This window comes from Nomascus leucogenys, chromosome 5, assembly GCF_006542625.1.
Source record: "Nomascus leucogenys isolate Asia chromosome 5, Asia_NLE_v1, whole genome shotgun sequence".
Taxonomy (NCBI): domain Eukaryota; kingdom Metazoa; phylum Chordata; class Mammalia; order Primates; family Hylobatidae; genus Nomascus; species Nomascus leucogenys.
The window spans coordinates 97,905,459-98,049,637 of NC_044385.1; positions in this window are offsets into that span (position 1 = coordinate 97,905,459).

Consider the following 144,179-nt stretch of genomic DNA (forward strand, 5'->3'; position numbering starts at 1 on the left):
AAAAACATGTTAACATTCCTTTGTATGGAAAAGGAAACCAAGGGTCAAGAAGGAAAAGCAACCTTCCCAAGGGCTGATAGTTCATAAATGACAATGCTAGGATCTGAGCTCAGGTGTGCCTGATTTCAAAGCTGGGGTTTGAGCTCAGGTGTGCCTGACTTCCTGCAATTCCATGATGCCTTTCAGTAAATAAATAATTACATAAATGATAATCTGAGCTGTTAGAAATTTTTCATTCTGGTTAACTCCCACCTGGAACACACAACCAATCATAAGGCTAGTACCAAGCAGTGAGGAAGCGATGTGGGGTGGTCATAAGGAACAACTGTATGGGGAGCCACCAAGGCTGGGTTCAAATCCCAGGACCACTGTTGGTTAACTAACTGTGTGACTTTGAGAAATGTCACACAGTTAAAATAAGTGTTTAATCTGCCTAAACACTTACTTTCTTCTCTGAAAATGAGGATAATAACCCTATTCTTAAAAGTCTTTTTAAATAATTGGATGATGTAATGCATATGTCTCCTGATCCTGATCCTGATCCTATTCCTTGCTGAAATAAAAGAGATAAAATGATACATTTATGGCCACTGGAGCCCACCTGCCTGGCCTGGTCTCCCCTCACTTTCCTCTCACCTTATTTCTGAGGGCCAACCCCACGTCTGTCTCATGTCATGTTCTTGCCATGGACCCATGTCATCACTTCCTCTTCCTTCTCTCCCTGAGAGGACTCTACTCCCAGACCCGGCCCTCCTCACCTAAAGGCTTCCCTGATCTTTCAAGCTACACTATGGTTTGTGATAGAGTTGGGAAGTAAATTGTTTTCTTCTCAGTTTGGGCCCATACTTTGTTATGTGTGCCTCTGAAAAAGGCTCTTTGTTGTTGTTGTTCCTTGCCAAGAACAAAACTTCTCCCATAAACATTACTTCTTCACTTATTGGTTCTAAACCATCTCCTCTGACCCACAAAACCAGTTTCTCCTGCTAGCAGAAGACAGATGCCAAGCCTTCCTCACACATTGTCAATTTCCTCCTTCTTGCTTCCCATCTTTCTACTAACTCTGTCCTTCTGTCTTCAGCCAAAATATAAAAGTCCACGTGTCCTTGTATACTTAGTTACTTAAAGAGATACATAGGAGGGTCATGAGCTCATGCATTTTGCCAAAGTCTATACTCTCACTCCCAGTTTGTCTCAACTCAGTCTGATGAGAAAATTTCACAGCACAGTGTCTGTTATATGGCAACTATTCAGTAAGTGCTGCCTTCTGTAATCCTAGTATTATGTGATATTTAAAATAATGCAATCTTGGACCTCAATGGGTGGCAGTTGAAGACAGTGTCAAGAACATAAGACAAAAAAAAAATAAATACTATAAATGCCTTGTTGTTAAATACGCAAATATCATGATGTAGCAATAGGCCAAATGTTTACAGAAAGCAAAGATTAGACAATAAAATTCCACATTAATAGACAAAGAAAGTTTTCCTCCATCTTTTTATTTGGGGAATATATTTATGGGTCAGTTTAGATTCCAAGGTCTGATTTAATGAAGGTATTCAAAGTTTTATCCATCCCTGGAAAAGGTCTAAGGACTAGTAAAGCCTAACAAAAATTCTGAAATGAAGTATAATCAATCAAAAAATAGGAACAGACAGAAAAACCTGAGGAATAGAAAAGCTGAGTTACCTCTGCTTGAAATTTACGCCAAAGACAGCCTAGAAGCAGAGTGTTCTGGCCTGGGGGCCTCACAGAAGTTATGGAAGACATATAAGGGGGAGAAATTGTCATCAAGATGAGAGTAAAAAGCAATCTGATTGGAAAACAGCATTATATCCTAAATTGAGAGTAAGGATATATGAGAAGTAGAGAATCTTATTACTAAATGAAAATATTTTAAAAATGCATTTTCACAAAATGCCAATGTAATGTCGCCATCCATCTTTGTACATCTAAAATCTCTCATTACTCTCTAAATCCCTACTATGGCCTTTAAGACCCTGCATGGTCTGGCACCTACCTAACTCTATGGCCTAGAAACAACATTTCTTCTTGCTTCCTGGAAAATGTCATCTCCTTAAGTCAGAGCCTTTATTTGTGCTGCTTCTTTACACCAAAACATCGCTCCTAGTCTTGACAGTATTGTTAACTTGCTGGGCAACCTTGGGCAAGCCACCTCCAGTCTCTGAGCCACAGTGTCTTCATCGTTATTAGAGAGAATCGGGTGAGGACTTCTCTAACTTCCTCTCCTGATCAAACATTTTTGAGTCTATGAATATTCAGGAGAATGTTATTAGCACAATACCAAGCTCAGGGAAAAGGGAAGGTAATTGACATTTATTACGAGGCTAGTGTAACACTTCGTTTTGACCTAGTAAGTAAAAAGCATGCTTTGTTTATGGAATTTCCCCAATTGCAGATACTGTAAGGGAGGAAAAGTAAGCATCATAAGAGGTAAAAGTAGATCTAAAAATGTTACCTTTAAAATATTCCTTATTAAAAATATGTAAGTCAATAAAGAAATCATTTCTAATATAACTGCTAACACTACAGTCATTATCCTTGCCTGTAGTTTGACAAATTGACCCTTTTCTTAAATATTCCTATAACCCTATGTGTTTACTCTGCGTGCCTTCTGAAGATCATGCTAAACTTCTCAAATTCTTTGGTCCTCCTGTTCCACTGAGTAAAAGATCCTAATTATTTTCAGCTGATTTCACATATCTGTCTTAAGTCTATATTTTATTATTTTTCTCCCATTCAGAGATTTCCCAACTTCCTCAATAATGTCAATTCTCAGAAATGTGGCTTGTGGATGTGAGAAAGGACAGACTCTTGGAAAGAAGGAAGAGAAAAGAGAGCTTACAGAGTCAGCCAGCAGGGAAAGCCATCCCCACAAAGGGGCCAGTCATCACAACTCTAGGTTCATAGAGGTTATGGAAGCATAGTGAAATATGAGGCAGTTAAGATTGAGGGACTTAGCCCAACACAGTGGCTCATACCTGTAATCCCAGCACTTTGGGAGGCCAAGGTGGGTGGATAGCTTGAACACAGGAGTTCGAGACCAGCCTGGTCAACATGCTGAAACCCCATATCTTCAAAAAAATATACAAAAATTAGCTGGGTTTGGAGGCATGTACCTACAGTTTCTGCTACTCCAGGGGCTGAGGTGGGAGGATCGCTTGAGCCCAAGAGGTTGAGGCTGAAGTTAGCCATCATCACGCCACTGCACTCCAGCCTGGGCAACAGAGTGAGACCCTGTCTCAAAAAAAAAAAAAAAAAGAAAGAAAGAAAAAAAAAGATTGAGGGACTCACTGATCTGGGAGGAACAGACCAAGGTTAATTCATTCAGATGTGTAGGCAGATGAGACGCTCTGTTCAAAGTCAGGAGCAGAATGGGTGGTGGAAAACCAGGGCTTCCCCTCAAATTGGGGAAAGAGACACCAGAAATGGAGTGGAGGAAAAAATGTAGGAACATAGCTAAATGGAGCAAAAACGGGAAACTGAGACTGAAACAGAAGATATGGACCCTCTCTGAAAACAAATCGAAGTCACAAGTTCTTCTGTAATTCCTGTCCCCACAGAGATTTTTGTCAGTCTTTCCTTTCCAGCTTTTATACATATTATAACAAATGTAAACTAAAGATACAAACTGTTAATATAAATTATTTCATTCCATTATTTTTGCCAAATATTTTCTTTAAAAATGAGTAGTATACATTAATATATGTATCATTTATTGATACATTTATCATTTAATGTAGCCATAATATAGAAATGATAATAGCTCTATTAAAATTGTTTAAACTCAGCATTAATTCTGACTTTGAAGTCAAAAGTACTGAGTGCAAATTGAGAGACCCTAAAAACAATATGGGGATCTTCAAAGACATATGCAAACATGAATTCATGTATAAGGGTGTTGGGGAAATCAGGCTGTCATTATGGTGACAAGAATCATAAAACCTGTCCATCCTCTCATAGTATTTAATCTAGGGCAGCTTTTTTTTCTGATTTGATAATCCTGGCTTATTCGGTGTAGGATAAAAGAAATAACAATAAATAGGAACACATTGTATTCCTACTGAAAAAAAGATTCTAGCGAGGTTGATGCATTTTAAAATCCTAGGTTCTGGACACCTACAATAGGATCGCAGTTCACCATGCAAAAGTGAATTTGGCAATTGACTCATGTTGGCAAATCAATTAGAATGAAGTGTTGCTCAAAATCACTTCTGACTGTTGTTCCTTTTGTGACTGAGGTGTGTAAAATGTATCTGTGCTTTAATGGCATAGAATTTGGGGGTATTAGTTCATTGCCAGTATCTACTTCAGAATAAAGAGGTTCTTCGAGAAAAATTATAAGCCCTTTCCAGACATACACTGCTATACCACCTACAGTGAACTTCCCATTTCCTGAGCAAGGATACCTGTGAAATTCTTAAATTTTCAAAGCATTATCTAATTTGCTACTTGTACAGTTGGTACGTAAGAGATGTGCACCTTTATTTGATCAATAGCTCAGAAGATGGGCACTTCAGGCCCCGATGAGCAAATTCAGTTTTAATTTGACTGTGACAAACCATTTACGAAAAGCTCAGTGGAAGTGCTGATTTTTGAGAGGAAAGCAGTGTCCATAAAGTGGCTAGGGAGGGTGGAAGCATAGTAAAGCATTGGAGAATCACTGTGAGTGCTTTTGCAAATTCTACATTGATTGCTAGAAATTGCATATTCAGGATGACTCCATTCCTCTCAACCTCGCCCCTTGTCATTCTATCACCCCAGATCACACTAGCCCTAACTCCCAGGTTGAGAATCCTATCTTCAATACTTATATTACTGATAGAAGAAAATCCTGTTCTTCAGGTTTACTGAGGCCATTAAAGGCTAAAAACATTGGAAATATTGCAGTCTCCATTGACATTAGTTCAAAATTAGAATACTTCTAATAGTCTAAATAAAAATGAAACTGTTCAGAATAACAGAATTTATACGTATGCAGAAGGTAAAACAGTATCTTTCCAGGTTTCTCTACTCTATTCACCTCTTTCTCCCATGCTTTGCCTAATTTGCCACTGGGTGGGACAGAAAAGATTTGAGGACCATTGGTCTAAATGATGTTAAGTTTCTTTTCCTCCAAAGTTCTCTAAATGCTATTACTGACCTAGGTGAGGGCATCTGAAAGTAATATACCTGGATTATATTATCTTATTTTCTGGAAAAATGCCTTCACTGAATTATGATTTAATTTTATGCCCTCAGCTTTTACAAAAGGTCATTTTTGAAGAATAGTCATTCATCTATTTGGAGAGCCATTCTATATCTTTTGAAAAAGCTAGTGGAAGAGTTTGAACATCATGTAACCCAAAGTCTCTTATTGGAGCATTCATGTGACAAATCTTTCCTATAGCTTAGTGACAGGGAATTTTTTCTTTTCTTTCTAGTTAAGTTTGTATTCTGCTTTTGGGGGAATATCTAAAACTACATAATTCAAAGTGTTTTCCCTTTTACTTGGTTGTTTAAAGGTGTGAAATTAGTTTAGTTCTTTGTTGTTATAACTAGTTCACCATCTTTTTCCCAAAGGAAAAGTGTTTCTCTGATCTCAGGATAAACCATAATTCTGCCTGCCCTAAACAATGGTGTGGTTTTTCATCTAAAAGACACTGAATCTTACCCATAATGGTTTCCTCTTCACATTACCTACAAGAAAGCTCGAAGCAATTTTGTGCTTCATCTCCAGTAAGTGTGTAAGTTTATTGGGGTGCATTTTATTGCTAATCTCTGTTAGATCTACCTTACTGCCTCAGTCTTTGCCATTAAATTGTCCGTATTTTAGGGCTAATGTAGATTATCTGACTATATTGTTAATGACTACATATGCCAGTTTTAACATCTCCCCATCTTTTATTCTGGTTAAAGAAGACTAATAAATAAATGAATAAATAAATAATTTTGAATGACTATTCAAGATTTTTATTACATTTCTTCTTCTTACAACTGTTCCAGAAATTGCCATTTTTTCTTTCTTTTATTATTTCAAAATATATGATTTCTTTCTATAGGTATGGTATAATGATAATTTAAAATATTGAAGTAAAAATAATAATATCAAAGATGATGGGACTAAAATTATAAAGGAGTAAGGCAAAGATTTTGGTTTGGTAGGTAGGCTAAGATAAAATGATTAAAGCATCTGGCTCAAGCTAGAGAGAAACTGTGGGAAAAAAAAGAAGGCCACACAAAGCATGACTAATTTTTACTGATGAGACATTCTCTCAATTCTCCCTTCCTCCTGATTTTTCTGTCTTGTTTTCCCCCGATAAAATTCCTTTGTTGAAATCTCCACATTTACTATTTCATTTCCTCTTTCTTAAACACTCTACTCAGTATTAAAAATACTCTCAAATATGGACATACTCAGGTCTAAATCACAAACATGTAGATAATGCAAATAAAACTCCATGGAAGCTACACAGATAAATTCTGATTCCTCATTGAAATACGTACCTTAGTACAACAGTGATGATAGAACACCTAGCCAAGCCAAACTCATTTTACTCTTAAGATGGTAGTCTCAAAATCACATGTGGGGAAGTGAGTATAGGCATAAAGCTCACAGAACCCAAATATAACAAGGATGTATTTTAGTGTGGACCTGAACAAATTAATAAGAAGTGTTAATGAGAACCTGTGAAGATGGTGGAGGGGGAGAGAAAGATGCAGCTATTAGGATTTGTGAGTATAACCAATGAGATGATTTGATAGGGCTAAATATTTCATAGATTGTGTTGATAATTTATAGCTTCCTTGAGAAACATTATATTGGCCTTTCCTTATTTGGGAGGTGTGTGTGTGTGTGTGTGTGTGTGTGTGTGTGTGTGTGTGTGTATCTGTGGCTCTCAATGTGAGAAGGAGGAAATGATGACTTTTTTTACCCCCAGAGGATATTTGGCAACGTCTAGAGACTTTTTTTGTTGATACAACTTGGAGTAGGTGTCCTATAGACATCTAGTTGTAGAGGCCAGGGATCCTGCTAAAATCCTGTAATGCACAGACAGCCTCCATAGCAAAGAATTATCTGGCCTCCAGTGTCAGTAGTGCTAAGGCTGAGAAACCCTGCTGTACACGAGCCCTGTATTCCTATTTCTGCACTCATTTAATACTTTATTGTGCAGCTCACTCTGTACACAACACCTGGTGCAATGAAAAGCACATATTTGTATAAAATACATTCTGACCCATTCAAAAAGTTCACCGTGGAATATGGCATATTATACAAAACAGTTATAATTTGAAGTTGAAAATGTTAAGTACAATTAGGGTGATTTGTTAAAAGCGCTATATGGATACAGATACGAGGAGAGATCATTCATTCTCACTTGGCAGAGATAAGGGAAATCTTCAGTCACGGAGTGAGTGACATTTGAATAAGATTTTAAAGCTGCTGAAGCTATGGCCACATTATATAAGTATGTGACTACACAAAAATATATACACTTTCAAACACATAAACATGCTTAAAATACCAAGTTTCTTTCATTCACATCACATTGGGAAGATAATACCTCTGCACAGAATTTCTTTCCCTGTTATTTTTGTTGTTTAAGAGAAAATATGCATGGAGATGTCCTATATTATCTGTTACACTGTCACGGAATTTGCTACTACTCATTGGCCCAAGAGACTTTTACTGACGATCTTGAACTACATTCAGAAGCATTTGAAATCCACCTGACCAAAATGTGATTTTGCACTTCCTTGTTAAACCAGATCAGTCAGAGAATGCATCCCTACTTTTAAATCAGCCGCAGCAGTTCCATTGAGACAACAAAGTCTACACACAGGTGGCCTGGTTTATGCACCATTTTCCTGCAAATTTGATCTTCATGAGATACAAAGAGTATATTTTAACTTTTATTTGGGGGAACTGAATAACCTGAATGTTTACCTGCAATGGCATGCTTAAGAAAATATGATCAAGAAATTTTGGGATCCTTACTAGATAAAAATAGAATCTGTGTACTTTGAAATTAGCAAGATTCAAATGGAATAACGAGCCATAGGGCTTCCACACTGAGATTCATCCACGCGACTACAGTAAATTAAAATTCGTGGGGAAGTGAATCAAGAAGTCTTTATTTTGTTGGAGACTTTTAATCATTCTAGGATACAAGCCATCTTTCTAAAAGTATGTATTTGAATAATCTCAGAAGCTATTGAAAACATAATAAAGAACATTTTTTCACTGATGCTGAAGTACTAAATATCTCCTCAAATCATAGCATTTATCCATTTTATAAATATGGGCAGACACTATGAGCTATAACTCAAATATACATTGGTTAAAAAAAGGTTAAACTGCACATATTTAATAATGTCTTATAAGATTGCATGTGTTCCTTGTTTTATGAACCACATTGTTCAATATCATACAAGCTGCACTTTAATCCCAATAAAAATTTTTTTAAGTGGAAATGACATTAGGACTTTAAGTGAAACAGCAGACCTGGCTCCCCCACGCTGCCACGTCAGCTGTTTCTAACTTGCCGATACAGATCTGCACTGCCTGTCGCAACTTAGGTCAGAACCAGTGTTTGGTTTGCTACCTCAGAGAAGTAATAACTCTTACAACTGCCTAGCTAGATAAATATCTGATTAACGAAAAGTCTAAATGAATCTGAAGATGGTTTGTCCACCCACACATGTAAAACTGTTGATGACTCCAGGCTTCCTGCAAGGTTTGAAGAAGACGGGAAAATTAATGTAGGCCATGGAGAAAGGCAGAAGGCCCCACCCAGCAAACTGAGTTTCAAACTGTCGAACTTTTCAGCTGTGTGTTTTTTATATGTTAAATATGGTTCAGAAGATTAAAGTCTTCATTTTAGGCAAAGAAAGGAAATAATGTTTCCTGTCCCATTTGCCAAGCTAAGTGAACAACTGTTCCTGCACAATTAGAATTGTTAATTGATTTGAAAACATAGGGCTTTGAAGGTGGAAAACTGCTGACATTATTTCAATGAGGAAATGCACTCCTGAGAGAGAGTACTGCAGTACAATTTCTCTCCTTGTGTTGTTGAATATACATCTATAAAAACACTGTGAATCATGCAGTAAAAACTGCTGTGCTGATATCATAAATCTCTGATAATAAAAATTTCATTGTTGAAACAATAAAATAGACTTTTATTATAACACAGAGTATCCACCTAAACATTGTCCTTTTAGCTTCTTCGAGTTAAATGTATGCACAGTTTTACAGTCTATAAACAGATCTGGAATAAAAGTTAATAAATGTCAAAATTTGCATTTCAAAAAATTCTTGCTGCATTTTAGGGAAGATCAATCTATGAACCTTTCAACATTATGTCAAATGAAATGCTAATTGTACCTTTAGGAATTTCAGAGACAGTGACAAGAAACTAAATGCTCTGTTCCTTTGCATCAGCAAGTCGAGGATAATTGTATATCTACTCTTGTGAACTTCGAAGAAAAAAAAACTAAGAAAAAAGGGTTTTCTATTCTTTAACTCAGGAGGGTAAACTCCTTCAGCCACCCTCCATCAATCTACCTTCAAATAAAGTGTGTTAACATGTTGACAGTGGACAAATCACACAGTGCTGCATTTATTCATTTTATAATAGGTTTGTCAAATGAGCTTCAGTTAAAGAGATTTAAGAGTAAGAAAAATTTTCAGCCAGAAATAACCGACTTATTCCATTCAAATTGATGTAAGGTTTAAAGGTGTACTTCTTAAAAGCCTAATCTTTATTAAAACGCACAATTTTTGAAGGGTAAGTCACAAAAATAAATACCAGAAGCCCCAAAAGTGCTTTTATTTTCCCTACCCTTAAGATAAAATCCTAATACATCCCTTCTCTTTTCTGTAATAAATCTTAGCACTGTATCTCTAAGAGATACAAATTATCCTCTATACTGTCTTGCAAGTGTGAGTATGGATTGAACCAATGAGCAATGTTATCTAGAAAATAGCACTTAGTGTAAGGTTTGTACCATTTTTTTGAACATTATCCTATTTGTGGCACTGCCTTCATTTCAGAGGCAGGCTGCTGAAATATTTGGCACACCTACCCAGCAGTGAAAAACGAAGGTCTGTGCAATTGAGAGACAGCTCATGTTGTTAACCTGCAGCGTTTGGTCACCTATCACCACTTTAAAAGTAAAATAGGCATTTTCACCTTCTTCAAATACCATTATAGATAGTGTTGAGTCAAAAGCAAAGATTGCTCCCCTCCACATTTCTGAATCTTCCTATTGATATGTATTAGGAATATAAGGCAAAACCACTTTAAGCGTTTAAAAGACTTCATTTACAAAGTATATTACACAGGGCCATTTTCAGGCTCATATCGGACAGCCGATTTGTAATCCTGCTGCTCCTATGAAAGAAAAACTCTCGAGCATTCTTAAAGAACAGTCACAACTTGGTTTAATAAATCCTGCGTTTTGGAAAATTCAGATGGAAACAATCCGTATTTCTCGCTTGCCTGGATGACACTATTTTGTACAAACTCTAAGTTGCCTAAAAATATGTATATTTTAGGTCCTAATTTTACTCTCCAGATTTTTTCACTTAATTGATGAAGCTATCTTATCTTTTAATCCTGGTAATTCTTAACAACAGTTGGTATTCTCTACAAATCATAAAAATGAAAATATATTTAACAAAAACATGTAAATAAATTAGCAGAAGCATTTATAAGCATCATCACGAAACAAAAGCTTCAATTTACTTCACATGTCGACATTTTCAATACAGTGAGCAACTCTGTGATCGTTTATTATTAGTATTCTTTTGCACACGTGATTTGTGCAATTGGCTATGGATTCTATTTAATTTATAGGTACAAAACAGTACATATTTAGGGGTAATGAAACAATAAGGAATAAAATAGCATATACCTGCTTTAAAAAAGCTTACTATATAAGAAGGATTCCTAGGTGTATATATTATGAACAATTGGTCCAGTATAAGAAAACAGTAACATAACATTTTACATACGTAATGTTTTCCAGAAATTTCCCAACTCTCTCTAATATGTACAATTCCCAAAATAAATGCAGAGCTAGTAGCTGTTCTGAGGAATCTTCGAGCAAATTTTTCAATGCCAGCTTTGTTATTAATCATCCTAATTTTCTTCATGTTGTATTACATTGGGGAAAAACAGTTGTACAATGAACAAGTATACTACTAAACAAAATGCTCATCTTTTTCTTAAGAGTCAAAACGGAAGGCTAATAAAGACCATTTAAAATAAAAGGGCCCATTACTCCTCAGTTTTATATGAGCTTACATGCTTTCATTGTGCAGAGTGTGTTATTAATTTAACATGCCAGATTCATAGGTTTCTGCAATATCAGGTTTGATGTATTCATTATCGGCACTCAGTACATTAATTCACGCTGAAGTCCGGTAAATCAAAATTATACCATCTGGCTTCCTGTTCTTAATGATGAATTTGATGTAGGGGTGATTAAGATTGTTAGGCTTTTGAATTTTAATGTAAAAATTAGGGGATTAAAAAGGCATTTAGAAATGACCAATAGTTAGAATAAACTTACTGACAGGATCTAATTTGTGTACTTGCTAGTAAAGCTCCATTTTAATTAGCAGCCACAGTCTTTCAGCACAAGCTCAAAGAGACAGAAGTTTAGTGATTAAGAAGATGAAGCTGTTAAATTGATAAATTGACCTTGAAATACTTGTAACTGTGGGGGATGGCCCAGTAACTCAAATTGTTAGTGTGTTGCATTGCCACACGGGGAACTGAGTCCAAGAGTGACCCCAGACACTGATTTTTGCTTTTTTATTCTCTTCTTCCTCCTCCTCCTTCTTCTCTCTTTTTTAGTGGGCATGCACCATCCTCATCTTACAGGTAGGGGCTGGAAAGCAGAGATAAACAAATACAAAACTCTGCAGATCTATTAGTTGGCACTACAGTAGGAAGGTGAAGATTCCATCACTGTTTCAGAGCTCCTTGACAGGTGAATTTGAATAGTATGTCTAAACTTGAAACCATTGTATTGGTCCTCTTGGTTTCCTGCTACAGTGATGCTATGCACACGCAGTGAGGTGTCTGGGAGGAAGACACTCGAGGAGTGATTCACTCAGGAAATCTAGGGCACAGCCACCAAGAGTCCCCCTCTTTCACCATATTTCAAAAGAGGAGCGCCTGAAATGGAAGATTTCTAAATATCCTCAACATAGAGATGTATATAACACACAGTCATTGCACTCAAATTTGACATGAGACTTCTTTTAATTGAAAGACCAATCTGACATGGATGTTCCTTTGACAGTTAAAATTACCTCTGATTTTAACAAAAGCACTTGAAATGTTACACCGAACTCATTACACCTTTTCTGCATAAAGAAGTTTAATAGTTAAAACAAGTTAAGACAGAATAGAATCTTAATGTACAATATTATTAGAATAATATAAAGAAACATCCTCATTTTTTCTAAGACATAAAGATAAAAGTGCAAAAAGCCATACAATAGAAAAGTAAGGTTCAAAATAGAATTATTTCCTGAGAAGGAAAAAAAATTGACTACCTTGTGTGGTCTCATAAAATGAGATGCTTTAGTTCCTGTGAAATTAATAAAGGTAGTCACTAATGCACTAAAATAAAATACAGTCAGAATGACTTACATCAGAAAACAAGTACATCTGTATATATCAACAATTTGAAGGATTCTGATTGCTGGCAAGTCAAGGAATATTTTAAATCTTATATTTTAGAGGAAATCGAATCTTGACTAACCACTGCAATTTATGTCATTTTAAATAAGATATATTTGAATAAGTATATTTTTCATGCCCTAAAAAGACTGATGTCTTCTTTTATAAGCTCATCCTGTGACACAGTTGAGTAGGTAGGTATATTGATTTTTTTTTCTTTTTCTGATGGCAATGAAGTGTAAATGGAAAATATCAGACTTGGCAATCACTTAAACCATGTGAAAATTTCAGAGTGAAGGCTATTAGAGTCACTTTGTGATCTCCCCAGATGACCAGAGGGAGGGGGGAGGGAAAAAAAAAACATTTCTACATTTCTTCAGATCCTTTGTGTGACAGCTAAGGAGAATAACATTCTTTCTAATACGCCAGTTTTCGTCTCTAGTTGAGAATAACCTCAGTGCTTTCTTATGTCACTGGCTGAGAGAAGATGAAAGACCCAGCCTTGTGTAAATGGCTTTGTCTAACCATCAGTCTTTAGCTCTGCATGGCAGCTGTACTATTGACATTAGCTTGTGCACTGGGTGAAATTGAAGTGAGTTAAATGTGACCTTGGCTTAGTTGTTGAAGTAGAAATGAACTCTACTGGGAGTGAAAAAAAATAAGACCAGTTTCTCTAACTTCATTTTTTCTTTAATGAGTTTAACAGCACTCTTAGGATTTGATACATTTTATAAAAACGCTTTATTTCCTTTTCTATTATATACTGGGTAATCAGCATTTAGTAAGGTTAGCTTGCCCTTTTGTTATGAAATCCTTGTCTTAGGTATTTATATGCTATATTCTTTTTTAAATGGCACACTTATTTTCCCTTTCCTCCCCTTATTAGTCATAACCACATAAATATGAACTGAAAGTTTTCAGGTATATATGTCCAGTGACTTCTATAATAAATACTAGACCACTAAAATATTTTTAAATGCTCAGTGTTTCTGATGACACTGCATTGTCTTGCCCACCAGGTTACATGTGCACTCACTAAACAACCTGCTGGTAAATCATGTGCAGTGAATATGTGAGACCTGAAGGTAGACGGGCTAGGCTGGAACACTTCTAACACTGCAGCTCCTTTGTTTTTCAAAAACAGCAGGAGATGGTGTTTGCATCACAGGGAAAACAGCATCAATTATATTTTCTGATGGAGACAATTCAGGAAGTCTTTGGAGTTTCATTTCTATTTTGAACATTCCTAATGCATACATACATGTATACGCATAAATACATTAATTTTATGTTTATATGCATATGTATTTATGTGTATATATATGTGTGTATAGGTGAGTGTGATATATGTACATATTATTTTAGCTTGTAATAATGATACATGAGCCACATCTCAGACATTTCAAGTTCAGTTATTGTCATGAAATTTATCAAAGATGCTCATGATGGGAGTTTTAATTAGCCTATCTAATCCAACTTGAGCCAGCACAATCTATTCTTGTATTTTCCCATTCGTATTTCACTAATACTGCATTTCTATCACTGGCCTATAGTGATATCACTGTTGGGTATACATGGAGCCTACACATTCAGCTTCTGTTTTTAATCATCTCTATACTAATTTAATACTCCAAACTTTTTCTTTTTTTTAATTTTTGTTTTATTATACTTTAAGTTTTAGGGTACATGTGCGCAACGTGCAGGTTTGTTACATATGTATACATGTGCCATGTTGGTGTGCTGCACCCATTAACTTGTCATTTAACATTAGGCATATCTTCTAATGCTATCCCTCCCTCTTCCCCCCGCCCCACAACAGGCCCCGGTGTATGATGTTCCCCTTCCTGTGTCCATGTGTTCTCATTGCTCAGTTCCCACCTATGAGTGAGAACATGTGGTGTTTGGTTTTTTGTCCTTGCGATAGTTTGCTGAGAATGATGGTTTGCAGCTTCATCCGTGTCCCTACAAAGGACATGAGCTCATCATTTTTTATGGCTGCATAGTATTCAATGGTGTATATGTGCCACATTTTCTTAATCCATTCTAATCATTGATGGACATTTGGGTTGGTTCCAAGTCTTTGCTATTGTAAATAGTGCTGCAACAAACATACGTGTGCATCTGTCTTTATAGCAGCATGTTTTATAATCCTTGGGGTACATACCCAGTAATGGGATGGCTGGGCTAATTCAAGATGGATTAAAGACTTAAATGTTAGACCTAAAACTATAAAAACCCTAGAAGAAAACCTAGGCAATACCATTCAGGACATAGGCATGGGCAAGGACTTCATGTCTAAAACACCAAAAGCAATGGCAACAAAAGCCAAAATTGACAAATGGGATCTCATTAAACTAAAGAGCTTCTGCACAGCAAAAGAAACTACCATCAGAGTGAACAGGCAACCTACGGAATGGGAGAAAATTTTTGCAATCTACTTATCTGACAAAGGGCTAATATCCAGAATCTACAATGAACTCAAACAAATTTACAAGAAAAAAACAAACAACCCCATCAAAAAGTGGGCAAAGGATATGAACAGACACTTCTCAAAAGAAGACATTTATGCAGCCAAAAGACACATGAAAAAATGCTCATCATCACTGGCCATCAGAAATGCAAATCAAAACCAAAATGAGATACTATCTCACACCAGTTAGAATGGCAATCATTAAAAAGTCAGGAAACAACAGGTGCTGGAGAGGATGTGGAGAAATAGGAACACTTTTACACTGTTGGTGGGACTGTAAACTAGTTCAACCATTGTGGAAGTCAGGGTGGCGATTCCTCAGGGATATAGAACTAGAAATACCATTTTTTTTTCTTTCCCTCTGTTTTTGGTGAAATAATATCTTCCCAAAGATATCCACATTCAAATCCTTGGAACCTGCCAATATGTTACCTTATGTGGCAAAGGGACTTTGCAGTTGTGATTAAGGTAAGGATCTTGAGATGAGGAAGTTATACCTGATGACCTGGCCATAATGGTCCTTATAAGAGGGGGACAGGGAGGCCAAAGTCAGAGAGGGAGATGTGACAATAGAAGCAAGGTTGAAGTGGTGCAGGGCCATGAGCCAAGGAATGCTGGCAACCTCTAGAAGCTGGAAAAGGCCAGGAGGGAAACAAATTGTCCCCCAGAGCCTCTAGAAGGAACACAGCCTGCCAACCTAATTTTAGACTTCTGATGTCTAGAACTGTAAGATAATAAATTTGTGTTGTTTCAAATCACTACATTTGTGGTAATTTGTTACAACAACAAAAAACTAATACATTGATGAACATATATTTCAGTTATTTGTGCACAGCAATATACACTGACATAGTTGCTAATCATTTAAGTCATTTTTTTAGTAATTACTGTTTTCTTACCTTTTCACATTCATGCTCAAGTAACTATAGAATTTGTAGTTATCCTATTTAGGAATGGTTCAATGGTAAATTTCAAAAAATTTCAAACAAGAAATCATCACAGTCTTTAGAAATAGATGACAAATTGGAAAGCCTGTCAGCAACTCTGCACATACCTAGCCATAAAAAGAAAATGTCATGACCATCTGCAGAAGAAGGTCAAAATAGTGTGAACAGAGAAGTGGGAAAACAACGCCACTGTGGATAGCTGGCCAGATACCACTCCTTCTAGAGCACAGGGTCAGAACTGTTTATGGTGACGCCTTTTAGGCAAATCGAAGAAGGGATGGGGCCAGGAAGTTTGTGATAGACCAAACCTGATACTGCTCACTCAGACAAGGGTTTCTCAGGGGTTGGGCAACAGAAAAGATTACCAAAGCTTTTAAGGCTAGAACTAGAGACAGTTGCTATATTTATGCTTGTGCATGTATTTGCTTATAGAGTGTATCATGAATTTGGAGAAAAAGCTAACTAGGTCGGAGGTGAAGCACTCCACCTTCAGGCCGTGCCTTGTATCTGGTCAGAGACGGGCTCAATGGGCTATGCTCTTACCTCCCCATCTCTGCTGAAATAGTGCATGCTCAGTGAGGTGCATTAGAACCCCCGAGTCCCCCACAGGGAGGACCATCACTGGTCCAAGTCCTGTTAGGAACTGGGCCACACAGCAGGAGGTGAGCAGGAGCCAGCTAGCATGACCGCCTGGGCTCTGCCTCCTGTCACATCAGTGCGAACCCTATTGTGAACTGGGCATGGGAGGGGTCGAGGTTGCTGCTCCTTATGGGACTCTAGTGTCTGATGATCTGAAGTGGAACAGTTTCGTCAAGGGCTCCCCCGCAACCCCCGACCCTGCATTAGCACAATAGACCGAGCAGGGACTTTGGACTTTTAAAGCAGACACACCACAGAGGAAACCCCAAAACTGTGTTTGAATGTTTCCCAATTTCTCTGAACCTCACTTTTCTGCCAAACAGGGCTACTAACGCCATCTTCATAGGATTCTCATGGGGGTTAAAAGACATAAGCTAAGAAAAATATCTAACAAAGGCGGGCATGTAGAAGTTGCTCAGTAAATATGAGTTTCTTTCATTTATCCTACGTTTCAGTGAAAGGAGAGAGCTATGATCATTTTGAATTTTCAGGTGTCCTGAAGTTAACTATTCTTTCATACACACATTATTGGGGGTTCTCCTTGACTTTTCACAGCCTTATTTCATCTTGCTTCCTCCTTCATCATCATCATCCTTGTGTACTTAGCATTCTGAAGACCTAATAAAGATATTCACACCCTTCAATTCTCTTCTTGAATCAGTAGCACAGAACCACACGTATAATATTCTCAATTACCCTTCTCCAATTCCATTTACAGAGAAAAGAGAAAATATTTATTTGATATTTACTTCATGCCAAGCACAGTGCCATGCATTTTCAAATATACTGAAATATCATTTATTTATCTGTTATATATGTAAGCCAGTTGAGTTTTTAATATATATATACAAATATATGTATAAAATCTGAATATTTAAAGTGGCAGATAAATATATTACTCCATTATGCGACAAGATCATACAGTTTTTGGTATCTTCATATAATCTTATTGGTTGCTCTACAGGTAGTAAACAAATTTGTAAAATGAAAACCTTTTGGAACATTAATTATAAGTTGATTGTAAAATGGTTTTAGGAAAGAGAATACATTATTAGAGTGCCAAGATATCAAAGACATGAATTTAAAAGAGAACCACAGATAATTCCTATAATCTTTTCAACATTAGGCTGACATAATTTGGATGCTCATTTATCATGTAGATGGTAGGAGTGAAAAAAATTTTAACTGCTCTTCTACATACACATAATGTGCAATGATTTTTCAGCTGGTCAGGGTCCACCCCTGGAGTGTGTTCAGAGATGTACAGGGGGCATCAGAGTAACTCAAGGGCTTTTCAAATTGTACCCACTCTCATCCAGATTTTGCTAAATTCCCTCAAGGCAAGAAATATCTGCTCACATTTAGTTGAAGGAGTACACTGGAATATCCAGAGGAATCACATTGCACCCTACCCCAACAGAAATGGTTAAATGTCGTCTTGGAAAAGTATGTATCCTTCTGGTGTTGAGAATAATTTCCCTGAAGTGAGTCACTCCTGATGCAATTTGTTGGCATCCTGCTGGTGTGCTGGTGGGGAAAGCTGGCTTGGTAGCAACTTTGGTTCTTAAGCCATCTTAAATTTTTTAAATTGCTGACAAAATCATTATGAGTGTAAGGGAAAAAAATGTGTCCCCTTAAGAGCCAGAGAGTAATATGTAACATAATTCCATTACAGAACTGTGTATTACAAATATATAAATGCAATTTTCTAAGCACCAAGTAGTGATTAAAAAAAACCCACACACAATGTAACAGAGATTAAACTTCAACAACATCCTGGAGCCACATGAAAGCTATGGTACATTAGATTTATTAGTTTTACTCCACCTTGATGAGAGAGTATCACCTACTGCTTTTGAAATAACAAGACTGACTAACTTGCCTAGTTCATAGAGCTTTAGATAAGGTGGCAGAGAGTAGACATTGGTCCTAAGAAGATGTACTTTATTATACTGTCTTTTAGAAGTTAAAGACATCCAGGAGAATCTGGGGTGTATAAAGTGCTAGGGAACAGGCTCCGGCAGAAAGCTCCACCATCAAATAGCAGTTAAAAGAGAATGAAGAGCAATCGTAGATGGACATCTGTGCAAATCTAGCAAGGGGTGAGTGAGCAGCAAATGGGCACAGAAAAAGACAAACTGGAAGGATCATCACATGGAAATCCAGGGACGCTGAAGTCAGCTCAAAGGAGATGGTCCAGTTCTGGAGCAGACTGCCGGATTTCAACCCCAATGCGACAGCAGCTTGGCCAACTCGCCCCCTCTAGGACTCCCTTCGTTATGTTCTTCATGCACAAAACAATGATAATCAGGCACCCACATCAGAGAAGAAACAACTTAATACGCGCCTGGCACATACTAAACATGTAGTAAATAGCATTTCTTGCTGCTATTAAGTCAATCTGCCTTTCAAGGGAAGAAATATCTGCTCTCAGTACACCAGGCACAGAAAGGCCTCCACTGCCTTGAGTAAGGCTGGGTGGGAGGAATTTTGGTACAAGGTCTAAGAATAGAGCAAACACTCTAAACTAAAAACTGGGGTGTGGCTTTAGAGTATAAAAGGCAACAAGTTCGACGTGAAGCTGGGTCAGCTGAACAACCAAATTGTGGCTTCCTTCCTGGGAAGGTGAGAAGTCTCGGGACCTGGGGGTGAACTTTTCCTGTTCAGAAAGTCAAGTTGTCCCAAATGTAAGACAGGCTGGCTGCAGGAGTGGAAGGTTTGAGAATAGGACAGTGAAGTGATCGAAGTATAAAACTCTAGGATATTTCTCTCAAAAGATCTTGGAAAATAACTGGAAATTTTGCTCACCTGTATAACTTTTACCAAATCTCAGTACGTGTTAGTGTTAGAGAAATAATGCTGTGTTTCTTGCTATGGGTCACATTTTCCACAAAAGTAAAAATTGGTTTTTGTGGAAAGGGAACAAGCCCCCAGCCAAACCTAGATGAGTCATCCTGCTGTCTGGGTGGCTGCGGTTATAGCACGGCAAAGGTACTGTCACACTCTGGATCTCAACTGAATAGAGGTCTCATTGAAATGTGGAGGGTTTAGCTGGGGAACAGGTCAAAGGGTTGCCCAGATGGGCAGCCATTACAACAATAACCACAGGCTTCTCCCTACCCACTTGTGCTCACTTGTTTTAATCTATTTTTTATTTTTCTTTATATTTCCTTTCCAGTTCAAATACACTATAAAATTTTGTTTTTTGTTTTTGCCTATCTTCTCCCACTGGAATAATATACATATCAACAGAGCTGGGATCTTTGTCATTCTGTTCACACATGTATACGTCAAGCACATAGAATAATGCCTGGCTCAGAGCAGGCACCCAGTAAGTATGGGTGGCCTGGCTGATGGAGAAAGTGGTTTGAGAGTGTAAATGATTTTTTGTATATTTTTTTCTTCAGCTTCAGAGTTTTCCTCTAACTCTAGAGCCCCTTCCAACTCTGATCTTGTCTATTTAAAGTATAAATTTTGAATTAATCTCAGACTAACAGAAAGTTGTGAAAGTAGTACAAAGAATAACTACACAGCCTTCATCCATAATTCCCAAATGTTAGCATATTAACAAGTTGGGCTTATTCTCTCTCTCTCTCTCTCTCACTCAGCACCCCTACAACACATTAGCTTTAACAACACTTTAGAGCAAGTTGTAGACACTCTTTAGCCCTAAATATTTCTGAGCCTATTTCCTAAAATTAAGACTATAACCACAGCACAATTATGAAAATAATGAATATAGATACAATATGATTTCTAATATACCAATCTCATTCCAATTTTACCAGTTGCCCCACTAATGAACTACATAGCATTTATTTTTTCATTTCTCTGATTAGGATCTAGCCCAAGATTATATACTTCATATAATTATCATACCTGTTTAGTCTCTTTGGGTCTGGAGCAGTCTATCAGAAATTATTTATTGTTCACATCTTTAACATTTTAGCATTTTTGAAGCATGTAGTTATCTTGTAGAGTGTCTGCCACTTTGGGTGTGCCTGCTGTACACTCCTGAGGAGATTCAAGCTATGCATTTCTGGCAAGAATATCTTAAAAGTGATACTGTGTCCTGCTCATTGCATCATAGCAAAAGACATAGAAGTCTTTTTGTCTCCCTACTAGTGACGTTAACATGATTACTTAGTTAAAGGGTTATCTACCATGTCCCACCACTAAAAGGTTCTTGTCTTTCACTGGGTAATTTGTAAGTACCTTGAGGGGAGATACTGGGAGACTCTGTAAATATCCTTTTCCTCATAATACTTTCACTCATTTTTTGGAGAGTTTTCATTCTATATATGTGCATTTTCTTTTTTTTTAAATTTAAGTTTTAGGGTACATGTGCACAATGTGCAGGTTTGTTACATATGTATACATGTGCCATGTTGGTGTGCTGCACCCATTAACACGTCATTTAGCATTAGGTATATCTCCTAATACTGTCCATCCCCACTACCCCACCCCACAACAGTCCCCGGAGTGTGATGTTCCCCTTCCTGTGTCCATGTGTTCTCATTGTTCAATTCCCACCTATGAGTGAGAACATGCGGTGTTTGGTTTTTTGTCCTTGCGGTAGTTTGCTGAGAATGATGGTTTCCAGTTTCATCCATGTCCCTACAAAGGACATGAGCTCATCATTTTTTATGGCTGCATAGTATTCCATGGTGTATATGTGCCACATTTTCTTAATCCAGTCTATCATTGTTGGACATTTGGGTTGGTTCCAAGTCTTTGCTATATGTGCATTTTCTGTGAACATTCTAACAGACAGCTGGTTTCTGGACATCTGGACTTAGTGATCTAAGAATAAATTGTCAGTTGACTCACCACTTATATAAATCTACTCAAATTTGCCTTCTTCCCTTGCCCACCCTCTTAAGGTTATGGGTGGAAAAACTGGATTACATCAAGAATAAAGTGACATGTATAAGGGTGAGAATTTTAGGTCCAGCAGATGCAAATAATTTCGTTTGGACAAAGCTATTCCTTTTATTCATGGATAAATATTAAATAAAATTCTTAATTTAAATAATGACATATAAAAGAGATAATGGAGACAATGGTGTAGAAAAGAGATGAATCAATCCAAAGAATTTAAATTACATTTCCAGGCTTTCCTTTCTCTTATTATTGCCCCAATAGGGCAGTCTAAGAAGGAAACTATCATTCTGCACAAGGGAAAAACCACAGATGTATGGGCTGTGTAGTAGAAAACCATTTACCAATCAAATATTGAAAGATATGAAGAAATCACTGTCGAGAGTAACAACCTGGAGTTCTCATAGTAGTAACTGCATAGACAAATCTAATCACATTATTTATTTGTTCACTTTTAATTAAAAAAATAAAATTTATATTTAAGCTGCCCATTATCAGCCAGACACTGAGCTAAATTAGGCAAAACTTAAAGTCTGTGGCTTACTGATTTGAGCTCTCTCCCTCCAGATTTTTGTATAGTTGCTGTTTCATTATTTTGGATCTGTAACTTACCATAGATAGGCAAGATATTTCTCTGTGCCTTGGTTTCTTCATAATTAAAATGGGCATATTAACAATAGTATCCACGTCATAAGGTTGGAGTGAGGAATTAATGAGTTCATGTATATAATGTTCTTAGAACAGTGCCTAGAACAGAGTAAATGTGGTATAGTTTAGCTAGTGTAATTATTGTTAATGCATGAGGGTCACCAAAGCCACCTACAAGATTTAATCTCACTAGGAGGACTAACAGGACTCAACATATAATCAGACTCACAGCCGTGATTTATTACACTGAAAGGACAAAGCAAAATCAGTAATGGGAAGGGCACTTTGGTTAAAAGCCAGAGGAAACCAGACACAAAATTCCAAGAGTCCTCTTCCAGCAGAGTGACATAGGATCTATTTAACTCTGCCAGGGATGAGTTGTGACAACACTTGCGAAGCACTGCCTCCCAGGGAAGCTAATTAGAGACTCAGGCCCAGGGTTTTTTATGGGGGGTGATCACATGGGTACTTTCTGCCTAGCATGTACCAAAATTGCAGATTGCCAGAAGGAAAGCAGGTATTGAACATAAGCCATGTTGGTTTTTGTTTTGTTGTATTTCTGAGATGAAGTCTTGGCTGTGTTACCCAGGCTGGAGTGCAGTGGTGCAGTCTTGGCTCACTGTAACCTCTGCCTCTCAGGTTCAAGCAATTCTCATGCCTCAACCTCCTGAGTAGTTGGGACTACAGGCGCATGCCACCACTCCCAGCTAATTTTGTTTTTCTGTTGTATTTTCAGTAAAGATGGGGTTTCACCATGTTGGCCAGGCTGGTCTCGAACTCCTGACCTCAAACAATCTGCCTGCCTCAGCCTCCCAAAGTGCTGGAATTACAGGCATGAGCCATGGCGCCTGGCCTGAACATAAGCCATATTGTTTGCACAAACCATTTAGGTACAGTGAGCCACTTGTATCAGTTAAGGTATTAAAACTCCCCTGAAATTCAAGTTTCTAGGTGCCAGCAAGGATCAACCTTGTAAACAGGCCTTTCTAAGGATAACAGAGCTGTTATGTTAGCTCCTTTCAGTGTAGTTATATTTTACTATCATACTGTTCTCCGTAAGTACTCTTGCTAAACACTTGCCTGGTCACTTCCCAGTAGAAAAGTAATGTGCCTTAGAAGCATAAATCAAATTGGTTGATATGTGCCAAAATCAGTAGCATGGTACCAGATGTTACTTCCAGATGAGACCTTCGTGCAAAATATTTTCCACGTGGAATAGAACCAAGGCAATGTAATGATTACCTTCTGCAACAACAATATAAGACACCTTTAGGAACAAAATAAGCTAGACTTAATGAGCAGCCTGAATTTAACTTCTCAGTCTCTTGCTTTTACATATTCAATTTTCCAGTTACACCTTCCATACCCAATTTAAAAGCAGGCTCAACTTAGAAATCTGAACAGCTAATTGTCAAGTGTGTTCAGACCAGAAAGATAAGGGCTCAAGCAATCCTCTGACCTTGGTGTCTCGAAGTATTGGGATTACAGGTATGAGTCACCATTCCTGACACTTGATTATTAATGTTTATTAATTTCAATAAATTTTGCTCTGGGAAAGAAAGATATTAAAAATCATTTCTTTAACCTGAGAATTAGGCTAAAATTAGTATGGTCAATATATATTTGTGGTAGATGTCAAAGGCAAGGCTGACAAAGATTGTGTTTTTTTTCCATTAAAATATATTTTTGAAGTAAAAATTCTTCCACTATCAACTCTTCTTTCCTTATTTTATTCAAAAGTACTGGAATAGTCAGTTGGTTTCTGACCTGTAACAGACCTGGATAGTGCCACCAAGATAAAATCAGAGCCCTTAAATCACTGACTTCAAATTTTATTGGAAAAGTCATTTAACAATTACTAAATCATTAATACAGTGTGTAAAACAGAAGCTCCAAAACATCTCACACAGCATTAAAGGTGTAACAAAGTATCCTGGCTGGACAGAATTTTTGCCATGTAGGTTAAGAAATCACAAGATGCCTGGAAAGCCCAGGGTAAGGCTGAGAGCATTGATGTATGGATAGTAATTAGGTCTGAAGAAAATGTAGAGCCTAGTGAAACAAGTTATTGCTTCTATTCTGGTACAGGAATGAACAGCTGCTTATTATGCAACAAAAGATTATGCTTACTACAAAGTAATGCTTAATAGACTATATTTCTTGAATTTACCAACATACACCTGAGCTAGATTTGAATAAACTAATACTTTAAAAAAAGACATGTAGTAACACATAGTAAGGTATTGAACCATTGGGCATTACACCTTGAATTCCTTTCTAATTATGGTAGCAAAGCTTTCAAGAAGATGAAAAATAATACATCTGAAGTTAATTGGAATCATTGCCAGGAAAAAGAAGAATGCAAATGATGATTTTGCACTCTGGACAATATTATCTCTAAGGTCCATTTCATCTCTAAACTTCTATGAAATGCTGATTTTAAAAATCTAGAATAACTAAACTTATCACATTGGGATATTATGATGGGAAATCTCTTTCGGAAAGTATGTAAGAGCCTACTGCGGAAGTCATGGAATCCAAGGGAGGTGTTTTTAAGAGAAAATCATCAAGATCACCTCTTTCTAAGATTTTCCATTGTTATTTTTATCAGTAAAGATTTTGTTATTTGCTTGTCTCTTTAGTCCTCACATCCGTTGTTAATGGGTTATTTTGGAATTGAAGTATTTTTTAATCAAAAAGCACTCCCTTTTGATAGCTACTGTTCAAAAATAAAGTAAAAAAACATACACCTCTTTATATTATCTTTTTTAAAATCTCATTTCCTAATCTATCAGCTGAGGAGAAACACCATGGAAGCTACTCCTCAACTATGAAGTTCCACCAACATTTTTCATGATTCTTTGCATGTTTCATGATGTTCAGTCTTCAAGGATGTCCTCAAGACCAATTTAAATGAATGAAATTAACTGTAGCATATTCCAGACTGACTAAGGGTCACTGTTGTTTTAAAATACCACTACTGTTGAAAAGGGAATTGAGGGGAAAAGATTCAGAATGTTGAAATCCAATGTCAATAATAACAAAAAAGGAAATTCAGCTAAGATAGCTCCCTGTCTGTTAAATTAATAAACTTCTTATATCTGCTACCCAGGATATATCCTAGTCAGTCATACCCAGCTAATTCTCATCAGGTATTTATGACCACATAGATAATACATTCATAGAAGACATTATCTTCGACATCATGAGGAATTACCCAATAATACATTTAAACTGTCTTTCCAGATTGGTTATGGAATTTTATATGCTCTATGTCTTCATTCCTCCAATAGTTAGCTCAGTATCATGTATCCTGGAAAATAATAGTGATATGAATAATTTTCTCAGATAAGACAAGAAATCTTTGTTGTTGCTATGTCCCTGAGTCATAAGGCAAGGGACAAAGCAATATAAAGTTTTGAAAATAACACATACATCTCTTTCTTATATAACACAGCCATCAAGACTGATTCAATAACCTCAAATTTTATCATTAATACTACTTCATTGACTTCAGGATAAAGTTTGAAACTTTGTAGCACCTCATTCACAGGTTAGTTGTGAATGACGAGAAAGCCAGTTTTTCTGGTGATACCTTTCTCCTGCCTTCTCATATGTCTACGTGTAGCTGTTCAATCACAAATCACAAACAATGTGATTTGAAATTTTCACAGAAACGAACGAGTGTCATCTTTGTGGGTTGAAACAAGTTTAGAATATATCTGTAAAAGTATATAATTTGTTTAAAATAGGTTCTAAATGAAGGGACAAAGGGGCAGCACTCTATTTAAAAATTGCATATACACAAAGTGAGAGATAAATGGATAAGTATGAACGTTCCCTCTGAAAATCACCCCACAGTAAATATAAGGTGGGGCCTGGGCAGGAAGAAGGAAGACTTCCCTCACTCTCTGGTATTTGATCACTAACATAAAATTACTTACAGCCCCACCACAAAGAAAAAAAAAATCTGAGATCTAAGTTATCTGCATTAGATTTTTAAAATCTTTTTTAAAAAATAGGTGCTATTTTCACTTCCCATCTAGTCCTTATGATATAGTACAGTGAATATTTTCAAAGCTAGAAATTTCCCAAAGGCTTTTTAATTTTATCATGTATTGTTTTCAATAGCTTGAAAAAAGAGTTGAACAACTGCATACCCTGAGCTTTCTAGTCCTACAAACCAACAATCTTGGATACATTCTTAATCCATTTCCATTTACTTCCCTGCATTACTGAAGGAAAAAGTTCATCTCTTCTTTCACAAGGCAGATGCCTCCATCTTATATTCTACATGCTTCCCCCACTTGTTTGGGTATTTTTCACCATTAATTATTCTCCCTCTGTCTTTTATTTTTCAACTGTTTTGTTCCATCGAATCATAATCCTTAGTATATAAACATATTTTCTTCACAAAGGAAAAAAAAAAAGCAACTAAACCTACCTGACATCTCTGGAACACAGCTCCCAAAAACAGCAGAATACACATTCATCTCAAATACACGTGAAATATTATGCAGAATAGACCACATGGTGGCCACAAAATAAGTCTCAATAAATAAAAAAAGACTGAAATCATACAAGGTATCCTCTCCTATCACAGTGGGATGAAGCTAGAAAGCAATAGCAGAGGGAAAACCAATACATGGAAATTAACCAAAATTCCTAAGGAATACATGGATCAAAGAAGAAAATACACGGATAATTAGAGAATATTTTGAGATCATTGAAAATAAAAACATGACATACAAACTTTCCCCTTAAGATCAGGAATAACACAAGGATATCCACTCTGGCCACTTCTATTCGACACTGTACTAGGGGTTCAAATAGGGCGAGTAGGCAATAAAAACCAACAAAGACATCCATTTTGGAAAAAAATCAGTGGTAGTCACTCATTAGTGATTCTTTATGTTTGTTTTGTTTTCACTCATCATGTTTGACTGGTATGGTGATATTTATAGATGTCATGATTCGCTTTCACTGCAATACAATAAAAATAAATATTTATTTCTCCATTTTAGTGTTGGCCAGCATTATTGTTTCTAATTATTTGTTATTACAGACAATAATGCCACGAATATTCCCATGCATATAACCTGTGTAAAGGATTTGTTAGTGTTTTTAGGTAAGAGTCAAATTGCTGAGTCACAGGATATATATATAACCAACCTTAGTTGGCAATAGAAAACTAGTGTTCAAAATTGGTTAAAGTAATTTACATTTATATTAGCCGTGTGTTATGAGAAGTTGGTGTTGTCATGATTTATGCCAATCAGAAGGATATAAAATGGCATCATTTTGTGATTTTAATTTGCACTTTCCCTTTTTCCTAATGAGCTTGGGTATCTTTTTTTCATATTTGAGATCTATTCATGTTTCTTCTTCTGTGGGAAGTCTATTTGTGTTTTTATTGAAAATAATATCATTTACTTATTTTTTTCTTATTAATGCATAGGTATTTCTACATATTCATTATACTAATATTTTGCCAATTATATTTGTCATAAATATTGTTTTCCAACATTTGACTTATGTCTTATGTCTGAAAGAATTACTCATTTTCAGGTGTCTTTAGTTTATAATTTTAAACATTTTAATATATTCAAATAGATCTTTATTCTATTTCGCTTTTTTCCTGACTTAAGGAATCATTCATTACAGTTTATGAAGATATTTTCTTATAAAAGTTTTAAAGTTTTTGCATTTCACACTGAGTACTAGTCCATCTGGAACTTATTGCTATTTATGATATCAAATATTTCATTTTTTCACACAAATAACCTATTATTATCTAAACATTATTGAATAGTGCAGTCTTTCCCAACTGATTGATAAGAGTTCTTATATACTTTTTGGGGACTTTTAATCTTGTTCTATTAATCTCTTTGTACATCCCTTCACCATTATCACACTTTTAAATTTGCTATAGATTTAATATATTTCTTATTTCCACCAGTACCCAGTTCTTCTTTAAGAGAATTTTGCTTTTTGACCTTCTATAAATGATTTATATATAGGTTGAAGTTTTCTAGTAGACTATCCTATCATCAGTGGACAATGACTGCCTGTTTCTTCTTTTGTAATTATTTTCCTCTATGTTCCTCCCTTCTTATTGGTTGTGTTTGTGCCCTAGGGCTGCCATGACAAATTGCTGTAAACTTGGTAGTTTAAAACAATAGAAATGTATTCTCTCACAGGCTGCGAGGCCAGAAGTCCAAAATTGAGATATCAGAAAATCAATGCTCTCTCCAAAGGCTCTAGGAGAGAATCCTTCCTTGCATTTTCCAGCTTAGTGGCTCCTGGTGTTCATTGGCTTGTGACAGTCTAATTCCAATCTCTTTTTCTCCTGTGTCCAAATCTCCTTCTTTTTTCTCTAATAAACACATCAGTCATTAGATTTAAGGTCGACCCCAAATCTTGGGTAATTTCATCCAACATCCTTGACTAATTACATCTGCAAAGACCATATTTTCAAATAATGTCATATTCTAAAGATCCAGTTAGAGATGAACTTTGGGAGGACACTATTCATCCTGATATGCAGGTGTTGCTAGGACCACCATCATAACGCTGAGTAGACATCCTTATTACTGACTTCAGAATGAAACATTTTAACATTTTGACATCAAATATGATATTTTGCTGTAGCTGTTGCAGGTCCTCTTTATCAACACATGGACATTTTATTTTCCTCCTACCTTGCTGAAGTGTTTTTTTAAATCAATATGCTTATTAAATTATATCAGATAGTTTTTTGAATCTATTCAGAAGATATGTTTTTCTCCTTTAATCTATTTCTTAGTAAATTACAATAATCAATTGTCTAATATTGAACAAAAAATGCATTCCTGTAATAAATCCAACTTAATTATGGTATACTAAAATAAAAATGAATTTGGCACTGAATCTTATTTTCCAAAAAAGTATTATTTTTTCTGAAATTTTTGGCAAAGCTGAATGGCCTTGATTCTTTTTTTGAAACTATGTTAAAATGCTGATTCAGAATTTTAATAATGATAATTGGATCATCTATATAATATTATTTAGCTACCTTCTAAAATTAATCTTTTTATTAGGAATTCGAACATTTGGCTTAGTTGATCCTCTGCTGTAGGCTTCCTTTTTAGTTCAGTAGTAGCTATGTATATTTTTCTATTTCTGTTTTCTACTTCCTTTGAATTTATTTTGTTTTTCTGTCAACTTATATAGTTCTTGTATAACATTAGCTCTTAAGCTTGTAAATTTCCCTCTAAATATATCTTAGCAATGTCCCACAATTTGATAAGTAATTATTTATGGCTTAGTTTTTGGAACCTTATTTCTACTAAAATAGCTTTTTAACTTGTGAGTTACTTAAAATTTTGTTACAAATATGCTCATATATTTGTTATTGTTTTGTAATTAATTGTATTTATGTTGGAGAATGAGAGACTCTTGTAATTTTATTTTTAAGTTTTGCCCTAATATCTATTTTGCCCAATAATAATAAAATTACACCAGCTCTCTTTTGGTTAGTTTTTGCCTGATGATTTGCCTGTAAGCCTTTTCCTTTCAGCTTTTCTGAGTTTTTTGTTTTGTTTTGTTTTAGTTGTGTCTTTTACAAACAGTATATACTTAAACTGTGTATTATTAATACAATCAGATAATCCTACCTTTTAGAGAGCATAGCTGTTGACATAGATACTGAACTTATTTTGTGCTTTCCCTGTAACCCACATTGTCTATGTATGTTTTTCTTCTGCTCTCTTGCTTCCTTTTGGACTGATTAATATTACTATTCTTGCCTCCCTTTCCCAATTTTCCACAATTTCTCCCTGCCCTGTTTTGGAATTTATGCACTTATTTTCTATTCTTTTAATAGTTATTCCGGAAAAAAATTTAATATATATATATGTAACTTATACTTCAAAGAAAAGCAATATGTTTACATTCAACACAAAGTAATGCTTTATTTTTGATGAATACCGTCACAATATAAAGATAATTTTGTCCAGGATTTCAATTCTGTCTTGATTTTTTTTTAGAGGTGGAGTCTCACTATGTTGCCCAGGCTAGAGTGCAATGGCTATTCTCAGGCATGACCATAGTACACTATACTTTCAAACTTTCACACTGAAGGGATCCCAAGTAGCTGGGACTACAGGTTTCTGCCTTGAATTTTTTAACCACACAGATTAGGTATGATCGTTATTCTTTTATAAAGTCCCATGTTTAGGTACTATTTTCTACTACACAGTAGTGTTAATTTTCTCCAAGTCTTCTCCATTAGGTTTATTGTCTTTTTTCTTGATGTACATCCTGTAGAAATATTATCAGTGAGAAACTATTGGTAATAAGCTCTTACAGTTTGTCTTAAAATATTTTTAGTTTGTTCATGTCTTTTTTTTTTTTTTTTTTTTTTTGAGACGGAGTCTCACTGTCGCCCAGGCTGGAGTGCAGTGGTGCAATCTCGACTCACCGCAAGCTCCGCCTCCCGGGTTCACGCCATTCTCCTGCCTCAGCCTCCTGAGTAGCTGGGACTACAGGCGCCTGCCACCGCACCTGGCTAATTTTTTGTATTTTTAGTAGACACGGGGTTTCACCCTGGTCTCGATCTCCTGACATCGTGATTGTTCATGTCTTAAAAGATAGTTCATTGAATGTACAATTCCAGTTTCTCAGCTAATTTATCTGAGTGCATCGAAGTTAATATTGCCCTGTCTTCTTCCTTCCACTGGTGCTGTTGAAGAGTTAGCTAATAGTTATTATCTGTAAGTTGCGTTTTCTTTCTCTGATGGTGTCAAGGTCTTCTCTTTATTTTGATGGTCTTCGTTTTTTCTATAATGAGTCTAGGTTTGAATTTGTTTTTATATACACCATTTGGGGTTCCTTGTGAATCCTGTATCTGAGGATCATTGTCTTTCATCAATTCTGGATAATTCCTAGACATCATCTTTTAAAATATTGCCTCTCTGCCATTTGCTACATTACCTCCTCCTGCAACATATAAAATACATTGCATATACCATATATATGCAATTAATATACTTTTGTACCCTGGACACCTTTTCATTTATACAAGATATTTTACATGTTTTTCTTTGATATAAAATATTTTACATATTTATGAAGTACATGTGAGTATTTGTTACATGCGTAGAATGTATAATAATCAATGATCAAGTCAGGGTATTTGGGAGTATCTATCACCTTGAGTGTTTATCATTTATATATGTCATTGACCCTTCACGTCCTTTCATCTAACTACTTTAAAATATACAATATTGCTAACTATAGCCACTCTACTCTGCTATTGCAAATTAGGGCTTATTTTTCTATTCAACTCTGTTTGTACCACTAATCAACCTCTTTTTATCATCGCCTTCCAACCACACACCCTTCCGAACCTCTGGTAACTGTCATTCTATTCTCTACCTCCATGAGATCAATTCTTTTCAGCTTTCACAGATGAGTGAGAACATGTGGCATCTGTCTTTCTGTATCTGGCTTATTTCACTTAACATAATGACCTCCAGTTCCATCCATGTTGCTGCAAAAGACATGGTTTCATTCTTTTTATGTCTGAATAATATTCTTTGTGTGTGTGTGTGTGTGTATGTGTGTCATTTGTTTACACATTCATCTGTCGATGGACACTTAGTTTGATTCCATATATTTGCTATTTGCAGCAATAAATATGCCAGTAAGGTATCTCATACACAGATTTCTTTTCCTTTGGATAAAAACCCAATAGAAGAATTAATGGGTCATGTGGTAGTTGCATTTTTAGTTTTTTGAGGAACTTCCAAAATGTTTTCCAGCATGGTTGTACTAATTTACATTCCCACCAACAGTGTATAAGAATTCCCTTTTCTCTGCACCTTCACCGGCATCTGTTATTTTTTGATTTTTAATAATAGACATCTACTGAGATAAGATGGTGTCTTATTTTAGTTTTATTACTTCCCTGATCCACAATGATGCTGAGCATTTTTTCATCTCCTGACCACTTGTATGCTTTCTTTTGAGAAACGCTTATTCATGTCTTTAGGCAATTTTTAATGGGATGATGCTGCTGCTTATTATTTACTGTTGAGTTATTGGAGATCCTGGTGTATATTCCAGATGTTGTTCCCCTGTTGGATGAATGGTTTGCAAATATTTTCTCTCATTCAACAAGTTGTTTTTTCACTCTGTTGATTATTTCCTTTGAGGTACAGAAGCTTTTTAGTTTAATGTAGTCCCATTTGTCTCTTTTTATTACAGTTGTCTGTATTTTTGAGGTGTTAGCCATGAAATCTTTACCTGGACTGATATTTTAAAATGTTTTGTTTCTGTTTTATTCCAGGAGTTTTGTACTTTCAGGTCTTACATTTAAGTTTTCAATCCATTTTGAGTTTAATTTTTGTATGTGGGAAGAGATGGAGTCCAGTTTCATTGTTTTGCATATGAATGTCCAATATTCTCGGCACCATTTATCGAAAGGGGCATCCTTTCCCCAGTGTATGTTCTTGGCACCTTTATCAAAAATCAATTTGCTGTAAATAAATGGATTCATTTCTAAGTTCTCTATTCTGTTCCATTATTCTTTTTGTCTGTTTTTACACCAACACCATGATGTTGTGGTTACCGTGGCCTTATAGTATATTTTGAAGTCAGGCATTGTGATGCTGCCAGCATGATGCATTTCTTCTTTTGGCTCAGGATTGCTTTGGCTATTTGGCTTTTTTTTTTTTTTTTTTTTTTTGGTTCCACATTAATTTTAGGATTTTTTTTCTATTTTCTTTGTTTTTTTTTTTTTTTTTTTGGTTCCACATTAATTTTAGGATTTTTTTTCTATTTTCTGTGAAGAATGTCATTGATATTTTGATACAGATTGCATTGAATGTATAAATTGCTTTGGGAAGTATAGTTACTTTAACAATATCATGTTGATTATAATTATTCCAGTCCATGAACATGGGATGTCTTTCTATTTGTTTCTGTCCTCTTCAGTTTCTTTTATCAGTGTTTAGTAATTTTCCTTGTATAGATCTTTCACTTTTTTGGTTAAGTTTATTCCCAGGTATTTTTTTGTAACTATTGTAAATGAGATTGCTTCTTGATTTCTATCTTGGATAGCTCATTATTAATTTACAAAAATATTAATGAGTTTTGTATGGTGATTTTGTATCCTGCAACTTTATTGTATTTATTTATCAAATATAGAAGGTTTTTGGTGGATAATTTAAGTTTTTCTAGGTATGAGATCACATCATCAACAAAGAGGGACAATTTGACTTCTTCTTTTCCAATCTGGATACCTTTCATTTCTTTCTTTTGGCTGATTGCTCTGTCTGGGGCTTTCAGTAATATGTTGAGTAGGAGTAGTGAAAGTGGGCACCCTTGTCTTGTTCCAGATCTTAGAGAAACAGCTTTCAGTTTCTTCTCATTCAATGATGTAAGCTGTGGGTTTGTTACAAATGCCTTCATTATCTTATGATAAATTCCTTCTATTCCTAGTTTATTGAGAATTTTTATTATGAAGGGATATTAAATTTTGTTAAATGCCTTTTCTGTTTCTATTGAGATGATTATATAGTTTTTATACTTCATTCTGGTGATTAGATGTATCATGTTGATTGACCTGCATTTGTTGAAGCATCCTTGCATCCCTGGTATCAACCTCACTTGGTTATGGTGTATTATCTTTTTGATGTGCTGTTGGATTCCGTTTGCTAATATTTTGTTGAGGATTTCAAATCTAGGTTTATCAGGGATATTGGCCTGTAGTTTTCTTTTTTATGTTGCATCCTTGTCTGGTTTTGGTATCCATGTAATTATGGCCTCATAAAATGAGTAAGGAAGAGGTCACTCCTCTTTAAATTTTTAGAATAGTTTCAGAATTGGCATTTGTTCTTATTTATATGTTTGGTATAATTAGGTTGTAAATCCATCCAGTCCTTGTTTTTTTCTTTGTTGGGAGACTTTTGTTACTGATTCAATCTCACTACTCACTTTTGGTCTATTCAAATTTTTTATTTTTTCCTTGATTCAATCTTGGTAGGTAACATGTTTCCAACATTTTATCAATTTCCTCTAGACTTCCCAGTTTGTAAGCATATCGTTATTCATAATAGTCTCATTCTTTTTTATTCTTTTTTTCTTTATTTTTGTCTGACTAGATTACTTTAAAAGATTTGTCTTCAAGTTCTGGGATTATTGCTTCTGCTTGATCTAGTCTGTTGCTGAAGGCTTTAAATGTATTTTGAATTTCATTCGATGAATTAACAGCAGATTTCTGCTTGTCTCTTTTTTAAAATAGCTACCTCTTTGTTGAAGTTTTCATTCATATACTGAATAGTTTTTGTAGTTCCTCTGTATTGTTTTCCGGAATTCTTTTGCATCTCACTGAGTTTCTTTAAATCAGTATTTTGAATTTTTCATCTAGAATTTCATGAATTTCTTTTTGTAACTATTCAGATCGTTGCTGGAGGATTATTGTGTCCTTTAGGAGGTATCCTATTTCCTTGCTTTTTCCTGTTTCCTGTATCCTTATATTTGTATCTGTGCATCTGATATAAAAGTCACTTCTTCCAATTTTTTGAAATTGCTTCCATGGGGAGGACATTTTCCTGAAGTTGTACAGATGTCTTTTGTTAGATAGGGCACTTTGGCTTTAACTGTGGGTGCATGCAGTAGTATAATCTCTGTGTAATTTCTTCAGCTATAAGCAGTGTCAGTAGTGTCTGTGATTTCCTCAGTCGCTTAGGGTGAGTTATTAGTAGAGGCTATGGTGAAGTTTTTCTGAGGACTGGGATGCCATGTGAGCCAAACTTGGGGCCCCTGTGCTGACAGAAGTGAGTTAAGCATGCCTGTCCTGGGGACCCAGGGAAGAGTACACTGGCACAAGTGTTGGCGTGTCTCGGAGGGACAATTCTTGGGCCTCTAGGTGGCTTGCTCAGAGCAGGTAGTGATAACAGTGTGCCAGGTATGTGAACAGGTTCTCCGGTCTCTGGGCAGTGGGTGTGATGTGAGTGAAGGTAGTAGCAGCCATGGAGCAACCCACTGGAACTCAATCAGACAATGCTGGTATTGACGGTGGCTGCAATAGGTTGGTCAGGCAGGTCCCCTGGACTGCTCATAGGATGTATGGGTGGCTGCTAGCTGTGTTCATATCCATAGGTCCCACCAGCCTAATCTTACCCTATAGGGGGTGTGTACAGGTGCCAACAGTGCTGGGGAAAGTAGGGCGATCCTCCAGTACCTGACGGCATGCTCCAGTACTTGGGGGATGGACCCTGGCAGGTGGACTTGTCCTCAGGCTGCTCAGTAGTGCACTCAGGTACTGGCTGTTGTAGGCAGGGGTGGGGTGATCCCCAAGCTTCCAGCGGAATGCCCATCCATCACAGTGACAGTTGTGCTGTGGGACTGCTACTGGGGAGGACAGGATCACTGTCAGTGGGAGCAGAGTAGGCAGATAGCTATGGGATGCACAGTTTCCTCATGCCTTATTCCCACAGCAGGGACCTACAGCAGTAGCAGTGGAATTTTTCCTAGAAGTGCATGAAAGTGCTGGCTTCCCCTCTCCTTCTTTGGCCTGGAAGTCAGTGGCAACATCAACCCTGGCCCCAGGGCAGGATGCAGACCTTTGGAGGTTGGACTCTCAGAATGGTGCTGGCTGGGCACCTGCCACTGGGAAGGTGGGGTCACTTTCAGTGGGAGCAGGGTAGGTAGGTGGCTGAGGGAATGTGGCTTGCTTGCTTGCTCCTCAGCACTCCCAGCGGCCCACAGCAGCAGTGACAGGATTTGTCCTTGGAAGGCATGAAGGTGCCCATCCTTTCTCTCCCTCCTTGGAAGGAGTGGCAGCGTTGCCATCAGGGCAGGATGCAGTCCTTTGGAGTCTTCACTCTCAGAATGGCAACAAACTGCAGTTGCTCGGGGCTCAGAGGCCTGTGGGGTCCAGTGTGAGTTCCCTCTCTGTAGAAATTCCTCTGTATAATCTCTAGGCAGCTTCCTATGTTAGTCTCATGGCCTTTGTGGTTCAAGGGACGTTCATGTAGCTAGGTTTGCAAAAATCTGTGGCAGGAATGTGGAGCCCTAAGGGTCTTCACTTACCCTTTCTCCACATCTGGGAGCTTCTCCAGGCTGCCAGTCATTCCCAGATGAGCACACTGCCTCACATTTCTCTCCTTTGCTTTCGGTTCTTTCCGTGATTTTTCTATTGAATCCCAGTGCTCCCTCTTAGGCAATCTATTCCAAGGGTGCGTATCTACTTGTTACCCTGGTTCCTCTCCGTGGAGGAAGAGCCTATTAGCTCTATGTAGTCAGTCATCTTGATCAGCTGTCCTAAAATAGCCTGTTTATTTTGTCTCAGTCTGGTGTTCCCATAAGGCTGAAGTTGAAACAAAGGTTTGCTTGCAGCTAAAGTGACTCGGTAAAGTGATTCCAAGAAATAGAAGTAGGTTATCAAGAAAAGAGAAAAAAAAAAAGTCAATATCAGGTTGTTCTTTCAAGCTGGTCAGTATTATGCAAAACTGGAGTATAATTCCAGACTCCACCAGGACTACATTAGGAGGTGTGTAGAATAAACTTTATGGTCATTTGTTTGAGGAATTGTATAAGGGAACATTAATCCACTAGTTCCTATTTCTTCTTTTTTCAAGGCATGTTAATTCCATGTATTTCCAGTTTGGGTATGAAAGAGTGTTAGGCGAGTGGAAGCTATTAAGAGACGTAGCCTATGCTGTTATGTCCAGGGAAAGTCTCCACACCTGATAATATTACCGTTCTGTCAATAGGTTTATTTCAGACAAGACTGGGATGGTCAATGAAAGAGACTGACCAACATTCACTGACAAGTCACCTGGTCAGCTGGCTAGCTGCTAATTTTCTCTGCCGGAGAGTCTTTCTGGTGGGTATTAACATGAAACCCAGAGATCTGCACCCTTTGTACCCACTCATGTGGGTTCATCCTCATACCTCTTTCTCAAACTCCCATGTCTTCAATCTTCTAGTGTTGTTCATTCCAAACCTCTGCTCATCAGTCAAGCATCTGCCACTGTCCAGGAGTCCACTTTTATCTGTAACTCAGGCTATGTTTTCTTCATATAAAGCAAATTTCCAAATGCACTATTTACTGTTCTTTCTACTGGGGGGATTCATTTTCACCACTGTCCTTCAGGTACCATGGGATAGGGACACAGTAACACTGCAGTCAACTGACAGGCCACTGACACAGGTGTCAACATATCAGACCAATTCACTTTTTAACCAAGACTGAGTTTTTCACTCTCTGTCAGTTGGTCATGTGGAATACCTCCCCTACTCACATGAAGATATAGGTGTACAATGAAGGAGAGTCACTGATACAGCAGAAGTGGGTAACAGGAGTCTGGTCACCACTTAGTGCATCTTATTTGTGCTCTTTGGAACTTCTTGGTCCTAATCTTGAAGGCACAAATCATCTCATTGCATGACAGGTAGTTACTGCACTCAGCTGACTTTAGGACTTACAAAACCCAGTTCATGTCAGGTCACTTTGGTGAAATAATCAGTTGGTATCTGTATTAGTTCATTTTCACACTGCTGATAAAGACATACCCAAGACTGGGTAATTTATAAAGGAAAGAGGCTTAATTGATTCACAGTTCCACATGGCTGGGGAGGCCTCACAATCATGGTGGAAGGCAATGAGGAGCAAAGTTATGTCTTACCTGGATGGCAGCAGTCAAGAGAGCTTGTGTAGGGGAACTCCCCTTTATAAAACCATCAGATCCCATGAGACTTATTCACTATCAAAAGAACAGCATGGGAAAGACCCACCCCCATGATTCAATTATCTCCCACTGGGTACCTCCCACAACACTTGGGACTTGTGGGAGCTACAGTTCAATATGAGATTTGGGTGGGGACAGAGCCAATATCCACCCAACCTCATAATCAGTTTCTCAGAGTAGGAACAATAATATTCAAGAAGCTGCTTTCAAATAGTGAGCAGTTCTCTGCTATAGAGAACATTTATTTTCTTCAGAAATGGAGGGGTCTGTTCTGCGACTCTTCTATTGGAACTTGCTGAAGATTCCAAACACAACATTTCCCACCACAGATATTCCTAGCACTGCTATATTTGCTCTATTATGTGACCTAAGCAGCAGGACAGCTTGCAGTCCAACCTGGTCCTGCTGCAGTTCTCTCTTGCTCTTGGCCTTATTCAAAATTAACTGTCTTTCAATTACTCAATAAATAAGCCAGCACAATACTCCCAAAAACAGTGCCTCTAATATCTAAACAGGAGTTTGTATCTCGTCTCTAAAATCCAAACAGATTCACCAAGGACTGTATGGGTAAAAGTTTCAACAACCTGTTCTTCACTTGGAAGGAATTTCCTGACAAATTCCTAAAAACTTCACTGATGTGACAGACCCTGAGTCCAGGTGGCACACATCTGTCTTATTAGGCCATTCAGAGTATACATCCATTCCTGAACACCAGGTATGATTAGTGTGGTATTAATATAGTGAATAAGTACAGTGTTCTGATGTCCATCAATATGAACAAGATTTTTTAAGCTACATTTTGGGAGTGAATAGGAGAGTTAACAACCTTCCAGGTGGACAGTGAATATATGTTACTACTGCTCCCACATAAAAACAGAGTGCCTTTGAGCCTCATTATGAATAAGGATTAAAAAGAACACTTTTGCCATATCTAATCTATGGACCAATTGCCAGAAAATGAGTAACATTATGATGTATTTTTCTTGTGATATTGTTTCAAATATATTAGGGATCAGAGGAGGTTGTAATTTTAGGATTTTCACTTGGCCCTTCTTAGCATAATGGCTCTTAATGCAGAGGACAGGGACCAAATGTCAATTTCTCCAAACTACAAAGTATATCCTTTCCAAGTATCCAGTGGGGGCCAGAGAAATAGTTCCCAGGTGGCTTCACAGGTCCACTGGCCCAATGTGAAATCAACTTGAGCCAATCTCCATTTATCATTTGACCTCCACATTCCTTCACTCTGGACAGGGGACCAGGATGGTCTTTGGAGTCTCCTAGTATACATATCAGCTGAAAACCTTTTTCTCCAGTGTTTAGTTACTGTGGTACATGACCACAGGTCTATTCAGGGAAGATTGGGAGACTATTTTTCATGTATAGTTGTAGCAATATGCCATGTTTTCCACTCAAGGGGACCCAATCTCCACTTCTGTCAAGACTGAGTTGAAAACTAGCTCATGTCTAAAACTGATGAAGGGCCCTGATTTTCCATTGTAGCAGCTGATGTCACCCTTCACTTTGCCAGCTCTCAATTTTTGCTGGTTAAGCCAGTCAAATAACACCCCACTTGACTGCCCATCTATGTAACCCCTAAGAATACAACAGGCTATTATCCATCACCACAGGTTCCTGCTGTACAAGTCATTCATCTGCCACTTTGGTCTTGCTGGCATTAATATTATTATATCCACCTTGCCTCTGTTGGTTACCTGTCACAACCTGACCTCTGAATTTTCAACCATTATTCCTATAATTACCAAGGAACCCAACATTATGACACCACGTTACTCTTAATTCAAGCATGTAGAGGATAGCTACCACCTAGTTTCTCAAAGAAACATTCCCTTAACATCACATTACTTATTAACTTATTGAATTAGTGAAGTAAATCTTTTGTACCTTCTCAAGGAACACAAGTGATGGGAATTCTGATTTCATGTAATAAATCCTTTTTATGATGAACATGTCCCTGAGACTTCTGACTCCTTCTCAACAGTTTGCCAAGGCATCTCCTGTATTTATTCTTTTTTTTTATGCTGCTCCATTTATTTTTATTATACTTTAAGTTCTAGGGTACATGTGCACACCGTGCAGGTTAGTTACATATGTATACATGTGCCATGTTGGTGTGCTGCACCCGTTAACTCATCATTGACATTGTATGCTAATACAAAATTTAGCATAAATTTTACCATTCATCTTTGTTTTGTGTAATGACAGTTTTTTTTTCTTTTTTTATTATACTTTAAGTTCTAGGGTACATGGGCATAATGTGCAGGTTTGTTATATATGTATACATGTGCCATGTTGGTGTGCTGCACCCATTAACTTGTCATTTACATTAGGTATATCTCCTAATGCTATCCTTCCCCACTCCCCCCACCCCATGACAGGCCCTGGTGTGTGATGTTCCCCTTCCTGTGTCCAAGTGTTCTCATTGTTCAATTCCCACCTATGAATGAGAACATGCAGTGTTTGGTTTTTTGTCCCTGTGATAGTTTGCTGAGAATGAACTAAATTTTTTGCTTGTGTTTTATTGGACATGTAAATTGTGTGACTTTCAATTCCATTCCTATTGTGTAAGTTTGGCATTTTTTTTTTCTTTGCTGAGAGGCAAGTTAAGATAGATAAGTATTATTACCATCTCCTATTATGGACAGATTGTTTTCTAGTTGCCCACTATAAGTGTCACTTTGGGAATGCCAACTTTTAGGAACTCTTCATTTTGTCTTCCCTCCCTCTTTCACTGACGTTTTGCCTCCTAACCCTATAACAGGTTGGCCCCTTAGCCCAGCCTCTAAAATGCTGAGGAATGGCTGACTCCCTTAAGGTCAAAACAGGCTCCACTACTCAATTACCTCTCCAGATTCATGCTTTTTCACAATATCTGTAACAACTATTTCTTTGACTTTGTTAATACCTCAGTTATATTTTAAAAATATTTAAAAAGTATTTTCAGTGAGTTTTCTCTGAATATTTAATGTACCATATTGCCAACATACAAGTCTCTAGAACTTGAACTCCTTCATATGAATATCTCGTACAGAGATTTAAAACTTCATGTCTAAAACTACACTCATCCCTTTGCTCAACAAACCTGCTCCACTACCTGTATTATCTTCATCAATGTTAACCCCACCTACTTAGTCACACATGAATTTTAGAAGCTATTATATTGCTTTCTTTCCATCATACTACCACATTAATTTTTACCACTTACCTATCTTGAGCTTCCCACACTCTACTTTACACTAGCATGCCACCACTCTTTTAATTCAGCTTCCTTAATATTTATCTCCTGGACTATTAACATAATCTAATAAATAGCCAACATATTTTCATTTACTTTCTAAACTGTTCTCCAGGTTGTTGTCATAGTGATATTTCTAGCACTTAATCTAGCCATGACACACACTTGTAATATCTTCATCCACATTCTTCCTACAGAATACTGTCCACACAACTTAAAATGATCTATGAAGTAATTTCTCACATAGCTTCTGGACTTGTATACCACTACTTTTCGGTCTCTGCTCTTCGCCGTGCCTGCAATGCCCTTCTCACACCCCTTTATATACCTTAAGTACTGTCAATCATCCTTTCAGTCCTCCCTCTATGGTTTTAATAAGTATCCCTTTCTCCGGGCTCTCATGACAGTCTTGGCATAGCTCTATTTTAGTGCTTTTCACCATGTGGTGAAAATTTAGTCATTTGTCTGCCTCCACCACTAGGCTACAAGTGCATTTATATTTTGTACCCCTAGCACGCAGCAGAAGCGGTGGATTCTGGTATATTCAATTAATATTTGTTAAATAAATACATAAATGAGTGAATGAATAGGCTTTATATTTCCTCTGAGATCTAATGCTAAACAAGGTTGGAGGTGGTTACTGTTGAAAAGGAGGAAATAAATATTACATTTATCTAAAACAAAAGATAGATGAAAAACACTAAAAGTATATCTTTATATCCCGTACATTTCATTTTTATTTAATTTTGTTTCCTACATATTTTCAGTCTTTCATTTAATTTAATCATATTAGATTTTCATTTTAAAAAGACTATCAGACGATAGCATTTGTTTCTTGAAAATTATTATCTAGTGTATTTTTTCCAGAAATTACAATTTATACTACCTAATAGAAACACTCTTTGAGTAGAATATTTTCACATTAATGTAAGTTTAAATTGTTTTACATGAAACAGTGGCAAGCAATAATGTTCTAGTGTTACTTTAATGTATCACATTAAATTTTTCTCTCTGATTTCACAAGGCAACTTACAATTATATAAAAAGGAATATTTAAAATGATTTTTGTATTAAAATAATGTCAAATGTTTTTATTTTATAATAAGGATAATGAGATTAAGCAATAATAAAAATATATGAGATACTAAACCTGGTGTATAGGTTCTGAAGAATAAAGAAGATAAAGGGAGGTGGAATTCACACACTATAGTATATAGCATTACTACAGAAATAAACAGAAGATAAAGATACCAATGGATATAAAGTAAATGATGGGAATAAGCTCACCACATGAACTTAAAGGATATAATTAAATCTCTCACAAAGGTTGTTGCTTTATATGTAAAATCTATTGTAAATATAGGTAAGATATAATGCATACACACATATATACACATATGTATTTAATATGCCAGTCAACATTATGAAACACATTCTTTCACAATATAGTACTGCTAAAGCTTCACTAAGGAATGCATGTAGGATAAGACCCCTCCCGCCTTAGCAGTTCCTAACTTCCTTTTGTTGCTTTTTGTTTTCCAAAGCATTTTTAATCTTCCAACGTATGATACAATTTACTCATGTGCTTTCATTATTACTCTCTCCTCAATGTAGAATTTATGTGCCAAGAGCTTACAAAGTAAATGTTCAATTAGTATTTGTTGAATAAATGCATATTGTCATTTCACTTGGTTAGTCTTGCATCTGTGCTTACTATGTGCCTATATTACTCTCTTGCCTTAACATTGCCTATCATTCTATTAAATTGAGAACAGTAAAACAAATTTTGTATGTAAAAGTAAAATATAAAATATATTGTACATATACATATATACACAATTACTTATGTATAAAATATATATAATTTTATAAATATATTCGGTATTACCAAATACTTAATTGTTTTCTAATTACCTAAAGTGAAATGAACAAAATTCATCCCTCGTATTTTTAAATAAAAAGAAGTAATGACTATAGTAAAAGCAGATGACTTGGCCAGGTATTTGTAGGGTTCTAATGAAATCACCACTTACTTCATATGTACTTAATTGTCAGTTTTAAAAGAGCAGGATGAAAGGCCTCACACAACACCCTCCATTTAGGAAACTTATTGAAATTGATATCCATTTACTTGGAGGAATTACATTAACTATATTATAAAAGGGATCACAGAATTATGTTAAGAATTATTTCCAACTGCTTACTCTTAATTGATTCTATATTAGAAATGGAAAATAAAGAGGACAGAAACACCATCCAACATTTTACCAATTAGACTATACTACCCAAGAGAAAATTAAAAACACTCATTTCTTTTATGTTTCTTATCCATTATAAGTAGTATTAGCATTCAGACATTCAAAACCAGCAGTCAAATAATTCTTTATATTTAAAATGAGAAATAGGGCTTTTTGAAAGCTCTTATGACAAATCAAAAATACCAACTAAATTTATGCCAACAAAATATTAATTTTTAAATGTTTGGGAAAATATTCCCCACCTGCTTTTCTAAAAATGCTACTACCTCATGGAAAATTAGTGTTTTGTAAGGTGATAGTCAACTTTTAAACATATATATTTTGATCAAATAATTCAGAAAATTTCAGATGAAGCATATTTAAATAAATAAGTTACAGAATTTTTCACATCTTATCACAAATTTACTTGCTGTAATTGCCCTGACTACACACACACAGACACAAAGCACACACACACACACATGCTCATGTGTGTGCACATGCCAGGATCACTTAAGGTACACTTGTGTTTCAAGAACTGCAGCATCAGAATAAACATCATCAAAATCACACACTGTTTCATTATTTCTATGGAACTCTGGCTTAAGCCAAGGAAAGTTTTTTAGGATGACAAATATTAAAGTGCAGTAGTTTGCACAGTGTATTATCATTATTTTGAGAACTAGACTAAAATAATGGAATTTGAATTATAGTAGAAAAAATTTTAAGTGGTTATAATGAAAAATTACTGAAAGTCATTGTTTGCAATTGGTATCAACAGGGCTTATACAGATTTTTTAAATAGGACTTCTAAAACTTTTGTTTCAGGGGTACATGTGTATCTATAGATAAACTGCAGGGGTTTACTGTACATACTATTTTGTCACAAAGACAAAAAAACATAGTACCCAACTGATAGTTTTTTTGAGCCTCACCCTCCTACCACCCTCCATCCTCTAGTAGGACCTGGTGTCTACTGTTCACTTGTGTCCATGTGTACTCAGTGTTTAGCTCCCACATATAAGGGAGAACATGAGGTGTTTGATCTTCTGTTCCTGCATTAGTTTGCTTAGGATAATGGTCCCCAGCTTCATCCATGTTACAGCAAAGGATATTATTTCATTCTTTTATATGTATGCGTAGTATTCCGTGGCATATATGTACCACATTTTCTTTACCTGTTCTACCATTGTTGGGCATCTAGGTTGATCTGCTATTGTGAATAGTGCTGTGATGAACATACTCATGCATGTGTCTTTATCATAGAATGATTTATATTCCTTTCAGTATATACCTAATAGTGGGATTGCTGGGCTGAATGAGTTGTTTTAAGTTCTTTGGGAAATTTCCAAACTGCTTCCTATTCTACAGTGGCTTAACTAATTTATATTTCCACCAGAAGTGTGTAAGTATTCCTTTTTCTCCGCAGCTTCATCAACATCTATTTTTTGACTTTTTAATACCAGCTATTCTGACTGGTATGAGATGATATCTCATTGTAGTTTTGATTTGCATTTCTCTAATGATTAGTGACACTAAACATTGTTTCATATACTGTTGGCCACATTTATGTCTTCTTTCAAGAAATGTCTGTTCATGTTCTTTGCCCACTTTTTAACGGGGTTATTTTTTGCTTGTTAATTTAAGTTCCTTATAGATTCTGGATATTAGTCCTTTGTCAGATGCATAGTTTGCAAATATTTTTTCACATTCTGTGGGCTGTATACTTACTCTGTTGAAGTTTCTTTTGCTGAGCAAGAAGCCCTTTAGTTTAATTAGGTCCAATTTGTCAATTTTTGTTTTTGTTGCAATTGCTTTTGGTGTCTTCATTATAAAATCTTTGCCAGGGCCTATGACTAGAATGGTATTTCATAGGTTTTCTTCAGAGGTTTGTTTTAGGTTTTACATTTAAGTCTTTAATCTTCAATCTTGATTTTTGTATATGGTATAAGGAAGAGGTCCAGTTTAAATCTGCATATGGCTAGTTATCCCAGTACCATTTACTGAATAGGGAGTCCTTTCCCCTTTGCTTATTTTCATCAACTTTGTTGAAGACCAAATGGTTGTAGTGTGTGGCTTTATTTCTGAGTTCTCTCTTCTCTTCCACTAGTCTGTGTTTATTTTTGTAACAGTACCATGCTGCTTTGGTTACTGAAGCCTTATAGTATATTAATAGTGTGAAGTGAGGCAATGTGATGCCTCCAGCTTTGTTCTTTTTGCTTAGGTTTGCTTTGGTTATTCAGGCTCTAAAATAAGACTTTGAAGGTGTAAGTGATGATAATACTGACTTTTGGCTATTCCTTAGAGAAAAGGGAAATTTTCTATATGGATGGATGACACACTCATATATGTGGCTAAGGGCTTGTACAAGAAAGCTGTTTTCAGCAATGTATATAACAGTAAAAAACTGGAAACTTCATATTTTAATCACTGTAAAAATGGAGATATACATGACCAAATTTTAACATAATGGAATATTATACAGCATAGCTAAATTTTTCACCATTAGGAAAGCTCACATATAAAATGAGCAAACAGTTGTTTTACATTTGCTATTGTGAATAGTGCTGTGATGAACATACTCATGCGTGTTTCATTCACCATCTATGAATATATGCAACATACATTCACCATATATGAACATACATAATATAATGATTTTATTATAGTTTTAAAGCATGCAAAATATATATGGCATTATTTTGCATGCTTTAAAACTATAATAAAATCATTATATTATGTATGTTCATATACGGTGAATATATATTGCATATATTCATAGAGGGTGAATGAAATCTTTGCCCTGGCAAAGATTTTATATATGCAAAATACATATGGCATTATTTTGCATGCTTTAAAACTATATATGCAATATATAATGGATATATGATATACATTATTAATTGTAAAAACATATAAACCCCAAATTCGGGATGATGGATACCTGTTGGAAGGGAGGGAAATGCAATTAGGGAAGAATAAACCAAGGGCCTCAATTATATTTGTAGTATTTTATTTCTTATGTTGTGTGGTGGTTAATGAACTCAGATGTTCATTAAATATACAATCATCTTTTTATTTTGTCTGAAATATGCAAAATTTAATAAAATATAAAGGCTGCTTGGTGATGCTTGTCTTAGGGAAGAGGAATACAATGAAAGACTTTCAATTATATGGTATATCCAATATTTTGAAATTAAAACAATTGATTTTCATTAAGCTAATAATTCCTTTTTTAACAACAAAAAAGAATATTTCATTCTTCACTTATCATGTACCCTCAGTTCTCTCTGCTTGGGGTTTCATTTCCACTACTATATTGAAACTATCTCTATCAAGGTCATTAACTTGTGTAAATTTATGGTCAGTACTTTGCTTTTACATGAGTTAACATTCCAACAGCATTCAAGACACTCATGTCTTTGAAACATTTTGAACCCTGTCTTCTCTGTAATTCAACTAGTATTCATCTTGCCACAATGGCCAATCCTTCTTCTTTACTGGTTCCCCATGCTCTAAACTGCTCTGGAGTTCACACATGACCTCCATTTGGCCAAATTCAATAGTTAATTCGGTTCTAATCTGTAATAGTTAATTTTATGTGTCAACTTGTCTGGGCAATGATGCGATGTCCCAATACATGATTAAGTATTATTTTGGGGTGTTTCTGCTGGAAGAAATTAGCATTTGAATCTCCTAACTACATAAAACAATTTGCTCACCCCCAATGTGGATAGGTATCGGTGAATATTGAGTGCCTGGATATTTTTTTAAAGGGCAAAGAAAGGAAGAATTGTTTCTTTCTGCTTTACTGCTTGAGTTGAGACACTGATCTTCTGTCTGTGGACTGGGACTTACACTAACGGCCTTCAGAATCAGCCTAGAACTACATCTCCAGTTTTTCTAGGTCTCCAGTTTGCATATAACACAGCATGATACTTCTCAGCCTCCATAATCTCATAAGCCAATTTCTTATAAGTCTCTTTTTATATGTCTATGTCTATACCTATTTATATCTATATCTATATATTTTGGTTCCATTTCTCTGGAGAAACCTTACTTTATCAAATAACTTTATTTGATTGATCAGTAACACCATATTGAATCACTACCTTCTCCTCCAAGTAATTTTTCACCTGGCTTTCAAGATAACATGCATTTATGGTTTTTCCTCCTGCCTTATTGCCAGGTTCTTCTTATCATCCCACACTGGCTTCTCTTCATCTCCCTAATATCCCAGACTATGCGCTCATTTCTTTATCTATACTCCCTCTCAAGGTGTCCTAACCAATCTCATGGTTTTATATGCCATCTGTAAGCTGATGACTCTATACTCTATGCTGATGATTCTCAAATCTACATCTCTAATTGTGACTTCCCAAAGACTAATATATACTGTTGCCTATACGACATTTCCACTTTGACATCTAGCAACTCTATTCAATTAAAGGGACCTACACTGAATGTTTTACTTTAGTGACCGAAATGGAATTGTCTCCCTCAACCTCTGTACAGCTTTTCTCAGATGTCATCCCTATCTCCACATATGCGGCCACTATCTGCCCATACCTCAGGCCAGCCATTTGTAGGCATCTTTGATTCCCCTTTTTTCTTTCAAATTTCACTTCTCATTTAATGGCAAGTCCTTTCAGTTCTGCTTCCAAAAAATATTCTGAATCTGACTGCTTTTTACAAACTCTACTGCCTCAGCTCCAATTCAAGTCACCAAAATTATCCCTTGAATAACTGAGAGACAGCATTGTAAAAGCCTCTCACTTTTCACTCTTCAATTTTAAAGAGAAATGCCAATGTTAACTGTCTAAATCATGAACCAAATCACATCTCTCCTGTATTTAGCATCATCTAATAAATCCTTATTATATTTAGAATAAAATCACAATGCTTTACCATGACCTTAGGCCCTACATGATCTGGCTCCTAACTCACCACATAGTTCTACACTTGTATTACTCCATTCTCATGCTGCTAAAAGGACATACCTGAGACTGGATAATTTATGAAAGAAAGGTTTCATTGACTCAGTTCCACATGGCTGGGGAGGCCTCAGGAAACTTACGATCATGGCAGAAGCAGAAGCAAACATGTCCTTACTCACAAAGTGGCAAGAGAGAGAAGAATGAGAGCCAATAAAGGGGGAAGCCCCTTATAAAACCATCAGATCTCATGAGAGCTTATTCATTGTTACAAGAATAACATGGGGGAAACCACCCCTATGATTCAATTACCTCCCACCAGATCCCTCCCACAACACGTGGGGATTATGGGAACTACAAGTCAGGATGAGATTTGGGTGGGGACACAGCCAAACCATATCAACACTCAACCCACAAGAGCTTTTTTTCTGTCCTTTTAAACCTCTAGGCTTGTTTCCCTCTCAGTCCCTTTGCCCTGCTCCTCCTCAGGTCCATCCTATTCTCTCACTCAGATCTTTACGTGGCTATCTTCTTTCACCAGTCAAATTTCATTTTCAAGGTCTCCTCCTCAGAATAGTCTACTATGAGCCCCCAACTACATAATCTCCCATTGCTTTACATCACATTAACATCTTTTATTTTCAGATGAAATAGATTTTCATCTGAAATTATCTTTTTTGTACATTCTTTGCTTATTTCTTACACTAGAATATAATCTCTTTGAGGGGAAGGACTTTTCAGTTTCACTTACCAATGAATCTTCATTACCTAGAAAAGTGCATGGCACAAAACACATGCTTAACACATATTTGTTTTTTCTTTTCCAAATTTTAAGATTCACGGGGTACATGTGCAGGTTTGTTATGCATGTGTGATGCTGAGGTGGCTCAACAAATATTTGTTGACTGACTGACTGAACATTCTCACAAGTTACCAGGTGAGTAAATCATTTAATCTCATTTACTTTTGGGTTATTTTCTTTACTTTTAGTAGTCACATATTGGTCCTAGGGGCTTAACAGATATTAACAGAGTCTTTCAGCCTTCAGTATATACTGTTGTGGTAGCCAGACTACAAGATGGTCTCTAATGATTCTCACCTTCTGCAGTTTATAACTTTGTAGAATACTCCCCCACATTGTATCAGAGATGTTCTATGTGACCAACAGAACATGGCAGAAGCGACATTGTGTGACCTCTAAGGCAAATCACAAAAGCCACTTTCACCTTGGATCACTCATTCTGTGGAAAGCCAGCCACCATGTCATGAAAATCCTTAAGCAGCCTCTATGGGCAGCCTCTATGGAGAGGTCCATGTGTTAAGGAACTGAAGAGCCTCTGGCCAACAGCCAGCAACAATTTATATCCATATGAATAAGCCATCTTAAAAGCAGATCTTCCAGCTCCCATCAAGTCTTCATATGACTGCAACTCTGTACAACATCTTGGCTGAAACTTCATAGGAGACCCAGGGCCAGAACCTCCCAATGAAGGTCCTTGTTAATTCTTAATTAACAGATATTATATGAGACAAGTGTTTATTGCTGTTTTATGCAGGTAAGCTTGGAGGTTATTATAATACAGCAATAGGTAACTAATAGGATTGGTCTCCACTGATATTTTCATTTCCAAGTCCCCAAATGTATTTCAAGGTGAGAAATAATATGTGAATAACCACCTTATGCTGCGTCCATGCCTTTCACCCCGTTTGGCTTACTGCTCTGTCTTAAAATGTTAGGTCACTCTTTCCTGCAATCCCTGTACCTCAGTGAACCTAGGATATCGCAATTAAGAGACAAGAAAAGAGGGTCTTCTGGGTGTCTAATAACTTTGCTTTCAGCTCTGTAACACAATGCTGCTCAGCCATAATTTAAAAGGTTGGCTAGTTTTTTGGGAATGAAAAAAGAAAAAAATCACATATTCAAAAGAATCTGCATATGTAAAATGGAAATAAGAATAGTATTCACTTTATAGATGCTTAGAAAGGAACAAATGAGAGAGTGCACATAAGCTGTTAGCATAATGACTGTTCCATGGTTAGTGCTAAACAAATATTGGCTATTTTTATTGACTTTTATTTTACCTGGCTCCTTTTTTTATTTGAATAGGCTTTTAATTCACTAAAATAGATTAGTGAAAATAGTATATTATAAACTCCTAACACTACACAAGAGCTGATGATTTATATGAGAGAAATGTTTTTTAAAACCTGTTATCATAAATTGAGAATAGACTTTTCAATACATATGTATTCAGAGAAAAAAAATTAAACTGAAAATTAACCAAGGGCTATGTTATCTAAATTATAATAAGAGATTGTCATCTTAACACATTGAAAACTAGAGAGGGATGAGCAAGAGACTAAAAATGTAGTAAGAAAGTAAAAGCAGCAAGAGATTGACTTGAATGTCATTATCTTATTGCCTTTTGGAACTAAAAATGTATTGTTTCTCATATAAAGCAAAGCACTGAAAACTATTTGGCAGCAAGGTTATTATTTCACATATAATTACATCTCGTACGGAGGTACATTGGCAGACATGTGGTGGCTAAATTGTCCATTTTCAACTGGAAAAAAGAAATGCAGTTCTTTTTCCACTTACATTAGTCAAGAAGATAGCCGCCCACAGGAAGACATAAAGACTTATTTGACACTAGATCTATAACCAATGATTTTAGTTATCACTTGAAATTAGTGAGAATTTTGAAATAGGCTCAAGAATTTTTGAAGAGCAATTTGGCACCACAGTGTAACAGCAGATGAAATGCAAAAGTTAAAAAAATTAAATAAATAAATAAAAAAGAAAGAAAGAAAAGTGAAGAGAAAATGTGATTTTCATGTTTTGACTGTGTTTAGATTTAGGAGTTTCTAAAATAGGATTTCTCTTAGGCAGACAATCTCTGAAAACACAGATGTACTAATTTACCATTTTTGAAAATAAATTAAGCATTTGATTAAATTATCTTCTATATAAACATATTAGATAAATCTTGAGTCAGTGAATATAATAAAACATTATCCAGGGTGCCAACAACTAAGAGGATTATTTATAAAAGTCAGACAACTAAATTCTAACCCTCTCAGCTGCCTATTCTGAATATTTATTAAGTCATCAGAAGAGTCCTGGTAATTACAATTTTAGATGAGCATGGTCTGCAGATATGTGTAATATAGATATAATACCAAATGTTTATATACTTGAAAAATTGGGGAAAATGTTACCATCTGAATTCCTCTTAGGGATAACTCATAGCTCTATGAAATAAATACTTATGTTAACCAAGGTATGGAGTGTAATGTTCCTAAGTATATTCAAGTTATAAAAATGTGCCAAATAGGGTGGCTATAGTCAATTCTCCATGATGTGCTTATTTCACATTGCATGTCTGTATCAAAACATCTCATGTACCCCATAAATATATACACATACTTTGTAGTCACAAAAATTTTAAAAATAATAATAATAAAGTACAAATGTGCCTATAAGTTGCTATGTATGCAATATGGGGAAGAGAGAAATTCTTCCCCTTTTGAGGCTGACAGAAAAGACATAGAGATGATGGGAACAGAGACTGGAACTAAGGAGAGGGGAAGGTGGCTCAGTAAAGTCAAACATACAAAATGCTGAGTGTGCATATGTGTGTGTGCATGCACATGAATTGTTAAAATATTTTATTTTCAAAGATAAGAGAGCATGCAGCAGAAAGGATTTCAAGTTCATAAGCCCTCAAGAAGTCTCAGGAATCATGGAGAAGGATCAGTTTGGATATTCTCAGGTCCTAAAACTGAGAGTTTGGGGTAAATTCGCTTTGCTCTTCAATGAACAGAGAGATACTAGTCAACTACCCTGTGCCTGTTGCTTGGTAAATTGTTCCTTCCTTTACGCTTATGATATTCCATCATTAAGTAAACAATGTTTGTATTAGTTGGGCCTCTGAACTCACCTTTTTTGAATTCTATGAGTTTTCACTGTATAATTGATGTCATAATTATATAGTAAACCACTGAAAGGAACTTTTAAAATATAAAAGACTTTAGGGAAGAAAATGAAATTGTAGGCAATAAGCAAGTAAAGATAAGAAGGATAAGAGAATACCGAGTGAGCATGTTGAATAAATTCACTCTAATTTTGTGCTTGCTCTCCTATGAGATTACCTTTTCCTCCGAAAATCTTCAAATTCCCAACTGTTCACATTTTCGTGATCACTTTTATTCAGAGTTCTGATTTCTGCTGACCTGTCTTGCCTTTCACAGTTTGCATACACTATTCACAAACCTGGCTGTGAAAGAATCCCTTTTCGGGATTCTGGGCAGGTGAGTATATATGTGTAAAGCATATAAGTACAGAAAATTTTACTGAAGGTTTGGGGTAATATGAGAAAAAAATTTCAGAACCACACAGCAAATGTCTTACCATAAAATATTAATACAACATCCTTGATCACCAAGAATTTTCACCACCTGTGCTTTTATTAGCCATCCTGACCCCTGCTCAGAGGGCCTTTCTCTTCATCCTCTGTACCTTATCACCTACTTTGCTCTTTCTCCCTTAAATTAATCTCCGTTTCTTACATGGAGAAGCCTATCTTTTTGTTTTAGAATCTCTCTGTATTAACCCATTCTCACACTGCTATAAAGAACTGCCCGTGGCTGGGTGCAGTGGCTCACACCTGTAATCCCAGCACTTTGGGAGGCCCAGGTGGGCAGATCATCTGAGATCAGGAGTTCGAAAGTAGCCTGGCCAACATGGTGAAACCCTATCTCTACTAAAAATACAAAAATTAGACAGGCGTGGTGGCGCGTGCCCGTAATCCCAGCTACTCAGGAGGCTGAGGCAAGGGAATCACTTAAACCCTGTGGGGCGGAGGTTGCAGTGAGCTGAGATCGCGCCACAGCACTCTAGCCTGGGTGACTGAGTGAGACTCCATCTCAAAACAAAAAACAAAAGACATAAAACAAAAACAAAATGGATAAGAACTGCCTGCGACTGGGTAATTTATAAAGAAAAGAGGTTTAATTGACTCACAGTTCAGCATGGCTGGGGAGGCCTCCATTCAAAGTTTAAAATATGTAATATAGCATTTTTATGATTGATAGAATTTTTTAACTTAGAAGAAAAATATGGTTTATTATATCATAAAAAGCAAACAGAAACATATACAAATTGCCAGATTTTATCCTTACTCTATTTTTTATTTTTAGTTATTATGAGTACATAATAGTTGTGTATAATTATTGATGTTTTAATGCCTTTTTCCTGATCTGAGAAATGAAATTCAATGGTAATATGCAATATATCTCTTAGGGGGTTACTTTATATATCAAAATAAATATATATACATATGAAATTATTTTGAAAACTAAGAAGTTTCCTACAAACATTTGGCAGTATTACTAATCGTTTCCTCACTGTAAATAAGGCTGGTATAGAGAGTACTTAAGCATTTTGTGAGAAGGTCTGCATATATATATATATATATATACAGACAGGGAAAGGAAAAGGAGAAAAAGAGAGAGAGAGGTCAGTTGAATCGGGTATACAAATGAATAAATCTGTAAATTATGATGGTGTGCATATTAGGGTAATTCTCATGCCAATCAAATAATATATTTCTTTACTCCTCACCCTGCAAAAGCATCTCTTTAGTATCATAGCATTTTACTTCTGAGATGAAATTTTATCAGCTTAACATATTTTTTTCTTTAATTCTCCCTTGTTATGTCTTGCTAGATGCCCGAAAAGGACAAAGCTGGAACACTAAAGGCCCATCATGACATTTATCTAGGTCTCTGGGATAAAAGGAAGTTGGGGGTGGAGCCCATCTACAATTAATCATGGATGGTGATGTCTTTATTGGCTACTGACCTTGCAATGAGTTGCATGAGTTATAAGAAGGTTCTCTGTTACCCCAATCCCTATTTTCTTGAAGGAGGATATAAATCACTTGAGCCTCATGAATTTCTCATATTTACAAAGTATACTTCCAAATTTTCCACAGAGGATGCAGTGTAACCACTTATTTTTCCAATTTAAAAAAAAATAATTTTTCAGCTTGTTCAGATGTCACATAAGGAGGCTAATGATTGAGATGATCTGGCTGAGAGTGACCCGAGGATCCAAGGTGGATGTCAGCACAAAGCCTAGAGAGAAGCAGATAGTTTCCATCATCCTCATTTTGAGGTTGTTTGCATTACTTCTTCTCTAACCTTATGCTCGAAGCAACAATCATGGTAGATTGCCTTATTCTGTTCCATTAAGAACTGAAGCATGTAATAAATCAAATTCCATAGTGACACATCTTACTTCAGTGGCATGATAAGTTGCTTTTTGGCTGAAATTCACATGAAGAATATCTGAATTTTGTAAATATACTTCTCCACATCCCCTTGAAACTTAAACTTAAAATTTAAGTATTATATGGTACCTGGAAAAATTAATGAAAAAAAAGAAGAGAGGGGGAGTGCATCCTTCAAAAATAGCCAAAGATTTCAGTGGGCAAATACCACAGTATAAATTTTAAATAAATTTTTCTTTCTATATATAATTATACATATATTCAGCCTTGCTTTTAAAGACTCTACTTATTAAATGTAGATGTCCAAAACCACTGCACAGTAACACACTACACTCTACCATGTAGAAAAATATAACTTTACCGAGATAGAATTTTTCTTAAAAAAATTCTAGTTTTGTCTCATTAAGTCTAGGAAAAACCTATGCTGACAAAGATGACCTATTAGAGAACTGCTAACCAAATTTCAAAATTTTAAGCTGCAAAAAGGAACCTAGTTACAGACTAACATAAGAGTCATATGTTGAAATATATAGTATTAAAATATTTCGACATTAAGGAGATATTTCTCAATATTTACCCTCAACGATTGCTATTTTGACATATCCAGAGGCACAAGAGTGTATAGCATATCATTTCTGCTCCTAATGGTTCATTTACCCATGGGCAAGATAAAGACACTTGTAAATACAACTAGGATTCAAGGCAGGCTAAGAAGAGTGCATTATGATTGGAATAAACCATGATTTAGTAATTGAGAGCATAGCCTTTTATTTTAATAATAATACATTTTCATGATATATAAAACATCTGGCCCTGGTATTAAAAAGGAGTGGTAATTGGATATGCAGAGACTGTGAGACTTGCCAGGTAGTAATGACAGCAGGAACAAACCACAGAGAAAGCAGAAGTAATAGTAATATCTGATATCTAAGCTATGCTTACTGTATGCTGGGCACCACTATAAGCATTTACATGAGTTCATTCATTTTATTTTCACAAAAGCCCTAGGAGCTGGAACTATTATTTTCATCTCCGTTCAATAGATGAGCAACTGGAGTATGGAGTGTGTAAGTAATTTGCCTAAGTGAGTGAGTGTTGAGTTTGGTATTCAAATTCAGTCTGATTCACATCCAGGCTATTTTCAGCGTTCAGCGGACCAATCAGAATTTGAGAAACTAAAGGGATAAAACCAAAAAATACATATTGTAGGGGATCTCAGACAAAGAGGAGTCACTGATTGTTTCTGAGCTGAGAAATGACTAAAGTCTTCAGAGACACCTGATATCAACATGTATATTAGACTTGGAAGATAAGCGTTGTAATCAAATAGGCTGCATAAGAAGCTATTGCAATAATCTAAGACATAGAAATGGGAAGGTCCAATTGCAAAGAAAAAAATGCTAGAATGCATTCCAATCTTTTTTTCTCAGTTGAAAATGATATTTACCTCCCTCTACCACTCCTGGATTATGTAGACTATTTAGTCTTACTTTCTTAGTGAGTTAAGTTGCTTTCTCAGAGGAAATTATAAACCTATGGAGATTATTACTTAATTCCATAAAATGAATAATACTACAGCCATGCATGCCTAGTGCCCTGAAGGAATTAACACATCTTTGAAGAACTAACTGACCTGTATGCAATAAAATCAAAACTTACTAACACATAAACCTTCTGGGTAAATATTTTTTCCAATATTTTTAGAATGCTTACATTTTTAAAATTTCACAAGAACAATTTATTATTGATTGATACCCAGTAAATATGACATTTTAATGGCAATGGATATTATATTTTTTCTTTACTATAAAAATTAAAGTCCTAATGATTTCTGTGAAATTCTTTCTCTAACATTATGTTTAAAAGGGATTCTTCTCTAACTAAAAAGTTTTTATGTAAATTTTCTTTTAAATTTTTTTCTGCATTTTAAAAAGAAAGCAGGATTTCACTTGGTTTGTTTCAGTGCCTTCTGTGTTATTAACAAAGAAAAGCTAGCACAAGCTTAAAACAATGCAAGGGAAAAACTATGTAAAATTAAGCTAAAACTGTCAAAATTAGGCTGTTAAATTTCACAGAGATCAAATTCCAGTACACTGAAAATGTTTCTTGGGGATGCCTAGAATTTCTCACCTCATTAGGTGTGAAAAAACATAAATTGGGCCCTGGTTTAATTTTTTTTCAAAATTTTGTCTATGAAGAGAACAGTTGGGGAAACAAAGCTCTCCATAGTTTTCGGTCTTGTATTTGGAGGAGTGAGGAAAATGATTGAAGGCTGCACCCTTTATAAATTCTGGGCACTTGCTCAGTGATTGTTTTTGAATCTTCAAGTCATTTATGAAATAATTAATTCAGTCCCACATTTCCATTTTTTTCTAGAACACAAAATAAGCACTCTCTTTATAAAAGAAAATGGAGGGAGATTGAGAGTCAAAATATCTGGTCAAGTATAATATGCTAAGACCAATTCCAAGGTCCAAAACTCATGTTTTCTGAGTCAAACTATTCAGCTCTAGATACTGCACTTCTTAAAAGTCCCCATGTCTAAATTTCAGGAATACCTGTCTGCCTGCCAGACATCTAGGTGGGATTTAGCTCTACGTGCATATTAATACATTCAATTTATAAAGGTTGAAAACTCTGACTCATTGCCCATCAAGTTAAATCATAAATTCAAGATTTTTAAGTACTTAATCTGTACCATGTAATGAGATTTATATTACAAATCGAAAAAGGAAGCGTCCTTACGATACAGTCCAAAATAAAACTACCTAGCATAAGTGAGAATGTGTGCCTCCAAACTGTTTATTTTCCACACATTTTCCCCCAGTGTCTATAAATGGAACAGCTTTTATTATCCCTTAATCCTGTACCACAAAATCTGACTGTCCTGCAAGGCATGTAAAATTCTACATCATGCCACTAAAATTGGGCATCTTTTTATAATAATGTTTAAGACCATTCTGTATTCTCTACAGTTTAACTCAAATATTTCTCTTTTCTTACCAGAAAAGTAGAGACCACTGAACACACACCCACATTTGATACATAAAACAGTCATACATTTCCATGGCAACTTGTACTTTTTACTGCTAAAAGTGAAACATAGTTCAAAAGTGAGTAATACAAAAGGTCATTTCATCTTCCAATATCCAAAATATTTTTACACTCTACTTCCTACACACTCTCACCCTCAAAAGAAAAGGACTTGGAAGATTGGAATAATAAAGAGTAATTATAATAGAGTTTAATGAAGTTTGAAACTATGGTATTTTATATTAGCGAATGTGTTATAATTAACTCTGGTAAATGATACCAAAATGAATATTTTAGCCTTCATGATTCCAGGCAAAAACCTGGAGGGAGAAATCATTGTAATCATACTATCTTTTATAAAATAAAGGGGAGGAGTAAATCTCTGTTATTACGCTAAAACACAGTTTCTAATGTATTTTGTTGGGGGTAGGGGGAACCTGCCAAGGTGGGGCTATCTCAGTAACAGTGTTTATAGAGAAATGGTAACTTCCAGCCAATGAGGTTAATGCTGATAGATAATGTCCTATGGATATTTTAAAAGACAGTATTGATCCATTGTCTGCCTACTTAACTAGAGGATAATAGGCTGGTTTCACTGGGAGGTTGAAATACTTAGAATTTGTATCTTTTTTCTAAATAAAAGGAATCGACTTTTATTAACTGGAGAACAGAATAAGAGGAAAAAGGATGGAGGATGACACACGTTTATTGCCACCCTGGCAACAAACAATGAGAATTTAAAACTTACTACATTATTGATAACATACTAGAATTTGCAAAAGAGTACAAAAGACATCTTGTTCTCTCTGAGCTTATACTATGCATAAGGAAGCACAAAACCGAGACTATAGAATACTTATGATGTATTTCATCCTCATGAATGGGAGCCTTTTCCCAATGTCAGTTAAGCAAATGTTCCTACCTCCGTTAGGATTGTCAGATGGAAGGGGTTTACGAAACCTGGGATCTTAATGAACAGGGCAAGAACAGTAACATTTAATTTTCATTTCACAGGTCTAATAGAAAAATGCAATGTTGAGACCAGAAACTGGAAACACATCAAGTCTTTTTGTTTTGCTTGCTCTAAAACTGTGTGTGTGTGTGTGTGTGTGTGTGTGTGTGTGTGTGTGTGTGTTTTGAATATGCCCTTTATCAGAAATATTCATCTTCTTCTTGATATTTTGAGGCTCTTCCTCCACAAGATATTTTTGTGCAAGGGAAATTGTCATTTAAACATACAATGTAGTACTTTTCTGTTTAGGCAAGTAGAGTTTAAGTACATCTTCTTAATGCATCTCAGTAAATGTTGACTGACAAAATACCACAAGTAAGGACACCTTGCCTCAATTTTTTTTGTTTGGACCTACACACACATCCTGTTGAGATGTCTTTGATTCCCCTACTTATCTAATTGATAGCTTACTAGGCCTCTCCACTCAATTCTATCTGCAGATTAACAAGGCCTCCCTGTGCTTGGAGAAACAGTGAATAAGACAGTGAGTTTTAGCAGCAAAAGGCATAGGACTCCTTCCTTGGGTTTATATGTGTATGGGTTTGATGGGAAGCCAGTTATGAGGGCACCTCCTATAAATCCAGTCACCATTTTCCCATTTCACCCACAACACTTTCATGGCAAATTGCCAAGTACACTCTATGACACTTTATCTCCCAATCTAGCAAAACTATCACGAAGGAAATGGGATTAGCATAGTTTTTTAATTCACACTGACTGCCACTGTCACTTCCTTTGTTCACTATCCTAGAATACTAGGGACTATAGATTTGCAAATTAAAAAACATATCATTTTCTTTTTCTAAAATTACAACAATTTTTTGTCTATAATCTTCTAACTTCTTATTCTCTTAAAGATCGTTGACAGTAACATTGAGAACGCTTCTAAAATTTCTTTAGACCTCAGAAAATAATGGTGCTTACCTGAAACCAGATCAGATGATGCAAGAATGCAGAAACATTTCACCCTCAAAGTGCTACCACCAGAAGCTCTGTCATATTATACGGCAAGGCTTTCTCTCAAGCCCATCTAATAAGTTTATGACTTAAAACCTATTACAGGAAAGATATGTAATCACTGCCCTCCTGGAGCTCTCCTCTCTGCTCGATTCAGCTTCTTTCTCTTTCTCTCTTCCATGTCTGTGGAGGATGGTCATAATAAGTCATGTTGGCATGCCTCATAACCCTAAGGTTAATTTGCAGACACAGAAACAGAAATGCTTCCAGGTGTACGAGCCTGGACAATTCCTAGTTGAACATGTTAACATGTCTCAGGAAAGAAAATACAAAACATGAAAGTGGGAGTAAGTTGGCAGCCTCAGTTGTTGAGGAAAAGGAGTGACGGAGATGAACATTAGTCCCACCCACCTAGGAGTTGCCCAGAGCACAGAAAAATTTCACCACTTGGACTTAATCACCATGGTTCCTTTGGGATTATCATCCATACAGGTGTCTCAGCTAAAAAAATTTAAGACCAACTTGTCATTGGTTTTTATTTCATACCCATCAGAACAAATTTTGATATTCCCTTCCAAATAGTTTCTCTATTGAGAGAAGTACATTTTGGTAATCTTATCTATCTATCTATCGACCTATCGATCTGTTTATTTCCAGGTTGAGCTATTTCACCAAATCAAGTTCTCAGTATTGAGTATTTAACCTATACCATGCACAGGTCTAAATGTTAGATCTGAATTAGTTAAATCCTCACAGCAATCCTATGAAGTAATTACAGCCACATCTTTTTGGCCCTTCCTGTTAATATTTTGAAAACCCAAACATCACTCTTTTAAGCAGAAAGTTCAGTCTCTTCTTTGCAGCCTCCTTGGTCTCTGACTGTCCAATCATCCTGAGCCACATTGGGCCTAAAGCAGCCAACCCATTTGCTAAACTCCTCAACAAAAAGGAAATGGAGAATCTGTTCAGTTCACTACTGTTGCTATTTCCACATGCACCATTGTTAAAAACTGTTCTTGGACAGTCTACCAGATACTCTTCCATGACTGCTCTGGGCCTCAAGCTATGCCAAGTTTACATTCATATACGCAGTCGTTTTCCTGTAAGCACAATATAACGCCAGGCGTTCTTAGTCCTAATGAACCCCAGCCCCACCACACAGGTATAGGTTCACCCTCCTTCTCAGTACTTAGAACTTTGGATTATCCGTAGGTCACTAGATTAAAGGTCCCTTTTGAAGCTATTGATGTCTTCTCCTACCTACAGCTTGAATCTTAGCCACCCAAGTCCACCTTAATGGATTTCCCTAGTTTTTAACCCCAGAGATCAGCAATTTGAGGGTTCAATCTCTTATTCTCCAAAAGGTTCTTGTACGCCACTTGCAGTTTTTTTCCTTCCCCATATTTAACATATCAAGTGGTGTTCTGTAGGGCTTTCCTTATGGTACAGAAGATTCTGCTACCCTTTTCTCCTAAAGGACTAAATGGGATCTTTATATAACCAGGAGGCCACATAGTGCCACTTTGGTGAAAAAGATAGATGATTTCGTAAGTCTTTCTCAACCAAAAATATCTGAGGTTATTTATTTTTATGTAAACTTGTAATACTTATATATAATTCATTATGTTTAAGTAATTAATGTACTTATTTCAATTTTCCCCTAAGAAACGGATCTGTTTTTTGTGCACTACTATGAATGACATATACCAAGATGAGAGAACAAAAATAGAATCATATGAATTTAGGAGAAGGTGCCACTATGCATCCTCCTGCCATACTAAGCTAACCCCTTAAAATATGCTGGACTCTCTCTGCCCTCAAGCTTTTATATATACTATCCATCTTGTCTCAGATGCTGTTCCACTCTCTGCCTTTGGCTGATTCACTCTCCCTTACTCTAAAGGTCTTAGTTGGTATCACCTCCTTCCCTGATGGCAGGGAATATCTATTTGTTTTTCACTGTTGGGTTGCTACTGCTTAGCATGTTATCCAGCACAGGGTAGTGCTCAATTAACAACGTTGAGTTAATTAATATTATGCAATGATGGCAAGCAGATTTGCCCAAGTGACCCCAGCTGTGTCTACCCAAAAATCCAATTCTCTCCTCTCCCTCAAAACTAGTTTTCCCTCTACACTTCTCTTACAATAGATACCATATTCTCCCTATCGCTCTGAATCGAAACCTTCTAATCACCTTTGACATATCTCTTCCCTTCATCTACTCCAGTTACTTAAAAGTGTCTGATTTTTATAATGTCTTCTGGAGTCTTTTTCTCCATTCTGACTATGCCATTATGCCCCTATGATCTAATATATGAATTACTATTATTTCTCTTAAAATAATCACCCAGATTTCAGACTCCATCAACATTTCAAATGATCCTAAACATTACTGCTACATTCATTTCCCTAAAATACCATCTTCATTATATCACTCATTTGTTTACTAAATCAGAAACAAATGTCCTTATCTTTTTAAAGGACCTTTGTAATGGTACCCATGCTAATCTCCAAATCACTTTCCATTTACACCATCTACTTTAGTCAAAGAAAACTCCTTACTGTCCCAAAAGATAGAACATCTAGTATCACTTCTTAGTTCATGGCTACCCCATATTGTAATATACATATAATATATAACATGTCATCAAGGTTATGTTCAAGACCCAGTGCCTACATGAAGACATCTGTCTCTAAACGCTGGGTTATCTCAACACCCTTAATAAAAAAGAAAAAAATCATTTTGCACGATTCTCCTGTATTTCATTATAAATTGTTCTTTAGGCTTTACTAATTATTATAAGTAAACTGGTGGTCACTTTTATATAAGTATCTTTATGATTTCTTTTTAATCCCCCAAGTCACTAAAACAATATTGCACACAGTAAGTATTCTATAGATTCTTGGAGAATGACTGTATTCATTGACTCAGTAAATACTCATTGAGTAAACAGACACTGGGGATAAAGCAGAAAATAAAACAGAGCTCATAGTCTAATGGTGGATATTGAAAACACAAAAGGAAACAAATTAAGAAAACCATAATTTCAGGTAGCAGTGTGTGGGCTACATATCAATAATATCCTATTTACATTAAATCACACTATGTTGCAAGTACAAATAAGAGCCTCTTGGAGTCATACATTGTACTTGACAATTCTCCCTTCCTCTTACCACTACCCCAAAATCAGCTGTCACTTTTACTGCTTTTTAGGTATGAACTAGGTCCTTATTTGTGCAAATAAATATTGGTGAGACTTAACGTCTTTAAGCCAGAATGGAACTGAAATATTATTTTTAAGAATTAATTATAATTGAACATATGCCAAAAGTACATAAAGAAAAAAAAAATTCTGGCATGCTACACTGCCAGAATAGAAATAGATTTTGGACTCAATTCAGTTTCTAGTAAATTAATGCTCAAAAGCACACAAGAGCAAATGTGCACACATTTGTAATCTCAGCAAAGAGGCCAGGGTACACATGGATCCTAGAATTTCATCTTTCCCTGGTGTCCAGAGGGTAATCTCATCCATGGTCTCTATACAATGTTTACCAACCTCTCTGTGACGCTTCCTGAAGTCCATCTTTTACAGGACTCTGCATACATGAATTAAGAATGCAGTTTCATTGCTATTCCTAGTAAGGGACACATTTTACCCCTTCTATATAGTAAAAATGAGTCACAGTGCATTGAGCTGATTGGTTTCCACAAGGATCTGCAATGTGATACTCATTGAACTATTTACGTTTATTAGAAGAATAACAGTTGTGTATATACATTCATCACATCTTATCAGGTTATGCCTGTCTGCCAGGCCTGGTGTTCAGCTCTGAGTATGCTGAAATGAAATGGTATAATTCCTGCTTGTGAAAAGGTTACAGACTAGTGGAGATGACAAAACCCACAAATGATTGATAGTGATGTTGACTGATATGTGCAGTACTAGAAATGTAAATAATTTCACTTTCAAGGAATTATAGAGCTGAAAAAATCTTTAATATTATTGACCTACCCAAGTGAGAGAACGGAGGTTCCCGTATCGTTTGCTCCTAAAGGACAACTGGAACCCAGGTCCCTTAATGTCAGGAGGATGATCACTTCACTACTATTTTCTAGTTCAGCCATTTGCTAAAAGGTTGATTTTGTTTTCTAAAAATGGGTGGTTTGCACAATCAATCAATGAATTAGTTTAAACATATAAAATAAGATTTAAAGTGTTTTCAAATAGTAACAAATTATTTGGGATTAATATCTCACAAACTGATGATAGATATTGTTACATGTGACATTCATCACACTATCTGTTAGTCCTGTCTAATTTCCTGGTTCCTTCCACTATTGTGAGCTAGGCAATTTACTAAATTAACTTCAGGGTTTAGTTCATACTGAACCATTGCCAAATCCTGTGACAGAGGGATAGATATAGGAGTGGCTGTATATAAGATTGCTGTTGGATTAAATGTATTATTGTTCTTTGGTCTTAAAAATAGCATGCTCATCTGGTGAATTTTCTCACCCAAATATCCAAGATTCTTATCATATGAGTTTTATATCCTTAGTCTTTCTGAATATATAGAATACATTTGTATTTTTTTCCTTTATAATTGTTTGTATTATCCAAAACTGTGTGTCTATATGAGTAGTTCTGATATAAGAGTATGAGTGTTTTCAGAATCTATCTTTACACACTCAATAGGACTTTCTGTTATGTTTTATGAGAAAGCCAAGACTAAATTGAGCCATTTTCAAATAACTATTGTAATATCACATTAGATTTATTAAAGTGATTTTGCTAATGCTTCTTTTCAGAAAACAAGCTTTCTGATCCCTCTTATGCTTTTATTAATGAAGACGAGTTTAATATGGTTGTTTCAGATTTTAGCTACTTATGCAGTTCTAAACTATATGCAAGGCTTCAAAAGAGCCACACAAAAATAAAGCATATGTATAAGTAGCAATTATATCAGAAAGAACACAAAACTATTTTAAAGCAAAGGAGGAATGTTACTTATTCAAAAAATACAAAATATTTCTTAACCAATGCTAGAGATTTTTAAATTTACAAAGAAATAAGACTTCAAAAACAATGATATGTTCCAAAGCATGTTTTAAAAAATAAGCTAACCTACAGAAATTAGTTTAATATCCTGTTAATTCCAATCAAACATCTTTTCTTCTTGTGAAATATCCAGATAATTGGGGTAATTTAAAAGAACTTTTTTAATTACCTGAGAAATTGCCTCAATCTTTCATCACAATCTTCTATTTCATTTTGCAGATTAAATAGCCTTTCATAAAAATAGAACTATTTCCCCTTATCTCTACTTTTGGGTCATTGTAAGCTCCCTGTGGAGTTGTAAGATTAAAGGTGTCTAGATGTGTAAGGAGATCCCAACTTTTAAATAAATCTGATTTCCAGACGATTTCCTGTTTTAATCAGGTAATTACCATATCAAACCTTCACGATTTCTGTTTCCCCAAGCCATGAAAAAATGGAGTCCTGAATAGTTTCCATGGTAACTTCTACATGTCATCTTTATATTGTTTCAGTAAACTAAAGTTTTCTTAAACACAGTTAGCAAGAATATTAGTAAAACATATTTCTTACTCTTTTGAATTCCAAGTTAAAATGTCTCAATTTATGAAATTTTTAAAACACTTGCTTTCAACATCTACTTTCTGTTCATTGAGACAGAACAGCAGTCATTTTTAAGCCACAGGCACATCTATAACTATATAAGCCTTATAATTATAAGCCTATTCTTTGGAAAGTAATATTTGAAGAGTAACAAAAATCATAGTTTATCTGACCTGCATATAAAACCATTCAAGTGTACTACATTTATCATATTAAAAATGCATCATTAAAATTTAAAAGCAGGTGCAGTTGCTCAATAAGCTAATGGTATAGTCTGAAGACTCCACTCAAGATTGTATTGTTGAATTCCCAGTTGGATAAAGAAGAAACAGAAAAACCGAGGGAGGGAATTTGAATGACCTTGCACCAAGGTGGTAGGGCCCTAAGATCCTCTGCTGTAGGCTGTGGTTGAGCTCCACACTGAGGCTCTTTAATGCACTGCATTCTGACAGCTGAGAATGAAAGTGTCCTTCTTAACAGATGAACTTGAAATCGCCTCACCTCAGAGCCGAAACGTCTGTGAGTCTCTACACGCATGTGAATGTGAGCGCATATCTGTGTTTATGCGGTGAATTTATGGGCTGTTTGCCTGCGTGCACCAATGACTCAATGCTTGTCAGAGAACACATTGTAGAAAATGGCATAAAGAAATTTAATGAGAAAAAAACTAATGGAGGAAAATTTAACCTTTCTAAGAGTCATGTCAATCTATAAACTATTAAATGATCACCTTTATTACTGGTTGGTTTATTCACCTCACATCATCTTAGGAAGAGCTAGGCAAGATTCCTGAAATCTATTAATTAGTTTCCCCTGGCAAATATTAACTCAGTAAAATCCTATTTTTTCATTAAATATGTTTAGAATTTTAAACTGAAATATCTAAATCTGTATACCTATTTCTTGATTAGATAAATCTAACTTGTATAACCTCTTCTTTAAAAATATAATTCAATTTCCATAATTATTTTCAAACAAAATGTGCACATCTAAAGTTACTATAGTTAACATATCTACTCATTGGTAACAAGAACAATACAAAACAACAATAAATATAATCTTCACCTAAAATCTTTTACAGAGAGATACTCACAGAGTAAAAATTAGACAGAGAGAAAGGAAAAATAGCAATTGCCTTCTCACTTTTTGGGACATTTTTTCTAAAGTGGTAGTTGTGACGTAAAATAGCTTGTATATCTGTACAGGGTCTTGTGGAATGGCATTTTCTGTGATGGACATCTTAAATATTTTATAGGAAAAATGCATTATTCCCCTGTCTGTAATATAAATACCATGGTATAGAAATCCAATCTGTAAACTAAAAAGAAATAGATCTACTTACATATTTTTTTGTAGTAATAGAATCCCCTTGCTTTCAACAACTATCCTCAATTATCAAAAATAAGAAAACCACATCGAAATATCTGTTAAATTCCTATATTAGTCAAATCATCAGAAATATTATTTCTCACTTTTAGATAATCAGTTTATGTTTTGAATCTAGAACACTAAAGTCTTTCAGGGCAAAGGCACTTAAAAAATCTCATTTAAAGTAATGTTTATTACTAAATAAACAGTAGTAAAGAAATATTCATTACTTAAATAAATTACTCATTATTTAAAGTAATCTTTCCATTTTTCCTAGATTCTAATTTTTCCTAGATTTCCTAACACTGGTTCTGAGATTTTTGTTTTAGTTTTCAGTGATTTTAGAAACTGTCTCTTCCTTCTCATCTATCATATTTTCTTCATCTTTTCACAATTACCTTCCTCTGGTTTTCTCTGTAAGCAACTATTTGCTTGTATATATAAGCTGATCTACTACCCTGTGATTTAATTTACAGTTCTTGTGAAATATCTTATCAATGTGCATTCTTTTTTAATGTAATCAATTTAAGAGATACGCAGCTCGAAATATAATCTTCAGTAGATGTACTTTCTATTAAATATTAGCAACTCTTGCCTTCTAACACTGAATACCGCAACATTGCCCGTTACACCATTTTCTTTTCACCTAACTTTGTCTCCACCTATACATGCATTTCAAATAACAAGCTGTTCCCCTGTTTACTCTCTCAAAAAACCATATAGATTTCATAAAATGTGGATAGTTTTATAAAAGAAGGAAATGTACCACAGAATATGAAAAGTTAGGTTAATTGTTTTGTTCCAATGAGACATTTTTGCCAGTTATTGTACTTTGTTAGTAGGGGTTATGTTCTCAAAGACTCACAATAATTGACTACTATTAATATTACTTGGGCAGATTATTTAACCAAGATAATGACAAAATTTTCACTGAAAACAGATGGGCTGAATGAACTAAGCATCCATTCATTTACTTACTTATTTTGTTTGTTAGTTTCATAAACTATCATTTAGCATTTTCTTTGTGCCTGCCACTACAAGGTACTTATTTTCATACATGATCTCTTTGGGTAACAGAAGCCTGGAAATTCTCAGCTGGGATTTTGAAGAGATTATTTAGTCTCTAAATTGTTAGAGACTATTTACAGAGGTATAAGCAAAGTTGAGAAAGGCCAACAATGATTTTTCCAGCCTCCAAGATAAAAAACAGTAAGAATTCAGAAAGTCATGAATCTCACTATTAGGCTTGGACGGGCAAAAGGAAAAGCTGTATAACCAGACTCTGGTTAGATGTGTAGCCATGGTGGCCTGGGGAAGGAATGCTTCTAATCAGGAGCTGTAGTCTTTCAGGCTTGAAGCCACAGCAGCAGGAAGTTAGGAAGCAGCAGGAGACAAACTACCTGAACATTCCTCTCCTGCTCACCACCTCCCGTCCATGCTTCTTATTGGCTGAACTCAGTGGGAAGCCAGAGAGAAGGGAGCCTAAGTGATGTCATTCACGGTCAGCCTTCAAGGGCAGAGGGCAGGGCACAGTAAGGCAGAGAACTGAGGGAAGGAGTTGGCAACCGAGAATAGCCACCATGGTGCTGAAGATAGAACACGAGTAATAAAAGGGGCTCACAGATTAATCAGGTAGTTAGATATGTAAGTTAATACAGGCAAATAATTCCAATACTGTGAGAGAGTGCTATATTAGAAGAAATTTCTTAGTAATACCCAAGGCAGGCAGGAATTCATTTCCATTGACTGGGTCCATGTGCGCTTTACAGAGAATCAGAGCAGCCAGAACTAGAAACACACTGAGCTGAGTTCTCTTCATAGGTGCAGCAAATGAATGAGCTGCAGTGCTATATCCTGAGGGTGAAATTATGGATAGTCAAATTCAAAAATTTTAAAAGTAGTAAAAGCCTACACCTTGTGCCCTTTAAAAATACATCTTTATTTCTTCAATCAAAAATATTCAAAGCATTTCTACATGTGTCTAGTATCTAGCTAGGTACTATGCTAGATTCCCACAATGTCTAATGTCTAGTTAAAGATATCAGCAGATTGAAGATATGAAGGATGCTTTGGGAGCACAGAGTATTGACACCGAATCCACTACTCAGGTGTCAGAGATATTGTCTCTCAGGATGGGAAGATAAATTGAGACCCAAGGGATGACTAGAAATTATTCAGTTGAAGAAAGAGGGAAAGATTTCCAGGAAAAAGCATCTGCAAAGGTATGGAGATGAGAGAGAGCATGAGAAACGAAAAGGATTTCAGTTTGAGGGAACATAGGGCATCCACAGGAGATGTGAGCATTTTGGAGGCACTTAAGATCCCTCCAGCAGTGAGAGAGGGAGTGGGTCAGAGTGGTGTAGGACTGGATACTTGGAGGCAAATTAGAGCATAATTGCATTAGAGCAGATGATGTCTGATGATGACTCAAACTAAGGCAGTTGGGCTTATGTAATGTAGCACAGAAAAAGATGTGGCTGATGTCACAAAAACAGAAACACAGGATAGAGTCATCTAAGAGGAACAGGATGCAGAAAATGAGAACTCTAGGGAGAGACTAAGTCTCTGGTTTGCTTAACTGAGAGAAAAGCAATACCATTAACCAACATATGAAATAAGGAACAAGTTTGTCAGAAAAGAAAATTGCATCCCTTTATAATATAAGGGGCATTTGTGAGACATGCAGTGGAAAGTGTCTTGGAATGCAGGATAAATGTAGAAATGAATAGCAGATAAGCTGGGCTGAAGCACCTGTTTGATGAGAGGGGACGAAATCGCTGAAGGAGAGCATATTGCATAACAAGTCAAGAGAGTCAAGGGTAGAGCCCTGGAGAATACCAGCATCGAAGGAAGAAGAAGGGGAGCCAGACAAAAAGCAAAACAAAATAGTTACAATCAGAGATAGGAGGAGAGTCAGGGGAAATTATTCTTACTGCCACTAAGCAAGAACAGGATTTCAAATAAGGACAGAGAGACATCGTCAAACACCAGGGATGACTTCAGAAAAGAGCCTATGATGTTGGGAGCTTGGAGGCGTTCCTGAAGTGTGAACATGTTAGTAGCATAAGACATCTTGCCATAAGCCAAAAAAATGAACAGAGAACAATTTCCCCATTCTCTCTTGCACCAGATAAAACCAAAAATGAATAAAACACGCACAAAAAACTGTCTTTAGTAAATGTAAGAAATAGCGACAACGCCCGCCCATGAATTCTGTGAAACAGCTCGAAATGACAGAGAAATATGGGTGAAATCAATGGAGGTGACCCTCATTTGTATAGATCCCATGTAGCGCCAGATTTCTCCCACGTGCATCCCTGCTCCTTACTGGAAAAAAGAAGCTCCCAGTCATGGGCAAGCTTGAAGGGGTTCCCTGAATCTGATTCTATACCTCAGAGCAGCAGAGACACCCAGACTGAAGGAAATTTATGGACACACAAGAATATAGGGTGTGATTATAGCAAAGTGGTGAAGGCGGCCAGTGGCAAAGGGGTTTGCAGCTGCTGATCACGATCAACTGAAAGTGATGATTGACCTTCAAATATCCAAGGCCACACAGGGCTGTGCATACCCAGGTTAAAGAGCAAAGTAGATGCGGGGAAAAAAATTGTTCAGAGACATGATACCTAAGCTGAAGGTGCCTGCTCATTTCTTCAATTCCTCAAGCTCATTCCTCTCCTCCCTCATTCAAAATTCTGTAAAATACTCAGCTTTAAAAAGTTTCCTTCACTCAAACGTGAGTAACCATTATAAGAGAAACAACAAAGTGATTCATGCCTGTAATCCCAGCACTTTGGGAGGCTGAGGCAGAAGGATTGCTTGAGTCCAAGAGTTCAAGACCAGCTTTGGCAACACAGGGAGATCACATCTCTACAACAAATAAAAAATTAGCTGGGTGTGGTGGTGCTACACCTATCCAGCTACTCTGGAGGCTGAGGTGGGAGGATCACTTGAGCCCAGGAGATCGAGGCTGCAGTGAGCCTTGATTGCACCACTACACTCCAGCCTGGACAACAGAGTAAGACCCCAACAAAAAAGAAGAAAGCAAGAAAGCAAAAGAAAAGATAAGAAAGGACCGGCATGGAACTAAGCAAAATTAATTCACTGAACCACCCATACAAGCAAGCAGAGAGAGAGAGAGAGAAGACATTACACACCAGTCAATAATATAAGCCAGAAAGCAAAAGGACAATTCAAACAGACCTAAGTTATTTCCAGAAAGTTAAATAAGCAGCAATATGTAGTGCTTTGACACTCATCCAGACTGCATAGTTTCCATTCTAGTTTTGCAGTTTATTGGCTGGATAACCTGGAAGATTGCTTTCATTTCTATGTTTCAATTTTCTCATTGGCAAAATGAGGAAGACAATAATAGATTCTTAAGAAGTAAATGATTTGATAAAAGTAAAGTGCTTGGCGCAGTAGCCAGTAAATATTATGTCCAATGTAAATGTAAGCACGTATTATTATTATTCTCCTCTTTAAAATAAAAGCTCAAAATAAAAATAAGGATTAAAAAGCCATTATATGACAACAGAAGATTGAAATTGGGGTAACTGAATTTAGAAAAGAAATAGTAAAAACAAACCCAAAGTAAATAAATCATTGCAGAAACTATAAGCTGACATGGCAAATATATAAATATTGGAAATATGTGAGGTTGACAATTTCTGGCATTAGAAAGCATTTTAAAATATCAAATAATTAAATTTTTCAATTTGTTAAATGCAAAGGCATTTTAAGTTTTTTCTTGTTATATGTATTTATGAAAAAAGTGTATGTTTCAGACACTTTTACATTTCTTCAAATTATTACTTTAAATGCACACTTTGAGGCTTTTCAATGTTAATAAGCTCTTTTTCTCAACCTCCCTCAGTTAAATGAAGGAAGAGAAGAGCCAAGTTGTAATCAATCAGTGAAGACACTAAATCATCATATTTTTAGGTCAAAGATTTCTCTTTTTCATTCATGGCAGCTTATTAATATATTTAATTTTTACTTCACTTTTTAGTATAGATTTAAGACATAAACAAAATTTGTAGCTCCCATCTTAACATCAATGTTTCTAATTAGGAAAAAAAGGCACTTCTAAGATTTTTTTTTTAAAAAACGTGCCTTTTGTCTGGAGAAACATCATTAGTCCTGGCCATTACCTCCCTTGAATAAAATTTATTTATTATTCTTAAACCATCTCACAAAGGAATGTCATGTATTTTATTGATAATATCTTATTTTGAGTTTTGTTTGAAAGGTTTATCTGTTAATTAGTAAAATAAGATAACAAAAATAAGAGAAATGGTTATTTTTGCCTAGTCTTTATCTCATTTAAATGTCTATCTTTATTTCACATGCATATTTGAATTTTTAGAACGTTATTTTATTTATACTTTTCTATAATGTTGTATAGTTAGTCTTAGATTCATATCTGAGTTTAACCAACAATTTGAAAAGACTGATAAGGTAGTTTCAATTCATTAAAAAATGTGATGTTCTTGCTTTTAAGCAGTCTTACTTTAAAAATGTGATTAATGGAAAACCATATATAACAAAAACCTTAATTCTGGAAATAGATCATGGCTGTTATTTTCTTTTTTTTTTTTTTTTTTTTTTTTTGAGACGGAGTCTTGCTCTTTCACCCAGGCTGGAGTGCAGTGGCGCGATCTCGGCTCACTGCAGGCTCCGACCCCCAGGGTTCACGCCATTCTCCTGCCTCAGCCTCCCGCGTAGCTGGGACTACAGGCGCCCGCCACCTCGCCCGGCTAATTTTTTGTATTTTTTAGTAGAGATGGGGTTTCACCGTGTTAGCCAGGATGGTCTCGATCTCCTGACCTTGTGATCCGCCTGCCTCAGCCTCCCAAAGTGCTGGGATTACAGGCGTGAGCCACCGTGCCCGGCCGTGGCTGTTATTTTCAAATAATGTGACATACTCTGCTTTTAATGTCTCTGTGTGTGAGGGTGGGTGGGTATGTGCTTTTGATATAAAAAAACTGGGACTCTGACAATGTGATTATTGACAAAAATATCTTTGTAAAACCTTGGACATTTTTTAGTACCCAAAAGAGATTTCATTATTTATGAATTATTGTAGGCAGCACATAAGTTAAACATGTTACCTGATTTTCAATGTAATTAAGAAAAAGTAAGGAGGCAAAGCACATAAAACTCTTAAACATCAAATGAGCCAGTGAGCAACACTGAGATAAATAATGTCTATGAGGGTAAATACACTTGGGCATAGCTAGTAGCTATACAAGTCAACAGCATCAGTCATCAATGAAGACTTTCTGGAGGAAGCGGAGCTATGTGAATGAAAGAAAGGGAAAATACTCCTAGATACCTTTTTCTTTTCTAGCTGGTATTTAAAATCAATGCGCATGGGTGAGATCACCCAGACAGGGTGTGAATTGAGAAGAGTGAATTGGAAAGCAAAGAGAATCAATGAAACAACCTAGGTGAGACACATTTTTTAAAAAATGAACAAATAAAGAAACTAAGAGGAGTAACCAACAAAACAGGGCACGGATCAGATAAAAGCAGCGCCTTGAAGGAAAAGTACTGAAGTGAAAAAGCACTTGGCGCAAAGTGAAAACAGATATTTGAAAAAGAGCAAGTGTTCAACTTATCAACGCAGGGAGGGGAACATCACGCACTGGGGCCTGTCGGGGGTTGGGAGCTAGGGGAGGGATAGCATTAGGAGAAATACCTAATGTAGATGACGGGTTGATGGGTGCAGCAAACCACCATGGCACGGGTATACCTATGTAACAAACCTGCACGTTGTGCACATGTACCCCAGAACTTAAAGTATAATAAAAAAAAAGAATAAAAAAGGGGCAAGTGTTCAACTCATCAATGCTACGAAGTTCAAGAACAGAAGTGTGCCTACTGTTGGATAATTAGGAGTTCATTGGTGACCTCTTCCAAAGGAAAGAGGAATTGGAGGTATCTGTAACCATATTTCAGTGTGATTAGCATTGATAAGTGTTGGTGATTAAAAGTAGAGAGATACAGTTAATATAGACTAGTTTTTCTAAAATTTGGCTGTGAATGAAAGGGAGTATCTATGTACGAGGACAGGTCACATACCCCTGGAGGAAATAGGGTAATAATAATGATAACAAAGAACGGTTTTGACCATCGTCTAACTCTTTTCAATATTTCAGGAAGTCCCTGACTTTGTCTCATCTGCAATTAAAACTCTAGCTCCTGAGTACCATGGAGTCCACTCTTGCCTCCAGCATGTGTGTGAATGTAGTCCTCCTGGTTTTGATGGCACGTGATTTCTCTCCTGCTTTGGCTGCTTTTGCTGTTGCTGCCATGTGGTGTTCCCAATTTCTTTCATTTCAAATACATGTTAATTCCATCATAAGCTAGGTCACTGAATCTTCTCTTTCCTCTCTTCCAGTACGTGTTGCCTTCTTCCACCTTTTTAATTTCTGCTTTAACAGTGTCTCTCTGAAGTAGAAAAAAAACATCTTTTCTTTGCATTGTCCTGTCTCTACTGCATGGACAGAGTAGTTGGGAATTTTTTTCCTCTGACACTTGTTATTATTATTGTATTATTCATGTTATGTTATTTTAACATCCTCTCTTCTCAGGCCTTGAGGAGAAGCTGTTGAAGTAAATAACGGAACCACAGGATAGTCAGCAACACACAGTCTGTACCACTATGGGTGGAGCAGCTTAACTTAGACAAGCAAGTTAGAAATCATCTACAGCCTTTGGAGTGCAGAATGAGAAGCAGATTGGAAATGACTGGATATGGATGCACTGAGAACATTTATGCATTTCTTGGGTTTTGTTAAACAAGTGTATGTTACGTGCCTATTGCTTTGGGAAGAAAATTAAGAAGAATGGATTTTCTCGGTAAATCCCCTGCAGCACCTAACACATTGTAGTAGACAGGCACTCAATACATGTTTGAGACTAATTTACTCTAAAGATCCAGATATGATATTGACTGAATGGTCAAATTAAATATATAATTAAACATCCAGCCAATTTAAAGTTACACCAAGTAAATCAAGGTATACAAGTCCCAAAAACTTCATAAGAATTATAGAATTATGATAAATAGATACAATTTTATCTATCAATTAAAAACCTTTTTAAAGAATTTCAGATCAACATTTGATAGGCTAAGACATTCTTAGATTATTTTCATTAAAATACTGAAGAAAATTTAATTAATTTTTAAAATAAATGTGAAATTAAATGTTTACTTTTCAAAACTTTTTGTCATTATTCACTAAAGAAAATTAACCGTGTCATTATTTCTCATTAGTGGCCCATTTATGTAATGTGACTGGTTGACTTTTCATTTGTAATCATTGAAAATAATAATGAGTTAAAATTCTTTTAAGCACCAAATGCTTATAGCTATATGGGAAATCATTTACAGAATCTGCTTTATCTGATTCTTTTTAAATAAAACATTAAATAAATATTATTCAGTAGTTTCTTCCTAAAACCATTTTAGATTCTTTTTATTTTATTATTATACTTTAAGTTTTAGGGTACATGTGCATAACATGCAGGTTACATATGTATACATGTGCCATGTTGGTGTGCTGCACCCATTAACTCATCATTTAGCATTAGGTATTTCTCCTAATGCTATCCCACCCCTCCCCCCCACCCCATGTGTGATGTTCCCCTTCCTGTCTCCAAGTGTTCTCATTGTTCAATTCCCACCTGTGAGTGAGAACATGTGGTGTATGGTTTTTTGTCCCTGTGATAGTTTGCTGAGAGTGATCGTTTCCAGCTTCATCCATGTCCCTACAAAGGACATGAACCCATCATTTTTTATGGCTGCATAGTATTCCATGGTGTATATGAGCCACATTTTCTTAATCCAGTCTGTCATTGTTGGACATTTGGCTTGGTTCCAAGTCTTTGCTATTGTGAATAGTGCCGCAATAAACATATGTGTGCATGTGTCTTTATAGCAGTATGATTTATAATCCTTTGGGTAAATACCCAGTAATGGGATGGCTGGGTCAAATGGTATTTCTAGTTCTAGATGTCTGAGGAATCGCCACACTGACTTCCACAATGGTTGAACTAGTTTACAGTCCAACCAACAGTGTAAAAGTGTTCCTATTTCTCCACATCCTCTCCAGCACCTGTTGTTTCCTGACTTTTTCATGATCGTCATTCTAACTGGTGTGAGATGGTATCTCATTGTGGTTTTGATTTGCATTTCTCTGATGGCCAGTGATGATGAGCATTTTTTCATGTGATTTTTAGCTGCATAAATGTCTTCTTTTGAGAAGTGTCTGTTCATATCCTTCGCCCACTTTTTGATGGGGTTGTTTTTTTCTCATAAATTTGTTTAAGTTCATTGTAGATTCTGGATATTAGCCCTTTGTCAGATGAGTAGATTGCAAAAATTTTCTCCCATTCTGTAGGTTGCCTGTTCACTCTGATGGTAGTTTATTTTGCTGTGCAGAAGCTCTTTAGTTTAATTAGATCCCATCTGTCAATTTTGGCTTTTGTTGCCACTGCTTTTGGTGTTTTAGACATGAAGTCCTTGCCCATGCCTATGTCCTGAATGCTATTGCCTAGGTCTTCCTCTAGGGTTTTTATGGTTTTAGGTCTAACATTTAAGTCTTTAATCCATCTTGAATTAATTTTTGTATAAGGTGTAAGGAAGTGATCCAGTTTCAGCTTTCTACATATGGCTAGCCAGTTTTCCCAGCACCATTTATTAAATAGGGAATCCTTTCCCCATTGCTTGTTTTTGTCAGGTTTGTCAAAGATCAGATGGTTGTAGATATGCGGCATTATTTCTGAGGGCTCTCTTCTGTTGCACTGGTCTATATCTCTATTTTGGTACCAGTACCATGCTGTTTTGGTTACTGTAGCCTTGTAGTAGAGTTTGAAGTCAGGTAGCATGATGCCTCCAGCTTTGTTCTTTTGGCTTAGGATTGACCTGGCAATGCGGGCTCTTTTTTGGTTCCATATGAACTTGAAAGTAGCTTTTTCCAATTCTGTGAAGAAAGTCATTGGTAGCTTGATGGGGATGGCATTAAATCTATAAATTACCTTGGGCAGTATGGCCATTTTCACGATATTGATTCTTCCTATGCCTGAGCATGGCATGTTCTTCCATTTGTTTGTATCCACTTTTATTTCATTGAGCAGTGGTTTGTAGTTCTCCTTAAAGAGGTCCTTCACATACCTTGTAAGTTGGATTCCTAGGTATTTTATTCTCTTTGAAGCAATTGTGAATGGGAATTCACTCATGATTTGGCTCTCTGTCTGTTATTGGTGTATAAGAATGCTTGTGATTTTTGCACATTGATTTTGTATCCTGAGACTTTGCTGAAGTTGCCTATCAGCTTAAGGAGATTTTGGGCTAAACAATGGGGTTTTCTAGATATACAATAATGTCATCTGCAAACAGACACAATTTGACTTTCTCTTTTCCTAACTGAATGCCCTTTATTTCCTTCTCCTGCCTGATTGCCCTTGGCCAGAACTTCCAACACTATGTTGAATAGGAGTGGTGAGAGAAGGCATCCCTGTCTTGTGCCAGTTTTCAAAGGGAATGCTTCCAGTTTTTGTCCATTCAGTATGATATTGGCTGTGGGTTTGTCATAGATAGCTCTTATTATTTTGAGATACATCCCATCAATACCTAATTTATTGAGAGTTTTTAGCATGAAGGGTTGTTGAATTTTGTCAAAGGTCTTTTCTGCATCTGTTGAGATAACCATGTGGTTTTTGTCTTTGGTTCTGTTTTTATGCTGGATTACGTTTATTGATTTTTGTATGTTGAACCAGCCTTGCATCCCAGGGATGAAACCCACTTGATCATGGTGGATAAGCTTTTTGATGTGCTGCTGGACTCGGTTTGCCAGTATTTTATTGAGGATTTTTGCATCAATGTTCATCAAGGATATTGGTCTAAAATTCTCTTTTTTTGTTGTGTCTCTGCCAGGCTTTGGTATCAGGATGATGCTGTCTTCATAAAATGAGTTAGGGAGGATTCCCTCTTTTACTATTGATGGAATAGTTTCAGAAGGAATGGTACCAGCTCCTCCTTGTACCTCTGGTAGAATTCAGCTGTGAATCCATCAGGTCCTGGACTTTTTTTGGTTGGTAAGCTATTAATTATTGCCTCAATTTCAGAGCCTGTTATTGGTCTATTCAGAGATTCAACTTCATCCTGGTTTAGTCTTGGGAGGGTGTATGTGTCCAGGAATTTATCCATTTCTTCTAGATTTTCTAGTTTATTGGCATAGAGGTGTTTATAGTATTCTCTGATGGCAGTTTGTATTTCTGTGGGATCGGTGGTGATATCCCCTTTGTCATTTTTTATTACGTCTATTTGATTCTTCTCTCTTTTCTTCTTTATTAGTCTTGCTAGCGGTCTATCAATTTTGTTGATCTTTTCAAAAAACCAGCTCCTGGATTCGTTGATTTTTTGAAGGGTTTTTTGTGTCTCTATTTCCTTCATTTCTGCTCTGATCTTAGTTATTTCTAGCCTTCTGCTAGCTTTTGAATGTGTTTGCTCTTGCTTCTCTAGTTCTTTTAATTGTGATGTTAGGGTGTCAATTTTAGATCTTTCCTGCTTTCTCTTGTGGGCATTTAGTGCTATAAATTTCCTCTACACACTGCTTTGAATGTGTCCCAGAGATTCTGGTATGTTGTGTCTTTGTTCTCATTGGTTTCAAAGAAACCAACATCTTTATTTTTGCCTTCATTTTGTTATGTACCCAGTAGTCATTCAGGAGCAGGTTGTTCAGTTTCCATGCAGTTGAGCAGTTTTGAATGAGTTTCTTAATCCTGAGTTCTAGTTTGATTGCACTGTGGTCTGAGAGACAGTTTGTTATAATTTCTGTTCTTCTACATTTGCTGAGGAGTGCTTTACTTCCAACTATGTGGTCAATTTTGGAATAGGTGTGGTGTGGTGCTGAAGAGAATGTATATTCTGTTGATTTGGGGTGGAGAGTTCTGTAGATGTCTATTAGGTCTGCTTGGTGCAGAGCTGAGTTCAATTCCTGGATATCCTTTTTAACTTTCTGTCTCCTTGATCTGTCTAATGTTGACAGTGGGGTGTTAAAGTCTCCCATTATTATTGTGTGGGAGTCTAAGTCTCTTTGTAGGTCACTAAGGACTTGCTTTATGAATCTGGGTGCTCCTGTATTGGCTGCATATATATTTAGGATGGTTAGCTCCTCTAGTTTAATTGATCCCTTTACCATTATGTAATGGCCTTGTCTCTTTTGATCTTTGTTGGTTTAAAGTCTGTTTTATCTGAGACTAGGATTGCAACCCCTGCCTTTTTTTATTTTCCATTTACTTGGTAGATCTTCCTCCATCCCTTTATTTTGAGTCTATATGTGTCTCTGAACATGAGATGGGTTTCCTGAATACAGCACACTGATGGATCTTGACTCTTTATCCAATTTGCCAGTCTGTGTCTTTTAGTTGGAGCATTTAGCCCATTTACATTTAAGGTTAATATTGTTATGTGTGAATTTGATCCTGTCATTATGATGTTAGCTGGTTGTTTTGTTCGTTAGTCGATGCAGTTTCTTCCTAGCCTTGAGGGTCTTTACAATTCGGCATGTTTTTGCAGTGGCTGGTACTGGTTGTTCCTTTCCATGTTTACTGCTTCCTTCAGGAGCTCTTTTAGGGCAGGCCTGGTGATGACAAAATCTCTCAGCATTTGCTTGTCTGTAAAGTATTTTATTTCTCCTTCACTTATGAAGCTTAGTTTGGCTGGATATGAAATTCTGGGTTGAAAATTCTTTTCTTTAAGAATGTTGAATATTGGCCCCCACTCTCTTCTGGCTTGTAGAGTTTCTGCCGAGAGATCTGCTGTTAGTCTGATGGGCTTACCTTTGTGGGTAACCTGACCTTTCTCTCTGGCTGCCCTTAACATTTTTTCCTTCATTTCAACTTTGTTGAATCTGACAATTATGTGTCTTGGAGTTGCTCTTCTCGAGGAGTATCTTTGTGGCATTCTATGTATTTCCTGAATTTGAATGTTGGCCTTCCTTGCTAGATTGGAGAAGTTCTCCTGGATAATATCCTGCAGGTGTTTTCTAACTTGGTTCCATTCTCCCTGTCCCTTTCAGGTACACCAATCAGATGTAGATGTGGTCTTTTACATAGTCCCATATTTCTTGGAGGATTTGTTCCTTTCTTTTTATTCTTTTTTATCTAAACTTCTCTTCTGGCTTCATTTCATTCATTTCGCCTTCCATCGCTGATATCCTTTCTTCCAGTTGATCGCATCGGCTACTAGGCTTGTGCAGTCATCGCGTAGTTCTCGTGCCATGGTTTTCAGCTCCATCAGGTCCTTTAAGGACTTCTCTGCATTGGTTATTCTAGTTAGCCATTCATCTAATTTTTTTTTCAAGGTTTTTAACTTCTTTGCCATTGGTTCGAACTTCCTCTTTTAGCTGGGAGTAGTTTGATCTTCTGAAGCCTTCTTCTCTCAACTCGTCAAAGTCATTCTCCGTCCAGCTTTGTTCCGTTGCTGGTGAGGAGCTGTGTTCCTTTGGAAGAGGAGAGGCGCTTTGCTTTTTAGAGTTTCCAGTTTTTCTGCTCTGTTTTTTCCCCATCTTTGTGGTTTTATCTACCTTAGGTCTTTGATGATGGTGATGTATAGATGGGTTTTTGGTGTGGATGTCCTTTCTTTTGTTTGTTAGTTTTCCTTCTAACAGACAGGACCCTCAGCTGCAGGTCTGTTGGAGTTTGCTAGAGGTCCACTCCAGACCCTGTTTGCCTGGGTATCAGCAGCGGTGGCTGCAGAACAGCGGATATTGGTGAACCGCAAATGCTGCTGCCTAATTGTTCCTCCGGAAGTTTTGTCTCAGAGGAGTACCCGGCTGTGTGAGGTGTCAGTCTGCTCCTACTGGGGGGTGCCTCCCAGCTAAGCTACTCGGGGATCAGGGACCCACTTGAGGAGGCAGTCTGCCCATTCTCAGATCTCAAGCTGCACGCCAGGAGAACCACTACTCTCTTCAAAGCTGTCAGACAGGGACATTTAAGTCTGCAGAGGTTACTGCCACCTTTTGTTTGTCTGTGCCCTGCCCCCAGAGGTGGAGCCTACAGACGCAGGCAGGCCACCTTGAGCTGTGGTGGGCTCCACCCAGTTTGAGCTTCCCTGCCGCTTTGTTTACCTACTCAAGCCTCTGCAATGGCGGGCGCCCCTCCCCCAGCCTCGCTGCCACCTTGCAGTTTGATCTCAGACTGCTGTGCTAGCAATGAGTGAGGCTCTTGTGGGCGTAGGACCCTCCGAGCCAGGTGTGGGATATAATCTCCTGGTGTGCCATTTGTTAAGCCCATTGGAAAAGCACAGTATTAGGGTGGGAGTGACCCGATTTTTCAGGTGCCATCTGTCACCCCTTTCTTTGACTAGAAAAGGGAATTCCCTGACACCTTGCACTTCCCGGGTGAGGCGATGCCTTTGGCTCACGCACGGTGTGCTGCACCCACTGTCCAGCACTCCCCAGTGAGATGAACCTGGTACCTCAGTTGGAAGTGCAGAAATCACCTGTCTTCTGTGTCACTCATGCTGCGAGCTATAGACTGGAGCTGTTCCTATTTGGCCATCTTGGCTCCACCCCTATATTCTTATAAAATTATTATCCAGATGATTTATTCTTTGCTGATTAAAAATGAAGAAGACCATAAGTTTATTAATTGTTAATTTATATCTACAACATGAAAGTGAATAAATCAAATGTAAATTCCATATTATATGCAAATATATTTGATTTATATAATCTAGCAAATTTACCAACGAAATGTAAGGGTTTGCTGCACACATGATATAAAATTTGTATTATAAACCAACGTACTATCTGAAACACACACACAAAAACATGTTTGCGGTCTCCAAACCATTTCATCCTACAAGTATACGTAAATAGCTTTATAGTATGGAGAAAGCATTGAAATTTCTTGAATGGAAGTTATTCATTTCAATACACAAAACCAAACTAAATCTCATCCCCTATAAAACCTTCAAACCTAGAATCCCGAATGTTCTTCTAGGCTAATATCTTGCTTGAAATTCAAATCCTACCTGGATGCATATATCCTCTGGATTGGACAGTGTCCTTGTCTTCCTGGCATGACAGGAAGTCCAATGCTCTCAATATTTTATCTTAATTTTCATACTTTCTCCTCTCTGTGCGTTAATTTTGTTCATATTAACTTTAGGAGTAGAGGTGATAATTCATTTATTTTAGATGACTTTTAGTTTATTTGTAGAAAGCAATTTCATATTCTATAAAAATTAAAAGATTATAAGACTTTTAGTCAAGAACAAGATTTGTTGGGAGACACTGAAATTATATTACATAACTTTACAATCATCCAGCCAAAGGATAGATTAGTTTCATAGGTAACTATGTTAATAATACTTTTTAATTTTCCTATTATTAGTATAGCTTTATATTTAGAAGAATTAGTGAACAAAATAATTATCCATCTTGAGTACAGAGATTTTCTAACTGTCCTACATAAAATCTTTAGAAAAAAAAATCAAAGCTTTGTAGAACAAATGAATTTATTGAGAAATTAATTGGGCCATGTTTCTACTTTTAAAAATCAAGTTACATTTTAGTAAGTCTATGAAAACTTTTACCAAAAAAATCCATAATTAGGATGAATATACCAGTAAAACTGGCTCCCTATATTTTTTGGAAATATTTTCTGTTCTTAAGGATGCTTAACAGATATTGTAGAGAAATAACAAGAAAAATTGGTAACAAAATAATGGCAAAATATTTAATATGCTTTTATATAGATTAGAAGTATTACTTATTTGTTAGTGACACAAGTTCTTTCTGCACTAGCTTTGGCTTGGAAGGTTCAATTTCCAAAGATTTCACGTTAAGAAATGTTTCTGATGATACAAATACTAAATTTATAATAAATATATACAAGAAGGTGTGCTTTGTATCCCAACTGGATAATATTGCACTCATCAATTTTTGTCTAATTTTTAAAATTTCTCTTTAATATCTTCATCATAAAAGTAGAGGTAAATTAAGTGAGAAGTTGTAGGAGAATTTTGCAACACTGTAAAACACTTCTACATTTTTTTCTGTGTTTTTCAAATGGAATCAGAGTGTCATTCTTGTGCCCTCTAATTAAGTAAATACATCATAGTTGTTTTTTAGTGAGTTTCTTGAGGCTGAGACTTAGAATGCTCATTTCACATCTAAAGATCAAGGTTATGTCTTACAAAAAACAAGGCTGTTGAAAAGAAGGAAAGGAGGGAGAAAAGGAGGGAAGAAAGACGTTCTTATTTCTTGCCAAAATATGTCTTTTTTCTTACATGGCTACATAGAGTGTTTTAATTTTCTTCCCTCAAATTTATACTCTCACATGATTTCTATAGATGTCCTCAGAGTAGCGTCTCCCTAACAATTTCCTCCACTATCACATGCCCTGAAAATGTGATGTCTGGAATACTTTCCACTACCACATACACAAATGTAGAAAATAAATAACTCACTATATTCACATAGAGTGCAACAATTCATAAATATTTATTCAGAGAGTGAGGGGAACTTTAAAATAAGAATATGGGCTTTGAGGCCGGGCACAGTGGCTCACGCCTGTAATCCCAGCACTTTGGGAGGCCGAGGTGGGCAGATCACGAGGTCAGGAGATCAAGACCATCCTGGCTAACATGGTGAAACCCCGTCTCCACTTAAAAAAAAAAAAATACAAAAAATTAGCCAGGCGTGGTGGCAGGTGCCTGTAGTCCCAGCTAATTGGGAGGCTTAGGCAGGAGAATGGCATGAACCCGGGAGGTGGAACTTTCAATGAGCCGAGATCGCGCCGCTGCACTCCAGCCTGGGCGACAGAGCCAGACTCTGTCTCAAAAAAAAAAAAAAAAGTCACAAATTACTGGCCGGACACTGTGGCTCGTGCCTGTAATCCCAGCACTTTGGGAGGGCGAGGTGGGTAGATCACAAGGTCAGGAGATCGAGACCATCCTGGCTAACACGGTGAAACCCCATCTATACTAAAAATACAAAAAATTAGCCGGGTGTGGTGGCGGGTGCCTGTGGTCCCAGCTACTCAGGAGGCTGAGGCAGGAGAATGGCATGAACCCAGGAGCGGAGGTTGCAGTGAGCCAAGATCGCACCACTGCACTCCAGCCTGGGTGACAGAGCAAGACTCCGATTCAAAAAAAAAAAAAAAGGAATATGGGCTTTGAAATTCAGGTCAATATGAGTTGTGTCCTGGAATCCCTACTTAATTCCTGAACGATTGTGACCAAGTTTATCATTTCCACCACGCTAGTGTGGCAGCATCTATGTCCTCTTGGTTTAATTCTTGTTTTAAGAACATTATAAAGCCTGGTTCTAAGTAACCATTTGATGACTATATAAATGTATAAAGGCACCCCAAGGATATAATCCAAGTAACAAAACAATAGGTGTAGTAACAGATACAACTAAAATTCTATGATCAATATTTCTAAATGAAGAATCAGAGATTTCTGAGAAGGAACAGCATTCCACAGTTGATAAGACTGTGGATTATGAAGGACCCTGAATGATAGATAAGGAGTCTGACTGCTTTCTTAAGCAATTTAGTGTAATTTTTAGGTTATTGCCTTCATTTCTACTTTATCTGTGATTTTATCAGGTGCACAAAACCAGCGAGCTGGAGTACTGGACAAGGAAAGTGAGGCAAAGAAGCAGAGAGGTGCAATATGAAGATGCATTTCAGGCCAGCTGAAACTGACGGATTGCTCGATTTTGTAGGAACTTTCTCCAAGAACCAACAGAACTACAAGTCAGGCCAGTTGTGTCTAGGAGAAGGAGCGGAGCAAGGTTAATCTACTTCTCCCATGAATCAAATGGATGTCTGAGGCTCACTGATTCTCTTGAAGTTCCAAGTTTGGCTTGCAACCCTGAACAAGATGAGCCACATCCTTCACCTCCACATCAACAGGGAAGCCAGAGCAGTAAGAAAAGGAGTGCTTTCCTGGCTTTGAAATTATCCATGAGATGTTTTGCTGAGATGGTGTAACCATGAGGTTGATGCAGCAAGAATTGCTGCAAGGAGTGGCTAGGCAGTCGCCTTGCTCCTTGTTTGAACTCTTTAGGAAATGAGAATCTGACTTATGGGATTAAGCTGCTGATATTTAGAGGTTGTTTGCCATTGTAGCATAGCCTAGTTTAATCCTGACTAATACAGAATTTACACAGGGAATGGAGTGTTATGATAACATAAAGTCAAAATATATGGCATTGGCTTAGCAATTGGGTTGGGGCAGTAAGGGAACGGATATTGGAACATAGAAAGATGGTAATCCATTCTTTGCAGAAGCAAAATATTTGGTAAGATTGTTGCCTGTTATGATTTGTGAAGCAGCATGTGTGTTTAATGAACTTGCCACGTTAGGGTGAGATGTCAGAGAATAGACCGTTTACAGCGTTCTTTTTGTGCAAATGGCTGTATTTGGCATTATATTAAAAGAAGAGGTGCAGTCAGGAAAAAAACCTCTAGATTGAAAACAGATATGAAAGATAATGAAGCAATTCTGAAAATGCGGATAGTTACAGTTTTAGAATTGATGACTTTTGCACAACAAAACCAGATTAAAACCCAATTTTGTGACAAAGACCAGACTAAGGAGATGGCCTTTACGTCTACTGCTAAGACCCCTTAACAGTTTAAAGTGACTCAGAAAAAAGGCAGGTTGAGCTATACATTTCCTTTAGAAGCTGGATAACCTCAAAGGGGGCTTCTTTAAATTGAGAGGGAAGTTAGGAGCTGCGAAAGCAGAGTAACGTAACACATCTAGGAGCTATTTGAAAAATAAATGCTTGTAGGTGTACTTACTGCCATATGGAACTCATTGAAATCAGTTTTTTGAGAGAGCTGGACTTCCCAAGAAACTCTGAGCCTGGACTACAAAGTCTGTGACTGTTAACAGATTTAGGTGCCTCTTTGTCTCCAACCTTTCTTGAGCAGGAGGTTGCCTGAGAAATCTCTTAAGCTATCAGGTAGAGTGTATTACCAAATACCATTTCTGACATGGCCTTAGAGGATAATAGGAAAGAAAGAAACCCCTGCACGGTGGAGGCAGGAGCCAGAGAGAAAATTGGAAAAAAGCCCGTCACCTCAATAAAGCAGAATTGTTTCTTAATCAAGGGACACCCTTACCAACCCCCAGGTAGGGATCCTCACAAAATCTTGCCCAGATAGATTTGAAACTTGCTAGAGACTAGAGACTGCTGTTTGTCTCCTACTCTTTTCTTTCCAAATAGAAGTGCTGAATGCAGTTTTCCTGCCCTGTATGGTCATTGTATATTGTGTAAATTTGTGTGGTGGAGGGTGGGGAAGGGACAGACAATTTGTCATATTGTTCTCATCACAAGTATGTCAGCCAGAGATGCCAAACTTCAATCTCAACAATATGACAAGATTAAGTTTAAGAATAGAATCTTGGGTAAGAAATTAAATGCTACAGATTAGCTCAACAGCACTTACATAAAAGTATGGTCTCCGCTACCTTGTCTTCAAAACTCTCTAAGGTCATCAATGCCCTTCTAATTTCTAAATCTAATCATCTATACAACACCATTCAACTAAAATGTCTTCACTTTCCTTTATATGCTAAGTATTCTCCTAGACAGTGTAGATGACAAAAATAAAAATACTCAAAGTCAGCCACCTGCGGTGGTTCAAGCCTGTAGTCCCAGCACTTTGGGAGGCTGAGGTGGGTGGATCCTGAGGTCAGGAGTTCGAGACCAGCCTGCACAACATGGTAAAACCCCATCTCTACTAAAAATACAAAAATTAGCTGGGGGTGGTGGCAGGTGCCTGTAATCCCACCTGCTCTGGAGGCTGAGGCAGGAGAATCACTTGAGCCCAGGAGGCGGAGGTTGCAGTGAGCTAAGATAGCACCATTGCACACCAGCCTGGGTGACAGAGCGAGACTCTGACCTCAAAAAAAAAAAAAAAATACCCAAAGTCCTTGGACTCCTGAAACTAACATTCTCATGGGAAAGAGAGAGATCACAAGCAAACTTTAACAACCTTATTATAATAAGAATACAGTTTGTAAAAACAGTACACCCAAATGTATGCATATATGAATGGATTGATTCAGCTATATGAAAGAATCTATTAGTACTATGAAAATAAGTAGGTTAAGAGGGCAGGAGAGACAAGGGGGTTAAGGAAATATTTCTTTGAGGCTATGATTTACCACATTTAACACATGATAGCTATCTTAACTGTAACTTTGAAGTTTATGACATGACACTTATCTCTTATTTTTTTAATGGAGATTACTTCTCAGGAATTTCCATAAAATGAAGATAGTCTCTACCTCTGTTTTTCCTTAGCATGCTCTACTTACAAAATATTGATGAGCTTCTGTTTATCTCCTTTTCTCTCTCCACCTACTCTTTCTGGGCAATTAAATCATTCATTCACTCATTCATTCATATATTCCACAAATATTTTTGAATGGCTACTATATGCCAGGCACTGTGTTTGGCTCTGGGGAAGGATTATTTGCTGTTATGGTATTTATAATCGAGCAGAAGATATGGCTATCAAATAAATGATTACATGAATAATTATTTAATTATGATTGTGAGAGATGTAAAAGAAAAAGTAGAGGCTGCTCTGAGAGTGTGTTAAGGACACCTAGAGAGGATGGGGTAGTTGAGGAGTTTTCTAGACAGAACAACCTTTGCAAAAACCCTGTGGCAGAGAAGAGCCACTCCTGGGCCAAGCACTCTTTAAAGGCAAGAACTCATTTGACCCAGCAATCCCATTACTGGGTATATACCCAAAGGACTATAAATCATGCTGCTATAAAGACACATGCACATGTATGTTTATTGCGTCACTATTCACAATAGCAAAGACTTGGAACCAACCCAAATGTCCAACAATGATAGACTGGATTAAGAAAATGTGGTACATATACACCATGGAATACTATGCAGCCATAAAAAATGATGAGTTCATGTCCTTTGTAGGAACATGGATGAAACTGGAAACCATCATTCTCAGCAAACTATCGCAAGGACAAAAAACCAAACACCGCATGTTCTCACTCATAGGTGGGAATTGAACAATGAGAACACATGGACACATGAAGGGGAACATCACACCCTGGGGACTGTTGTGGGGTGGGGGGAGTGGGGAGGGACAGCATTAGGAGATATACCTAATGCTAAATGACGAGTTAATGGGTGCAGCACACCAACATGGCACATGGATACATATGTAACAAACCTGCACATTGTGCACATGTACCCTAAAACTTAAAGTATAATAATAATAATAATAATTATTATAAAACATAAAATAAATAAATAAATAAAGGCAAGAACTGAGGATGCCCCTAATTCCTACTTGCATCTCCAGCACTTACAAAAAAAATTTGGAACAGAATCAACACTCAACACGTTTTTCTTAAGCAAATACTTTCAATAATTAGTGAACGGGAAAAGTAAAGCCAGTGAGAAATCTATTGGAACAATTGTGAAATTAGCAAAGAGTACATACAGTAAAATTTATATAACATGACTTGCTAATGAGAATCTGTTAATTCTTTTGTTAGGGGAAAAATATTATTTAAAGACAAGTGTTAACTTTATGAGTAACCCATGTGCTATACAGAACTAAACTAATTCTCAAATTCAAATTAAATTCTCAAGGCTTATAAAAGAAATTATTTTTTCTGGCTATCTGAAATGAATGTATGTTAAAAAGAAATATGGGCTGGGTTTACTTATGTAGTACTTCTAATATAAAGTTGGGATTTATAGCCTACATTAATTATATAAGCTATAAAACAATAGCTCTGTGCTCTGGCTTTAAAATTCACTTCTACTCCATAGTAGCAAGAGTTTCTTGTTGTTGTTGGTTCTATTTTTTGTTAAATACATAAAGAGAAAGAATGAATTTGAGATCCCCATATTTTCCCAATCTGAGACTTTCTTACTACTTTACACTATGTAGTGCAATTTAATTTCAAAAATTTTTAAATACATTCCTTGGTTAATCCTAATCTGGGGACACATATTATAGTTATTTATATCCTGTGTTAAAGCTGAGTGTATTATAGATTCCAGCAGAGTTGTATGGGTGCCAGGGTAAATCACGATGGCAATTCTATCTTCTAAATAGCACTCTGAGTTCTCCAACTCCTGCCATTCCCATTACCCTATCCTTCAAGGCTCCGAGATCTCTGGGAAAGTGCCCTAATGGATCCTGCAATTAGTTTTGTTGTCTCAATAATTGGAGTGACTATTTTTTGATACATACAGCTATTCCTCCTGATGGAAGCTGGGAACAATTCACTCTGTATTAAAGAGAAATAGGAAAAGGAATAATATTGAAGCGAGTTAAGAAATGCAAGTAAAAGAAATAGAGGTAATGAGTGTAGACTGAATTTTCAACAAATTTGGCCAGGAAGGGAAAGAAAATGAGAGATTAAGGGGACCAAGGAACCAAGAGAAAAATGTGCTACTTGTGTCTTAGAAGAGGATCTTAGAAGGGTCTAAAGGAAAGGGAGAGAAGGTGTAGATGAAGGCCTTAGTCTAGGAGAATGGATAGTTAGGCTGAATATTTATCCTGCTGTTAGATGAGAGAAGGGAGAGAAGAGGTAGATGATATGGAGACAGTGGAAATTTGAAAAATGACAACATAAGGAAGAACATATTGGATGGCTTTTTACTTTCCCATTTATCTCCTAGTTAGGAGATAAGATTATCTACAAAAAAAATGAAAATTAAAATATATGGCCTCTATGACAAAGCAGGTGTTAAAATCTCACTACCTTTATTCTATAAACTGAAGAAAATACATTATTTTGTTGTAAGGCCAATATCAAACAACTTCTTCAGATGCCTCCCCAGTAAACCTAAGCCAAAATGAGCAAAAACCGTCAACATAATTCAATTAAAGATGAATTATATGCCAATGCAATCTCATAGAAAAATAATTATAGAAGGCAAGGTCATGGTCAAAGACTTTTGAGTTTAAATTGAAACTTTGCCTAGATCAAATGTGGGACACTCATAAGGTCATTTAAGATAATTTTTAATGATTATAATAATAGTTAATATATTTTAAAATCTCATTTTGGGATAAGATTTTTCTTTTGAAAATATAAAATTATTAATATTTCTTTGATCCAAAAAAATCAAACAACAAATTCTGTATAATGGTGATAATAATAGGTGGTAATAGTATTGTTTAAATTTGCACAAATCATTAGATAAACCTGATTAAAAGGCCAAACAGTTTAGCATATAGTTATATTTCACATCATAACTGAAATAATTCTATTGCTTATTCTTTCTATGAAAGGTAGCTCCTTCAGGATTATCCTAATGAATAATAAAACTGACTTGCTTTTACCCACTACAGTCAACTTTTCTGATTAAAGATTAATAATAACTGTATGCACAATTGTTTTTTCTTACCCAGACAAAAGTAGCATTCTAACATCATACTTGTATTTTTTAGTTTTATTGGGGTAAAAAGCTACTCTGAACATACAGAAAAGCTATAATAAAAAGAAAAAAATGTCACTATTAAACTTTTTATAACATGTAGACCTCAGTAAATCATGTTTTAGAAGAAACAGTACCATTGCCATTTTATATTATAGTACAGTGGATTTCAACTTAGAACTAGACTCTTTTTAAATAAAAAAAGTACAGTACCAATACAAGAATATCTTAGTTAAGTAAAAAATGACAATCCATTTTTTGTAACTGTAGGAGTTCAGGCTTGTATAAATGTTTCTCAACACATTTACAGGAATACTGTCCTTTGACAAAGGTCTAAAAATGCATGTGAAAGCCAAACATAATAACATTGTTATTCTGCTACTTATTAACAGAACAACACATCCTATAACAATTAGATATGAATATTGCAAACTGAATTTAATATTAAGCTGTCTTTGAAATGCCACTTTGCAGCAGATTTTCAAATGCTTAAAGCACAGCAGGAGGTTAACTCCATCTTCAAATATTAAATCAAAACCTTTTTTTAACCTGAGAAATCTTACTGAAAGCAAGGGCTCCTTTTCAAGAGAGAATTATTCAACTCAAAGAAGAGAAAACTAAGCCTCCCAAGTATTGTTGGTACATGGTCTGTTTCTACAATGAAATGATAAGATAGAAAGATTAGAGAGACAGGATAGATAGATAGATAAAAACAATAGTCATCATTCCTCTGAATTGGTCTCAATAAACATGTTTGCATACACTCTTGTGACTAAAGCCCAATTTTTGTCTGAAAATGATAATTAAGTACTTCATCATTTAACTTTTGCCATGTTTAAATATTATCTCTCATCTACATAAGACCATTGAAAGTCTTATATTTCCTGTATTTATTAAAGATGCCCAACATTTATTGGCTTCATGGTCCTTCATAAGATGTTACAAATGCATTTAAGCTCAGTATAAAGATACCTAGAAAGTAATTTTCTATTGACATATTTATTTACTTCCTATCCATCCATCTAACTAGTTTCTACCTATCTACGTATCCATCAGTTATAAACTTTCTTACACTTGCAGAGCGACGTTATTTCAGCCAAGGAGACAATATTCTATCCTCAAGCTCATCACATGTACTCAAGGAGTCTGTCTTCAATCACATCGTACCTATGTCAAAGGCAATCTGCCCTAATGCTGACTGGCAGCCTAATGTGGGTAGTGTGGTACTCCACATTCATTAATTCCCTTGTGGAGCTGGGATTGTCTTAATACCTACGGCTCCAAACACCAAGAAGCTTGAAATAACTATGCTATTTGCATAATATAAAAATTCAGTAAAAAGTCAGAATAAACATATTGTGAAATATTACTAAGTGTCTTCTATTAAAAGAATCATACTTAACTCATTTGAGTTTAGGGAGAAATGCTAATATAATGATACTATTTTCTTTCCTCTGGTTTTGCTGATCCTCAAGTTTATTTTTTTCCAGCAGACAAATGCCAAGTATGAGGCCAATAGGAGAAATTATTTTTTAAGTAGATGTTTATTTCCAAGAATTTATAATAAGATGATCAGTTTTATTTTTTAAAGCCAAAGAGCTCAGTGATAGATAGTTACAGCTCACCCCTAACTTATCAAATATAGACAGGCAGATTCACTCTCTACACACGGTTATTTGCTTTCTCTATTTTATAGGCAGTGCCACTCTCTTTAAAATTGAGTCTATAAATAATATATAAGTGCGAATCTATCAGGTGGTGCTTGTTTACTTGTATAATACTAATAATTCAAGATTTATGTCTTGTGTTTTAACTGGATCTGATTAAATCATAAGCCTACTGAATATAATTCTTCAATTCTATACATCTGTGCTGAAAAAAAATTAAATCTATAGGAACTAAACAGATTTACTTGTTGAACTAAAATGCCATAGTATAAATGTAAAAGTGGTTTCAGAGAATGACAGGCGTAATTCCCAATCTTAGCAAGACCAATGATCAACTGTGTAACATCAGTCAGTTTTCTCTATCTTTAAGAGATCCCAATTTCCTTGTCTCTGAAACTGAAATATTATTCATATCTAACTCATGGGATAGAGCTAAATATTAAATTTGATAATATTTTAATATAAAATTGAGAGGAATTTTTCATATGTCCTGGGATTGGCCATTCCTCCTCAAAGCTCACATAGATAAGGCACTAAAAGTCCTGATTTCTTTAACAAATCCACCAAGGCTGAGAAAAGAGCAGTACAGATTCTACCACTACCAGCAGCCATCCAACCCAACTTCATTGGCTATGTAAGAAGACACTGAAGAGGAGAAATGAGTCATCTTCTGCATTGTAAAAAGTGTAGTGTTTGAGATGAGGAGCTTTATTCAACCCTTCCTCCGGGGGAGAAAGGGAGGGTAAAACCCACCAAGTCACTTTGGAGAGGACGTCAAGAAAAATCACTCATAGAGACAAGGCTTTCAACAAAAATGGGAGCTCTTAGGCTGATGTGTGCTGAGTGGAAAATCTGCTGCCTCCTTCTGGTGCTGTAATTACTATGGACCTTAGGAAAGTGTGATAATGTCTCTTCAAGTTTGGAGGATGTAATAATTGTAGACACTGGTTTCTGCTTAATATCTGGATTTAAAGACGTTGTCAGGCTATAAAGTGAAAAGCGACTGTGGTATGTCATATGTGGAAAAAAAATCAGGTCCACCTCTGGACCCAATTCAGTACTTTCCAATTCAGTACTTTGAAAAAGCATAAAAAGAGCGCACCACGGTTTCTCTTTCTCCACCCCAAACCACACAAAGGTCAGAGTAAGAGGAAGGACTTGTGGGGCTGCTCAGAGGGATCCTAGTTCAGACAAATCTTTAGTTGGGGCATGGGTTGGTGGCTTAGTCTTCTAGCAGGATGAAAAGGAAGATCAGTTAATTGTCTTTTCTGAATAGTTCTGCAAATGTGGGGTGGGAGTGGTAAGGGAATACCACCCAACAAACAATGGAGCACATCAGCAGAACCCACTGGAAGAAATGAGAAGAAGCCTTGGTATAAAACCAGAGGATTTAGCAACAAATATTCAAAACTTTTACCAGATAAGCAGTAATGCACTGCAAAATTTTAAATGATAAAGGCAGGAAATTGAGAGGAAAAAAAGTGCAGGAAAACTAACACTAGGGTTACTTTAATAACTTCCTGGTGGACACTCTCACACCAACTTATATGACAACCATGTACCAAACAAATCTTTCTTAAATGTGAATGTGTCATGTGTGTACGTCTGATTTGACTACTCAGAAAACTAGAGATTACTAGTGCCTCAATTCTTAAGGAGAAATATATTCTATTATTCTATTATTATTATTACTACTACTGCTATTTGATGCCCACTATAGACCAGGCATTTGGATAAGTGCTTTATGTGTATTATACTATTTTTTATTATCCCCATTTTTTAAAGATAAGAAAATAAACACTTGGAGAAGATATGAAAGTTGTCTAACATTGCAGTTATTAAGTGTAGACACAAAAATCAAACTTTGCTGACTCTAAAAATCTATGCCCTTAACCACTATGTGTCCTAACTTCCACTTTTTCTCATTAATGCTCCAAAATAAATATTTCTCAGGATCAGGGTAGCTTTATTATGTGACGACCTTATCATCTTTCTTCATGCTCTTTCCTCTACTGAAATGTCCTTCCTATTCCTTTATTTCTATATACATCTTCACCAATATTCAGACCTCATCTTAAGATCTGTTGGTCTTTTAAGAGTACATACAAGCACAAAAATTGTATGTAGAGGGTGGGGTGGTGTCTACGCACATATAAATATATGTGGAAAAATATAGTTGACTAACTCTACAAAAATACATTTTCAATTGTTTACTTTCACATTGAATTGCATTTTCCATCATCCTAATTTCTTTTTCTGCTTTATTATCTTCTTATACATAATTTTGAAATTTCCAACAATCTCTGATATTCACTAACACATTTCTGATTGATTGATTTGAGGGATGCATTCTTCCCTTTGCAGATTTCTTTCATAGGCTCCCCACTATTCAGACTATTCAGAAAATTTTATAGACAATGTTATAATTTATGGAAAAGAAGATCATCCTGTAACAAGAAACCAAATAGATTTTTAACTACTTAATTAAGACAATCTATAAACAAAACAAAACACAATGCCAAGATAACCTTTGTAGTTAAGTTTCTAGCAATTACTTTTTCCCACTAGTAGCAGTGGTATAATACATAAGAAATAATTCCCTTGTTTCACTTTTTAAGTATTCTTTACTTCTGAATTGACTCACTATCCAAGGTACCCAAATATGATTAAGTATATTGTCAATCAATTTTCATTCTTAATCTGTCCTGATTTTTTTCACCATTTTGAAATGAACCGAACAATTTATGGTGGAGCATTCAGGAGTTAAAATACCTGTATTCAAGTCCTGCTCCCTTCGTGTTCCAACATTGCCCAGCTGTGTGATATTTGGCCAATTTCTCCTCCACTTGTTTTCCTTAACTCAAAAACAAGAATACTCCTGTTTAACTCATTTAAACTGTTAGGAGGTTTACTAAAGTCGCATAAATTTATTAAGTTGTTCAGTTCATGTGTAAGAGCTAACCTTTTATTGAATCCAAAATGTGAAAATGCCCCTAGTTCTCAGACATTTTCATCGATTTACTCATTAAATATATTCTTTAGTTGTTATTGTTTTTGAGACAGGGTCTCATTCTGTCGCTCAGGCTGGATTGCAGTAGTACAATCATGGCTTGCTGCAGCCTTAACTTCCCCAGGCTCAGGTGATCCTCCCACCTCAGCCTCTCAAGTAGCTGGGACTACAGGCACATGCCACCACGCCTGGCTAATTTTTGAATTTTTTTTTTTTTTGGTAGAGATGTAGTTTCACCATGTTGCCCAGGCTGTTTAAATATATTCTTGTTGGTAACCACTAACTTTATCCTTTCATTCCTTAAGCTTTACATCATAGGACATTAGAATCACACAACAGAAATGTAGCCCAACTAACACTTTTCAGTGGTCACAAGGGGCAAAGCACTGTACAAACACCTATTATGGATAATCTCATTTAATCTTCACAATAATTCTATGAAAGAAGAAATGACAGAGGCTAATAGTAAACCACAAAAATTTACATCCCCTTCTTTCCAATCAAATGTCCTCTCTCAGCTAGATGGTATTTCCTAGACTCTCTTGCAGTTAGATACTGCCATGTGCTGAAGTTCTTGCAAAGGGACTTTGAGCAGAAGTAATGTATGCAACCTTGGGTCTGAGGGTATAGAATTTGCAACCTTCACAATATATTTTCCTTTTATTCTTACAGGAATTCAGACATTGAAGCTACCCAACTTCTACCATGCCTATAACATGATCACCCTAGGAAGTGGCAGAGTAACCTGAGGGAAGAAGCCTGGATACCTGAATGACTATATGAAGCACAGTTGCCTTAATACCCTCGATCACTCACTACAGAACTCTATAATAAAGTATATTTTTAAGCCATTATATTTTGGTAGCTTTTTAATCCCAGTAACTTAGCCTACCCTAATAATACAAGCAGTATTATCCCCTTTTACAGATGTAGAAACCAAGGCTTGGCGAGTTTACGGAAATTACCTAAGGTTCCAAAGACAGCAATTGTTTGAGTTCAGATTGAAAACTTAGCTAAACTACACTATTTTCCTCTGGTATCTCTATTCACTGAGAATGACTACTCAATATTTGATTGTGTCAAGTCCTGCATATTTGGGAGGTAGAGGGTATGCTTTGTTTTTCTAAATGTTATGCCTCAACATTATATTTGAAGTTTAGATATTTGAAAGAGGGAAAAGGAAATCTTCAAGCAGAGTATATAAAGTGAAATTTTAAGACAGAAATGGTAATTATAACATAAGAATTAAAATTTACTGAGTGCCACTATGAATCAAGTACCTTACCCGCATTATGAATATCCATTAATAGTATCCGTTTTATGGTATAAAAGAAAAACTTGAGTCTCAAAGAGGTTCCACACACCTCCACATGTACAACAAGAGGCTGAGAAGAGTTTCAAATCCAAAACAACTTGGTTCCAAAGCTTATGATTTTTCTACCATACAATGGTGCCTCTCAAGGTACAGGAAGATCTATGTACTTGAATGTGTGTGTGTGTCCCCCACTAATATGGATGTTACAAGAATAATAATATACTTTGAATCCAGATCCAAAGTTTACATTCATTTATCCTTACTTTACTATCTCGGGAAATTCAGCCAGATATCGGGCAAAATTCACCCCCAATATTTCACGTAGGTTCTTTTCTATTTTCCCTAAGTGTCGGCCAGTCTGAGAAACAAAGGGACAGAGTACAAAAGAGAGAAATTTTAAAGCTGGGTGTCCGGGGGAGACATCACATGTCGGCAGGTTCCATCATGCCCCCTGAGCCATAAAACCAGCAAGTTTTTATTAGTGATTTTCAAAGGGGAGGGAGTGTATGAATAGGGTGTGGGTCACAGAGATCACATGCTTCACAAGGTAATAAGATATCACAAGGCAAATGGAGGCAGGACGAGATCACAGGAACACAGGACCGGGGAGAAATTAAAATTGCTAGTGAAGTTTTGGGCACGCATTGTCACTGATAACATCTTATCAGGAGACAGGGTTTGAGAGCAGACAACCAGTCTGACCAAAATTTATTAGGTGGGAATTTCCTCGTCCTAATAAGCCTGGGAGCACTATGGGAGACTGGGGCTTATTTCATCCCTACAGCTCGACCATAAAAGACGGCCGCCCCCCGAAGCGGCCATTTCAGAGGCCTACCCTCAGGGACGCATTCTCTTTCTCAGGGATGTTCCTTGCTGAGGAAAAGAATTCAGCGATATTTCTCCCATTTTCTTTTGAAAGAAGAGAAATATGGCTCTGTTCCACCCGGCTCACCAGCGGTCAGAGTTTAAGGTTATCTCTCTTGTTCCCTGAACATTGCTGTTATCCTGTTCTTTTTTCAAGGTGCCCAGATTTCATATTGTTCAAACACACATGCTCTACAAACAATTTGTGCAGTTAACGCAATCATCACAGGGTCCTGAGGTGACATACATCCTCCTCAGCTTACAAAGATGATGGGATTAAGAGATTAAAGTAAAGACAGGCATAGGAAATCACAAGAGTATTGATTGGGGAAGTGATAAGTGTCCATGAAATCTTCACAATTTATGTTCAGAGACTGCAGTAAAGACAGGCGTAAGAAATTATAAAAGTATTAATTGGGGGAACTAATAAATGTCCATGAAATCTTCACAATCCATGTTCTTCTGCCATGGCTTCAGCTGGTCCCTCCATTCGGGGTTCCTGACTTCCTGCAACACTTTACCTTTTGCTTTAAAGAATTCTCTCAGTGCATGGACTGGTATGTGTTATATCTTGAAAGCAGAAACTGTAAGAGAGATCTAATCCTACAACTGTATGTCTAATTTGTGAGGTTATGTTAACCCTTGTGCCTAATTACACAATAAAAAAATTACAGATTGAGAGTAAACAATAAAAATGCATTTTTTGCCACTTCCTGAGTAGCTAGAATGTATAAATTACACAGTATAGAAGTGGAACAAACCAAACATCAAAAAACAGAATTCTAGATAAATATCTGCAACAATGTGTATGACTAGTACATAAATATTTGTGTTTCTTTTTGACAGACCAAGATGCATTCATGCAGCCCCCTTTTCTGGACTCTGGGGAATAGAAAGCAAACATGTCTACTTGAATGGACTGGGTTGACCCTACAGTTAACAAAAGGCAACAAAACTCAGACATGAAATTCACAGGCAACATCTGTAAAAGCAAAACAAAAACAGTGCAGCTCTTAATTACCCATACATGTAAGTCTGCCTTTCCAGTGCAGGTTGTTAAGACAATTTTGCGAAGAGTTTAAGAGGACATGTTGGAATCATCCTTTCTGACTGCATTCTGGCTCTGGCATTGCCTCACTAGAGGACCACAGGCAAGTTATTTAACTTTTCTCAACTTCTTCATTTGTATAATGAGGTTGTTTTGAAAATTCAATAAGATGATATTGATACAGAACCCAGAACAGTACCTAGTAAACACTAAATAAATATTAGTTATTTTTCATACCACTTACTGTGCTCCAAGTAATCTTTCCTGGTATATGGCCTCTCTATTTCTTCTAAGTCAGCTTGGGCACAGATAAAGTCTTAACAAAGAAACATCTTATATTTAGATTTTCCTTTATTATTTAAATTAAGAAATATTTAAATTACCCCTTGTGACCTCCCATTTAAGCAAAGTTATGAGCTCTTTAAAAAGTGAACTTTTTCTCTCTTAAAGTAGTATTTCCATTATTCTGGAGGAGATATTTTCTATTCTAGTCATAAATGACATCAGAAGAGACTTTGGAAGGGGGATACTGTGGTATATGAAAAATTTCTTAGACCACACTTTATACTCTGATTAAATTTGAAATGAGCCAGGGCTGCTCATTTACAAGCAACAGTGAAAAACAAAATGCATTCTGTCAGTGTGGCAGTCAGACAATCTCTTGATGCTGAATTTATCAGGCCTCTAGATCTAATTGTCAATACACAAGAAGTGCAAAGGACAAAGGAACATCTCAAACTACACCATGGAGATGCAATCTGCGAAATCCAGAGAGAGAAAGATGCTACAGGATACACAGCCTGATTTCTTCAACAAATAAACTATAAGTCAAAGAATGAGATGGGGAGAGGTATAGGTTAAAAGCTACTTAAGACACATGTCTATCATTCAAAATGTGTACACTTTATTTGAATTCTAGTTAAAATAAACATATTGCCAAAAATATGACATTATGAGAGAAATACAAATTTGAATACATTCCGGATATGTGACAGTATTAAGATATTTTCAAAGATACGATAATGATAATGTGTTTATATTAAAACAAAGAATCCTTTTAATTTAGTGCTACAATATGTATGAATTTATATGAATGTGAAATTTGTTTAAACATAGTAGGAATGAGGAGGAAAATAAGTCAGGTGTAGATAAAACAAGATTGGCCATGAGTTAATAATCATTAAAAGTGAGTGATGAGTACATAAGGGCTCATAATATAATTTTATTTAATTTTGCATATGTTTAAAAGTTTCCATACTAAAAGTTTAAAAGTTAGGAATAACTTCTGATCTCATAACGACGCAACAAATGAATATGTAAAAAAATTATTTTAAATTTAGAAGATTGTCTAGTTTCATCAATTACAGTTTCAAAGCATATTTGAGGGTGGAAAATCTAAAACATTCTATGCTGATTTTTTTATAGGCTAAAATTCTAGTGTGTCATATTTTTCTGATTTTCCTCCAATATTCCTGGGTGGCAATTTTGGAATAGCATTGGGAGAGAGAATTTTTCTATAGCTCTCTGGATGTTACTGATACATATTTAGCAAAAGTCCAAATGTACCAGAGTACATTTTTTATATTACTTTTCTATTTTGTTTCAACAATATACTCAATGGATATGTTGAAAATGCACTCCAGAACAAAAAAAGTTATTTGATAATTTTCAATAATTTTAAATTGTCAATTACTAGCATTTTTGCTGGAGAAAAAGATAAGAAGTGAGATTTGATGGGACTCATCCAAAAATGTTTTCTGTAAAAAAAATCAATCTTGTAGTATAATTTTAAATATCTGAGACTAAATTCATAGAAAGGAAAAGTTGAAGAATGCCATATCTTATTTAATTTATTGCTCAAAATGCAAAGCTTTGTGGAAGGCTAAGAGTAAACACTGTCATTTTATGGAAGATTTTAACTTTGTTTCTAATCAATTAAAATTTGAGAAAAATTTGTCATTATTCAGACACATATAAATCTTATTTTAAAAATAGTATTAACTAGTTTCTTATTGTTGCTCTAACAAATTACCCCAAACCTAGTGGATTAAAACAACACATATTAATTACCTTACTTTTCAGGTCAGAAGTCTGAAATGGGTTTCACTGGACTAAAATGCAGGCATCAGCAAGCCTGTGCTCTTTGCTGGGGCTCTGGGCAACAAGCTGATTTCCTGCCTTTTCCAGCTTATGTTGCTGCCTGTTTTCCTTGGCTTGTGGCCCCCTTACATTTTCAAAGCCAACAATGGCCAAATGAATCTTCTTCACCTTGCATCACATTGACACTAACTCTGTTACGTCTCGCTCTGTTTATGGCTTTTACAATTACATTGAATCCACAAGATAGTTGAGGATAATCTTCCTATTTTAAAATCAGCTGATTAGCAGGCTTAAATTTATTATACCTCAATTCCTCTTTGCCACATAACCTAACTTATTCACAGTTACAGGAATAAAGATGTGGACACAGACATCTTTGTGAGGGGCATTATTCTGCCTGTAACATAGCCCAACTAAACTATAATTAGGAAGGCTTCATTTCATAAATACTTATTTTTCACATATTTTTACATTTCTATTTTATTGGTAGGAAAATATGGCTGCTTAGAATTAGTAGTGATGCTTAGTTCTTTCAAGTGACTCAAATAAAAGAGCTATAAAAGCCACTTTGAATGCATATTCAAACCCTGAAGAAATGTTTACTGATGTATTCAAGTGACATCTATAGTTTCAAAACATTGAACAAAGTACAGTGGACTAAGGAATACCCTTAACTCAGCAGCATTTGTTTATGACTTAGGCATAATGTGTGATGCAGTTTCTGGGCTGTGTGATTTACCCAAACATCTGAAAGAAAGACATAACATTGCCAGAAGCCTATTCTGAGGTGTCAAAGCAGATTCAGGTCTTTGCATCAATGGCTGACAATCTTGGATCTTTTGCTGAAGAGGCTGTCAGAGCTTTTCAGAACCTGCTCTTTTAACAAAATTCACAACACAAAATAAAATGTCTTAAAAGAAGCCATGGAGAAATTCCCATTAGTCCTTAAGATAAAATAACCAAAATTATACATAAGAGAATCCTTTAAGAATATTATTTTTTTCTAAGATAAATGTATGCAAAATCATAAACTATATCAGAGATTAACATGTCTTCCGAAAACCATTTTGATACTGAAACCAAGAAGGGTACAGTTGCGCTCCAGCCCACTTTCTTATTTGGATAATCATAGTATCCTATATCATTTGGATTTTTAGATTTAAGTCATAATGATTGCTTTCTGAAAGACACTTCTTACATGAACTTAATGATCAGCCCCTAAAGTACTTGCATTTCAATGGTAGCCTCCGCAGATCATTTGGTGACGTATAGTATAGAAACACATTATGTTTAGCTAAACTCATATTAAACATTCAATATATGAGTAAGATACAAAGTAGCCTGATGGATTTTAAACTAAATTTAGAAGCCTAATTTAACATCAGAAGTCCTCTTCACAGTAAAGTCTAAATCATCTGTTGGAGTGTTCCAAGGTCTGTTTGTTTTTTCTGTTTTCTTTAGGGGAAATCTATTTCATACTAAGAAAATGCGCTTCTTTGTGTGTAGCCATGCTAGCTATTGATTAAAGATAATTTAAGAAAAGTGTCATTCAATGTAATGGATACATTCAAACTAATTCAACCTTTTGCCTCCCTAGTTCTTTGAATGATACCACAATTCTTTCAGTTTCTGAGGTGCAAAACATCACCTGTCTCCCACTTTCCCATCTCATCTTCCCATCTAATCTCCAGATGTAACAATAATAAAAATAATGAGGATCACTGTCATCTATATTCAATACATAAAGTTATACATCCTCTTCAGGGCTTACAATATTTCAAAATGAATATGAAATATTTCAATAAGCAACATGGCTAAGGCCATATACCTAGTATGTATCGTACTTAAAATTCAAATGCATGAGGTCTGTTTTGTTCAAAGTATAAGCCAGTTCCACTGAGCAATGACGCCTCTACTCCACCGAGTCATATTAGTCATTTTTCTGAAGCTGCCTGTATTGGTTCCTTCCTTTCCAGTCTCGTTGCTTCACTCCTTTGTCCAGGCCTTCATCACCTCTTATTTAGACTTCTGCAATTGCTTCTCAACTAGTTTCTACATTTCCAATATTTCATTCCTTAAAAGTAAAATTAAACAACTTTGATCATGTCCATTCCCTGCTCAAAGCCTCTAATGGTGCCACATAGCCTAGAGGTGGGTTTCCAACAGGCTGATCACAGACTTTCACCAGATGGATCATGAAACCACATTGCCACATTCTTTGCCACTTCCTCCTCTTCAATGTTGTGATTCACACATTTGAAATGCACAGGGAGGGTTGCCACACCAGTCACTTTCTTGCATTTCAAACGCCCCAGATTAAAGAGAATATGAATGACTAGGAGCTTTCAGCATGTCCCTCTTCACTGCCACATCCCATTCATTAGGGGGAGCTGGCTAGAAACCACACAAATTGAAATACCAAAGCCTGCCTGCAAATTCCTAATTCTTCCCTTGATCCTTGTGGTTTTCTGACAGAATGTTCCTTTTATCAAAATATCTGTTACCTTCTCAATTTCTCTCCTGAACAAATACTCAAAATACCAGACTGCCCAATTTGAAATGCATGCTCACAAAATTCCAGAGATGTCAGTCTATTAGATGTAATGCAAACTCCCTACCCTGTATTCAAAGTTCTTCATCATTTGACCCATCTCCCATTTAGTCTTATTTCCACTACTTTTCAACGTTCACCCTGACTCCAGCCATCTCTGGCTACTCTTTCATGATCCTACAATCATCCACATACATTCATACTATTATACATGTATTCAAAGCATTTCTCCTACCTAGTTACCTGCATTGTTATTTATTTACCTGAATATCAAAAAATTTTCTCTACTCAACTAACTGTATAGAGAACTAGGACTTCCAGGCAACAGTGAGGTATTGGCCCAAATAACCTCTTTAATCTAATGCTGAGAACATTGCTCAGAATGATCATCCCCTACTGAGAACTCTTTGTCCATAAACTTGATGACGCAGTTTCAGGATTACGGGGCTTGAAAAACTAGAGAAAATTTCATCCAATCCTCTCACTTTTCATTCAACTAACATATAAAATCCCTCACATTGGTATCCATGTATGTTTTGTGTATTTTGTGTGTTTGTGTGCTTTATATCTTAAACTAGATCCCTCCCTTGAGGGAGGAAACATGTTTTATGTGTCTTTGTGCTTCCTAATGGTAGATATTTATTTGATACATATTTACTGGATGACAAATTCAAGATGACTAAAGTGACTAAACATTACCAGAATTTATGTAAAGTATAATCTCATTTAAGAGGGTATTGTATTCAAAATTAAGTGTGGAAATGGCCAAGGGGGAAAAAAACACATAAAAATAAATTCCACATTTTCTCCAAAAAAATAAAAAAGAAATCTGGGCACAGGAAATAGACTAGAGAAAATACATGAATAAAGGGTAAAAAATCAAAAATTTCTCATTTGGCTATTTTTTTCTAATGACTTTCGGTAAGACCACAGAATAACATACAAATAAAACAGTAAGATGGCTTCAGAAAAAGTCCAAGTATAGTACAGGATCTGCAAACACAAATTTTTAAAAATATAGTTATCTATAATTTTCACTAAATGGCTTATTTTAAACAAATAGTTGCTATTCTAAGGTGAATTAATTAGGAACTATATTTGTTGTCTTTGGATGTACAATTGTAATCAAGTCATGCGTAAAGTTTATTAAAGCTTGATGATTTTTTCAACAGTGCTTCAGGCTCTGTATTCAATCCAAATACACATATACCAAAAATATCTATCTCTATTTCAAGTTTTAAGTCTCAAAAGGGTATAATTGTGCTTTAATTACTCAAAGGTTTGTTAAATAAACACTAAAGAGTTTGATTGCCAAATGTATTATCTTAGAAAGAAAAAGAGACTGATATTTTAAAGACAGAGTTCCTAATATTAAAAATCAACATATAAATATATGCCTACCATCGCTGGATTTTAAGTATGTTCTGTGGGGTAGGAGCTTCCCTTCCTGTAAGCCAGGCTGTGGGGAATTCAGAAAAGTGAATTGTGCTTGGGACAGAGGGACAAAGAAAAGAGTTGTCCAGCTCTCCTGAGGCCAGGGGAATAACTGCTATTGCAGCCACCAATGAATAGGCTATGATTTTTGGCTGGGTGATCTTTTGAGTCATTACCACTTCCTCTATCTGAACAACAGTTAGACTCTCATGCTCAGTGTTCCTTTTTGTTCAAACATTCTACATGCCAAAAAACAAGGCCAGGTAGGCCAATATTGCTTGATCTGAGGAGTTTTAATAGAGTGACTCTATTACATAATATTCCAAAGACACTTTCAAAAGTTTTTAAAAATCAAATGTGGCACATGTACACCATGGAATACTATGCAGCCATGAAAAAGGATGAGTTCATGTCCTTTGCAGGGACATGGATGAAGCTGGAAACCATCATTCTCAGCAAACTAACACAGGAACAGAAAACCAACCACCACATGTTCTCGCTCATAAGTGGGAGTTGAACAATGAGAACACATGGACACAGGGAGGAGAACATCATGCACCGGGGCCTGTAGGGGCATGGGGGGGGCTAGGGGAGGGAGAGCATTAGGAGAAATACCTAATTTAGATGACAGGTTGATGGGTGCAGCAAACCACCATGGCACGTGTATAGCTATGTAACAAACCTGCACATTCTGCACATGTATCTCAGAACTTAAAGTATAATAATAAAAAGTTAGAAGTCTTTATTTGTGACATTGTGTTTTCAAAACAAAACGTTAATCTACCTGCAAAAAGAAGAAAAAATATCAAATGGGATCATTCTTATGGCAAAAAGGATACATGTGTGGAATTTTTATTTTTAACAGACTGCCATATTTGAAAATTCCAATCTTTCATCTGTATTTGCTCTACCTGGTATTGTGTGAGTGAGTAGAGATACATGGATGGACAAAACATGGTTTCTTCCATTAGACTCATAGCCTAGTGGGAGAAAACAGTTAAGAACACAAATTACAATAAAACATAGTGGTAGAGGAACACTCAGGATTCTATGGGAACTGAAATCAGGTGTGCTTTGCAACTGAGATTTTGGAAGGCTTGCACAAGGCAAAGGGTCACTTGGAGCAAATCTCAACAGATGAACAAAAAAACGGGGCAGGGAGGTGGAGATAAAGGGAAAGGATAGGCTTCTAAGAGGCAGATATCAATACATGCAAAGTATAGTAAATACCATAGTGTATATTGCAACAGACAGGAATTTACTCACAACTATAGAACACACAAAAAATGTAAGTTTTAGAATTTTTTAAATGAATTTTCTTTTGCTCTGGACACGTCCTTTCTTCCCTATCACTTTCACTGGAGAGTAGAAAGAATACTGAAGTTCTAAATAAGCCCCCGCTGCCTTGACATAAACTGGGTCTCTTTGGAGAAGCTTGTATATTTCAAGGTTTCTTCACCCTTCTTCATCTTTGTTTCTCCTCTGGTAGCCTCCAGATGGCACAAGGAAAGCTCATGTAATTTCATCTTGGAAGGAAGGGGTGTCCTGCCTCTGTGTGGTCCTTCTCTACAGGCTTTTACTGATCTCCACTTGAGATGTCATTTTATTGACTGATATCTGGATGTCATCCAGCTGCAATAACTTGTGGGAATTCTTTTTGTATGGACTAGTGTGTGTGTGAGTGTGGCTCCTGGAGAAAGCAGCTGTTCCTCCCATCAGCCCCCCAACATGGCTTAGCCCCCTGAAACTCAACTCTGTCTTTATTTGGCCAATGATTCTGGAGAATCTGCCTTTGCACCGCCACATGGTGGCTTTCTCTTGGCTGACACACTCAGATACTCTCTGAGACTCCCATAGCATCCCATGACAACCTCTGAATCTCTTTCATGACATTTGCAGGCCATGAGAAATAAAGGACGTCAGGATCTCTCACACTCTCTACCTCGCCCTGCCACAATTTCTGCTCGGATTCAGGTCCACATATTGGTAAAAGGACTGAATCAGATAACTTGAAATTTTCTCAGTGTATGATCTTGAAGTCCACAGGAACTAGCCCTGGAGTTACTTCAAAACATTCTCATTGTTTAACAGACTTCACTGGAGTGGGCGGAGTGGTCAGGAAACAAGACATTCCTGGAAAATTGATTGTCCTGGCTCTCTCTCTCTCTCTCTCTCTCCTAGATAAAAAGAAGACTCTCTATACCCTTCCTGTTAAAGAAGGATTTCCTTTGTATTACATTTATTATTTTCTTTATATTCTCTCATCTTTGCCTTAAGAGAAAAAAGACTGCAGGAAAAAAAAAGATGTTTGCTGAGAAGGGAAAATGTATTAGGAAATATTTCAAAACATATTTGGGGAATTACATGTGGTTTGCGTAGTGGCCATTTAATTCCTAAAGGCACAGATCCCTGAATTTGGAAATAATGTACCTGGGCTTTTTCAGCTGATACTACAAATGGGAAAACAGCTTTACCAGTGACATATTTTCTTGATTTAGGAAGGTGGGTTCGTGGTTCAGAACAAGAGCTCTGAAGCCACATTATCTGGGCTCAAAGTTCATATCCACCACCTATTTATTGTGTATGCTTGGGAAATTTACATTACTTCTTTTTATGCTTTAGTTTCCTCATCTGTAAAAGAGCAAAAACAATAGTTCCTACTTTGGATAACTGTTGTGAAAATTTATTAATTGTGTATATTAAAAAAAAGAGTGGCTGGCATGAAGAAAAAAACTAAAAAATGCTGGCTTTATTAACATTCATGAAAATTAAACTTATTATTTTCTAATCTGGTAAGAAAAATCCATCTTGACCCATGGTGAATATGCATATATATAATTAATCCTTTATCACTAAAGTTAATCTTTGAAATTTTAGCCATTTTTCAACCTACAGAATGGGAGAAAATTTTTGCAACTTACTCATCTGACAAAGGGCTAATATCCAGAATCTACAATGAACTCAAACAAATTTACAAGAAAAAAACAACCCCATCAAAAAGTGGGCAAAGGACATGAACAGACACTTCTCAAAAGAAGACATTTATGCAGCCAAAAAACTCATGAAAAAATGCTCATCATCACTGACCATCAGAGAAATGCAAATCAAAACCACAGTGAGATACCATCTCACACCAGTTAGAATGGCGATCATTCAAAAGTCAGGAAACAACAGGTGCTGGAGAGGATGTGGAGAAATAGGAACACTTTTACACTGTTGGTGGGACTGTAAACTAGTTCAACCATTGTGGAAGTCAGTGTGGCGATTCCTCAGGGATCTAGAACTAGAAATACCATTTGACCCAGCCATCCCATTACTGAGTATATACCCAAAGGATTATAAATCATGCTGCTATAAAGGCACATGCACACGTATGTTTATTGCGGCACTATTCACAACAGCAAAGACTTGGAACCAACCCAAATGTCCAACAACGATAGACTGGATTAAGAAAATGTGGCACATATACACCATGGAATACTATGCAGCCATAAAAAAGGATGAGTTCATGTCCTTTGTAGGGACATGGATGAAACTGGAAAACATCATTCTCAGTAAACTATCGCAAGGACAAAAAACCAAACACCTCTTGTTCTCACTCATAGGTGGGAATTGAACGATGAGAACTCATGGACACAGGAAGGGGAACATCACACTCCGGGGACAGTTGTGGGTTGGGGGGAGGGAGGAGGGACAGCATTAGGAGATATACCTAATGCTAAATGACGAGTTAATGGATGCAGCAAAACAACATGGCACATGGATACATATGTAACAAACCTGCACATTGTGCACATGTACCCTAAAACCTAAAGTATAATAATAAAAAATTTAAAAAAAAGAAATTTTAGCCATTTTTCTTTTAGCAGAATAGAAACAGATAAACACCATGTTAAATCTTATCACTATTTAGGCATGCAATCTAGAAAAACATGGCTAAGTCTGTTACATTTTAGATAATCACCATATATGCTTATTTACCTAAAAGGCAGCAGCCACACGATGCTTTCATTTTCTCTTTATTCCATTTGAAAATAAATTATTTCCTTGATATGTATTCATGACTTTTGTTAGAGTTCATGGAAACCTTGAGGTCAAGCCAAGGCAAAATTTGGCCTTAAGTGAAACTAAGCAAGATACCATGACAATTTGTTGTCTCTTAATCATATAGGACAACTTGAACAAGTATCATTATTGAGTAGCTTGATCCCTAGATGCTACTATAACTGTTGAGGCATCTTGAAGTTATCCTGCAAATTATATTTTAATGAAGATCTGAGTATGACTTGATTTGTCCATGATTATACTTTAATTTCTCTTTACTACTCCATTTGATGCATGGATTTGATTTTTAAGTTAGCCAATATTTTTTTCATCAACAAAGTATAAGAAATTCTTTTTGACAACTCTTTTTTAGGCATGCTGATCTCTGAAAAATCTAGAAATTCATTTAATGAAATGTCAATTTGGAAGGAAATGAAAAAACTTAAGAGCCATTCAAAAATGAACAAGGAAAAAATGTGGTAATAAACCCCTATGATGTTTACTATTTTAAAGGAAGACAAAAAAAGTGACATAATTTACCTTAAAATGTTTAACATAAATAGTGAATGATAAATGCCAATACAAAAAGTTAAAATAAATATTGCATACCGAAGATATTTTGAAGTTAGAAAAATAGACAAGATACCTGCATTATCTTTAACAGAATTCAGCAAACTAGAGTACTCCAACTATAAACAATAAAAGGCATTAAAATATGTGAAGCTAAACTTTAAACTTGTAATTGCTGGAAAAATCTACATTATTTCTGAAGAATGGATGATTTGCTGAATAAAAGATTTACTAGAAAGAAGTAGCCTCATGCACACTTAAAGATGTTTAAGCGTGATAAAGTTCTTTTATTCTCCCAAAGAGTAAGGAAATTCTCAGATTTGACATAGCAGGTTTAGAGTAGATTGTGAATAAAATGAACTTTCTTGTCTCTGAATCTTTTTCTTTTATATTTTGTAAGTGCCATCATAAGCCTTTGGGAAAGCTTTGTTTTTGCTAACATGAATACCGGAAATTGCTGTGTATATAAATGGCATAAAGATAATAGTTCCAGTTCTTGAGCAACAGATCACTCTTTCTTACTAATAAAATTGATCAATGCATTAGAAGTTACAATATATAGCTCTACATTCAGTAGAAATAATCACACATAAGTGTTTTTGAATGACTGGATGAAGAAAAGAACAATTACAGGTTGTAAAATGTAGTACCAAAATACAGATTCTTGTATTTGAATCAGAAAAAGAAGGTAATTAAAATAAATGAAGCAACTTATTTAAATATTTATAAGCAACTTTCAAAAATTGGGACTCTAGAAATAAAAAATACTCTTGGATACTTCCATTTCACCATCAAAAGGCTGTCACTAACATCCTATTTAATGAAACAGAATGGGCCAAAGGAATACTTGTTTGAACAATAACTTAAGACAAAATTTTGATGAATTTCTTAGTGTCTATGATATACTGAGAATTTGCCTATAACTTCCAAGTGGTCTGGGCACTCATTAAAACATGAGACCATCGCAGTTTACTGAACTGGTATTTTATCTTCCCCTTCTCCATCTATGGCTCTACCATTGTTGTAGTCCTATTCCCCAAAAGTAGTTAGAATGCAGTATATAAATGAATGCTCTAATAAGACATCTTACATTAGTTACAATTTTCACTTCCAACTGCCCATGTATTTGCCTTGTTTATTCCTCTGTAACTTTATGTATTGTTTTCAAACCCCCAACAAACATATAGCAATATACCTGTCAGTCATAAACTTTCTTCTAAAAGCAGCCAGTCTTATACATCAAGTATGTCCCATGCTGTGAACATCTATTTCCAAACAAGGTTAGGACAAGTGAAGGTATAAATATAAATGTGACAACGTCAATTAGAAACAATCTTATAAAAGAAGCTTAGGGGCAAAAAAAAGTCTGGATTTTAATTATCTCAAAATCATTCTCTTAAAAATATTATTTTATTAGAAATTGTACAGAAATACTTTATAACCTGAGGAAATATAAGACAAGATTTTAAATTTACAACATATAACAATAATAGCGAAAAGCAAAAAAATATTTAGCATCAGTACAACTTTTCAAATGACCAGCTGACAGGAAGGTGTAGATAAAGGCATAGACAAAACAATGAAATCATTTAGTTATGCACATTTATGTGCATTCAAACCAGAAAAAAAGTAAATAAAAGAGCAATGCAATCTGTGGGAATACACATTTTTAACATTTTCTTATAATCTGAAATAATCTACATTACACTCAATTTATGTGGAAAAGTCATTATGTGGTTTCTAAACAGAAATGTACTTGCCTGTTATCCCAAGGTTATCATTTTTTAAGCATGTAAAAATTAAGGTTTTAAAAGTGTTTCTTAAACTCATTTTATTAAAATGGTCAAAAACAATAAGAATTATTTCATTGGCCAATCACTCTAACCTTACCCTGTATATTACAGCTTGGGCTAACCAATCAAAATGCAAAATATTAGCAAGGTCATAGTAGTATAACAAAACATACTACTATATTTCACAGATTACAAAAGACATTAAAATTCTGATACCCCATTCATAAGGAAAAGATTGTAATGAGAATAGAAAATGGCACAACATTAATTCATTGTGTGACAAAGAATATAATGAGAATGGGAAATAGTACAAACATAACTCATTCTTGTTACAGTTTTAAGATTGTAATGTCATGGTTCATATCACATACTTAGCAAGAATGTGGTAGCCAATGTGTTGCAATATTCAATGGCTATTCTGAATTTAGTGAGAGCATTATTATATGTATCTATATAGATATATAATATTTTAAAACTTTCAATTTTGGGAAGGAGTGTATTTAAAAATTAAATAATGTTGCTAAAAAGTTTCATTTGAAAAGATAGCATGTGTACGATTAAAATGTGAAGAATGTCATAAATCCAGTAGACAAGTGAAAATATGAAACTAAAATGTGCTATTGGATACATTCAAATTAATATTTTAAAATAGAATAAAATATATTGGTAAGCAATTGCCTTAAATCATTTTATAAAGCAATACATGATTTTATAAAATATGCAACTATTACATTGCAAAGTCAGGGAATGTTTGCAGAGTGGTTGCAACTCTTCACTTGATAATCAGTTCTGCTCTCTGGCTATTCTAAAGAGAACAAATATGCCCCCATAAGAACTGGAGGTAATATTCTAGTAACTATATAACACTGGGAAAGTAAAGTTGGTATTTTGCAATAAAAATATTATGTTTAATTGCAATATAAATAGTCTAATGAGCACCTGTGGTCAGGAAAATTTTTTTTAAAGGTCTAAAAAGTTGCTTTTAAGCAATTATAAAAATAACCAGTGACAACTCCATTTCACCAACTTTAAAAATTATCCCCACATGTAGAAGGGCGTATTATGGATTATCACAGACATTTCGTGTATGTGTGTATATACTTAAAAATGCATTCCCTTGTCAATTCTACTTTTTAATTACATAAGCAGTGGTTAATATTAAGATTAGATTTAAACTTATTTGCATTCCTTAAATAAATATCCAATAACATGCTGGGATGTGGGGTCAAATTTAATTAACCCAGGATTTTAAAATTGACATAAATTATCTCAAAAATAGATAACCCACACATTTTTAATTGAGTAGTTGGCATGGGAATATTCCACATTCAAACATCTTTAGTTTATGGGGAAACTTGAATACAAAAAGAATTTTTGCGAAATGAATAATTACCTCTGTTAAAAATGTGTTCAATGGAGAAAAAATTGCTACTTCCATTATTAAATCAAAATTTGACCTAAGAACCCGTTTAACACCATATTTACTATCTTTTACAGGATATAATTAAATAATGCTTTTAAAAAAATAGTTTACAAAATTTAAAGTTCTTATAACTTTCAAGATTTCACTGATTATTTGGTACCCTAAAATAATATTTAAAATAATAATCTGTTCTATAAATTAAGTTTCTGCATGATACCTGATAATAACATGGAAATATAGACAGAGATAGTTTTACTGGATGTTAGTAAGGCTATTATTCATTAATTGGATAGGTTGTAAAACTGTTTCTTAGTGAAACTAACTAGTTTGGGAGGCTAGTATCTTAATGGATTTTAAAGGAGACTTTAGAATTTAGGAATTACATTGTCCAAAACTAATTGTGTATCTAATGGATGAGTAGGATCTCTTTCTCAGCAACTCACTCTATGGCACAAAGAACTCATATCCATATTAATGGCCCCGAAGATTGTGGTTTTAAAGGAAGTGAAAGCAACCTGAAGAATTCTATGTGCAAAGTCTTGTCAAAATGATCTCAAAGTCCATACAGATTCCAAAAAGTGAGATGATTCCAATATTTAACATGCCCATTTCAAAAAATAAATTATTTGGTCCAAAAATGTTAAATAAAAAAGAAAGTATACTGAGCATAATTACATTGAATGTAAACAACCATGGATTCTCAGGTCAGGCACGCTAAAGGACAATTTTGATGTGTAATTACAATGCCTAAAAACAGACATGCTTTTTGTTTACTAATTTTGAGTGTTTTCAGTTTGCCACGGGCAGTTGGACAATTGCTTTGTATTGCAAAATTTCCTAATATTTTAATTCTAGTTTTCTTAATTTTTCCAAATAAAAGTCTCAAGATAAGTTAATTCAATGCAGAAAACAATGTGAGGCTTTCTTAACCATGGAATACTGTACTATATGCACATAAGCAGTTTTATGTATCTAACATGACTCTGGCTCTTTAACTTTTAATGTACCAATTAAGATGTTCAGACCTCAGATTTAAATAGCTGTCTATGACTGCTGACAGTTGATTTATTTCCTGATAATCATGGGAGCTGCTAAGTAAAAAAACAGAGAAAGCATCTCTTAAAGAACACTGATATTCTGCCTAGCACTTGCTGAATTCTAATTCTGTGATTACGACGGAGAGAAGAGCTAAAATCTGAACACATTGCTCCCTTTCTTGAGAATTGTTTTTCATCATCTAACAAACACTTTTGACCATTATAAATATGTCAACCACTGCATAGGATCTGGAATTCAACACTGAACTTGTGATACTGAGATAGAACATATACTTCAAGTTTTTAAAATTTCAGCTAGGATATAAAGGTGATAGTGCTGATAAATCAATTTTTCATAAGAAAGTAAAATGTATTCATTCTCTGTGGTAGGCACAATAATGGCCTTCCAAAGATGTCCATATCCTAATCTCCAGAACCCACAAATGTCTACCTTGCATGGCAAAGGAGACTTTGCAAGTGTGATTAAGTTAAAGATCTTGAGGTGGGGAGATGATCCTGGATGATCAAGGTGGGATTAATATAATCACAAGGATCCTTAAGAGTAAAAGTGGGAGGCAGCAAAGTCAGAAAGAAATTTGAAAACGCCATGCTTCAGGCTTTGAAGATGGGAAAAGGGGCCAGGAGACAAGAAATACAGGTGGCTGTTAGAAGCTGGAAAAGGGAAGAGAACAAATTATCCTCTAGAACACAGCCCTGATGACACCTTAACTTTAACCAAGTAAAACCCATTTCAACGTCTAATCTCCATAAGATAATAAATTTGTGTTACTTTGAGCCACTAAGTTTGTGGCTGTTATAGTAAGAATGGGAACTAATACTACCTCCAATATTTATTTTAAAAGACTTTTTAAGAGAAAGTTTCAACATACATCACTTTAAAACCATGTAAACTGGTAAAATTATATTTTTAACTAAAATTGTGCAATAGCAATATCATAACTTACCCCTGCAAAAAAGTTTTTGCCATTTATGGTTGAAAAATTCTTACTTAGAGCTCAAAAAGTGCTTTCAAGTTAGATGTATATTTAAATGCCTTTCCTCTGAAAATGTTTCCATTTCTTCTGCAGTACAGTTAATGAAAGACAACACAATAACAGAATAAACCAACTAAGTAACAAAAATTTTATTTTTACTTCTTCTGTAGATGGTTCCTATGATGAAGAAGCCTTACTATCTTACTTATTCATTTGCTGTAATAATCCTTGGCAAATACAACTCATCACCTGATTATACCCTTGGTAAATTTCCTTATTTTGCAGTCTTTATAGAGGAAAGATACCCATCACCATAAATCTTAAATATCTTTGCAAGTACAAGTGAAAATACAAGCCCATATATGTTAACAGCTGTACAACTGCCTCTTGGGATAAATGTATTATAGATGTAGAACAGTCATAATGGCACTCACGATCTCATTTTTCCCATTTCACAGGTTTTATACCTGTGCCATCTGGGCAATACACCTGGATGTATGACAGGATCCTTACAAGGCCTGGCTTTCTAAATCGCCTTTTCTGGCCCCTGATTTTTGTGGAGTTCTTTTAATTTTTGTTTCACACTAAACCTAAGTGTCTTATATAGATTGTGATGCATATAAACATTAGTATTAGAAGCATATTTTGCTGTGATTAAAAAAAAATGAGATTTAGTTTTATGAGATACAAATCAATGAGATCATGCATTTTCTTTTATTCTCTTCATTAACAAGGAGACTTTGGCCAAGTCATTAACTAATCTCTGCTCATTTCCTCATCTTTCTGAAAACTAAAGAAACAATTGAGATTATTGTTAGGTTTAAATGAGATAAATGCACCTGGAAGGGGATTTTTTTGAAGTGATATTTACATAATTTGTTTTATTGTTTAATTAGTGATATTTATTCAAGTGAAATACAATGTAATTGAATACAAAAAATACTTTTATTTCTTTTACTCCTTTTCAATTTTTCTTTCATTTTTATTCCTCATTGACTGTTTTTTCCCCTCATCCAGCAATTGCATTACTACTATGTCATTATTATACATATTTTGGGTAGAAAAATTAGAGTAGGTAGAACAGAGGTTGATGTTACTCAAGTCAACATAAATTCACCATAAAATAGTTCCTCATCTATTCTTGTTCCCTTCTTTTGAGAGAGGCAACTCTGTGACTTTCAAAGGTTATCTTGTCTGAAGAAATGTCTAGTGCGTCCAAATATGATTATTATAACTGCATCCTCATGTCAATGACAGTATTCCTGGTAATGACAAAGTCATTCATTTTAACACAGTTGGTCTGTCCCGTTCTTGCCCTCTTTTATTTGGGTGCTCCGACTCTTCTGTAAAGTCTTTGCCTCTTCTGGTTCTCAGTGTGTTCAAACCTCTTAACATGCAGGGACACCACTTGATTGTCCTCCCAAGCAATCTTCCTAGAAGCATTCTCTTTTCACTCTTTTCCCCAGAATAGCTGCATTAACACATTCTGCTGGAGGAGATTCACTCCTCAAAATTCTAATTGATTAACATAAAAATATGGCTTATGAGTTATGTCAAATCTCATTTCAAGTCTTGGTCCTGGCATGGCATATGACCTAGTTTTTCCCTACTGGAAATGATTTCAATAAAAATGAATCTTCTTTAAGTTCTAGAGATAAGACACAATAATGAGTGGTGAAAAGTAATACTATTAACAAATTATGGTTTTGTTAAATATGTGGAGGGAAGCTGGGCAAATGAAAAGCTGAATCACTATCACTTGTATTGAAGTATAGGTACATATATACACATTTTAAATTCGGCTTTCCAAAAACGTATTCACAGAAACACCACTATATAGCATTTCGAACGTGCATTTTCCGGGTATGATGCTTCTGTGACGGTCAGTACTGACACCACGGTTTTGTCTCTCTGACCCACTGACTGAGCGTGCAATTGCTGGTCATCCTCTTAGCCATTTGGCAACTGTAACGCCACAAAGGAACCAGACAACTTTTCTCCTCATTATGTGCAGTTAAGTTTATCTTTGCGAGTGTTATTTGTAAGAAAGGCAGCAAGACTGGGAAACAAACCAAAGAAAATAAAGTTAACATAAATGCTTCAAAGGAGACATGTGTTGCTAATGGCTTTTCAGAAACCACAGGGAGTGAGGGAGTAACACTTCCACTCCACTGAGCTGGCTTAATTCTTTCAAACCATGTGAACTATTTGAAGGGCTTTATAGAATTTCACTTCTGAATCAGGACTTTGCTACTTTAAAAGTGGCTGTTACTATTCTAATAGCATGAAAGGCAGTAAGAAAATACAAAGAAAAAAATTCAAGACGTAACTTCTGGAAATGCATCTGCCATTTTCATGGTGGTCAGGCACACATCCAGGGCAGCAACCATTCTTCCATGGTGATAAATATAAAAGATGTCTTTGAGGAAAACTATGCATGTAGATGAGGATCACACTAGGACAAAGTCATAATTTTACATATAGCTTAGGACGAAGGTAGTAGTTCAAATTTTCCTCCTTTTAAATGGATACCCATCATCCAAATAAGTTCTACAAATCATTTCTAAGCAAGGCAGAGAGGGAAAATTACTTTTACTCAACATTTAGCGTTATTACAGTATCTTTAATTTAGGTGAGGTCAGTTAACGGGACCAATAAATGTGAATCTTTTGTGTGTGGTGTGTATACTTCATATAAATTACATGAAATTTCCGGTTTATCAGCAAGAGTATTTGTACCCATTTTATAAAATATGTATAAGGACATCAGATGAGATGAAATGAAGAAGTCAGAAGACTTGGGTTCTAAAGATTGCTGAATGAATGTACCTGCCATGAACCAATGGTGTTACTTTGAGTTATTAAATTCCCTTTGCCTGGATATTTTCATCTGTGAGACAGATGTTTTTAATTCAGCTACCTATAGCCACACTTCCACCTCCATTGTTCTATGGCTTCTATAATAAAGTTACCCTTTAATATTGAAGTTGAATTCAGAGCTGCAAGAAATAAGTTTAGGGAAAAAGATTTTTCAAGACCTTCAGCAAGAACAAATAAGCCAAAAACCTTTGCATGAGTTGGTCCTAGCCCTCTTTTGGTTCCATGGACTCAGGAATCTGTCCTGACACCTCAGCTACCATGCCCAGCTCTGCTACTATTGTCTGTGTTAACATAATTAGTCAGGTAGCTTTTAATAACAGTTAATATTGTTTCTGTTATTTTTTTCTGTTATTATTTTTTGAGATTTATTATTTGGACAAAAATTGCAATTTATTTCTAACATAGATGGTTAACTTTAAGAATTCTCAGCAGCTAGCCAGTCTACCACCCCCAAACAACTTTATTTAAAAGAAGAAAAGAATTATGGAATGGTCAGGTTACTTTGTTTATAAGTAACAATTGTCTTCTTGAATTTATACATAATCAAAGATTCTCAATTCATTTAAAAGCAAACAATTGAGCTGAAAGCAATTTAATTGTTATAGACCCAGATGCAGGATCCATTAAAGGGATTTGCTACTAAGAGAGATCCGCAGCAGAAAGGTACAGGTTTTAATGTCATGAGTTGATGTGGGAATGTTTAAAACTTTGAAGGTAGTTCTTTGAATAATCTCATCCATAACTAGTAAGGCTTCACTGAATATCGATTTTGACTTCCAGGCCATTAATTGGCAGCATTCTGTCCTAAGATAAAAAGTTAAATCTAGTAATGGTTATTTTATTTTACATTTGCTTTAAAAAAATGGTATATCTGAAGTTCAACCGAATATGAACTTTTATGGAGTGCTTGGAATTTCCTTCCAGTGCAATGACATTAATGGCATCCTGGGCTCTGTTAAATGAAAGACAACTGAGGAAATTAGCGAGGTATTTATTTCTATGAGTTGTGAAAGCTCAGTTTTCTAACCTAGGAAATGCTTTCATAGTGGTGTGGTGGTGTGGATCGTTAAGAGTATTTATTTTGTGATTTTAATTGAGCTTTCCAGGTCATGCTTACTGAATTTTGGATCTTCCCCCCAGCCATTCATCTTTTGATCTTATGGTTTGTATTATCTCCAGAAACTTTCAGTAAAGTCAATGCTGATTTTTTCACTTAGATAAGCTTATTCTTTCCTTTTAATAAAGCAAAGGAATTTCTCCAAAATCAAAGAGTTAAAAAATGTTGGGAATATTTAAAAAGTGAATTTAGTCTAAGAGGTCATGTATATACTAATGGTGACTAACAAAATTGAACACACAATAGAATATCTAGTTTAGGAGTAGATATTCAGTTTCACATTATATATAAAGAGGAGTTTTAGAGCTGAAATTCTATTTTAAAGCGATACTAGAGGACAGTAATTTTTAAATAGAAAGAGCAGGGGGAAAGTGCATCCTTCCCAGAGAAGTAGATCAAAAGAGGAAAGGAATTTTTCAGGCTTCACTCACCCTGCCTTTACCTGCCTACAATGCTAACATACTTCTCCTTGGGCACCTCCCACCACCCATCTCAAAGTACCATCATGGTTACTAATAGGAGTCTGTGCTGACCTCAAGTGTGATGATGTAGAAGAAAAGTTGAAACCATTGCACTTTGGCATGCATTGTACACTTAAAGGACCCAAGTACTAGATGCAAAATCTAAATGAATTACTGGGAGATGTGAAGGAACATTTTTTTTCTCTGAAATATGCTTTTTTTCCCCTAATTTCGAAAGACCAGTGAGTATAAGAAGTATTCCCAGTCCCTGTTAACTCTATCAGAAAAAGAAGAGTGAAAGAGTGAGGAAAAAGAGAACTGACCCTTGGTCTCAGCCTCGTGGACTCAGTGGGTCCAAGGTGAACTGGAAGGCAAATGCCCTGTCTGAGGAGGGGCAACTGCTGCCCGTTTTCTCCTGATGGTTTACCAGGAAGATATGTGGGCTCTGGATTGCCAGATCTAGGTTGTTTTTTTTTTTTTTTCAGAAGATGTTTTTAATGTGTATTTTTATATGAAATCTCACACGTTTCAAATACTGACTACTAATATGGAAAATATTTTAACAGTGTGCGACAAGCAAAGCCCAATTGCAGGTTACGCATTTGGAACTTCTGATCTGTAATTTTATTTTATCTTGTTTTATTGGGAACAGATATATATATACATATATATATGTGCAGGGAGGGGAGAAGAAAATTATTTCAACTCTTAATATTATTATAATATCTTCAACTTAGGTGAAGTCAGTTAATGGGGCAGTAAGTTGAATCTTTTGTTTGCTGTACTTACAACTTAGGTAAATTACATTCAAGTTCCTTGTTTATCAGCAAGAGCATTTGCACCCATTTTATAAAATATTGGTAAAGTCATATGTGGTAAAATGAAGGAGGAGACTTGGTTTCTAAAGATTTGCTGAGTGAATAAATATATATCTGTACCTAATAAAACTATAACATATACATACCTATACTTAATATATACACACACAAACACACATATATATATATACACAAGATAAAACACATGTATCTTAGCAATTTTCAAAAATCAAGGCTCAAGACCAAGGAAGAATGGCATACAAGACAGACAAACTCAGAGTTTAAAAGAAAAATAATCTGGATTGTGGGTTAACTCAGATGACACAATTTTCTGTGCCCCAGTTTCCTCTCCTGTAAAGAAAATAGTCAGATTAAATGTCCTCTAAGCTATATTCTACCCAGAAAGTTCTATAATTTTAACATCCATGAGGAGTTCACCAAAATAATTTAGAAATGCATGAGTTTAAATGTGCATGTTTTCACATATGTCTGGATTTATAAGCATAGAAGTAGTTAAAGGTGTAATTAATTAATAACAGCTATTGGCCCAAAGTATTCTATTTTTTTTTTCATTTGTAGTAGCCAATGGTCTACATCATTTAGGCCCACATTCTTACCTATTATACTATATTGCATTGCCCACTCAAGTGTCTATGGAAAGAACAGTTATAGAGCTACTTATCTACAGAATACATCACTCCAGAAAACAAACCAAGAATTATTTTAGAAAAATTGTACTCTTAATTCAAAATTTCGCATTAAATAACTACAATATTTAAACATTCATTTTGTTTACCATTGTTTTAATATACAATGTTTATGCTGCTTTAGAACAACTACGCGGCAATTCCACTGAAATCCCATTTCCAGCTAACACGTGGTTCTATCTGTTTTCTCTTTCAGTGCAGAAAAGCAGAGAAGTAGAATTGTTATACTTCCATTCAGATATAAGAGATTAGATGTGTATTTTCACTGTTTCATTTTTAAAAATGAATAATTAATGATGAGTATATTTAGGTATCACTATTTTGTCTAATCTAATGACTCCCAAGGTTATATGTACATCAAAATCACCAGGGTGCTGTTAAAAATATGGACCTCAACCTTAGAGATTCTGATTTCTGGTTCAAGATAGGGGAGGTGCTATCGTAATCTAATAACTTTATTTACAGATAAGGAATTGTTTACACAGGTAAGTTCAATGGTTTTAAGATAGGAATTCATCTTTCATTTTTGACTTGAATAGATTGTAATTGGACAAACTGAAAGCAACATTTTTGGACCTGGACTAGCCACAAATGCAAATCTTGATGCAGACTTCTTTCTAGTTGCATTCATTTTTAAATGTAAAAAAACAATTATTTCTAATGACATCATTTTTAAATATTAAATGTGACCTAATCAAAATTGACAAATAAATAAGAACAATATGTTAAGTATTTGTTACGGCCACAATATGTCCTCCCAAGGTTTAAATGTTACAACCCTAACCTCCCAGTATCTCAGAATGGGACTGTGTTTGGAGACAGGGCCTTAAAGAAGTGATAAAGTAAAAATGATGCTGTTACAATGAGTCCTAATGTAATCTGACTGGTGCCCTTATAAGAAGGGGACATTTAGGATGGGCACACTGGCTTACACCTGTAATCTGAACACTTGGGGAGGCCAAGGCAAGAGGATCACTTGAACCCAGGAGTTCAAGACCAACCTGGGCATCATAGTGAAAACCTGTCTCTACAAAAAATAAAAAATTAGCTGGGTGCAGTGGCGTGTGCCTGTAGACCCAGCTACTTAGGAGGCTAAAGCATGAGGATTCCTTGAGCTGTGGAGTTCAAGATTGCAATGAGCCATGATGGTGCCACTTTGCTCCAGCATGAGAGACAGAGCAAGACCCTGTCTGGGAAAAAAAAAAGGGAAATTTGGCCACAGAAGAGACACCAGGGACATAATGATGTAAGGACACAGTGGCCATCTGCAAGCCATGGAGAGGCCTCAGGAAAAAACAGTACTGCTGACACCTTGATCTTGGATTTCCAGCCCCCAAACAAACCTGGGAGAAAATAAGTTTCTGTTGTTGAAGCCACCCAGTCTGTGATATGTTGTTATGGCAGCCCTAGCAAAGTAATAGTAATTTTAGGTAAAATAAACAATAGATACATATATAAATTGTCTTCTCTGTTTATCACAGTTTTCCCAGACCTCTGTAAGTATATTTTCCAAAGAAATGATGTTGAAATGGAAGTTGTGTCATTAAGGACTTAATATTGAATGAAACATAAAACTGACAAGTTGTATATAACACAAGGAAAAAAATATCATTATAAACAGGGATGGGGTGGGGTAGGTGGATGATGTGAATAAGATTTTGGGGCTCAGGATCCAGGTGAGGCCAGAAACAACTCATGTGAAGATGTTCAGCCAATTTGTTTTTACTGAAGGGCATGAATTTTTTTACCCATATACTTATCCTCTGAAGCACTGAATTTAACTTCTAGAGTAATTTGAAATAGTAGCATCATTACAAAAGCAGTAGAACTCTAGAGGTGAAAGAGAGGCTACAGGTAACTGAATTAAAAACGTTTGTCTCGCAGAGGAAAATATCTAGGACAATCGAATCAAATGACTCAGAGTAACATCATCAGTTCATGGCAGATGCATTTATTCAGCAAATCTTCAGAATCCAGGTCTCCTGACTCCTTCTTAATTTTAAAACATATGGATTCTTATAAATATTTTGTAAAATGGGTGCAAATGCCCTTGATGGTAAAAGGAAGCTTCTCTGTAATTTACATAAAGTATAAGAAGCGCCACACATAAGACATTCAAACTTACTGTCCCATTAACTGATTTCATTTATGTTAACAATACTAACTGTAATAACACTAAAAATTGAATAATTTTCTTTCTTCCTGAAAAATATAAGTTCCATTGCACCTGAGGTCATCTTGCTGAGAAACACCCTGGATGAAAGACATCCTTGCGGGCCCTCACCCTGGGCCAACCTGCCTACCAATTGCACCCACTTGGGTGAGCATGGACAAGACCAGCAAAAAAACCCCAGTCAATCAACCCATAGAATAATGAGGAACAATAAATTGTTGTTTTAACCCTTTAAGTTTTGAATTAGTTTGTTAGGAAAAGGCTAAATGAAACAACACTTTTTAAGGAAATCATTTAATTAATACTCTCATAGAGATAGTAATAGTTATTGTGATCATTAAATAATAAAAATGTGTTGTGAAAAAAGAATGATCAGAACAAAAGAAAAAGTTCCTAGAACTTATGAATAACCAAAATGCAATATTCAAAAGAAGTCTTGGAGGATACAATTATCCACTCATAGAACTAAAAACACATCCATATGGAAAATTGGAAAGAAAAGATAATAAAATGAGACGATCTGGAGGCCCAACAATTGATTTTTTAAAAGTGTTCTAGAAAATGAAGTCAGAAGAGAGGCTACCGAGGAGAATCACAGAAAACGTTTCTAATATCGAAGAACACACTTTTCTGGATTGAAAAAGGGCCACACAATCAAATTTAAAAAAAGGAAGAAAAAAAAAAGCCCCCATGCAAAGGCTACTGCCACATGTCCTAAAAGCCCCCAGAAAGAATACAAAAGGGTCATATATGCAGGATTATTAATCAAAATCATTTCAGACTTCTCAATAGTTCTTCTGGATGCTGAGGACTTTGGAGCAATACCTTCAAAATTTGGAGGGAAAATTATTTTCAAAAAATAAAACTATATCCACTAAAACTATCAAATGTGAAAGTAGAATAAACATAATTTTAATATACAATGTCAAGAAGTAGTCCTTTGCTGCTTCTGTTAGGCAGTTGCTGGAAGGTATTCATTAGCAAAATAAATGAGAAACCTACCAAGGGGGAAACCATGGGATTGAGGATACAGGAGCTCCTATACAAGAGAGCAGCAAAGAGAAGTCTCAGGACACCAGCCACGCACAGCTTGGAGTTGGAGGGCAGAGAGTTGCAGGAGGAAGACGTCCAGGGGAAAAAATGAAATTATAGAAATCATTTGAGTTGTCTGAGCATATGGAGAAAGTATGAATAAGTCTTTAACAGATTTGCTGGAGCATTTAGAAAAAAATAGCAAACGATCCATAAAAATCCAAGCAAATTTTTAAAAATGATACTCTGCAAGAAAAAATAATAAAAAGTAAAAAGAAAATTAATCATAGACTTTAGTTCCACAAAGATTTTCCCAGCATGAGCTTCAAATGATTATATAGTAACAGTTTGAGTTTTTCAGTCTTTGGGGGAAGGAGTTACTTAGTAGAGAATATAAATTCCATGAGGGAAGGATTCTTCTGCTTCATGGATGGATCCCTAGTGCATAGACCTGCAACTTAGTGGTGCTTCATAAAATTTGAATGAATGAATATCTGGGTCTCCAAATACAGAAGGCTTTCCTCTTCAGACCAACAAACTTTCTAACTGCTTTCAAAATAGACTACACCATTATCTAGCAGAACTTTCTTAGAATACTTGGAAATATCTGTGCAGTTACGTTACTCTCTACAAACGGGGAAGTTATTTTTATTAGGCAGATCCAACTTGCTATGCTTTTGGAGTGATTTGTTTGCCTTTTTTACTTACTCTGTTTGCTTAGCAGTTATTCAACTTAGCAAATATTTATGTATTTACCGAACACCCACTATATGCCAGGCACTATGCTACGGCCTGAAGATATAGAGTGGGGGAAACAAGAAACCCAAAAGATGCTCTTCCTATCATCACGGGGTGAAATGTTAATAGTGAGAAAAACAGCCATTAAACAAATAATTAAAGCTGGAATGAGTGTTATGAAAGAAACTACAGAAGACAATGGGAGATGTAATAGTGAGAGTGGCTGGGTACAGACATATCTTTAATCTGAAACCTAAACTATAATAACCTTATCCTGTAATATTATTGAACATTTACTCTGTAATGGTCTATAGAAAGAAAACTAGAAGATGCTCACAAGTTTACACCGCCAGTAAGTTGTATAGTTGTAACACAAACCCAGTTAATCTGTTTTTAGAATCCATAATCAACTACTATGCTATGTTGCATTTCTGGAATAATCTGCATGAAGACAGCTAGCATTTATGGTGCACTTATTATATTCAGGTGTTATATGAAGTGCCTTATAGAGATCATCTTATTTAGTTCTTACAAAACCCTAATAGGTAATTTTTATTGTCATAAATTGAAAAGCATGGATACAATATTTTGTAGCATTTCCTATCAAGAGGTAGAGTCAGTTTCTCCACTTCTTAATCTGGGGTAGCCTTGTGACTTTTGACCACAGATGTGTCAGTGAAGCCATATTACAGATGCTGGCCTCAGCCAGTCCACCAACCGACTGCAACTGCCTGAGTGAGCCCAGGAAAAACCAGCAGAAGAATCACCCAACTAACCCACAGAATCATGAGAAACAAGAAATCAATGTTTAAGCCACTAAGTTCTGAAGCATATTGTGATGCAGCAATAGGTAGCTGTTACAACTATTTCTATCCCCAGTTAGAGGGCTTAAAGTATCTTGTTTAGAGTGATAAAGCTGATAGCTGATTTCTAATTCAAGCCCACATTGCATTGCTGGAGTTCAGCCTAGGAGGTAGAGGAGTGGGGAAAGAAGAGATCATGGAGAGTTTCAGACAGCAAAGAAAACATCACATTTTCTCAAATGTAAGAACTAAAACAAACAAGCAAGGAGGTGTCAACTTGATAAAGGAAACCCGGGTGAGGCCAGCAGGGGTCCGACCACCACCTTTGGAGTCTTGCAGGCATCTGGCACTCACCTCTCCATTCTGATAATGGTGGTTTACAAACATCTCTGCAAATTTGTTAACACTTCTCCTTCCATCTCTCCAAAAGAAAGGAGAGTCTCATTTCTCTCCCCTGGATTATGGGCTGGTCTCAGAGACTTGCTTCTAAGGGGCAGGATGTAGCAAAAGTGAACGTTATGGACCATATGTTTGTGTGCCCCTAACCCCAATTCTTGTGTTGAAGCCCTAACCCCCTAGTGTGATAGTAGTAAGAAGTCAAGCTTTTAGTGGATTAGGTTAAGATCATGAGAACCCCCAAGAAGGATGATTGCCCTTATAAGGAGAAGAGGAGGCGCCCGTGCTTTATCTCTCACCATCTGAGCATATAGTAAGAATGCAACCATTGGCAAACCAGGATGAGGGCTCCGCTCCCACCAGCACCCAACCATGCAGGTGCCCTGATCTCAGACTTCTAGCCTCCAGAATTGTAAGGGATAAATATATGTGGTTTCAGTCACTCCATCAGTGGTATTTTGTTATGGCAGCCTGAGCTGCTTAAGATAACGAAGCCATGAGATGTCCAGGGCTCGGCCATAAAGGCCATTTAGCTTCCTCCTGGCTCCCTCTTTCTCTCTCAAAGCACGTTCCCTAGGACCGTGAAGCTAACGTGAAAGAAGTCTGGCTACCCTGAAGCCACCATGCTGGTGGGACCCGTGGAGAAAACACATAGAGACAGAGAATAAGGCCTGAGGGGCCACAGCTATTCCAGCCCCCAGCTTTTTGAGCCTTCCCAGCCCAAATGTCAAACATAAAATGGAGTGAGCCATCACATCGTTCTGAAGAACCATGGTGGTCTCCAGGTGGCCTTGGAATGACCCATTTCTTCCCCTGTTCTTGCTTGTAGTTCTCAATAACAAGTGTAGAGTGTGCTGGAAATGCAACATACTGTGATAAGAAAGAAATAGACGGAATAGCCCAGGCCCTGTTCCAACCTCTCCTAGAGACAGGATGTCCTGCCATACGTTAGCCCAGCATGTTATATTATTGCCCTAGGGTATAAAACCCAGGGCAGGCCGCTTTTCTGGTTCCCTCAGCTGCAGTGCAAGTGGGACATTCACAGACAAGATTCCATCCACCCTGGGTGGCTTTCCTGAGCCTCAGGGAACTGGACCACTCTGAGTCTAGGCTGCAGTCACTTGCTGCTTATCTGTAAGTCATAAACCCATGTGACTTATGTGTGAGTGCTCTGTCTCACCAAATAAGTGGGAAGAGTGAAGCCCAGGATGCACTAGGCTAAAGTTAGAATCTGTGCACAGTAAACCTGCAAAGCAATTCCAACCCCGAGCCTTAGTGCTGCCCACTTTGTGCCCTACCTGAATTTCATACCCATAGGCAAAATTAATGTGATTTGGGGTGGTTTGCTATGCAGCAATTGACAACCAACTCTGTGATTGTGTTTGATCTCTGTAGCCCTCCTCTTCCTTCTAATTTGTTACTTCAAGGAAACCAGATAAGATTTTGTGTAAAGAGAGTGAAAATACACTGAGAATCTACTTGGAGTTGTCTCCTGTGAAGGAAGCGTGTGACATCTCTTTCTAGATTTTTCAGTGTGAATTTATATTTTCTAGACATGATTGTGCTTGCTTCCCTGTTTGATTTTGTGTTGGTTTCTCTTTTCAGAAGCATATCACTGAGTTCTAGATAGTTAGAGGGCAATATTTCATAATATTTTCTTTTCTACACCATTTTTCACAGGCTGCACTTCTGTTATTTAACTAAAAAGGGAAAATAATTGCTAATACCAATTCTTCTCTAAAAACAATCTGGTAATAGGAATAATTTCCTAAATGTAAAGCCCGCAAAGTAGATAATTTTCGCCACTTTTGATTGTTGGAACAAAGATTCCACAATGGGGCTACAAATGCTGAGAGCGCTGAAATCCTTGCTTTTATTCAATTAAGCAGCTTTAAGGACCCAGTTAAAACATGAAAACAGACTCAGAAAAAATAACTTTCCTGTGAGACTCAAGCTCTCAACAGCAGAGTCATTCACTTTTTATGATCGTTATAATTATTAGTAGTGATGGTGATAACAATATATCATTTATATAGCGCTTTAGAATTGCACAAAGCTTTCCTACCATCATTTATTAGCTAATCTTCAGAACACTCTTCAGTAATAAGTCAATATTTCTGCCTCCATTTAACAGATAGGAAATTGAGGCACAATGTGCTTGAATCACTTGTCTAAAATCAGTTCCTGGCCTGAGTGAAAGACTCGGTAACGTTACTGAAGGCAGCATCCTGCCAGACCAGCCTGCATTTCACTCAACAAATCTCTCTAACTGCTTCTAATAGAAATGACTAAGAGCTTGAGTTTTGAAACAGATTCTCTGATGTTTTAGGAAACAATTTAAGAATAGTCCTCCAAAATGAAAATTCTTCTCAATTGAAAGTATAATTTGAGGATAAAAATAAATGTGCAAGTTAAACTTTTAACTGTATCAGGAACATTTCTTAATTAAGCCTTTCAAGGTTAATGCCAGAACTCTTGAAAATAATGGGTGAATTGAATTATGTACCTGAAATGTTTCAAGTGTAACCTGGAGAGGACACGATATTATCCTTCTGAGTGAATTTTAGGGATGGCTTAGCTCTCAACAATGTCTCATGTATGGCTAAATAATACATAACATTTAATAACCTAAGTAGGAATTGTCAAAATTCAATAGAAAATGTTACTACATTTTTCAGGCTTATACCAGATGCAGATTTTATCATGTCTATTGTTAGAGATAATAGTGATGCCTGTCTTACTAACCTGGTACTGTGGCTATTATCCTAACTATTCATTTCTCTGTAGATCTTGTAGTTCTTTATACTGAAGATTCTACCTCTACTTTCTCTACTTCTCTCCCATGCCTTACCACTCTATTAAAGTAATGAAGCACAATCAGTGTCTAGCTGGAGTAAACCACCTCAATTTTACCCACTGCAAACTGATATTTTGTTCTCAAACAGTAAAACAAACTAGGATATCTTAATACACCCTTGCAAAACTCGTTGAAACTTGGCATTTGTGCTTTTAGCACAAATATGACAACCAAGAACCCATTCTCCTGGCCTCCACTTAGAGATGCCCATCACCCAGCACCCATTTCATGTCAGGTCCTGCCAATTGTGCCTTGTGGCTGACACATTAGCCCACACACACACAACCATGGCACAGTCTCTATGAAATCAGAAGACTTTTTTTTTTTTCTGGCTTCCTCATCCTCCAAGCAAGAATTCAAATGTCAATCACCTTTAGTTAGATTGCATAAAGTAGCATCATAAAAATGGTAACCAATCCAATTGCAAATCACTTGATGAATCTTCTTTGAAGAGTTGCCAATAATGCTAATCGTCAAATGGTTGAATCCCGCTTTGTAAAGATGCGTTTGTGAAGAACAGCAATCTCTGTGACTTTGACAAAGGAACTGCTGACTTGCATCACTGTTTGTCTTTTGATGTGAAAGAGCAAATCGATTTATAGAGCCTTTGCTTGCAGATGTAGGATATGATTAGTATGCAGAAAGACCTTTCCACAGTGTCATTTGTTTATTTAGCTGCCTCTGCACTCCGCTCTTATTGTGTATACCTAATTAACGTATACAAAGCTAAAAGAAATAAAACCATGGGTCCACAATCACAGGCATGTCGCCTGTCACCATGGGGTGGGGGACACTACAATTCTATTACCTGTATACCAAATAAAGCATGTTGATATGTGAAACAACAATGAAAATGTAAGAATTTTTCTCATCAAAGTTCTTCTTGGCTATTTATAAACTCAGATAGGCAGGAATGAACCTGTTTAAACAGGAAAGGGATGTACTTTCTTTTCTGTCTTGGTATTTGAATTTTTATTCAAAGCAGTTGTTGAGTCTTTATGAAAAGTACTTGTGATTTCTTCCAGAGGTCAAAGTACTTTGTAAAACATCCTGTGAGACCTGAATCATCCCGTTCTTCAAGGCCTCACTGTTCAGATGCTTGGAAATTTTAGCTGAGAATGAGTTTAAAGTGAAAAGCAAAGACGCTAGAGACCTTCATGTCAATAATGAATGATCAATAGAAGTCACACACTTGAAAATTGACATTCAGTCAGCAGTTCCCTGTTATTCATGCACATTTCACATTGTCTATTCAGGTTCTGCAAGAAGCACTGGTAGCAAAATGGCAAAGCTGTTAAATCTCTAGACTACCAAATAATGAAATCCAGAGTGACATCTAGTGACATCTCATATTAGAAGCACTCGTTTTGCATCTTGTAAACCCTAGCCACATTATCTGGCACCATCAATAAGCTAGCCTTTGCAGATAGGGACCAGCACTTTCTATGTAGTCACCAATGAAATGCTAAAATTATTTGCTTAAATACTGGTTGCCTCCAATGTTTGCCTGACACAAATATCACTTATTTTCCATCACCAAACTATGAAAACTTCAATCATTGACTCCAAGTTTAAGTGGCTTTTTGAATTTCTCCTGAGCTCTTCCATCGATGGCAGGCAAGCTTTTCACTAGTTCTCGCATTGTTCTGTCTCTGCTTTAATATGAACAGCATGCCAGGCCCATTGCCTTAAATCATGCCAGGGAGCTGCCAGAATAGTTCAAACCTCTCCAAGAGCAGAAGCCAAGGGAGCTGTTATCTTATTGCTGAAACCCAGAACATGCTATTCCACTTAAATCACTGGTGTCATGGTCTCATTTGCAATGAAATTTCTTTAATTTTTTTTTTCTAGTGTATGAGGGAATTTTTCTTTTCCTGGGGGGTGGGGCAGGAAAAAGAGTTGTTCTAAATATTGTAACCATTTTAGGAAAAGAGAAAAACTTTAAATGGAAGGGGTAAAATTAATATAGTGTTAAACATGAAACACTCAGTAAATCTGATTTTCATGGTCTTTGGGCATTTAACAATGACTTTTTAACCTGATGTGCATTTACTATGACTTTTTAACCTGATGGAAACCTCAACTGGAGTATAACAAAGGGATGTTCCATAAATTCTCAATACAATGAATATGTCTGTTTTTTAAGTAGGTCTCTTTTTAATATAACTGTTTCCTATTTCAAAGGCTCTTCCTCAAATGGGAGATGAAGGGTATGTCACACATGAAATAAAATAAATTCTCAGAAGGAAGGTGCAATGGTCTGTGGGTAAGAGACATGTTTCCTGCTAAAGCTGTAATTAAAAACAAAATGATATAAATCCATCTTGTGGTTCCATGACAACAACAAAAAAGAATTAAGCAGTATTCCCTCCTAGATATTATAAAAACTGGTTGATATGAAGACTATGATGGCATTAAAATCAAATTTCTCTAGGATTTCAGGTATAAGTTTTATGCATTAATTCATACATGCCACGGTGGTAGGCAGGTGCTTATGGTAAAAGCTCTAACAAGAGAGTCAAGGTCCTGTCTTTAAGCTACAAATTAAGATATCAATTCCTGCCAGGACTCGGGCTCACAGAGAGAAAAACTATCTAGACTGATTAATGAGCCTCAATTTACCTTTCTGTTGACTCTTTATTTTGGCAATTGTCTCCACTTTGAATTTCACAAACTTGTTCTTTACTTCATCGAATCAGTTTCATTTCATTCAACCCCTGTACCCTCACCTTTATAACATGAATAAACAGAGCCCTGAGAATTTAAACACTTTCCCCCATGGTGGCAGTTTTAACATACATCAGATCTGAATGAGAATTTAGGCTTCCTGATTTCCATTAATTTTTTTCCCACTGTATCACCTGGTTTCATGTTAACACACTCTAAGGCCAGGCAGAAAGCATAATAATTAATGTCAGAAATAAAACAGTAAACAATTTCACAATTTTGTTAACCTGTTAATTTTTCACTTTTCTCTACATTCTATTTGGAGTTAATTTACAGATAAAGCATATATTTTAAGCAATTCATAACTCCTCTAATTTGAGGAAGGCAACATTTTGTAGGAGGAAAACAGTGACATAAGAAAAAAAGAATATTTGCAGTTTTATTCTTATTTTGGTAATTATTGGAGAGATTTTGAATCACTCTTTTTATCTGTTAAAAAAAATTTCATACCATGATTTCTAACCTGTCTCTTAGTTCTAAAAATTTTACTCTAGATATGTACATTTACCTTTTAACACCTAATCTACATATCTTAGAATATAATTCTGTCATTATCCAGTACAAAATATTGTTTTCTCACATAATTACATAATGATTCAAGTTATATACATCTGTAAGTACATGATATGGTTTGGCTGTGTCCCCACCCAAAATCTCATCTTGAATTGTAATCCCCATAATCCTCACGTGTCAAAGGAGAGACCAGGTGGAAATAATTGAATCATGGGGGTGGTTTTCCACATGCTGTTCTCATGACAGTGAATGAGTTCTCATGAGATCTGATGGTTTCGTAAGTGTTTGGCAGTTCTTCCTTCATTCATTCTCCTTCCTGCCACCTTGTGAAGAAGGTGCCTTACTCCTGCTTTGCCTTCTGCCATGATTGTAAGTTTCCTGAGGCCTCCCTAGCCATGCTGAACCGTGAGTCAGTTAAACCTCTTTCCTTTATAAATTTCCCAGTCTCAGGCAGTTCTTTATAGCAGTGTGAAAACTAATATAATACAGTAGCACGAATATTTTATTAGTTAATTTGAGTAAATAGAAACTACTCATCAATTATCAAAAACCTTTCTATATTTAAAAAATGAGCAGCAAATCCCCTTTTCCTAAACATAAATACCAAGAGCAAATCCTAGATAGTGTAGAGGATGAACAGTGTCTTTCCTTCTCATCTGAGGTTCTTGGCTGAGGTCCCTATAACAAAAGACAGATTAACAAGATAAAGGCATATGAATGTATTTAATATAAGTTTTATAAGGAAATGAAGACCTGAAGAAACGTGTAAACCAATGTATTTTTTATGCTAGACTTAATAAAGAAATTGATAGTCCATGGAGAAGTATGACTGGACAAAGGGGCTATGATCTAATGGTAAAAAGCTAGGGAAAACAGCAAATTGTGTTTGTTCAGATTTTTTCCCTATCTTCAGAGATAAGGATGTTCCTTTATAGGCATAGGTAGGTGCCTCTCGAATGAGGGTCTTATGATCAGTTTCAGGGAAAGGCCAGAAAAAAATATTTCCTAGGTTTTATAACCTGCTTCAAGGAAAAAGGGAGAAAGGGGAGAGTGGCCTTCCTGCTTCTGCTGTTTTCTGACATGCCATGGTGCCATATTTTCTAGTAACATGTCCCAAACACCATCAGTAGAAAAGAAAGGTATTTCTCCTTCATCTTGTATCTTGCCAATTTATTTTACCTCCTTCTTGGCAAAATAATCTACACAGATTCTTCTCTAATTTTTATGCTCTCTTTTAACATTTGGATATTTTATGCCATTGCTGTTTTTCATTATTTTTAAAGGTAAACTTATAGAATAGTAGTATCACTAAACTGTCTTTTTCATCTTTACATCTCCACAGTTCATAAGACTGCCTGCTCTTATACATGGTATTTTTCAATAATGTGTTTTTGTTTATTTGTTTGTTTTTTGAAACAGATTCTTGCTCTGTCACCTAGGCTGGAGTAGATTGGCGTGATCTAGACTCACTGCAACCTCCGCCTCCTGAGTTCAAGCGACTCTCCTGTCTCAGCCTTCTGAATAGCTGGGATTATAGGCATATACTATTACGGCCAGCTAATTTTTGTATTTTTAGTAGAGACTGGGTTTCACCACCTTGGCCATGCTGGTCTTTAACTCCTGACCTCAGGTGATCTGTCCACCTCAGCCTTCCAAAGTTCTGGGATTACAGGTGTGAGCAACTGAGCCCAGTCCAATAATGTGTTTTAATGACAACTGCATGCACACAAATTAGGGCCAGAAGGAAACTTAGAGATTACTAATTCAGCTGTCTCATTTTAAGGCCATATAGTCACTGAGTCCCACAGAGATTCAAAGACTTGCCCAATGTTACCTAACCAGTCAATAAAAGGAATTAGATGCCTCCTGACTGATAATCCATATTAGTTTTTCCTCTTCAAAGATATGTTGGAAATATTCTGTGCAGGTGGTGTTTGCCTACATTTCCTGCAATTAATTCCTGTATACATCTCTCATATAATCAAAACCAAAACCACATGTTCTGCCATTTATAATTAATAGGTTTGTCCATGCTACTTTATCAAACTCGGAACATTGCACATGGGGTAGGCTGAATAACAGACCCAAAATATAGCTAGGTTCTAAAACTCAGAACCTGTGAATGTTACATATGTGGCGAAAGAAACTTAGGAGACAGAATTAAGTATCTTGAGATGGGGGAAGTTATCATGGATTATCTGAGTGGGTCTTAAATGTGAGTCCCTGTGGTTACCACAAGGCAAAAGGAGATTTGATACCAAAAAGAAAGTAATGTGAGGATTGAAGAAAGATGCTACACTGCTAGCACTGGAGTTGATGGAAGGGGCCAGGAGCCAAGGAATGCAAGCAATGAAGCTCTAGAAGCTGGAAAAGACAGGAAAATGGATTGTCCTACAGCCTCTAGAAGGAGTACAGCCCTACAGACACCTTGGTTTCAGTCCAGTGAAACTGATTTCAGACTTCTGACTTTCTGAAATAAGAGAGTAAATGTGTGCTGTTTTAAGCCACTGTTTGTAATAATTTGTTACAACAGCAAATAGAAACAAATATATTAGACATGGTATTGGTTGGGATTTAGGAGTCCTGGCTTGAACTCACTGACTTGCATCATCTCTCTAGATGTTAATTCTACAAATGCCTGTGACTCTCAGATGCATCATGAAATTTCTCAGTACCACACTTTCACTCAAGCTGAGAGAGCCATCTCAATTTGAGATAACACTGCTCTGCTAGATACCCAGATAGAGTCATAGGCACAGTTCATGTTACCCTATAAAAACCTTGGCATAAAATTTTAAAAGTTGCCCTCTAGGAAAATAAATTAGAAAAAAAAATGGAGCCTTTACAGGAAGAATAAAGTCCCTCCCTATTCCAGACAGCATGGTGCTGAAAGGGGCCCAAGCTTAGACTAGTGGAACATTGACCAAATTTTATTTCCTCTTGATGCCCAGACCTTTATTCAGTGCACACCTTATGCCAGGAACCTCCCTAGTGCCCAGCTCCTAAGAAAGAGGGAAGGAGGGAGGAGGAGAGAGAGAAAGAGAGCGAGGGAGGGACGGAGGCAGGGAGGGAGGGAGGGATGGAGGCAGGGGAGAGAGGGAGAAGCTCAGCTCAACACAGCCTCCCATGGAAATAGGCAATCTCACTGTCCCACTCCCTCTTCCAACAGGTACAAATCCTCTGTGGAACAGAACAGAGACCTCAGAAATAACACCACACATCTACAACCGTCTGATCTTTGACAAAACTGACAAAAACAAGCAATGGGGAAAGGATCCCCTGTTTAATAAATGGTGCTGGGACAACTGGCTAGCCATATGTAGAAAGCTGAAATTGGATCCCTTCCTTACACCTTATACAAAAATTAACTCAAGAAGGATTAAAGACTTAAATGTTAGACCTAAAACCATAAAAACCCTAGAAGAAAACATAGGCAATACCACTCGTAACATAGGCATGGGCAAAGACTTCATGACTAAAGCACCAAAAGCAAGACAACAAAAGCCAAAATAGACAAATGGGATCTAATTAAATTAAAGAGCTTCTGCACAGCACAAGAAGCTATCATCAGAGTAAACAGGCAATCTACAGAATGTGAGAAAATTTTTGCAATCTCTCCATCTGGCAAAGGGCTAATATCCAGAATCTACAAAGAACTTAAATAAATTTACAAGAAAAAAACAACCCCATCAAAAAGTAGGCAAAGGATATGAAAAGACATTTCTCAAATGCAGACATTTATGCAGCCAACAAACATAGGAACAAATGCTCATCATCACTGGCCATTAGAGAAATGCAAATCAAAACCACAATGAGACAGTATCTCACAACAGTTAGAATGGCAATCATTAAAAAATCAGGAAATAACAGATGCTGGAGAGGATGTGGAGAAATAGGAACACTTTTACACTGTTGATGGGAGTGTAAATTAGTTCAACCATTGTGGAAGACAGTGCGGTGATTCCTCAAGGATCTAGAACTAGAAATACTATTGTATTCAGCAATCCCATTACTAGGTATATACACAAAGGATTATAAATCATGCTACTATAAAGACACATGCACATGTATGTTTATTGTAGTGCTATTCGCAATAGCAAAGGCTTGGAACCAACTCAAATGTCCGTCAATAATAGACTGGATAAAGAAAATATGCCACATATACACCATGGAATACTATGCAGCCATAAAAAAGGATGAGTTCATTTCATTTGCAGGGACATGACTGAAGCTGGAAACCATTATTCTCAGCAAGCTATCACAAGGACAGAAAACCAAACACCATGTGTTCTCACTCATAACTGGGAGTTGAACAATAAGAACACATGGACACAGGGAGGGGAACATCACACACCAGGGCCTGTCGGGGGGTGGGGGGCTGTTGGAGGGATAGCATTAGGAGAAATACCTAATGTAAATGATGAGCTGATGGGTGCAGCAAACCAACATGGCACATGTATACCTATGTAACAAACCTGCACATTGTGCACATGTACCCCAGAACTTATAAGAAAAAAAAAAAAAGAATTGTCAGCTTTTTTTACACTAAATTACTACAGGCCTTGAAGGAACAAAAAATAGTGTGCATCATGGCAATGCTGTAATTACAATGTCATCAAAGTGACTTTTTTTAGATAATTCTTGGTTAAATGTAAATATGGTACATATTCACTGAGATGTCTACTCTCGTATTTGAAGGTCATAATTATAAAAAATAAACTAGTTAATAAGGACCATTTAAATTTTAAAATAAAGAAAAATGCATATGACCATTAAGATAGAAATCGCATCTATTCACTGTATAATTAAGCTATTATGCTGGTTAGTTTGTTTTTCTAGGGTTGATTATGAAGTTTCCTCCAGTTTTCTGAATATTGTCTCTTATTGAAGTTTTATAAGTTTTCTGAATTGCCTTTATCAGAAAATTAATACTGACAAGAAATTACTATAATCACCAAATGTTAGCCACTGTATCGTATTGTAAACACAGGACAATCCTTACTCCATAGTTAATACTATGGTAAAAATCTTGGGGATTTTTATTTTAAAGTGACACCTCTTCATTATAGAAAATTTAGAATATATATACAAGCAAAAGAAGGAAACTAGGACAACCTGTAATTCTACAACCACAGATATCCTCTGAAAACAATTTTTAAATTTCACTATAATAAAATATAAGTCATATAATGTGTATAAAACTTATATTTATAGTTTAATAAATAGATACAAATACTCATATAACCATTCCCAGGTCAAAAAATCATACATCATTTTTGCCCCAGAAGTCCTCTGTTTCTCTTTCTAATCATAACCTTCATCCTCTTTCTCCAAGGTAACTGTTATCTTGACATGCGTCATCCTTACTTCTAACTTTCCTTTGCTTTTATCATCCATATATCATCCCTAAATGCTATAGTTTAGTTTTGCCTGTTTTTCAAGTCCTTATAAATGGAATCACACTATTTATTCTTGTGTTTCTTTCTTGCTTTATTTAATATTATATATTTGTAATATTCTTTCACATTGCTGTGTATAGCTATAATTTATTTATTTTTAGTTGTATTATAGTATCCCATTGTGGACCGTACCATAATTTACTTGTCCATTCTACTGATAACAAACATTGTTGCATATGCCTTCAGGCTTACTTTATCAAAAGAGCATCATGCTATTTTGTAACCTGCTTTTTGTAATTAATGTTCATAAATATCATTCCACTCCTTTGAATATTCTTTCACTATATAAATTGAGTGGCTTTATATCCCATTTAGACCACATTACAAAATTAAATTGTATATTTAGTTATTTCTAATGTTTTGTAATTATAAACAGTATTTTAAGTGTCATCTTTGTACAAAAACAGCTATGTACATCCGTGATTACTTTGTTATAGTACTTTTTTATAATTGGAATATTTTCCTTAGGATATATTCCTAGAGTTAAAGGATATCAACATTTTTAAGAATATTCACTTTTGACAAATGCCTACCTAGAAAATTTGTCTTTTTATTTTCTCAGTAGAACACCACAAACTACCTATTTTTTTCTGCATTCTTGCCAGCAATATATATTATCTATTTTTACAACCTTCACAAAATTAATAAAGGAAACTGGCCTGTATTATTTGAATTTGCATTCTGTTGACTGCTGAAAGATTAAATATTTCTTTAACTTTAATAGCCATTTGTTACCAAACACTGTCTTTTAACCTACAGATGGGTCATTTTTTTGCAAGACCATCACTTATACATTAATTAATGAATAACAACTCTTTAAAAGTTGTCTTTTCCAGGCCGTATTTGTCATTTACATCACTCCAGGCACTAATGAAACTTCATCAAATACTGAAAAAAAGCTGTATTAGTCTGTTCTCATGCTGCTAATAAAGACATACCCAAGAATGGGTAATTTATAAAGGAAAGAGGTTTAATTGACTCACAGTTCCACATGGCTGGGGAAGCCTCACAATCATGGCAGAAGGCAAAAGAGGAGCAAAGTCACATATTACATAGCAGCAGGCAAAGAGAGCATGTCCAGGGGAACTGCACCTTATAAAACCATCAGATCTCATAAGATTTATTCACCATCACAAGAATAGCACAGAAAAGACCTGCCCCATGATTCAGTTACCTCCCACTGAGTCCCTCCCACGACATGTGGGAATTGTGAGAACTACATATAAGACTTGGGTGGGGACACAGCCAAACCATATCAAAAGCTAAGGCAGCCTTCTGTAGAAAAAAAAAAAAAATGCCTCTAGAAATCTTGTTGTTATCTATTAAGTTGGGAAGAAAACCTTTCCACTTGGTCAAAATGATGCCATATTGATCATCATCGTGGCCCTGTTGGATCAGCCTGTGTGACCTATATTGTGGCAGTAATCCCTGATGGCCTACTTGTTTAGTTCATAACAAAGAGTAGCTCTCATATTTAAAAAGAGAAAACAATAAGTATAGACATAACACTACTCAAACTACACCTTGTTTTGGGAGTCTCGCCTAGTTCTCCAGGGATGGAAAAAATTGAATTATGAGAAGGCTGACAGACTTCAATGGTTAATCTCCCATATATTTGTTTTAAAATATCCCTCTACCATGTAGCATTATTTCAGAGTGATCTTCTGCTCAAGATAATCAGTTAAGTTGGGGGCAATTGAATGAATTAATGTCCACAAATTCCATAAACGAAATTAAAGCAAGTGCATACAATACCAAGAACAATAGCATTTGGCAATTCATGTGTTATTAAAAATAGGCACAGACCTGTGAATTGAAAAAACTTGTCATAGAACTAAGAACACTCCAAGAAATTTTGATTTCTTCAAAATATTTCCTCATTATCAAAAAAGTTGTTTTCTTATACTAATTTACATGGGATTTTGCACAGGGCTTCCTGGCCACGTTTCCTGGAAAAGTTGATCCCTCTGATAGTGTAGACTATGTGATCTGCCAAATACTATCCGATTGTATATTCTTTTCAATATTACAAATAACTTTATACCAACAGGTAATCTTTCCAAGAAAACAGTGCCCGTGTAGTGAAAGAAAAATATTGTTTTCCATAAAAGACATCATTAATTGGCCATTAATTTATTCCAATATTTGGAACACCATGTGGGAATTATTTTTAAATTAGTTTGAAAACACAGGAGCATGGCTTCAATTCCACTTGCAATTTACCAGCACCTCCTCTACACCTAATTTAAAAAACAAAATTTCTTGTAGTTACATTTCAGGGTTTGTTCAATTTTAACTGCCCCATGTGGAAGCTAAAGGGGTCTTCTAAAAACCAAAACTGGCAGAAGAGATGAAAAACATTTTCTGGCTACCAGAGATGATCCCTACTGGGGGAGAGAGCATACAATTTATCATCCAAACCAGAACCATTTTTAGAATAAAAGGGAGGACTAGTATTATTAATTTACCAGGACAACAGGTATAAATCTGAACTGTCCCAGATAAGCCTGGGCATATGATCTCCCTATCCATACTTGACCTTCAATGAGGTCAATATTTATAGGATTAATGCAGAAGCTTTAGAAAATGACACAGCAAGTTCTGACCTAATACTTACCTTCATTTGGAAACTTCTATTAAAATAACGTAGATTTTGTGGGGGAGGACTGGCCCTTTATCTCAATCAGGACATACGTACAGGACATTGGAAATTACATAATAAGAGAGAAAAACTGTGAAGACATTATAGTTGGAGGGATCAGGGGTTGGTAACTTGAATGGGATTTGTCATTGTGTCTGATCAATAGAGAAATTATTTTCTTACTTAGCACATGAACTTAAAACTCTTCCCCTAGCTGCATCAGAAGAGATAGCACAAAGAACAAAAAGTGTAGTTGCATTAAAGAGAAAGAAAGCTGCCTTCCTGATTTCAAAGAAAATCAGACAGGCATCACACTTTAGCATTACTATGGCATATTAACATATGAAAATCAATCTGTCTAATATACCACATTAATGAAATAAAGGATATAAATAAAGGATAAAATCATAATCATTCCAAAAGATGCAGAAAATACATTTAACAAAATCTAATACCCTTTTATAATAAAAAATAGTCAATAAACTAGAAATACAAGAGAACATTCTCAACCTGAAAAAGGACACTAAGGAAAAACCCACAGCTAACATACTTACAAGTGAAAGCTTTCCCTCTAAGATCAAGAACAAAACAAAGATGCCCACTTTCACCACCTGTACTCAATACTGTTCTGTGTGCTTTAGCTGTACCCACTGGGCAAGAAAAAAAATAAAAGGCATCTCGGTTGGAACAAAAGAGGTGAAATTATCTCATAATTCTAGGAAGCACACATACACATTATTAGAACTAATAAATGAGTTCGGCAATGTTACAGGATAAAAGATTAATATCCAAAAATCAATTCTATTTCTATGCACTGGAAATAAAAAATTCAAAAATGAAATGAAGACAAAGATTCCACTTATAATGGAATAAAATACAAACAAATTAAACAAAGGAGGCACAAGATACACACACTGAAAACTACAAAACATCAGTGAAAGAAATCAAAGACCTAAGTAAATTAAAACATCATTTGTTCATGAATTGGAAAACTTAATGTTGTTAAGACTCCATAAATTGATCTATCCTATTCAATTCAGTCGCTATCAAAATCCCCACTTCTATTTTGCATAAATTGAAAATTTGCTCTCAAAATGAATTTGGAAATTTAAAGAACCAGAACAGCAAAAGCAATCTTGAAAAAAAAAAATAAAGTTGGAAGACTCACATTTCCTGATTTCAAATTTTGCAACAAATCTACAGTATTTAAGACAGGGTAGTATTGGCATAGAATAGACATGTAAATCAATAGAACTGAATTGGGAATTAAGATACAGACTCATAGTTTCGTGATATATAAATTACAACAAAAGTGCCACAACAATTCACTAGAGAAAGAATAGTCTTTCTAACAAATAATGCTGAGATAACTGGATATTCACGTGCAAAAGAAAAAACTGAACTCTTACCTCACAGCATATACAAAATTTAACTGAAAATGGATCAAGGAACTTAATGTAAGAGCTAAAACTATAAAAGTCTCAGAAAAAATCACAAGCATAAATCTTAATGAACTTGGATTTGGCAATGGTTTCTTAGATATGACACCAAAAGCACTAGCAACCAAAAAAAATAATAAGCTGGACATAAGAAAAATTTAAAACCGTTGTATTTCAAGGGAAACTAGCAAAAATTGAAAAAAGAACTCACAAATGAATAAAATATTTGCATATCGCATGTCCGAAAAAGGACTGGTATCCAGAATGTACAAAGAGCTCTCACATCTTGTCTTAATCAATTTGTGCTGCTATACTAAAATATCACAAACTGGATCATTTATTAGGTTGGTGCAAAACTCATCACAGTTTTTGACATTAAAAGTAATAGCAAAAACTGCAATTACTTTTGGACCAAATTTTTTTATTAGGAGCAGGAATTTTTTTTTTTTTTTAACAGTTCTGTAGGCTGAAAGTCCAAGATCAAGCACTGGTAGGTTTGTTGTCTGTTGAGGATCTGGTCTCTGCTTCCAAAATGGTGCCTTGAATGCTGCATCCTCCAGAGGGGATGGACACTGTGTCCTCACAAGGCAGAAGGCGAAAGAGCAAAAAGGGATGAACTTTCTCCAAAAAGCCGTTTTATAAGGGCATCTATTTTCATTCACAAGGGAGGAGTTCTCATGGCCTAATCACCTCTTTAAGGCCCCAACTCTTAATACTATCACATTACCAACACCTGAATTTTGGAGGGGACACATTCAAACTATAACATCTCAACTTAAAAAAAAAAAAAGAAAAGAAAAAACAACAACAGCATACAACCTAATTTTTAAAATGGGCAAAGGATATTAATACCTCTTTCTCCAAAGACGGTTACAAAAGAGCAATAAGTACACAGAAATCGTTAGTCATTAGGAGAATGCAATCCATGAGATACCACTCACACTGGCTAGGATCACTACATCACAAAGTTAGACTAAATACAATGGAAAAATGGGAGCCTTAATGCTTCATCGATGGTGAGAATGTAAAATGGCACAGCCACTTTAGAAACCAGTTTGTTAGTTCCCCAAATCATTAAGCATCAAGTTACCATATGACCCCAAAATTCCACTCCTTAGTATATACCTGAGAAATGAAAATATATGCCCACACAAAAACATGTATACAAATGTTCATAGCAGCATTATTCATAATAGACAAACATGAAAACAACCCAAATGTGTGTCAACAGATAAATGGATTTTTAAAATGTGGTATATCCATGCAATTGAATATTATTCAGCCATGCAAAAGCAGGAAGTATGGACACATGCTGCAACATGGAGGAATCAGGAAAACATTATGCTCAGTAAAGGAAGACAGACACAAAAGGCTACATATTGTATGATTTATATGAAATGTCCAGAATAGGCAAATCCATAGAGCCCAAAAGTATATTGCTTCTTGGGGCCTGAGGCAAGAGGAGACTGGGGGAGATATCCTAATAGTGATAAGATTTCTTTTTGGAATGATGAAGTGTTCTGGAAATAGTAGCGATCGGTGTTCAGCTTTGTGAATACTAAAAACAACCTAATTGTATATTTTAAAATGCTGACTTTCATGATATTTGAATCATATCTTAATTTTTAAAATTTGCTTTCAAAGTCTTCATGAAAATAATTCCTGTCTTTCTGTGTAATGATCAGGACAGGTAAAGAAATAAAACATATTTGGATGTTACCTATGCTCTGATAGAAATCTGTACAAAGTAGTGGGGATAAAGGAGTTGGTCATAGAGAAAGGATTGGAAAATTCTACTTTGTTGTGGGAGGACAGTAATTAAGGTGTTCATAGAGAAGGTGGAACATAAACTGAGTCTTGCCAGGTGAGTAGATGAAGTAGAAAAACAGTATCTTCCAGCAAGAAAGAGTAGTTTAAATAGTCTGGGCATAAATTTAGGGAAGGTAGAGCAATGAGACAAGGAAGGAGAAGTCATAAGACTTCTAAGTAAGTCATGCTAAGGATTTTAGATTTTATTCTAAGGGCAGTTGGGTACCACTGTACTTAAAACCTACAAAATAAAAATGATTACCTGAGTATTAGAAAGCTCATTTGGCCAGAAATGGGAGCGATATCAACAGAAAGCCAATTGCAGATAGGAGCACCTGTTAGGGTTGTACAGCAATAATTTAGGCAGGAGGTGATGTGGCTTCATACTAAAGCAATGGCTTTAGAGGAGAAAGATTCCAGACAGTACAGCTGTGGAACTGATAGGACAGAGTTGTCAGTTGAATGTACATGTGAAGGGTATGGAAGTTTCTGATGGTTTTAGGTGACTGTAATCTTCATATAACCAAGGAAAGAGAGTAGATCCTCAGAAATGTAATATGATCACAAGAAAAATTAACACTGCTACAGCACAATAGTCCTTCATGGTTGAAAGACACTGTGTAGTGAAAACTAAATGGACTCAAAAGAACTAAGACATGCAGACAGTCTGGCATTTCTAGAAGCTTAATTTCTAACAGTAAATGCTATTCTGAAAACACAGAAAAGGGAAACAGGAATAAAGTGGATAATTATATATAAAATAGAAAAAAATACATATTTCTATATAATTACATATTTATATGTATTCATATATACTAAACACATAAGTTTAATTTTGGCACTTCCATTTTTTATCTAGCCTCATTCAACCTGACTTTCAGAACAAGCAATAACAAAATGGTAAGCATTACACCAGCGAGAATCCTGATGTCTCATGAAAGTCAAGTCTACAATTTTAACATTAGGCATTTCTAAGATACATAGACCATTTAAAGAGCAGGAATGTAGTTAAATACTTAATCTCACTCTCAGTTCTTCTCACTGCAGTTTTCTGTTTTCAGTTATGCTTTGAAAAAGAGGCACATATAACTGAGATAAGGGAATGTGTATAAAAATCAAAATGTGACCCTTTGTATTATGTGTACTTATGTCTTTCTTTCCTGAATGCTCTTCTAGTTTCTCCAACACACAATTGTCAGAGTCTATATGCTGCTCCATATTCTATTCAGTTATTCTTATATTCATGAGACTCCCTGCAAGACTTTAAATGATGATTTAATATCTAAAATATTGCATTAAGCATAAAGTATTCATTGATGCTTTAAATGAACACCTGTGAATAGATTAAAATAACCACCATGAAAATAAAACCTGACCATAGAGGAGGCATTTAAATTGGTTGCTCTAATTACTGAAAACTGTATCGAAGACAGCAGTAAAAAGATCTTAATTTTAGAAATATCAAAATTACATTTTAAGTGATCAGATGATCTGATTAAAACACTTTACAAGGCCAGACGC